Source organism: Myxine glutinosa, chromosome 12 (assembly GCF_964187855.1).
Source record: "Myxine glutinosa chromosome 12, kmMyxGlut1.1, whole genome shotgun sequence".
Classification (NCBI taxonomy): domain Eukaryota; kingdom Metazoa; phylum Chordata; class Myxini; order Myxiniformes; family Myxinidae; genus Myxine; species Myxine glutinosa.
Window position 1 is genome coordinate 44,133,378 of NC_136272.1, and position 144,179 is coordinate 44,277,556.

Below are 144,179 nucleotides of genomic sequence, written 5' to 3' on the forward strand. Positions count from 1 at the left end.
GCGTTGGCCGGGACCGGGCTAACGGAACCCCGAGCATTGGCGGCCGAGGCGGACAAGTACTTCGCCGCTTCGGACACGCGGGCGAGCGTTGGCGTGGCCGTCACGGCCTTCGACGCTGATGTTCCACAGCATCATCTTCTACAGCACGCTGATGTTCCACAGCATCATCTTCTACAGCACGCTGATGTTCCACAGCATCATCTTCTACAGCACGCTGATGTTCCACAGCATCATCTTCTACAGCACGCTGTGGTTCAGCAGCATGCTGATACGCACCTCGTGAACGCCGCCACGCCCCGCCCACCGCCGCGGCGAAAACCGCCACCGCGGGGAAACCCGTCGACTCCACCGGCCTGGCGGAGCCAGCCGCGCTCCTCCAGCTCCACCACCTGGTGCTGGTTCCACGCCAAGTTCGGCCACGAAGCTCGGCGGTGTCATCCGCCGTGCTCCTTCAACGGGTCGGAAAACGCCCGGGCCGGCGCTCAATTGTGGCGATGAGCGCCGGCCGTTCGAGCAGCCTGCTGTTCATAACGGACACCTTCACCGGGCGCCGTTACCTGTGCGACACGGGAGCACAGGTGAGTGTCATTCCCGCCGGCACGTCAGACAAGCACGCCGCGGGTGGGGGCCCCGCGCTGCTTGCCGCGAACGGGACGCCCATCCGTACGTACGGAAAACGCTGCCTCTCTCTGCGGTTTGGAGGGCAGGTTTTCCGATGGACGTTCGTCACCGCCGACGTGCCCATGGCACTGCTTGGCGCGGACTTCCTGTGCGCTAATGGGCTCCTGGTCGACGTCAAGCGCAGACGGCTTGTCCAGGCCGAGACGTTCAGCTCGCTCGCATGTGCGTTGCCCAGCTCAACGAGCGGCTTGCCAAGCGGCTTGCCGAACGATTCGGTTCCGGCCACGTTGGTCTGTACGCTTCCGGCAGCGGACGCATTCACCCGCCTCCTCGCCGGCTTCCCGGCCCTCACGCGGCCCACCTTCTCGGCGGGGGCCGTCAAGCACGGGGTGGCCCATCACATCCCCACCGTCGGGCCACCGGTCTACGCCCGGGCACGCCGCCTCGAGCCGACGAAGCTGGCGGTGGCAAAAGCGGAGTTCGCTACCCTGGAGCGACTCGGCATCGTTCGGCGCTCAGAGAGCGCTTGGGCGTCGCCGCTGCACATCGTGCCGAAGCCCGGCGGGGGATGGCGACCGTGCGGGGACTATCGCCGTCTCAATGACGCCACGACTCCCGACCGCTACCCCGTCCCCCACATTCAGGACTTTTCCGCCCGTTTGGCGGGCAGGTCCTTCTTCTCGAAGGTGGACCTCATACGCGGCTACCATCAGGTCCCCGTCAGGCCGGAGGACGTCCCGAAGACGGCGGTCATCACGCCATTCGGACTCTTCGAGTTCCTGCGCATGCCCTTCGGTCTGAAGAATGCGGCTCAGGCGTTCCAGCGACTGATGGACAGCGTCCTGCGCGACTTGGATTTTGTCTACGTCTACCTGGACGATATCCTCGTCGCCAGCGCGTCCCGCGAAGAGCACCTACGCCACCTCCGCACGCTCTTCGAACGCCTGGGCCAGCATGGCCTGATTGTGAACCCCGCAAAGTGCCGGTTCGGCGCCGCCACAATCGATTTTCTGGGGCACCGTGTCACCAGGCACGGAGCCGTCCCCCTGCCGGCCAAGGTGGAGGCGGTGAAGGGGTTTCCGCGCCCCCGCACGATCAGAGGGCTGCAGGAGTTCCTGGGCATGGTGAACTTTTACCATCGGTTCCTGCCCCGTATCGCCCAGCTCCTGCGCCCCCTGCACGAAGCTCTCCGAGGTAAGCCGGGCAAAGGCGACGTTACCTGGACCGAGCAGATGGACACGGCGTTCACGGGCGCGAAGCTCGCCTTGGCTAACGCCACCATGCTCGCGCACCCGGCGCCCGATGCACCGATCGCCCTCACCACCGATGCCTCGGACTACGCGGTGGGCGCGGTGCACGAGCAATGGGTGCGTGGAGCTTGGCAACCGCTGGCGTTCTTTAGCCGGCAGCTTCGCCCGCCCGAACGCCGTTACAGTACCTTCGACCGCGAGTTGCTCGGACTTCACTTGGCGGTCAGGCACTTCCGCCATCTGCTCGAGGGCCGGGCGTTCACTGCCTTCGTCGACCACAAGCCGCTGATCTTCGCGATGGGCAAGGTCACCGAGCCGTGGTCGGCCCGGCAGCAGCGTCACCTCTCGGCCGTGTCCGAGTACACGACGGACATCCAGCACGTCACGGGGAAGGACAACCTGGTTGCGGATTGCCTTTCCCGGGCCGTCGCCCACGCAGTCCACCTCGGCATCGACTATGCCCGGATGGCAGCGGACCAGGCCGCTGACCCCGACGTCCAGGCCTTGCGGACCGCCGTCACGGGCCTCCGCGTCACCGAGGTGCCGTTCGACGGCGCGGGCGCGGCCCTCTTGTGCGACGTCTCCCTCGGGCGTCCTCGCCCCATTGTGCCCGCGGGCTGGCAGCGCCAGGTGTTTGACGCCATCCACGGCCTGTCCCACCCGGGCGCGAGGGCCTCCCAAAGGCTGATCGCCGACAAGTTCGTCTGGCATGGCCTCCGGAAGGCCGTCCGCGGCTGGGCCAGGACATGCCTCGCGTGCCAGCGCGCCAAGGTGCACCGGCACACCCAGGCCCCGTTGGCCCCGTTCACGGTGCCGGAACGCCGGTTTGACCACGTCCACGTGGACCTGGTGGGACCTCTGCCCCCCTCGCGGGGTTTCACCCACGTCCTCACCATGGTGGACCGCACCACCCGGTGGCCGGAGGCCGTGCCCTTGGCGTCGACAACGGCGGCCGATGTCGCGCAGGCTTTCATCGCCACCTGGGTCGCCCGGTTCGGCGCCCCCTCAGACATCTCATCCGACCGCGGCCCCCAGTTCACCTCGGAGCTCTGGGGGGCGGTTGCGCAGGGGCTCGGGGTCCGGCTGCACCGAACCACGGCCTACCACCCCCAGGCTAACGGCCTGTGTGAGCGATTTCACCGCTCATTGAAGGCCGCGCTCCGGGCCACCCTCCGCGACGGCGGCTGGGTCGACAGGCTCCCCTGGGTCCTGCTGGGCCTCCGGACGGCGCCCAAGGAGGACCTGCGCGCATCCGCGGCGGAGTTGGTCTTCGGGCAACCGCTGCGGGTGCCGGGCGAGTTCCTCCCCGACTCCACGGCACCATGGTCCGCGGCACAGCAGCGCTCCGCTCTGCAAGAGACCGCCCAGAGGTTCGCCCCGGTGCCAACGGCATGCCACGGGCACCCACCGACGCACGTCGCCCCGGAGCTTCGCACGGCGGAGTACGTCTTCGTCCGCCACGATGCCCATCGGACACCACTGTGGCCCCCGTACGACGGGCCTTTCCGCGTGCTGGAGACCGGGGCGAAGCACTTCACCCTGGACATCGGCGGTACTCCTGACCGCGTTTCGGTAGACCGCCTCAAGCCGGCCCACCTCGATGTGGACCATCCACCGCCAGTGGCCCGACCCCCACGTCGGGGCCGCCCTCCTGCGGGCAGACCCCCGGCACCGCCCAGCCCCGCCGCCACGGCGCCCCCCGGTCCTGCACCCATCCCAGGGGCAGCCAGGGGCATCCCACCTGGTATCCCTGCACCCCGGACGCCGCCGATCGCCAGGGGGCGCTTCGGCCGGGTCATTCGACTGCCCCACAAACTGGCCCTCCAGGTGCGCGGGAATTCTGGGGGGGCGCGTGTGGCGGACACAAAAGCCCACTGGCGTGGTGACATCATTCCACGCACCAAGTGGGCGGTGGCCACGCCCGAGGGGTAGGCGTGGCCTCATGATATACACCGGGCGACCAGCCCGGTGCCCGGAGGAGTTCAGTGTTACAGTGTAGTCTTACAATAAAGACGTTTATATGTTACCGCTTGTCCGCTTCCTCCTTGCTCACAAGCAGCGCGCGTAACGCCGCGCTTTAACATAATATTAGAGTCGTTTTTTGATGATGCTGAATCCATTTTTGACACTTCTAAAGTGACATATACATTCATTGACCCCCTGTCATGGGCAAGATCGGGGAGGAGTGGGGAGGGGGGGGGGGTGTTCCGTCAATGGACCCCTGCCCTGTAATAACCCTGCGCTTATCTTGGGTAAATAAGAAATTAACGTGTCCGACATTATGAATTGTTTATGGGATTATTTTTTTTAAATGAAGATGAGTCAATAAATGACACATCCTGAGCGATCTACACAATGTATCATCAAGAGACCCGACTTAAACTGAACCGTCTGATGAGATGATCCAGCGATTTTTGCACAAGACTAAATATGAAATAAAAACTGAAAATACCAATCCCAATGTACACCTTTATTATTGGGTTTGTTTCACAATGCAAAACGAACGAGGAATGAAAAACTTACGTTTACAAGAATTGTTGTAAAAATTGGCAATGTACCTTCAGTTTGTCCTTTTTTATAAACTCAGAATGTTTTAATTTACACAAGTACATCGTAATATTAAAAATAAAAATCCAAACCAAGAACGTAATTATTTATCATCCTTATCCTTATCCACATCAATCATAATCACATTAAACTGTTTTTTGTATACTGAATCGAGGCTCGTGAAAGAGCTAACATTTATTTCACAAACAAACAAACAAAACAAACCAGACAAACAAAATATACAAAAAGAGGGAGTGGAAGACAAGATGGGGAGAGAAGGGGAAGCACACAACCACAACATTTGAGAGCAGGGAGAAGTGTGGGAGGGAGAGGGCTTGGGGGCAGGAGGCGTGGGAGGGGGAGGGGGGGGGGGGGAGAGGTATAAAACACAAGGGGACCGAAATTAGCGGGGGTAGAAAAGATCAAGGTTTTGGATGGGGGAGGATAAGAGATGGTGGTGAACAGCTGTTTTATGATCGTATGTTTATTGGTGGCAATTCGCATTTGCTGATTTATTCATCATCCTCATCGTCATCCTCGTGGGTATCATCCTTAATTACGTTTCCACAATCACGGCCATAGCACTTACAGAGAGAAGTACAGGGAAGTCTGTTATTGAAGCAGCTGCACCTTCCTTTACACCTTGATTTACATGCACATTTCGTCAGTTCAATCACAGCTCCAGGGGCGGGCAGGGCGAGACACCTCCCTGGAACATAAACACCTTCCTTAACATTCCAACAATTTTCTTCAATGGGAGGAAGAGCCGGACAGTTGGTAGTGTTTGACCTATCATGCATGGCAATGTAATTTGCACGTGTGATATGTGGTAGTAAGGCAGCACGAGTCGGAGGTAACATCTCTCCCTCCAAGTTCTTGGAACCAAACATTTCCCATCTTAGATCTGATGGGGTTGTGGGACCTGCCGAGCAGTACACGCAGCAGACGAACTGCTCCAAACCCTTGACCTGTGGTGGCAATTCGCCATTGACCAGGACACTCGGAATAGGACCTTCACCAAGCACCATGAAGCAGTTGACTGCTGGGTCATCATCTTCAAGCGTCATGTAGGCACCAACCCAGGTCTTCTTGGAAATACCCACAAATTTCCCACCCCAGTCAGCGCCGGTGAAATTGTGGAGTCCAATGAGTCCTTGGCATTTGTGACGTCCAATTACTTACACTCGCTCTACCACATCAATTACTCTGAATTTTGTGCCCTTACCGGTCAATAACGTGAGGCGAGTCAGAGCTCCAAGTCGACCATGAGAGACCAGATCAAAAAGAAGCGCGAGAACGTCAGTGTCTGGTGACCAAACACATATCTCCCGCCAAGCATTCTCGGCTACAGGTGACAGGACTTGGTGAGGAATAAGCGTATCGGCCTCTTCGTGTGAATGTTCATCTTCAAAGTCGTAGCCCTTTATCTTGTTGCTGTACACAACAACGGGCATGAAGGCCCTATTATCGGCAAAGTTTTCAAGCAAACCCTGGGCGAGTTGTCAGAATACTTTTGGTCTTTGAGGAAGATAGAATCTCTTCGAGAGACACGGTGAGCTTCATTTCTGGGTGAATTTCAAATTCAGTGGACGTTACTGCTCTCTTCTGGTGTGCCTTGTTCTTCAAAGACTGTTCCAGGTAACGGTCAAATACCACTCTGCCCTCATCGTAGCCAACCATCATCATCTCAATGTGCTTGATGAATGCCTGTTGAAGATCAGAAAGCTTGCGCATGGTCGGTGTTTTCTTCATGCCCTGCAGCACAGCCATTGTGTCAACAATAAGAACACGGGGTGGAGAACCCTCAGATGCTTTTTCAAGAACAGGGACAGATTGAGACAGTTGGGCCTTGGTTTCTTCAACAGCGTGCATCAGACTGGCTTTGTCCATTGGGATATAGAGAGGACCATCAAGAGCGTGCATCAGACTGGCTTTGTCCATTGGGATATAGAGAGGACCATCAAGAGCGTGCATCAGACTGGCTTTGTCCATTGGGATATAGAGAGAACCATCAAGAGCGCAAAGGGAACGCGGCACTAGTGACATCTCATACTCTCCTATTGTTTCCTCTAGTTTTGGTACCAGCTCAGGACGGCTTCCCTGGATGATGAGAAATCTGCCAAACAGTTTGCGCTCTTCACGCAGTTTGATAACCTTTTCACCCACATGGAATTTTGTTTTCTCCATGCAGTTCGAGAAGGTCTTCAATTTGAGCTTCTTCATTGGGTCCCAAACTCAACCCGTTGATGTTGGCAGCAATCTGTCGTGAAGGAACTGCTCAAACCGCTCCTGACCCTTCTCAGCAAAGTTTAGAATATCGTGCTTTGCATCTTGTGGTACTTGAGCTGATGAAACCAGGCTTTTCAATGGAGACATCAACATGAATGGATTGCCTTCGCAATGTATTTCAATGGAGTGACGCATCTCCAGAGCATTTTCTCTTGTCCTCACAGAAACGTCTCCAGAAAGCTGGTAGTGTTCACTTTGGGACAACATTAGCATGTTCCAAAAGTTCCTCAAAATAATACAACATTCCTAAAATTGGTTCATAATTATGATTATAATCAGTGGAGATAGACATGAGTTCAGTCCCGGATGGGGGGTGGCCTCCCAGAAGACAGGGGGGCTCCAGAATGACATCTAGGGACAGGAAAATTTGGACCCCATCATTTTTCAACATCAAGATTCCAAATCAAACTGAAAATGCTAAAAAATCAATTTTAGCACACAAATCCTACAGGATTACACTTCATACCACACTAATACCCGTGTACTTCACTACTGACACTTCACAAAACAACAACACACGTGATCTTTAACCTTCCTGTTCTCTGATTGGATGGGTAGGCGGGGCCGAACGACACGCTCGAGTCAATCCTCTGTCCGACATCGACATGACCAAATAAGGATTTCCTGGTTGGAGCGCTCGTCACGATGGCGTGTAGCGTTTACTAATACAAGGGGAAAATACCAAACTATGGGGAGTAACTTGCTCACCTCATTCCTCCAGGTAAAGAAGCGGCGGTTCGTGGTTTCGCTCTCCTCGGCGCAGCTGCAGTGGAATGAAGTGCCGACGAAGGGGGGTGAGCGTGGTGATCATCGTGCGATTGGAGACGAAGCCGAAGGTGAGTGTAAAGGAAAACATCAGGTGTGAGTGACGCTCAGTCGAAGGCGAAGGTATTGGAGGTTGGGACGATGTGTACAGGTAGAGCACAGCGGGCACAGGTACAGCACAGCGGGCACAGGAACGCTTGTTGAAAACAAAAGGAATGACTTCAGAGGGAACGATCCAGCGTACGGTAACCACATCTGCTCATTCGTTTGTGTAGACTAGAGCAACTCGGGTGGAGAATAGTCGGGGTGGTGGGAATGGTAAAGTGAAGGAGTATGCAGACGGATATAGATTATAGGACAGGTGGTCTTCATTGCCTTGATAATTCTTGCGGGGGTTTTGGATCTTCATGTGAAGCCGAGGCGGGTTTTGGATCTTCATGTGAAACAAGGCGGGTTTTGGATCTTCATGTGAAGACAAGACTGGTTTTGGATCTTCATGTGAAGACGAGGCGGGTTTTGGATCTTCATGTGAAACAAGGCGGGTTTTGGATCTTCATGTGAAGACAAGACTGGTTTTGGATCTTCATGTGAAGACGAGGCTGGTTTTGGATCTTCATGTGAAGACGAGGCGGGTTTTGGATCTTCATGTGAAGACGAGGCGGGTTTTGGATCTTCATGTGAAGCTGAGGCGGGTTTTGGATCTTCTTGTGAAGACAACGCGGGTTTTGGATCTTCATGTGAAACAAGGCGGGTTTTGGATCTTCATGTGAAGCCGAAGCGGGTTTTGGATCTTCATGTGAAACAAGGCGGGTTTTCGATCTTCATGTGAAGCCGAGGTGGGTTTTGGATCTTCATGTGAAGCTGAGGTGGGTTTTGGATCTTCATGTGAAGACAAGGTGGGTTTTGGATCTTCATGTGAAACAAGGCGGGTTTTGGATCTTCATGTGAAGCCGAGGCTGGTTTTGGATCTTCATGTGAAACCGAGGCTGGTTTTGGATCTTCATGTGAAGACAACGCGGGTTTTGGATCTTCATGTGAAACAAGGCGGGTTTTGGATCTTCATGTGAAGCCAAGGCTGGTTTTGGATCTTTATGTGAAGACGAGGCGGGTTTTGGATCTTCATGTGAAGACAAGACTGGTTTTGGATCTTCATGTGAAGCCGAGGCAGGTTTTGGATCTTCATGTGAAGACAAGACTGGTTTTGGATCTTCATGTGAAGCCGAGGTGGGTTTTGGATCTTCATGTGAAGCCGAGGCGGGTTTTGGATCTTCATGTGAAGCCGAGGCGGGTTTTGGATCTTCATGTGAAGACAAGGTGGGTTTTGGATCTTCTTGGGAAGACAAGGTGGGTTTTGGATCTTCTTGGGAAGACGAGGTGGGGTTTGGATCTTTTGGGAAGACTAGGTGGATTTTTGGATCCTCATGTACAAGATCCTACAAGGCTGTAGAAAGAAATCAAGACCGATAGTCTGAGAACGGCGTAGTTGATACTTTAGTTGAAGAGGATAATATGACCTGGTTGGGGATACCATTGAGCAGTTAGCAAATAGTGTAAAGGTTTTTTTTTTTTTAATTGCAATAAATTCCACATTCCTGTGCCACCTTCAGTTGCACGTCAGGCATTGACAGCAGGTTTGTGAAGGACTTGGACAAACAACGTACACAGTCTGAATGTTACTATATCGAGTGAATGGGAAACTGCAAATGGGGAATCCACGAATGTCACGGATGGAAACCCTTACGTCATTTTTCTCATTCTGCTTTAAACTCTATCTCTATATTTTCATTCCAAACGGCATCATTCATCATTCCAATCACAAATTCATACTAAGGTATTAAGATATCAAAATGTCACACTAAAATGTGCAATTTGATGCCTGTCTGTCTGTCTGAGTGTCTGTCTGACGATTTTTGACTGTGATACATTACATCGCCACTTTTCCAATTTCAAACAAACTTGACAGGAGGACTAAGGGTCACACAATGAAGGTTGTATCGAATTCATTTACCCGGCCTCCCCATGGGGGTTTTTTCTGCCAAGGGGGTTTTCCCCGCCAATGGGTTTGAGGTGTATATCCATTTTAAGATAGCTTTATCGTGGTGTATTTCCAAGGCTGCTTCTAATAAACATAACTAAATGTAATGGCATAATATTAGTGGTATTACAAAACAACATTAATACTAGTAATATCCCGTCTCCCCAAGGGGTTTTTTGTGCTTGAACAAACACCGCGTTAAGGTTTATGAACAGCTTATTGTGCTGTTTTCATGGGAGCACCTCTACCAGAAGAAAAAATATTATAAACCACAAAAACGTTTGATTACCTTTTGAAACAGTTGCTACTGCTATTTAACACTAAACTGAAAGGGAAGAAACCCAGGTGTGTTCAGTTACCAATCGGCTAGCTAGCACTTGCCAAGCCAGCCGTTCCTTATCGACGGTTTTGAATGGACTGCTTGGTCAAATGATGAAACCACATGGCGAACGCATTGCAAGAAACTTGGTAAATGAACACATCCCCAATATTATTGAGGCTCAATCTTAGATCTACTGTAATATATATACCACATAGAGCAATGACCCTTCTTGCCGCTCCTGTACGGAACGGGTGTACTAGTAATGTTAAGTCATGAATGTATTGAGATATTATCGAACTGGCGAACCATCGTCATCTGTTCACTTCCGTATTTGGGAGCAAGGTCCGTGTCGATGGCATTTCAAAATCATAATTGTATTGAGGAATTTCTGAAACCTCCTTACCTACCTTACGACACCTGCTGGGACCCCAAAACATTCCACAGAAGGTTATTATATTTCCTTTTAGTAAAATATGCAACTGTAATGGTTAATAAATGCTGTCCCCCTCATCTCTGATTAGTGGACGTTTGTGAGGGACATACATACATACATACATACATACATACATACATACATACATACATACACCAGAAAAACAGACAAACGCTGTTCCAGATAGCATTGCCCTACAGGCTACGCCGTTATTATAAATGCAACCCACTGAATTGGAAGTTCACGGTCATTGATGCACTTTTTTTTTTTTGCACCACCTTATTTAACAAGTTACCTTAGTTATTTGTTGCCTGTTGTGTCCTTTATGACATCCCTAAAACAGTAAGTTTCCTGTTTGGAATGATTTTCAATTTTGATTGACATGGCAGACAGACTGACGCCATTGCTTTACTGAGCTGTGCACATGCACACTCAGGACGAGATTCCACAAAATTTTCCAAGTTGGAGTCAAAGTACGGCTAAACTGCTGGTTCGTGTTCCGATTCATGTTATAGTGTTCAGAATATAATTCAGTTAGAATTAAGTTGTTCCTCAATCATAGACTGACAGACAAAGCGATCCAATTGCTTAACCCATCTATTGCAACACGTGCGCGGGGTAACTAAAGTCAACAATTGTTGCATCGCTCTGCTCACGGAGGGTCACATGACCGACGAGAGTGATGCATCATGTGATCTTGCATTGGCAGATCGCTCCCCATGGGATCTGGTGTTTCTCAGTTTTATGGTGGTAGGATTGGAGAAGTCTCTGCATTTTGTCGTTTACGGACGTTGTAGAGTGGTAGGAAGTCAAACATTTTGGGCCAACTTTACGAAAGGCGTTTAAGAATTAGACGTGTAGAATCGCTAATCGTGCGATGATGACCCGTTCAAAGTTAATCGCATATCACCGAAGAGTATTTATCTAATGCACAAGCGTTTAAATAACAAGTAAACTTTTACACATTGGCAAGGGCCTGTTAAAAGTGCGGTTAAAGTCTTGAAGCAAGCAATGTGGATGGTATAGTTCAAACTGCAGTTGTGCTCACATGTACTTCCTGGTAGTTTAAGTTAACTTTAGAATAACTAAGGGTATGGAATGAGTGGCAAAATGTCACTAGATCTGCATACATAAAAAGTAGACAGCCACCAATTAATTTTATCCTGTAGTATACAACCTAAACGTAACATGATAGATGTTACAATAATCATCATCGGTCACTTCGATCCAGATTACCCAGTGTGGTAAACATGTGGGAACCATAGCTCAGATACAGACATTGTACACATTCACAGATTGTCTTTTCCATGATCAATGGTTGGAGAGATGGATGGATGGATGGATGGATGAGGGGAAGGAGGTATGTATGAGGGCAAGGAGGAATGGATGCATGGAAAGAAGGAAGGAAGGAGGGATGGATGAGTGGAAGGAAGGAGGAGGGTTGGATGATTGGAGGGATGGATGGATGGATGGATCTCTCGAAGGAATCATTTTGTTGGCTGCTGAATCTAATTCAAGATGACATGGGGATCAACCTACAATTGGTAACAATGCGCTGAATCCCCTCCAACAATTGTCTGCGGCGCTTTGATTCTATGTAAGTCAGTTGGATGTTGGAGATATGGGTGAGGTTTCACAGGCTAATTGGTGTTTTAGACGCACACAACTAAGCAGATGTTAATCTCCCTTTGTAAATTGCTGTTTAGACGTGTGTTTTGCTGTGCGTGTACAACGATGCTTTTGTCAGCGTTTAAGGGTCAGGCGTGTGTTCGCAAGATGCTTGCTAAACACCTTTCTTAAATTCGGCCCTTATCAATTGAAGGCAATGTACAGTGGTAAGTGTTAAAGTTTTAAGTATAGTACACCCGCTCACTACGGGAGCGGCAGAAAGGGTCTTTTCTCTTTGGGGTAAATACATTACAGTAGATCTATGGTCAGGTCCCAACAACATTGGGTGTGTTCATTTACCAAGTTTCTTGTGGAGAAATCGCCAAGTGGTTTAAGCATTCGAGCAAGCACTCCATTCAAAACCGTTAAGGAATGGCTGGCTTGGCAAGCGCTAGCTAGCTGCTTGGTAAATTAGCACACCCCGGGCTTCCTCCCTTTCAGTTTCATGTTAAACAGCAGGAGTGAGTTTCAAAAGGCCGCCACGAAAAACGCCATGTTGGTGACAGGAAGGGTCATGTTATTAACCCAACCATTGTGGGGTATATAGAGTACAGTAGATCTTTCCTCAGTTCTGTAAGTAAAACTTGCCTCACGGATGTCGGAATTCCTCCAAATTTCTTTGTTTAGTGTTATAAACAGTATTGGCGACTGTTTAAAAAGCTAATCATACGTGTTTCTGGTTTATAATAATTTTACCTCTGGTAGAGGCCATTGCTCCCACGAAAACGCCATGATAAGCTATTTATAAACGTTGACTACGTTTTTTTCAAGGAGGAAGAACCCCTTGGGGAGGTGGGATATTATTGGTTTTAATATTGTTTTGTAATAACATTAATATTGTGCTATTATCGTTCGTTTTGTTATTAGAAATGGCCTTGGAAAAACACCACGATAAAGCTAATTTAACATTGATATACACCTCAATATGCAACCCCATTGACTGCAATGGTGGGGAAACCCCCCTTCGTGGAGAAAACCCCCTTAGGGAGGGGAGCAAATGAGTTTGCTAAAACCTTCATTGTGTGATCCTGAGTCCTCCTGCCAAGTTTGGTTGAGATTGGATGAGTAACGATTGAATGTATCGTGGTCAAAACTCATCAGACAGACACCAAATTGTGTATTTTAGTATGATTTAAAGATTTATACAATCGGAGCTCTTAATCAGGGACCTTGGTTGTAACAAACATTTAGAACTTGTTTTAATCAATGCATAGACTCCTAATATTCATGATCCACATTGCTAGAAAAGCCAGAAATAAAGATCGCTTTGGCCTAGCTAGATGAACACAAACCACAAGGCCTGAGGAAGGGGGATGGAGACATTCAACTGGGCGCAGCTTGCTTGGGCCCACCCACCCCCTTGGAACTGTCAGAGGAGAGCCTCGGAGAGACAGAATTTGTTTTTTTGGAAACTGAATTTATGCTTGGGAACAGCGGCTTGTGTCCAGCAAGGCCTGCCTTTTCATCCTCTATTTTAAAAAAGTGTGCAACATATACTGTACTTTACTGTACATACTGTAATGCACTGTACTGCATTTATCATCTGGTTGGGATTTGAACCAAAACAGACATAGAATGTCAATCTCTCTTGCAGCCAATGATGCAAATCGTTACTAGTCTAAATTAAATCTCTGTATCAAAACGAAGATGCTAACCTAACGCGATAACTCGGGTTCAACGTGTGAGTAACTACAAGAATATGACGATTGCTGTTTTCTACTTTGGTTTGCAAGTTCCAGATTTTCCCGTTAATGTTTGGCCTCGACTTATCATCATAAACGATGGTTCTAAACTGTAAATTAAAGAACTCCTTCTGATCACTCTTTATTGATATGCTTGATTTGTTTTTAACTGCTTGCAGAATGTAAGCACAATCAGCTTCATGCAACATATTCTAACAGCATGTGGTCTGTATAAGGACTCTTGCCCTCACACACAGGTGCTAGGACCCCAGCCTCTTACGTCGGTGGCTTGGCACACACCGAAGGGCACGCTTTTTACACTAATTGCCTTTGGTCGGACTCTGGCACAGGCAGCTTGTGTGCGAGCTTCATCCTGCACCGCATACACTCGGGTACGAACACCCTTCTGGGAAAAGTTCGCATATAGACCAGCGTTACCTGCACTTGCTCCCTAGTTACAACATTCCTGGGTGTGCCCATTACCTGGTTGTGACAACCGCACCCAGCAATCGTGCCACTCATTTCGGCTCTCCCAGAACAAAGTCCTCACCTGTGGGGTTGCGCACACCTCGCTTCTTATCGCCCCATATCCTGGCACCTCCTCTTCTACACGCTCTATCTCTTCCCCTGGTGCCAATTACCTCCGCCCACCAATGGTGGATGGAGGTTATGTTTTCACCCCTGTTTGTTTGTGTGCAGGATATATCAAGGTTGTGTACGGATTCGGACGAAATTTGGTGGACAGTTTGGGTGTGTGACAAGGATGAGTTGATCTGATTTTGGTGAAGATTCAGATGCTATAATTTTGAAAGTGATTTTTCACTGTGAGAGATCGGTCCAAAAACCACACATAGCACGATATTTATCCCCATGCTTTTTGAAAAAATAAACCGGGGGGCTGTAATTGGCTGTCAGCGAGACGGATGTACGGCCAGACGATCTCCTAAATGGTTGGGCAGAAATTCACCAAGCCTGGTAGTTATGATCAACACATGACACAAAGGTGAAAAAGCAGTGTCATGTTTGGCCCTGCTCCCCTGGGGGCGTAGGCAAAAGGTTAAAATACCGAAAAATGCAATTACCGGTACATTTTAAACATTTTTGAATGCATTTTGTACAGTATATGCAGCCAACATGGGAGAGGCATGAAATATGTAATGCTTTTTAAGGGATTTCACCCACCGGGTTTTTGGGTTTCACCATGCTCCAGGGGTTGGGGACTTGGAGTGACAGGGGTCCATATGGGGAAAAAAACTCAGAATTTGATGTTGGGTCATTCCTGGTGGAACTTTTTGCCATCTTTCAACTTTGCTTTAGGTGGGAAGCGTGGGGATTTCCAATGGTGCGTGATCAACTTCGATCTCTAGTCGAAAATGTTGTGGATGGATTCGGACAAAACTTGGTGGATAGGTAGGGGTTGTGACCAGGACTAATTTATTAGATTTTGGTGAAGATCTGGATCCGCATATCAGAATTTTTGAAGTGATTCTACGCAGAAACAGAAACAGAGACAGAGATCCAAACACGATATATCGCATGATATTTCAAAACGTTGTGTACAGGTTATGACCAAAGCAGGTGGAGCAGGTGGATGAGTTGGGTGGGTGATGAGAACAAGCCCATTTGATTGTGGTTCAGTTCTGGATCCAGAGATGGCCTTTTGGTGGGATACAAAACGTAAACTGGTCAGCCTGGTGTAGGTATGTGTGGGTATCAAATGTGTTTCCTTTGTACCTAGTAATTGGGGAGTGGAGATATGTTTAAGGGGGTAATTATATTTGAATGCACAGGTGTTTAATGTACAGTGCATTCAGAAAGTATTCAGACCCCTTCACTTTTTTCACATTTTGTTATGTTGCAGCCTTATGCTGAAATCGTTTAAATTCATTTTTTCCCCTCATCAATCTACACTCAATACCCCATAATGACAGAGAGAAAACAGGATTTTAGAAAGTTTTGCAAATTTATTAAAAAGAAAAAACTGAAATATCACATTTACATAAGTATTCATACCCTTTGCTATGACACTTGAAATTTAGCTCAGGTGCCTCCCATTTCTCTTGATCATCTTTGAGATGTTTCTACACCTTGATTGGAGTCCACCTGTCGTAAATTCAATTGATTGGACATGATTTGGAAAGGCACACACCTGTCTATATAAAGGTCTCACAGCTGACAATGCATATCAGAGCAAAAACCAAGCCATGAGGTCGAAGGAACTGCCTGCAGAGCTCAGAGACAGGATTGTGTCGAGGCACAGATCTGGGGAAGCCTACAAAAAAATTTCTCCTGCATTGAAGGTTCCCAAGAGCACAGTGGCCTCCATAATTCTTAAATGGAAGAAGTTTGGAACAACCAGGACTCTTCCTAGAGCTGGCAGCCCGGCCAAACTGAGCAATCGGGGGAGGAGGGCCTTGGCAAGAGAGGTGACCAAGAACCCGATGGTCACTCTGGCTGAGCTCCAGAGATCCTGTGTGGAGATGGGAGAAACTTCCAGAAGGACAACCATCACTGCAACACTCCACCGATCTTGGCTTTATGGCAGAGTGGCCAGACGGAAGCCTCTCCTCAGTGAAAGACACATGGAAGCCCACAGAATCTTGTTTCTCACAGTCTAAGAGTCCTTTAGGTGCTTTTTTGCAAACTCCAAGTGGGCTTTCATGTGTCTTTCACTGAGGAGAGGCTTCCGTCTGGCCACTCTGCCATAAAGCCAAGATCGGTGGAGTGTTGCAGTGATGGTTGTCCTTCTGGAAGTTTCTCCCATCTCCACACAGGATCTCTGGAGCTCAGCCAGAGTGACCATCGGGTTCTTGGTCACCTCTCTTACCAAGGCCCTCCTCCCCCGATTGCTCAGTTTGGCCGGGCTGCCAGCTCTAGGAAGAGTCCTGGTTGTTCCAAACTTCTTCCATTTAAGAATTATGGAGGCCACTGTGCTCTTGGGAACCTTCAATGCAGGAGAAATTTTTTTGTAGGCTTCCCCAGATCTGTGCCTCGACACAATCCTGTCTCTGAGCTCTGCAGGCAGTTCCTTCGACCTCATGGCTTGGTTTTTGCTCTGATATGCATTGTCAGCTGTGAGACCTTTATATAGACAGGTGTGTGCCTTTCCAAATCATGTCCAATCAATTGAATTTACGACAGGTGGACTCCAATCAAGGTGTAGAAACATCTCAAAGATGATCAAGAGAAATGGGAGGCACCTGAGCTAAATTTCAAGTGTCATAGCAAAGGGTATGAATACTTATGTAAATGTGATATTTCAGTTTTTTCTTTTTAATAAATTTGCAAAACTTTCTAAAATCCTGTTTTCTCTTTGTCATTCTGGGGTATTGAGTGTAGATTGATGAGGGAAAAAATGAATTTAAACGATTTCAGCATAAGGCTGCAACATAACAAAATGTGAAAAAAGTGAAGGGGTCTGAATACTTTCTGAATGCACTGCTAAGTTTCTTTCTGCTAAGTACATGCTAAGTTTCTTTATGCTTTGTACTAAATTCTAGGCTCGAGGAGGAAGGTAACAGAGGGCCCCATGTTTGCAGACCAACAGAGGATCAAAGGGGAACAGGGAGATGAACATTGCAAAGGATCGCATGAGTGGCAGAAAGGAGAGGGATGAGAGACTATTATTGGGAGTATTCAAGTGAGCAGGGGATAGTGTGGGAGAAAGCATATGGTGACGGCAGGTAGCACTCTTGAAGTACCGTTGATGTCCTCGTCATTTGGCCGGTGTTTTTCATTAATAGAAGACAACATTGATATCAGTATTATAAGTACCATTTAATTGGAAATGCAGTAATGCATAACAATTCCTAATTATTCCATTCATTGCAGACTTTCTGGTGTTACCTGATAACAGTTTGAGTGGTGGTATTACAAGTTACCGTTTGTACAGCATTGCAGTGAAGGTTTCTTGTGCAAATCTTTTTTTTGGGGTTCATCGAGGAGCTTGTACAAATTTTTACAACTAGCAACGGTACCCGCCCTATGGGCGGGCCTTCAATTGGGAGGCCCAAATGAAAAGGCAAAATATCAGAAATTGAAGGATTTATTTTATTTTAAACGATTTATATAAACTTCCGTTAAATCATATCACACGCAAATCATCAAAATCTAAACAGTATTTGTAGAATTTCAATAAAAGCCGCATCACTGTTCATATCGGTAAATATTATTCCATCGTGTTTGAAAAAACTGGAAAATTGGAAAATTGGGAAAACAATATAGCGTATTTTACTCCAGGGGGTCCCAGGATTACCCACCCAAAATATCGTTGCGATCGGTTGAGCCGTTTTTGCGGCACCTGGGAACGGACGGACGGACGGACGGACAGACAGACATTTGGTGAATTGCAGTAAGATGCAGGACAAAAACATTAGTACACATTGGTGTACTTTTGTATTGGGTATGAAGACATAAGTAGACAATAGGCAAACATATGGTATGTGTGATTCTCCTCGATGGGCAACGTTATCATTGTTAGCATTTCCAAGCAGCATCTCGGTTGTGTTGGTAGTGACATGGCTCTCCCGGTCTTCCAGGTTTGTCAGGTACTGTGGTGCCGCTTGAAGAGGTGGTGGCAGTGAAGACGCAGGTTAAAGGGAACGGTGAAGCAAAGGATGCATGTTACGCGCTCTCGGCCCCCTCACAGTGCGAGGCCTTCACAGGTAGAGAGCAATGCATTTGTACATCATTTGCACATACTTCCTTCATTTGATATGGTTTGAAGGTTGGATGGTTGACGTTTCTTGATTGTTGTGGCTTGGAAGGCTCGGCCTTGGATAAGAATCTGCATCGTTGGTTGAAGCTGCAGTGTTTCTCCTTTACTGTGTTATCACCATTCTGGAGTGGTCCTGATGTTGGTACGACTCCACAAACCTCGCAGTGTACCATATTGAACGTCAACCTGGGAAGCGCTGGGCTCTCCAGCACGTCACCTTCTGCAGTGATGATGATGGTGTACCCTGCCACCGATGGATTCAGACCCTCAACAAGCACGTCGCCATGCAAGGTGTGTCCCGAATGACTCGTTTCTGTCCAACTTGCCAAGGTGAGCGATTCAAGATGAACATGGCTACTCTCCTATCCTTGTGCCATTAGAGTGTGTTGTTACTTAGCGGCTCATGTCACAGTGCATGTGTGACGTACCTACGGAATGTGTAACTTTGATCATGGCCAAAGGGGCGACTAAATTGAGTGAGACAAAACTTAAACGAAAATAACTTTAAATCATTGCTTGCAAATTTCCCTTTGCGATGCTATATGACGAGAGATACCATAATGCCCTAAATGCATGTTTAAGGGGATGTTCCAAGAAAGGCCGAGTACTGTACAGTGTACATACATTTTCTTTCTGTCCAATAGTGTCACGCCGTGATTTGTTTGTACTAGTGATGCCTCCAATTTGCCTGAAAGTGTTGCATCTTTGATAGCCCATTGCAATTTGGCTGTTGGATCACATTGAGTTGGGCAATCTGGCCAAATGTACCTTTTAGGGACATTGGAGACCTCCTGGGAAGGTGAAGACACCTTCCACGTTTCTCCTTTCCTCCTCTCGGCCTATTTTCATCGATATAATCAATAGTGGACATGTTAAGTGCTAAAAATAGGGTGTTGACTTCAAGTCGTGATGCAAAGGTCCCCTTTGGCGTAAAAGTTCCTGTGCCCTAGGAACAAAATTATCCAAAGACACAAGTTGTATCTTAAAATCCAAGATGGCTGCTGTCAGCCATCTTGGAAAACATGGCCAACCCATAGCCCAGGAAGCATTTCTCATCTATCTATAATTCCAGTAATCTCTGTACGTTTGTACGTTTGTACGTTTGTTTGTCTGTGACCGCTGTTTCTCGACAACCACGGGTCCGATATACTTTTAACTTGCCAGGTATATTGCTGGGGACCCGAGGATGTGCCTTTTCAAGGTTTGAAATTAATCGGACAAGTACTTACCGAGCTATGGCGATTTAGCCGTTCGCCGTTCGCTTTGGCGTTGCGAATGGACCAAACCATTGCATGTAAATAGAGGGGGGGGTTCTGTGGTCGTTGCGAATGGACCAAACCATTCATGTAAATAGAGGGGGGGGGGGGGGTTCTGTGGTCGTTACTGCCACGTGGTTTCAAAGTTTTTTTTTGTTGTTGTTGTTTGCACGCATGTTTTTTTGCACCCACGTACGGGCACGCCCTAGGATGTTTACACACACACACCCCTACACAATTTTTTTTTTTTTTTTTTTTTTTTTGGCAAGGAACGGGCACCCACGTACGGGCACGTCCTAGCTTATATATAGTACGGGCATGCCCTAGTATAAACAATTATAATACATGTTTCCCAGCTGGTGGAAGAAGAAATGCGGGCAAGGGAGTTAACAAGGGGAGATGCAGAAAATAGGGCAAAATGGAGAAGATTGTCATGGGGACCGCAAGGCTAACCCCCGCTCTAGCAGGGAAAATGGCCTTAAAATGCATGTTGTTGTTGTTGTTGTTTCCCAGCTAATTTGAGGTCACCTAACTCATTTCTGGCATCACTTCTGCATTGTGGATGCATTTAAAGGTAAAGTCAGGTAAATTAAACATAAATTCGACATTTTTAAAATTGAGAGAAGAAGAAGAAGGTCACCCCCCCTAAAATTGAGAAGGTCCCCCCCCTCCATCCCCCCAAAATAGGAATTTCCAAACCGAACTAGCACACAACTAGTTAGATGAACTTGTTGGACCTAGTGATGAAACTAAACTAAACTACTAGTTAGTCAGTAATAGGAACATTTCGATGTAACTTGACCACAACCTTCATCACGCGTGATGTACCGAAGCTTGCTCACGGCACTAAGAAAATTAGGGGTCTGAGGAGGTATACGGGGTTGGAGGAGAGGGGGGTGTTTCCCCCCAAAATAGGTATTTTTTTTTTGTTTCTTTAAAGTCTTGTGATTATATTAGTATGATTCTACATGCTGCACTGTCTTCTAGCAACCATTGAAATTGGTGTAAAATACCCTTAGTCGGTGCAGTGTACTGTTTATTCTACCAGGTGAGCACCACGGGTATTGCCCCTAGGTTTTACTTTCACAATCCCATACTGCGTGGACCTAGTTAATGGTTCTAGGTTATGTAATATCAATAATCTATTAATCACCCAACCACTTATAAAGGAAATAGGAGGAGAAGAAGAAGAAGAGGAAATTAATTAGGGTTGGCAAAATAGCTGAGGTATGCACCCTTCCCTCTGTGCTGTCTAGCTTTGGTTTGAATGTCAAAGCCATCTTATAAACTACTTTAATGGGATTTCGCAGGCAGGAAGATTCATAAATGTGTGCGCTGTCCCACCGATGGACGTTAAGCTGGGTGTCCCCTCTGCGTTAAAGATCCTCGGGTGTCCTCAAAGAGAAGGCGAGCTATCACCGATACCTTGGTCAAATTACACATTCCTGCACTCACTAACAGCTGCGAAGGCACCGGCAAAACAACCAACACAATACGGGCCAAGATACTGCGTCAGCAGCACCAGCGCTCTGTCGAGTTTGGTACATCTCATGTCGTCATCAGTTTATTCACTACTGCACGTGCATACTCGTCGGAATTGCTTCGCTGACGATTGCTGTTCTTCACATTCTCCACTGACATGTCAAATGGATATGCAGAGGTAGTTTGAGCTTTTCCCGATGTTTTGCAGATAACGTTCGGCCGCAACGTCTCTTGGTGTTCATCAACCCTGTGGGTGGACGGTGTCGTGGGGAGGAAATTTACCGTCGCCACGTCGATCCCATCTTTAAACTTGCCGGCATTGACACTGACATTGTCGGTATGGAATGATCCTTATTTTGTGAGCTCTGCAGTCCGATAACCACCTTAACCCGACACCTCTGCTCACCGGGTTGGAATTTTGATCGACTTTTAATGACTCTGCACACGTGTGCCGGCAGTGACGCAACAAGCAAATCATGCAAAGGATTACATCCTGAACAACAACATTGAAGCATTTGATGGGTCAGTGGCATCACCGATTTATTTTGTCTCGGCATCTCATTTCCCTACTCATCCACCCATTCCGCCATGTTGTCTCTGTCCCATTGTAACTTGTATTATTAATTTTGAGAATCCTGTTTGTTCGTCCCCTATCGGTTTCACCGGAGGGGAGTATAGGTTTGCTTTCCATCTGTCCGTCCCACCTGTGGGTTTTCAGATTTTTTTCCCCACCCCCTTTAACATATTCAACTGAAACTTGGTACGTGTCTTTATTGTGATGTCACAGGCCAAGTTCAAGTTTCAGGGCGTTTCGTCAATTTTTCACAGAGTTAAACCCTTTTTGGACTTAGAAAATATCACATCGGTATGGGGACATTTATTGCAAAGCAGTTGTCTCTCTTGTTAATTCTTTTTAAGTTGAAACACTGATCGGCCATGATTCCTCCATTCTATGGGTACATGGCAACGCGGATTGTTTGTTTGTGCCTGTCGTATTGGGGGTGTCGGCTCTTTTGTTGTATGCTTGTGTGTTATTGTGACTGGTTGTTTGTTTGCAGTTATCATTTCAGGTGGGTGCAGCCCTGAGTGTGTGTTATGAGTGTTCATTACCTCCGCCACCAAAGGTTGTGTTTTCACCCCTGTCTGTTTGGCTGTGAACAACATATCTCAAAAAGTTATGGACGAGTTATGACTAAACTTGGTGGACGACTTGGTTATGTTACATTTTTATGGGAATGTATGTGAATTACTATTCAGGTCTTTGCTTATCAATGTGTAGTCGATTAAGGGTTGTTGTGGTTGGAGGGTCAGGAGCCCTTCTGGAAAAAGAGACCGGAAACGGAAGAAGAAAGACACGAGGTCGAGAGAAGCGACGAGGATTCTTCTTCCTCGCCCCGTTCCGACGAGAGGTGGGATCGATATTGAGCCGTGTGGAAAAGCGGCGTTCCCAAGCCCGTCTGGCGAGAGGAGTTACCGGGACGGGTACCTACCCGGTGGACACGTCAAGCTGCCGGGGGGGGCCGTGCACCGACCCAGCGTCTGGCACCGTTCGCGGCACCGTCTACAAAGACGCGTACGGGTCGCACGTTGGGGCCTAACACGCGTTGCAAGCGGCGTGTGGCTTTTGCCTGCTTTACAGTACCCGCTTCGCGTGGCCAGGAGGGGGCTGCAGCCGTGGTTCCCGGTACGATACATGCCCGGTGGAAAAACGTCCACCCGGGGTTCGTTCAACCGCCCGAGTGCGGCGAAGCCGACCATCATCTTGGTCAGGAGGGGCCCAGAGACATTGTGAGGGACAGAGACCAAAGGGGGTCGTGAGTACAAAAGGGGACACACGTATGTAAGATGGCCATCTTAATCATCTAGGGGATTGATTGTTGAGTGTGAATTGTGGATGGTGGATTGCTCGGGGAATATATCCTTGATTGTATCATTGAAATTGTATGGTATCATTACCATTGAAATATATCATTGAAAATCAGTTTTCTCTTGGGTGGAATTCATAGGGATTGCGTTGCGAAAGCGCATATATAATACCACTTTCTGGCGAAGTTCCTCTCACGGTCCGAGGGTCACCGAGACCAGGTAGTCACCGAGGGGACCACTTAACAGAATTGGGGGCTCGTCCAAATTACGATTTGCGGATTCGCAATTGGGTCTACGTCCGGGATCTAAAATTGTATAAAATAATAAAATAATATTTTTATTAATTAAAATTTATTAATTAAGTATTAATTGGTAAATTTTTGGGGAAATTGGGGGTAAAGTATTGGGTGAAGGTTAACAGGGGTTAACGATAGGCACCATGGCGTTTGTGGCACAGAACTTTGCGGTAACCCCGAGTGAGGCACAGTTCCGAGCGTTACTAAAGTCGGACCTCTTGAAATTGGCCAAACATTTTAACTTGGAGGTCCGAACTAATTTGAGGAAGGCAGAGTTGCAGGCCACGGTGATACAATCTATGGTGGGATTAGGAACATGGGACGAGTTAGCCTGGGAGTGGCTACCCGAAGAACCAGAAGACGTTGAGCTCCGGAAACTGGAGTTGCAATTACGGAGCCAGGAACGGATCAAAGAAGAAGAAAGGAAAGCAGAAGAGAGGAGAGAAGAGAAACAAGCACAGGAAAGGAGAGTGGAACGAGAACTCCAGGAAAGGTTAAAAGAAGAAGAAAGGAAAGCAGAAAAGGAAAGAGCAGAAGAAGAAAGGAAAGCAGAGGAGAGGAGAGAAGAGAAACAAGCAGAGGAGAGGAGAGCTGCAAGGGAACTCGAAGCAGAGGAGAGAAAAGCAGAAAGGGAATTAAAGGAACGTGACATGGAGCTTCGGCAGGAAATTAAATTCAAGGAGCTGGAGTTAATGAGAGAACGGGGAGAGGCACCACCCTTGCTGACGGGGTCGACACCTAACCAGAAAACCTGGGATGTGGGCAGACATGTGAGGCTGGTTCCACCGTTCAGTGAAAAGGAAGTCGCGAAATTTTTTCCACACTTTGAGAAAGTGGCTCGACAATTAAACTGGCCGGAGGAGGCCTGGACCATACTAGTGCAAAGTGTGCTGGTGGGAAAAGCTCAAGAGATTTATTCGGCGCTACCAATGGACCAATGTGCAGATTATGAGGTCCTGAAGAAGCACATCCTCAAAGCCTATGAGTTGGTTCCGGAAGCTTACAGGCAAAAATTAAGGAATGCCAGGAAGAGGGAGAGTGAGACCCATGTGGAGTTTGCCAGAGTGAAAGAAAACATGTTTGATCGGTGGTGTGAGTCAAAAGGAGTCGGGAAAGACTTCGAAACATTGCGTGACTTGATCCTGGTGGAGGAATTTCAGCAGTGTGTCCACGAGGACATCAAAGTGTACCTGCAGGAAAAGAAAGTACCAAAGTTGTGGGACGCAGCCACCATGGCAGATGAGTATGCCTTAACCCACCGAATAGGGGTCCACAAACCTAACTCCTCGCCTAGACTTCAGCAGGGGAGTTATGGAACACCCGGTGCGGAGAACGACCTTACATGGCGGCGGCCTCGAGATGATTATGGGGACAACTATTATACCCCAACTGTTAGAAATCAGAGGGCTACGGGCCCAAGACAAACTTATTTTTCGGGGGGCTCAAGGCCGACCCCGAAGTTCTCCCCCGGGCCTACTTGTGCTTTTTGCCATAAAACTGGACACTTGATGTCCCAATGTTACCTCCGGAAAAGGGAGAACCCGGAACGGAATCAGTCTAGTGCGACTCCGAATGCACTGGCAAGTGTGAGAAATCATTCTTGGAGAGCAGAGCTGGGGGAAGATTCCCCTGTCAAAGGTACGGCGTCCCGGGAGAACCTTGTTCAGGAGGGCTACAAACATTTCATTTCAGAGGGGTTCGTGTCGCTGGATGGCGACCCGAGTAACCAGAAGCCAGTTAGGGTATTGAGGGACACAGGAGCCCACCAATCGTTGATGCTGGAGGGCATTTTGCCATTGTCGGAGAAGACGGCAACTGGGGTTAGTGTGCTTTTACAGGGGGTCGGGGGCTATGTTAAAGCTCCGCTTCATGTCATCCAGTTGAGTTCCGATTTGGTGTCAGGACCGGTCACCGTCGGTTTACAAGCCACGCTTCCTGTAGAGGGTGTATCTGTGGTTATCGGGAATGATTTGGCCGGGGGTCAAGTTTATGGTAACCTGAGGGTTGGTAAAGAGCCCAGCAGGGAAAATAACACCACACCAGCTCGGGATGGCGACAAAAGTACCAAGTTATTTGTAGGGGGACTGAACTTCAAAACAGAGGAAGAAGTTCTGACCTCTGTCTTCAACAGATATGGGCCGCTGGTGGAAGTGCGGTTGGTAAGAGACAGGGAAACGCAACAGTCAAGAGGGTTCGGCTTTGTCACGTTTGCAAGCACAAAAGACGCCAGAGAGGCAGAGAAGAATTGGAATGGCAAGGATTTGGAGGGTCGGACCATAACAGTAGGGAAGGCATTTCATAGGCGTCGAGAGGTCTACAGGAGAGGACAACTGGGCGGTAGTTTTGGTGGTGGCCGCAATCAATATTATTATGGAGGCTCCCTGAGTTACGGCAGCTCCCGAAGGAAGGATTGTCAAAGTAGTGGCCGAGAAGGAGACCGCTATTCATGGGACTACAGTGACAAGTGGTCCCACCATAATTATTAGGGAAGTTCTGAAAAGTTGAAGCACTGAATGCGGCGGAGCCGCCGAGCCAAGATTCCTACACGGATTAACCGTGAACGCCACGTTCCTAAAGGCGTCCATGTAGTGAACTTTCATGCACGGACTAACCGTGAACTCCACGTTCCTCAAGGCGTCCATGTAGAGAACTTTCCTGCACGGACTAGCCGTGAACTCCACGTTCCTAAAGGCATCCATGTAGTGAATACTCGGCTTGGCCTCCCGGAAAAAGTGCTATCGAGTTGCTTAACTTTGGATCTTTGATCAACCCCTTAACCTTCATTCACAAGAAACTGACAGTCAAAGTCAGAGGGTCAGGAGATGGAGTTTGGCTTGGCAGGAGTCCAACGGGAAATTGAACATGTAAAGGGCAGGGACAATGTCGTTGCTGGTGCTTTGTCCAGAGTGAATTACCTTTGAAAATCTCTGGGGGTTGTGGTGAAATTTTGTTGCTTTATTTTTAAGTGATAACTGTGCCCGGGGGGAACTGATAATGTGGGGGGGGGGGGGGGGGGGTTGAGTTATCTGGTTTGTTTATCCAAGTTGGCCGGCAAAGAAAGTTTTCGCTGGGTTCAAACTTTCTTTCTTGAAGGGGGGGAGTGTTACATTTTTATGGGAATGTATGTGAATTACTATTCAGGTCTTTGCTTATCAATGTGTAGTCGATTAAGGGTTGTTGTGGTTGGAGGGTCAGGAGCCCTTCTGGAAAAAGAGACCGGAAACGGAAGAAGAAAGACACGAGGTCGAGAGAAGCGACGAGGATTCTTCTTCCTCGCCCCGCTCCGACGAGAGGTGGGATCGATATTGAGCCGTGTGGAAAAGCGGCGTTCCCAAGCCCGTCTGGCGAGAGGAGTTACCGGGACGGGTACCTACCCGGTGGACACGTCAAGCTGCCGGGGGGGCCGTGCACCGACCCAGCGTCTGGCACCGTTCGCGGCACCGTCTACAAAGACGCGTACGGGTCGCACGTTGGGGCCTAACACGCGTTGCAAGCGGCGTGTGGCTTTTGCCTGCTTTACAGTACCCGCTTCGCGTGGCCAGGAGGGGGGGCTGCAGCCGTGGTTCCCGGTACGATACATGCCCGGTGGAAAAACGTCCACCCGGGGTTCGTTCAACCGCCCGAGTGCGGCGAAGCCGACCATCATCTTGGTCAGGAGGGGCCCAGAGACATTGTGAGGGACAGAGACCAAAGGGGGTCGTGAGTACAAAAGGGGACACACTTATGTAAGATGGCCATCTTAATCATCTAGGGGATTGATTGTTGAGTGTGAATTGTGGATGGTGGATTGCTCGGGGAATATATCCTTGATTGTATCATTGAAATTGTATGGTATCATTACCATTGAAATATATCATTGAAAATCAGTTTTCTCTTGGGTGGAATTCATAGGGATTGCGTTGCGAAAGCGCATATATAATACCACTTTCTGGCGAAGTTCCTCTCACGGTCCGGGGGTCACCGAGACCAGGTAGTCACCGAGGGGACCACGTAACAGTTAGGTGATGAGAACAAGCGGATTCGATTTTGGTTCAGGTCCGAATCCAGATCCGGCCTATCGGTGGGATACAAAACATAAACTGTTCAGCCTGGCGGAGGCATGCGCTCTGCTGAGTGCCGTTCTAGTTTGTGTCTGTGCAGCAATGAGTACAGTAAACCTTCACGATTCATTGGGGTTGTGTTCCTATAAAGTGCTGCGGATAGTGGACGCAAAGGGCCTATGGAGAAAATAGTCTTTTTGTGTTGATTAATTTGTGTATGTCAAATGATCTGAAGGAGAAGAAGTGCTATGAGTGTTGCTTAGTTTGTTTACGTGTGCAGCATTTTGAGTGTTGGTGGTGATGGAACATTCAGCGAAATCATGCACGGGGTGATTGAAAAAGCTCAAGACCATGTCGGTGAGATGAAAGACCAACTGAAACCTGCAAACCTGCGCCTTGGGATCATCCCAGCAGGTAGGGCACTGTATGTGGCAACCCTACTGCACTAAAAAGTGAATGTCCACCTCCAAGGGAACCTCCTTTGGAAGTTTGTTTATCCCTTTTCGGTTTGAACAACACGCTTGTCCTTGAGAGTAATTGTAATTTCTTCCTCTTTTTCTTTATGGTCCATGTGTCTGTCCGTGAATTATTTTTTTTAAACCATTTGAGCGTTTCTCGTAGACTTTTAAACAAACCTTTATAATGAGAATATGGAGAAAATAATTTTTAAATGGGTCAAAATGTCATTGGGAAAACTCAGTGAGTTCAAATAAGCCTTATTATTCCACATATCGACAATTTCAGCCATCACTTCCTGTTTCTCCTCATTCGACTCTTAGTCCACGCTCACCATCAAATATTCGCAATGGCACCGGTTTGACACAGGTGGGATGATGCTTGCAGATTTTGGCCTTGGAAACGTGAAACTGTTTCGGTTTCTGCTCTTCCTCTTCCTTTTGAAAACCTGCACCCTTTCCCTCCTGAGCCGATGCCAGTTATGCGGCTTTGGCTTCTATCTGCCGGGCTTCTGTTGGGAGTGCGGGTTTATGGGTTGTCCCCAAGTGTCCGGATGATGTCACAGAGATGTAACATGCAACTTGATTCGGAGAAAGAATATGGCAGACTCCCGAGTCTAAGTGAAGTTATTTCTCTGTGTTCGCAGAGCAGTGGTTGTATTGGTCGGTGCGACCATTACCAGTCTTGGAGGTTGTCGCTGAGGGGTCATTTTTTTGGAATTTCTCTGTGAATTTTTTTTTCCAAAAGTGTATTGTGGATTGATCTTCTCAGAGGCAGCTCCTGCGTTTGCTCTTTCACTACCGCGTCCCCCTTTATTGTCCCCCGCCCCTCCGACAAGGTCGAATATGGGAGACATTATGATGAGCTCTGTCCACCCGACCGTCCGATCATTCGTTCATGGACTTTTGTGTACGCGATATTCCAAAAAAACTGTTGAACATTTAGCTTTCATATTGCAGATATCTATTCTTCATGACGTTATCTCAACCTAATCAGGTCACTGCTGTGATTAGATGAATTATGTTGCCATGGCAATCATCTCAGCAACTTGTCTTGTGCAAGTGATATTTAAAAAACCGTTAAATATTTAGCTTTCATATTACACAGAACTATTCCTCATACCACCCAAAAGGTGGGGACCGAGAGTATCGGCACCTTGTTTCATTCTTTTTCTTTCAGCATTCTGTATCCATAGGTGTTAGGGTCATATCCATATCCATAGGTCCATATCCCTGGTGTTGGGCTAGCGGCTAGGGTGCCAGCTTAGGATCCTAGGATCCTGGGTTCGAATCCCGGTCGATTGCTGAATTAACGCCAGGGGGGTTGACTCAGCCTGTCATCCTTCCGAGGTCGGCTAATTGAGTACCAGTTCACTGGTAATTCCCTGTTTGTCGTTAAAGGCGGCAAAAAGGGTTGGCGTCAGGAAGGGCATCCGGCCGTAAAACATTGCTTCAAAAAGGGGACCGAAAAACAACAACAACCACGGTTCCCGAAAAAGGCCAACCCCCGCTTTGCGGGGAAAAATGGCCTCTAAAGGTGGTTATTCTGTATCCATAGGCAAAAGGCGCTATATAAATCCATTTATGATTCGTCCGTCTGCCGTGCAGCATGAGACAGGGTTTTTTTTAATTGCTTTGGGGTTTCTTTATTTACCATTTGAGCTTTTCACATCAAAAGTTCCACAAACCTCATGAGAACACGGAGAACACTGGCTAATTTATTTATTTATAAAACTTACTTTTGTCAAGTTTAGTTTGAGTACAAAGTTAAACTAACGCTGCTTGTTCACTGCTTAATCCCTCAACACTAATTCTCCATTTTGTTTTCCCTCTGACAGGTTCAACGGACTGTGTGTGTTTCACGACCATGGGAACCAATGACCCTGTAACTGCCGCCTTGCATGTAGTCATCGGTAGGTAAAGGAGACTGCAGTACGTATGATTTGCAAATAATGAGCTGTAATTTATGAATAGTCCGAGCCATTTAGACTGTTTTATGCCAGCAAGATGTTAGAGAAGCCTTGCAAACCATCTTTCCACGTTTTTGTAACTGTCTGCTCAGGGGACAACCAACCCTTGGATGTCTGCGAAGTGAGGACAGACGAGGCCTTCCTTACCTTTACTGTGACACTCCTCGGTTACGGTTTTTATGGGGACATGCTGCGTGACAGCGAAAATCACCGCTGGCTTGGCGCTTCTAGATACGACATTTTTGGTAAGACCCCATGTGGAGAAATCCACGTCGTGTGCCCCGCATCCCAGCGATGGTTTGCAGTAATCTTCCTTCTTCATCACCCCTGCTGCCCCAACGATAACTGCCACACTGTTGGCACTCTTCAACCTCCATGTTGTTTTTTTACATCCCGATAGGAGGTGGCTTGTGCTTTCGGCTTATACCTTGCAGAATCCGTACCTGTCCGTTTGACTCGGTCCCGCCATCTTCTTAAAGCCATTGGTCTAGTGTCCTTGGTGAATGAATGTGGCCTTGGTATTGTGCATTTATTATGACTCATTGTCCTTCCCAGTTCAGATGACCTCGTCTTAGCCTTTACAATTGATCCTTTGTCTATCCCCAATCTGTGTTTTTTTTTTTTTGTTTTTTTTACATATTCCTGATATTTTGTCCTCCCAGTTGTCGGTGTATATTTGTTGCCATTTCGTTTAATATTTTTCCTCATTTCTTCCGTTGGTTGTTATCTCCATTTACGGATTTCAGAAGGTGGAACAGAGCTCTTCCCAGGTCTCAGTGCGTGCGCGTGTGCGCAAGTTGCTGTTGGCTGCTATTGCCACACATGGGTTGGTTTCAGGAAATGGATCGGAGACATACCAGGTCTCAAAGTATCTATATCTACGTGTGTGTGTTTGTTTGTTATCCACGACTACCGCTCAATTGTATTAACAGGAAATGATAGGAACTTGATACTTCTCATCCATGGATATTTCTGTGAGTCCGATTTGCATCCAGAAACGTAATAATTATGACTAATCATCGCAAAATTGCCACGTTCGTTGAAATGGTGAAATTTGTTTAAAAGACAGCAGGTTAAAGGTGCGCACGCTAGTGTAAGTGATCGAGTCACTGGAAATGCACACACAGCGCATGCGCGAAAGGCCTCGTTGGCATTCATCGGTCATTATGAAGGTCCCGTATTGACGATTATTGTCTTCACATTATTTGTGCATGAGTTAGCATGACGTCGTCACATTTAATGTTGGGCCGTAATGGGCCAGGTAGCTTCCAAGAATGGCTTTTTAACACGAGGCACAGTTGTTGGCGTGCTTTTGTGGAATAAAATAAATAAATACAAAAGTCAAATTTTTTTTTATTTTGCAAATGTTTGTTGTAATTTCCCCATGTGTATTGTGTGTGTACAACATGTCTACGCAATTCCTGAAATGTACCCTTTGTGGCCGAGTTGTGCCGTACCGGTTTACCAGTTTAAAAAGGAAAACGTTTTAACAGCCTGCAGTTCCGTATTCTGCTGACCACGGCACACGGAGCCATGAGAGGGTCAATTTTAGCAGCTCAAGGATGTTCCGCCACGTGTAATGCACCACAGTGAGGTTTCCGCTCGGCCTGCTTGTGGGAACACCATTTTAATGCACCCATAACATCCAAGTGTCAGTGTTTTGGTGTCGTAGAGAGCCTGTAATGACATTGACGAAGTGACAAAAACAAACTACACCTGTTGTGCGATGTAGCAACAACTTTGCTAATCTGTACTTCCCCTCTCCAGGCTTCAAGACCTTTTTACGTGGCGCAAGTTACACTGGCCGTGTGGATTTCCGCCTTGCGACGGCCGATGAAACGGGCCCACGTGATGGCAAACTGTGTCGCTCTGGGTAAACCCTCCCTCTCCCCGTTCCCATCACCACACGCCCCTCCACGTACATAACATGTAGATGACTACCCCTTTTTTTTTCTCTCAAGTTCAGCTCGCTTACCTCCGTCCCACAAAGTACTAATGGAAATGGGCCAACCGGATTGATAGGTTGGCCCGTTTGGAATTCCTGCTTCATGATGCTAGGATCCGTTTTGAATCCGATATACTGTTGATTTTTCCCATTTCCTTAAATGTCCTTGTAGTTCTTGCAAAAACACTTGATCCAATCCAACAATTGCGCGTCCCAAAGCAATCCGCCTGCTCTACGCTCCGTGGTATCTTGCGGTAGGTGTATCGGACGGTGTGGTTCTAAGACCAAGGACATTGTCATTCCTAGATGTGATGTGTGTAAGGAGGCTGGAGAGAGACTGCACAGCCAAAGTTGCAAGCAGGCCTTGCAGCCGAATGATGATGGTGAGGATGTTTGAAAGGATATCTACATTTAAAAACGTATCGATTTCACATTCATAACCCTTCTGTTAGTTTCCTGTTTCCCCTCCCTCACCCCGTTTTGTTTTATTACCGCTCAGAATGGATGAGTGTGTGCGGACAATTCACCGCCATCAACCTGTCGACCATGAGCTGTTCATGCGCCCGCTGTCCGTCGGGTCTGTCTCCCAGCGCACACCTCGCCGGCGGTAGTGCCGACCTCGTGTTGGTTCGAGCGTGTTCGCGCAGCGCCCTCCTTCGCTTTCTAATTCGTCACACCGCCCAGCAGGACCGGGTAAGAGGCTAAATATTCGATCGAAGGAGTCGAGTTTCGAGTTGAAAACTCGAATACATTTTCTGCATCAAAATATTATTCACAATTGTCATTCGCTCTCCTTTCCCAGTTCGACTTCCCATTTGTAGAGACGTATCGAGTCTCTGAAGTCAGATTCACACCCATTGCTAAGAAGGACTGCGATGAATGTGAGGAGGAAGAAGAAGACCGTATTGCAAGCAGCAGCGAATTGTGCCGCAGGGTGCTGCCCCAGGCGACTGCACCCGGTCTTTGTTGCTGCCATTCCTTCCCACAGACGTTGGCAGCCAGTTCCTGGAATTGCGATGGCGAGATACTGATGCAGACGGCCCTCAATGTCAGGTAGTGTGGCTGAGGCCATTGGAAAAAGAGTTGTGGTTTGACGATTGTTGTATTGCGGGGATGAAGGTGATGCGGCTGTAGAAAAGTATTGCAATCTGAGGTAGAAGTTTTAGGGACACTTCATAAATCTTAGGATCATGGAAGATCCACTCCCCATCCTCTTCCCTCAAGTACTAGGCGATTGCTTCTCCAACATAATACGATTTTAATATATTTGGATTTGGAGAGGTTTGAGCATTTGCCTCCGAACTGCCCAGTTGAAGTTTGATTCCTGACCAGATCAGACTATAAAATGGTCGCTGAGGTCGGTGCTTGGCAGGTAGAGCGTTGCATCACAGTGCATTGTCCTCACATGGATGTTGAGCCGTGGACCTGTCTACAAGCATCGATTGCTGCTGGACATTCGAGATCACACGGTGCTTGACAGATGGTATGCCGGTCATCGCCGTCATCCTGTGGAAATTTTCTAAATGTGCGGCGTGGCTGCACTTCATTAATGATGCAACTTCTTCATTTGTATACAGCAAAAGGCTGCAGGGTAGCATCATTGGCTAAGGGCATGGCTGTGCCCTCTGTAGGTCAGCGCAGGAATTTGGAATTTGTTCATGGTGCCGGCAATAACTCACTTTGCGAAGGACAGAAGGACACCGTGGGATCTTTAACATCCACTAATGAATGCTGGCAGACAGGCCGCCAATTTAACAAGGGACGGCACACTGAATGACCATGTCTGTGAGGCTAGACGGGTTAGAGGTGAGTGTGCATACCTCCAGACCATCCTGTCAATCCAATGATGTAACTATCAAGATGGATGATTTGTCGAATGTCAGTGCAATATGTAATTGCTAATCATCAAAACAAAGCCGATGTGCTATATCATCACAGCGTGCAGACTGTTGCAACATTAACAAGAAAGAGCAATCTGAGATTGCAAACCTTCGCCAGGATGTATTTTCAGTGGTTTTTAAGGCTTTTGTGTTAAAACAAATATGGCGGCCGAACCACGTGACCGGTGACGTCATAATTATTATATTTTTTTCTCCACCATGTTATCCCGAGATGGCGCTCAAGAAATTTCATCTTGATCGGATGAAGTTTTGTACGTGTCGAATTATGACGTCATAATGGAGGCACCCATGACATCATTAACATTTTATTCCCCATGGAGAGTTCTTTACAATGAACCATGTCTCAATTTTTTTCTATTCAGCACTTTCGGAGATAGAGGTGCAAAGTTTTCGATTTTCCAAGATGGTGGCCGAACTACGTGACCTATGTCATAATTTTCATTAAAAAAATTATACAGGTAGATTCGCACCTATGGTGAAAGTTTCCTGTCAATCGGACCAACAGTTGCAGAGAAAATCATATTTATTCGGTGCGGACAAACAAACGGACTCGGATGCAATACCCTCTCCTCAGGCGAGGGTAACGAGAACGGCACTCAGAGCATACCTCCACCATGCTGCACAGGTTACATTTTGTATTCCACAGATCTGGATTTGGACCTGACCCAAAATCGAATCGACTTGGTCTTGTCGCCGAACCAACTCATCCACTTAGTCATCCACAACTTTTTGCAATGTCATGCTATATATTGTTTTTGGCACAATCACTCGATGGTGAATTATCACTTGAAAAGTTAAATTCTCATATCCAGATTTGGATCTTCACCAAAGTCTAATAATTTCTTCCTCATCACACACCCAACCTGTCTACCATATTTCGTCCGAATCCGTCCACAACTGAGATATCGTCTTCACAACCAGACAGATGGGGTTGAAAACATAACCTCCATCCACCTTCGGTGGCGGAAGTAAATAGAGTTCATAGAACACTACCCTACACAGTGTTGAGAAACTAGGACATGAGCGGGGTCGGCGAGCAGCAAATTTGATTGGTTATCATGTCAGGAGGAAGGAAGGAAGAGGAAGAGGAAGAGGAGGATCCTAGGATCCTAAGCCGGCACCCTAGCCGCTACCCTAACAACTTTTTTCAAACTCCAAGTGGGCTTTCATGTGTCTTTCTACGATATTATGGTCAACTACCAACTTTTTGAGAAGCATGATATTCCTGATGCATTCTGGGAAAAGGTGATAGTATATAAGGAAGGGGTGCAGAAGAGATGAGGTCATCTCTGAGGAAGGAAGGAGTCAGAGGAAGTCATCTCTTCTGCACCCCTTCCTTATATACTATCACCTTTTCCCAGAATGCATCAGGAATATCATGCTTCTCAAAAAGTTGGTAGTTGACCATGATATCGTAGAAAGACATGAAAGCCCACTTGGAGTTTGAAAAAAGTTGTTGGGCTAGCGGCTAGGGTGCCGGCTTGGGATCCTAGGATCCTGGGTTCGAATCCCGGTCGATCGCTGAATTAATGCCAGGGGGGTTGACTCGGCCTGTCATCCTTCCGAGGTCGGCAAATTGAGTACCAGTTCACTGGTAATTCCCTGCTTGTCGTAAAAGGTGACAAAAAGGGTTGGCGGCAGGAAGGGCATCCGGCCGTAAAACAGTGCTTCAAAAAGGGGACCAAAAAACAACAACAACCATGGTCCCCGAAAAAGGCCAACCCCCGCTTTGCGGGGAAAAATGGCCTCTAAACGGTGGTTGGTTATCATGTGAAATGCCATAATACTTTGTGTAAGTGCTGCGAAACGGAAATGTTTTGAAAGTGCCAAGCAGGTGACTTGTGTTCTGCAGTGTTGACGTGTTTATAAAATTCAACTTAAATAACACAGATTGGATGGGTCATAGAAAAAAATTCATTCCGGAATTTACCGCCATTGATGCCGTGGTTATTACATCACCATATTTAACACGTGACATTAGTTATTCATGCCTGGTGTTTGTGTCCTTCATGACGTCCTTAAAAACAGCAAGTATCCTGGTTGGAATGATTTAAATTTTTGTTTGACTGCGAAAGAGTTAAAATAAATAATAAATAAATAAATCGCGTCCGTGTCTGAAGGAAGCGGTTGTTTAGAATTTTAAAACATGAAATCGGCAAAGCCGAGAAACGAATGAAACCAATTCAAAAATACTTTAGAACCCTTTAGAATTAAACATGGTGGTTCGAAAGGTTCTGCTTCCGTTTTGACGGACGGATGGAAGGACATAGCCAAATGTTGAAGCGGCTTCAATGTTTAAAAATGATCTCCATCCTCTCCCCATTTGTGGTCAGGATGAATTCAGAGCCAAAGTGCTGCTGAACCACAGATTTGTTTTCCAATTCATGTTCAAAATACAACATTAGATGAAATCGAGCTGTTCCTCATTCATAAGCTGACGTTTGTGGACAGACGGATAGAGCGACTGGCCATCACATTAGGATTCAGCCTGTGAATTTCTGTAACCGAGACTTTCAAAGGAAAGTCTCATGTTGGTGAGAGTGCAAAACACTCCATATTCACTTTCTATCGGCCTTTTGTTTTGTAATAAACCATTTCTCCAATGGGCGTTCCTCCCCATCTGACAGGGTGCGTCCACGGCTCATCAGGCTATTCGCCCGAGGCATCGAGGCCTAGCCAAGCATGTTATGTCTATCTAAGGCCGGCGATGAGATCAAATTCTGCATCTTCCATCCACAAGCCACTGGGTGTCCCATCCACAGATCAGGACACAACAAGCTCTGCTGGCAGTGACTGGTTGTCCTGCAAGTGCCGCGATGCCAATCGAAAGCACGACATCGTTTGGAATAATGTGATAAAGTTCGTGTTCCATGTTTGTCATAAAACGAGTAAAATGGTTCTGCATGTCAATGTTATTTAACATTCTTGAGATGTTTGCCTGCAGAGACAAAAGGCAATTGTTCAATATTTGTTGTTCATCTTTGCCATGCTGATTGCTGTGCAGTGCTTGTTCGTGATGTTCATATAGTGTTGTTGCCTCTATCAACCTCACAGCAGCCATTCCCCATCCTCCATCAATCCTCTCCCCCTCCCTTCCGTAGCTACCATTTTGTTCCTCGGACTCCAAGCAGAGGCTGCAAAAGTCAGTTGTGTTTTTTATTTTTGTTTTTTATAAACTATGCACTTCAGCACAAATGACAGAACCTTTTAATGTGTGAATGTATGAATCAGTATTTTTTTTCTTTTTTTTTCTTCCTTAAATCAGTCTTGATTCTACAAGTTGCACTAAGCAGGACCAAAAATCTGTTAATTAAAAGTTTTCTGCTCTAATAATATAAGTGCATCCTGACACAGGTGTCTGTTGGAGTCAGGTGTACATGGCCACACCTGGCACGCAGATGTACTTGGCTCTTGCCTCAGACAGGTAGTCTAGGTACGATTACATTTTAAGTGGTGTTCGGCGTTTATGCCACCATATTAATGAATGCTTTGACATTTTGAACTTGAGTTTAGTATCGAATCGTTTTCTAGGGAGGTGATTTGAGCCATTTCCTTGTTATTCCAAACCACTCAACAACATGCACTCCATTAAAAAAAGTTTTTTTTTTCTTTTTCTTTGTGTTGGTCCTAAAGTATATTCACCAGCTGTTCTACAGCTTTTATTCCTTCACTGCACAAACATTGAGTACCAGTTCACTGGTAATTCCCTGTTTGTCGTTAAAGGCGGCAAAAAGGGTTGGCGTCAGGAAGGGCATCCGGCCGTAAAACATTGCTTCAAAAAGGGGACCAAAAAACAACAACAACCACGGTTCCCGAAAAAGGCCAACCCCCGCTTGTGGGGAAAAATGGCCTCTAAAGGTGGTTATTTTTTTATTTTTTTTTACTGCACAAACAGGTATGTTCTGTAAACATTCACGAAACAAGGAATGCATTGTAGAAAACTGCTCAAAATATTGCCCGAGGGTGGGGCCTTCCAAAAGTCAAATTGCATAGCTTCCCCCAAACCATACATTTGGTGGAGGGTGGGATGGGGATGAAAGGGGTGGAGGGGTGAGAAATAAATAAAATCCATCCTCCCCAAACAAAAAGAGCAAATTTGAGATTGGTCCAATTGGGGGAGTAGGGGACTGGAAGTCGATTCCTTAAGTATCGTGGGTTGGAATGCTGCCAGAGTTTCAGCAAGTTAATATATGAAATCATATACCAATATTTCAATAACTGAAGGCACTTTAAGGTACAGGAGGCATTGCATATAATTGCCTTCCATACAGCAGCAGCAAAAATATGGGAATACGGTGGGAAAAGTAGCTGAAATTCGTGACTATCACTTGTGTGGATGACATCTGAATGATCCGACTGGAACTTCATGTGACGGGAAGGTGGAGCGACTTGCTGGTTACAGCTTGTGAGGGCTAACCCAACGATACGTTCCCTCGTAACGAAATCCAGCCTTCTTCAACAAATCGTCTCCTTGAGTTGGCCCACGACTGTGGGACAAGAACACACGAGGACATATGGACAATGTAGTTGCTCACATTGCTGCGAAGCCTGACCATTCCAGACATTGACAGGTGCATTGGAGTTTGACAAGCTGAGTTTTAGGCCTTTGCATCCTATTACTGGAAGCTACAGGTTGGAGTCAATTGCTCTTTCCAACGGCTAGGACGGCAAAGATTATTGTACCTTATCAATGGCCTGCTTGCTTATCCCAAGCCAGGCAGATTCATCTGCAGCGATAACCTAAACATTTCAGCATATCTTTAGGCTGGGGATGCAATCACGTTTTGGTTCCAAATCAACGCAGAGATTAGATACAGTCGGACCCCGCTATTCGTGGTTTTCGCGTATTCGCAGTTGATAAATTGTGACCTGCTTCTCTATTCGTGGCCCTGTGTCCAGCGTATTCGCGGTCAAGCGAGCTTCGCAGGATATCCCACCATTCACACTGAACAGCATCGCGGGATATTCCACCAGCTGCATAACACGTCATCCCTGCGAGTTACTGTACAGAATGAAAACACTCCAGTATATCTATTAGTACAATTGGCTGTCTCCCTTTTCCCCCATTGAAACAATGGCACGGCATTCATTCGCAGATTTGCGTCGACGTTCGTGGGATTTGCGTCGACGCTCGCGGGATTTGCGTCGACGCTCGCGGGATTTGCGTCGACGCTCGCGGGATTGGCGTCGACGCTCGCGGGATTGGCGTCGACGCTCGCGGGATTGGCGTCGACGTTCGCGGGATTGGCGTCGACGCTCGCGGGATTTGCCTAGACTTTCGCGGATTTTCACGATTCCGGAATCAATTCCCCCTTTTTCCATTGAAACAAGGCCCCGCCTTTCGCAATTTGCAGCACCTTCCAGGAAGTCAGGAAGTATCGTATGCCCCACGAATGGTGGGGTCTGACAGTATTGGTATTAAACCAGATTGGAATTTATTTGGCTGCTGTACCTCTGCACATACAAACCTGCCGTGTGTATACGGAATGGGGATTGGCTTCTCCGTTTCAATCCAGTGCAAAAGAGGAGTAAAGATCCTCCAAGCTTCACGCAGCTCATCACTATGGATGGGGATGAGAAAAGAAAACAATCCGAACCATTTATACACTGGAGCTGAACATTTCCACTACTCCCCAATCAAAGTGAGATAAAAGGAACCAAATTATTCAACCTTTTACAACTTGGCACAACAATCTAGAGGCATAACATACACTGTTTCTCACATTTGTCATTTCATCATCGCAACTACAAGAGAACATTCACAGTGACCAATGCACAAATTCTCCTGGTGCATGGGACTACTCCACAAACCCACCTTCGCACAAAGTGCATTTGGTTTCCACAGAAAACGTCCAGCAGGAGCCGCTCGTATGCTTCTGGCAGTTTCACGCCCTACCGGGGGATGGTGGTACATGATAAGCACAATTAACCAGGGTAGGGAGTGTGCCGTAAGGTACAATAACACAGCAAATTCATTTTGGGACATGCATGTGTATGTGGCAACTCTAGGTAATTACATGGTAACGACTGCTGTAGGTGAGGTCAAGCTCAGACTCCTCCGGGCTGAAGAACATTCCAGGCTTTTTGGTCATTAGCTTCATGTAGACTGCTTCGTTGGGCTGGACACGAACAACCAGCTCATTACGCTTGCTCCGTCTTTCGAATATATCACCAGGTACATCACGGAACTGCAGTCGCACCTCTGCCTTGCGTTCATTCAATGCCTTTCCACAACGCAGCACAAATGGTACCCCTGCAACAGGACAAGCACCACAGCAGGATGGCTGAGACGTATGCACACTCACGCTCAGCTGTCTAGCCTGGGTTTGAATCCCGACCCAGCTATAAACTGTCAGCACTGTGTTTCACACTGTGGGTGATACATTAATGTGTGCCGTCTCTCGGATGGACATTAAATTGGGTGTCCCATCTACCGGCACAAGTCGGTGGACGTTAAAGGTCCCACGGTCACAACGAGTAAGCGAGCTATTGCTGGCACCCTGAGCAAATTACAAACTCCTGCCATAACCTACAGAGGGCAATGCATCAGCAGGACAGTCATGCCCCAGCCAATGATGCCACCACACAGACTTGTGCTGCACATGAGAAAAAGAAGACCACGTGCACCGTGGCACTTGTGCATGCAACATGAATGCAGACAATGTACGATACACAAGTATGTGAAACTGAGTGCTTAGAAAACACAAATATAATGCTCATTCAACTGTGCTGTATCGGCCACAGAACAAAAAAGTTTGTTCTGTGGCTGCATCAGTCGGAAGCAGGCCTCCTTATAGCCTTATGTCCCATCGGAACAAAGAGGATAAGTAAGTAAACCTCCTTATACAACAAGGCCACAACGCAGCTCCCACCACCGCAAGCAGGCCACAGCACCAGAATCAGGCCTCAAAGCACCTTCCACCACCACAACCAGACTGCAAACACGCCTCCACAACGCGCCTCCCACCGCCACAACCAAACTGCAACGCACCTCCCATCGCCACAACCAGGCCACAACGCACCTCCCATCGCCACAACCCGGCCAAATGTCGCCTCCAGCAACCAGGCTACAACGCACCTCCTGCTGCCGCAACCAGGCCGCAATACGCTTCCCGCCGCCCCGACCTGGTCGCAACGCGCCTCCCACCCGCTGGCAACCCTGAGCAAGTAAAATAAGCCAACAAAAACCTTCCGATCCCACCAACTCACCTTCCCAGCGCTCATTCTCTACATGCACAATGGCTGTGGCAAAGGTGGGTGTGCGGGAGTCATTTGGGACTGTGGGGTCATCGCGATATCCCTGAGTTGCTTCACCATGGCCATTTGGGTCTCCTTCATACTGGCCAAACACCACATCCTCGCTGCGCACCGGTGTGACACACCGCAACACTTTCACCTGTACAAGACATCCACAATCAACCACTAAGACCAAACAATTATCACTTATAAACAACAACGTCCATTGCTATAAGGAATCGGTGCAGTTAGCCAACTAAAGGAGATCAATTGTCAAATAATTACACAAAATAACCAAAATCTTTACTAAAAGAACACACCTCTATATCACATGCAGAGTCGGAGCAAAACCATTCCAGTAAAAAGTATATTTTGAGAAATCCAAGTTTACAAAAGGTTCAAGTAAATTGCAGAAACAAACTACAAAGGCACTCGGTATAGTGCACACCTCCGCCAGGTTGAGCAGTTTAGGTTTTGTATCCACTGATAGGCCGGATCTGGATCCGGACCTGAACCAAAATCTAATCGGCTCGTTCTTGCACATATCCAACTAATCCACCTAATTTTGTTATAACTTGTCCACAACTTTTGGAATATCATCCTACTCTATATAGTTTTGGCCCAGTCTCAATGATGAAGAATCACTTTCAAATTATTTTAGACTCTCAGATCCGGATCCAGACCTTCACCAAAATCGAATCAATTCTTCCTCGTCACACATCCAGCGTGTGCACCAGGTTTCGTCAGAATCCGTCCATAACGTTTTGAGACATCCTGCTTACAGACAGACAAACAGACAGACAGACAGGGGTGAAAACATAACCTCCGTCCACCTTCAGCGGAAGAGATAACAATCGTGTCAAGAATCATGATCTGTACTACACAATCTGAAATAGGACTCAATTGAACAATCTATGGTGACGTGACAGTCACGTGACAGCTTTGGACCATTACCATTGGTAGAGTAATTCGCCTGGTTCCTCCAGTTCAATTTCTCGGAAACTCATCGACAGAATTAAACTAACCAACCAGGAGCGGCTTCATCCCACTTTGCTTCCACAGATAAATTGAAATACACAAGACCTTGTGACTTGCAAAAATATCTCAAATGGTTTTCGTGCTCGTCTCAACAAAAGGGTAGAGGGGAATAGTACGAGCGGGATGAAGCGTGGCTTAAGGGATTACCTTTTCATCACGAACGTCATCAGATCGAGTGGATGTTGGTCGTTCCATCGCAACAAGGCAGAGGAGCTGGAGAAGATGGTTCTGCATGACATCTCTAAAAGGGGCGAAAGTAAAGAGAATGGGACCTATTGGTGTGAGATGGGTAAAGAAAATTACAAAGGACAGTGGATGCGAAAAAGGGACCGTGCAAGGAGGAGAAGACCCACCTGATGATGCCAAACTTGTCAAAATATCCACCACGTCCCTCGGTGCCAAATGGTTCTTTGAACGTGATTAGCACACAGGAAATGTTATCTCGATTCCACACTGGTGCAAAAATTCGGTTTCCAAACCTGTCGGGGAAACACATTTTCAGAAACCCATGGCACACCAATTTGCAACACATGTGATGCTGCCAAAAGCCATTTACCTGAGCACCATTAGGTTTTGCACCATTTCCTTGCCCAAGTAATGGTCGATCCGATAGATTTGAGATTCATCGAAGAGCGACGCCAGGTTCTGAGAAAGGCGCTCGGAGCTCTGCAGGTCGTGGCCAAATGGCTTCTCCACAATGATCCTGGTCCAGCCTCTGTACATTACAGAAGGGTGCTCATGTAACAAGGCCCAACAAAGCGAGGCATTCACAGGGTTAAACACAAAGACACGAGCTCAAATGTATAGATGTAGAAATCTACTATACAAGAGAGATGTCTGTCTGTGTGTCTGTCTGTGTCGCCATTTTTCTCAAAGATGGCTGAACGGATCTTCGTCAAACTTTCAGAGGTTCATCAGTGAGTGCCTGAGTGTTTTAGGCAAAAAAGTTTTTTGAAAAAAAAAGAAAAACAACGCTCGATAGTGCCTACGCTTTTTATAATTGACAGTTAATATATACAAGTACACATTCACATAAATAAATACAAAACAATCACCAGACATTTGAATACAAATAAATCAAACAATTCCAGAAGTGTACGAAGTTGGTAGTACGGCTTCTTCTTCTTCCTGATCGGCATCACACTTAACTCAAACGTGATGAACGCCACATTCATCCCATTCACCCACCAGCATATATATGAACCCCCTTCCTCTCCTGCCTCCCCCCTCCCCTCCCCCCTCCATCCTCACCCCTCCCCTGCCCCCTCTCACCCCTCCACTGCCCCCTCTCACCCCTCCACTGCCCCCTCTCACCCCTCCACTGCCCCCTCTCCCTTCCTCCCTTCCCCCCTCCCCTCCCTCCGCCTCCCCGCCCGACAACGCCGGGTACTTCTGCTAGTAGATATGAGTAAAGCGTACCCCACACTCATACACGAATGGTGTAGGTTTTTGGTGACTGGCTCGAACACAGTGGGTGGCAATGCCAGGTAAAACAGGCGATTTGCATGGTCTCCCCCAGGTAGTGAGGCGAGGTGCTCGGCAAGGTCAGAGAATGCTTTCGGACCGTCATACTCGCCAGACACATACGAATTCCGCTGGAAAAACTCCTCAAGCAGAGGCTCCTCTCCTGCCTGCAACTGGATAAAATGATTGGGGAATGAGCGGAGGGGGGAAATGCTTTAAAATTTGAAAAACCTTACATAAACAACAGTGTGCCAATCAGAAGTACACCCTTAACAGAGTTCAATGAGAGATGTACAAGGCTAAAGATACCTTGAAGTAAGGGGTGCAGCGTTGTCGGATGTCCCCTATTGTGAGGTTCGAGCGGGCAAAACCCACAAAGTATGATTGTGGAGGTATGAGACCATCTTTGAACAGCCACCTAATAGGAGTGAAGAATATATTAGGTAAGCACACCGATTAGCACCTGACGCACACTGGGCTAAATGTCACGTGAACAGCTTTACCTGTATGCAACCCAGGGAACCTAGAAAGGAGTGGGCAACAACAAGAGGCTTGCCCCGAAAGTACATCGGCAGGGAAATGTTCGCACAACATATGTTCATCGTACGAAGTGGATTTCAAAAATCTTGTCGCTCCGATCATACGCTTGGGGTGGAAACTGACGTCCATTATGCGATTTTTAGGGTGCCCGAAGGGGCATTCAAACACCAAACACATAAGATGTGGGCACCCGACGCTAAAATGTGTCCCGAGCACCAGTTAATGCCTCTGCATGTAAACACCAGATCACCCCAATTGTGATCCAGGAAGGAGCAGATTGACGATGGTGTAGCGTTGTTCCCACATCAACATGAAATTTGGCCACTGTGCTGGCAGTCTCCAAAAAAAAACAAAACAAGAAAGGTGCTCACCCGAAGGACTAGCGTCTTTGAAGGTTTGTGAAAACGCCAATCATACATGTGGGTTGGTACAATATGTCGACTACACCAAAAATAATTATATATTTAACATTGACATTGTCAACAAAGTCGATTGTTCAGGTCGATCAAGATAGCCCTCCTACGAGCCTCGATCTTGTCGAAAAAATTCAATCAGGAAACTTGGGAATACACAAAACTGCAATGTGTATATCCAGCTTCCGGGGCCACATTTAACCACTTCATAAATGCCACAAAAATGCCACAATTATAAACGAGTACAGATCACCGGAGGCCAACTACTCACTACATATCTGCAAACCACATGGAGGCAATGGTAATACTGCATCATGTACAATCAGTCACCACTACCATATAAAATGCTCTGCACACCACAGGCCAAAAATAAATAAATAAACCGTGGCCACAAGGCTCCACAAATCAAAGGCCGCACATGTGCATTTGGGCCTCCTGTGCGTATACCAGCAGCACACGTTAGTGAAAAACAGCAGCACTGTGCAAGCCGAGCGTATGTAGAGATTTAAAAAAAAAAATTTTTTGAGCTGGCGGTACTTATCGGGAAACTATCAATTTCAAAAACAGAATAGCTAGATTTCATCAAATTCACCATTAAGGATAAAATGCAACTCACGTGGATTTCCCCATCAACAGGCCAATCAGGCACATCTAGTCTTTGGCTGATCAACACGTCACATGGGTGTACCTTTGCAGGAGGAAGAATGGATGAAACACTGTCATCCTACTGTTAAATGAAGAACTAGTCTCGCTGGTGAAGGCTAGTGTCAATATTCGTCGGTGGACAGGTAGAACAATGCAGGTCATAAACAGGATGTTAACTGATGTATGATAACCGCAGTGGGAAACGAGATGTTTCTGGAATGAAACCTTCGGAGCGATAAACAAGCGCCCTGTTTGATTTCACCATCATCCTATTGACAGACGTCAACCTACCTGGACTGATTTCACCGACTTGAGAAATCCTCGATGAAAGCGACAAATGGTTTGTTTGTGGCAGCATCGGTAGATCGGTCTCGTTACAACGTGTCCGTTCCCATTGTCAGCTAATGGAAGTTAAACCATTAATGACATTCACATTGCGTCTCCACTGCAATTTGAGGCCAATTAGTACCAAGCTACACTGTAATACTTGCCATCAATACCACGCTTTAGCAACCGACAAGTTGGACTGTCTGGACAAGCAAAACCTGCTAGGGCCTACACTTGGATGGCGAGATGGTCTACACTTGGATGGCGAGATGGTCTACACTTGGATGGCGAGATGGCGAAGAAGATCAGCAGCATTGACGCCGATCCAAAAGGATGTTCTCTCTCAATAAGAGACCGGAGCTTTCATTCCAAGCAACACAAACAGGTTTTTATAAAGTCAAAGGGCAATTCACAAATAAAAAGGTACTTGCACTCTGGATCTCTACAAAAAACATTCCAAGTGTTCTCAAGGTGAGGATGCGCACAACTCACCAAATGGTCGGGTAGATCTTCTTCTTGGCGAGATCTCCCTGCAGACACACACACACACACACCTTGTCAATTTAATTAGAAATTGCATCCAAACTAGAATCAAGGGAAAGGTAAAAACAGCCAAAAGGAACCGTATACACGAAGAGACCCCCAAGAGGCGGAATCCCAAGGGAGTTCCTTAATATGGCACAGGTTCCCTGTCTTCACCAGCAGCACCCCCTTTGATGAATGCAGCACAAATGGCCGCCCTCGACACTCCAAACACACAAAGTGATTTATCGACATGGACATTCCCACACAGCTGTCACACATGCTCCTTTACCCATAGACGCGACCACTGTGTGGTCCCATTGACATGTTCTTTGCAAATGTAAAGGAGAAGAGCAGTATGTGTTTCATTCGGGTAAGCATCTGGTATGTTTATTTATAACAATATCGCACCTTAACAACTCTCAGGTAACACAATGTGGCTAATGATAAAAAGCAGTGCCGAAGGATCAGGGTAGAAAGTGGGAATAAACTACAAAATATGGTGATGCACCACCACACCTATGGTACTCAAAAGGGTGAGGGCCTACCTTTATGCAAGCCCTCCATCCTCCCAACTAATTCGAGTTGGCAATAAAATGGTGCCTCAAACTCACGGTTGCTCCAAACAGTACGAGATGACACTTTCCTTGATCCATCGCCAGCTCGGCGGGCACCACCGGGTCTCTGACCGATTCCCTGGCTCTGAAAGCCACAGCAGGCGACGACTTGCCCTCAGAACCCATGGCTCTTGACGAAGGTACAGATGCTGGAGGTTTCATAAAGGCTTTGCCATCCCACCACGCCCATCCACCAAATAACCATGTCCCTTAGCTCCTAACAACCAAATCCATGCTGCACCAACTGCACGTTGGGGTTTCACGAGCTCACAAAATGCCATTTGCTACAACACCTGTTTACAGCGTTTAGCTTTGGTCCATGCCTCGGACAGTTCCTTAACACACAAGGTTCATCCCAGTGTTATCAAGGTGAGTCCATTACATAACCAGAAATAAGTTGGCTTGAACTTTCCTTTAAATAACAAAACGGAGGAGCTGTTTCTGAGTGCAGTGATGGAAACAAGGAAGGGTATTCCAGATGGTGAAAGAAAAGTGAAAAATCTAAACCATGTTTGGACGATTGCTCTAGGTACAGGCCCTAATGTCGATCAAACTCAGTGAGAACTCAACTGTTTCTTCACAGGAACCAGTGACATGATGCAACTACATTAAAAAGCAGGAGTATCCGCCCGTCGCTGAACTACTCCCTCAGTTTTGAGGCTAGCCCCACCAAACCTTCTGTGATACATTTTGGGGTCCCAGCAGGTGTCTTAAAATTGGTGGGAGGTTTCATGAATTGCTTAATACAATTATGATTTTTGATCGGCACAAAGCGTTCCATAATCAACCCTTTCTTGCCGGCAATTCTTTGCGACAAAATCTTGTGTTCCAAACCCATCTCACTCTGTTCCCACCTTACCCAGTCAAACCCAGCTGCTCCTGGACTCTGTGTCCTCTCCTGACAAGGTGGAGAAGTTTCTGTCAAACCTCGCCTCTTATTCTGCAACTGCACCAGACGGCATCAGCCCACGGGTCCTAAAATCCTGCTCTGCCGTTCTTTCACACCCTCTCTCTGTTCTCTTCACCCTCTCCTTTGCTCAAGGTCATCTGCCAATATCTTGAAAATCAGCAAACATTACTGCTTTGCACAAAAAGGTGCAAAAACAGACCACTCAGGCTGCTCCCAATCATCAACAAGGTCACGGAATCCATAATCGCTTCAGATATCAAATCCTTCCTCTTCTCCAATTGCTTGATCTCTGATCATCATTTTGGATTCAGACCAGGTCATTCTACTCTGGCCATGCTGCTTCTGCTTTCTCAACAATGGATGGAGGTCCTCAATGCCAAACAGGAAATCAGAGCTGTCTCCCTTGACATATCACGTGCCTTTGATACGGTCTGGCACCCCGCCCTGCTCACCAAACTCTCCTCTTATGGTATCCATGTAAATCTCCACGCATGGCTTGCAGACTTCCTCTCTAATCGTAGTCAACGTGTAGCTCTGAATAGAATTCTCTCATCTCCACTTCCTGTCCAGGCTGGAGTTCCTTAAGGCAGTGTTCTGGGCCCTGTGCTATTTCTGGTCTTCATCAATGATACACTACATGACCAAAAGTATGTGGACACCCGAACATCACACATCTCATTCCAAAATCATGGACATTAATATGTAGTTGGTCCCCCCCCCCTTTGCTGCTATAACAGCCTCCAATGTTCTGGGAAGGTTTTCCACTAGATGTTGGACCATTGCTGCGGGGATTTACTTGCATTTAGCTACAAGAGCATTGGTGAGGTCGGGCACTGACGTTGGGTGATTAGGCCTGGCTCGCAGTCGGCGTTCCAATTCATCCCAAAGGTGTTCGATGGGGTTGAGGTCAGGGCTCTGTGCAGGCCAGTCAAGTTCTTACACACTGATCTCGACAAACCATTTCTGTATGGACTTTGCTTTGTGCATGGGGGCATTGTCATGCTGAAATAGGAAAGGGCCTTCCCCAAACTGTTGCCACAACGTTGGAAGCACACAATCGTCTAGAATGTCATTGTCTGCTGCAGCGTTAAGATTTCCCTTCACTGGAACTAAGGGGCCCGAACCATAAAAAACAGCCCCAGACCATTATTCGTCCTCCACCAAACTTTACAGATGGCACTATGCATTCGGGCAGGTAGCGTTCTCCTGGCATCCACCAAACCCAGATTCGTCCATCGGACTGCCAGATGGTGAAGAGCGATTCATCACCCCAGAGAACGCGTTTCCACTGTTCCAGAGTCCAATGGCGGCGAGCTTTACACCACTCCAGCCGACGCTTGGCATTGCGCATGGTGATCTTGGGCTTGTGTGCGACCATGGAAATCCATTTCATAAAGCTCCCGACGAACAGTTGTTGTGCTGACGTTGCTTCCAGAGGCAGTTTGGAACTCGGTAGTGAGTGTTGCAACCGAGGACAGACGATTTTTACTCGCTACGCGCTTCGGCACTCAATGGTCCAGTTCTGTGATCTTGTGTGGCCTATCACTTTGCGGCTGAGCTGTTGTTGCTCCTATACGTTTACACTTCACAATAACAGCACTTACAGTTGACCAGGGCAGCTCGAGCAGGGCAGAAATTTTACAAACTGACTTGTTGGAAAGGTGGCATCCTATGACGGTGCCACGTTGAAAGTCACTGAGCTCTTCAGTATGGCCCATTCTACTGCCAATGTTTGTCTATGGAGATTGCATGGCTGTGTGCTTCATTATATATACCTGTCACAATGGGTGTGGCTGAAACAGCCAAATCCACTAATTAGATGGGGTGTCCGCATACGTTTTCGTCATGTAGTGTATCTCCAACTCTGGAAAATCCTCCATCTCTTTGCTGATGACTCCACTCTCTGCCGTTCCATCTCTCATCCCTCAGATCGGCAGGCAGCAGCCTCTTCACTCTCTGCAGACCTGGATAAAAATCACAAACTGGTCAAACAAGTGGAACATGTCTTTCAATCGTGACAACTCTCACACTCTCACTATGTCTCTCTGAAAAGACCGTCTGGAAAAACCTACCATCTATTTACTCAACAATCCTCTCGAAGAAGATCCTATCAGCCATGACCTTTCCTGGGAAAACCACATTTCCAATCTGGCCTCCAAAGCCAGTCGCCGACTGGGCATCCTCTGGCGTGTGAAGTCCTTCCTTGGCACACCTGAGCTCCTCACCACATACAAAGCTTTCATCCACAGCTTGATTGAGTACTACTCTCCCCTCTGGGCCGGTGCTCCTGCCTCACACCTAGCTCGGCTTCACGCTGTAGAAACCAAAGCTTTCAGAATCATTGGTATATCCCGTGATGAAGCGATTCTGAGGGCCTTTCACTCCCTAACCGCAGGCAGGTTGGCGGTCTGTTTTCTACAGACTCCTCTCCGGCCTCGCTCCCCCTGCTGTCTGTGCTCTGTCTCCCAAATATTCCTTCAGGACGCACAATATCTGCCAGCTACCCTCATCTGGTGAAATTGCCAAAATCAAAACTCGCTGCTCACCTTCACTCTTTCATTCCTCTTTTTCTCCGTCTCTGGAACAAACTCCCACACTCTCTTCAATCCCACTCCTCCCTCCAGATCTTCAAAACAGCTGTTCACCACCATCTCATATCTTCCCCCATCCAAAACTTGATCTTTTCTATCCCCGTTAATACACTCCAAACCCACACCCTTCAAAAATTCCATGTTTTCTTTCCTGAAGGTCCTTGTAGTGTCCATCTTGTTTATCCCGTGTACTCCACCCCAGCCCTCTCTCTTCCACAGATCTCCTGATGTCCCTGTTCCCCACTGTTATTGTGTTTCCCTCTGCCCACGCCCCCCAACACTTATTCTCTCCCACTCCCTTTATTATATTTTCTATGTGTTCGTTCTTATATGAGCCTCGACTGAGTATACAAAAAAAAAAAATCATCTGTATTGGTTTACCTCATGAGTGTTTGTAACATTGTATTTTGTTACATTAATGGCATTGTATTAAGGAAAGTTCCCTCCCCCCCACCCCACCAGTTGGAATGGCAGGCTGTGACATTTATTCACCAGTCGTGGGCAATTATAACAGAAGACTGCTGGAATTATCACCAAGATGGGGCTTCTATCTCTTCTTTGGGAGAATGTGTCTCTTCAATCGTCTTACATCTGCTCGAGGAACTTACGTTCATGGGTTTGGCATTATCAGTTTCGTCCTTTACCACGTGTAGAAGCATTCGCCGTATATACTGTAGACCTTTCCGCCTTGACATCAATTAGTTTGAGACTTTTTGATATTTTTCTGTGATTTTTTAAACCCATTTCCTTCATCATGGCACATAAGAGCCAATCACCCTCCCCAGCCAACACCATCACCATTGTTATCAGTTCTTCATCGTTAAAGGTACTGTACATGGATTTTACAAAGTACTACTCCCATAGTTCTGGTGACAGCCCCACCAAATGTTCTGACATTTTAAAATGTCGGGCTCCCACCTGTGCGGAGCAGGGGTACCTCGCTAGTATCTCTATAATCATGATACAATTTCTGAATAGTGTTAAAATAAACACTAAAAGTTAAGCTGATGAGTAATCTTAATTCGTATACAGCACAAGGCTGCGGGCGTGGCTGTGCCAATGATGCAATGTTCCCTGCTGGTTAACACGGGGATTTGTAATTTGTTTTTCATGGGTCCGGCGATAGCTCACCTACTCAAGCAAGAAGGACACCATAAGGTCTTTAACGTCCACCAATGAATTCTGGCAGAATTCTGCACGTATTACATCCATCTGAGGGATGGCACACACATTGATGAATCAACCTGCCTGTGAAACACCGACATGACAGCTTATAGCTGGGTCGGGATTTGAACCCAGGCAAGACAGCTTAGAGTTGAGTGTACGTCAATCTAGGGCCTAGGCCATACTATCAGCCCACCCAGTGACAAGATGATAAGATTGCAAAAGGCATGTACTTCAGAAAAAAAAGTAGTGCTTCAGAAAGTATTCACACCCCTTGACTTTTTTTCTTCTTCACATTTTGTTGTATTGCAGCCTGAATTTAAAATGGATTAAATTGAGATTTAAAAAATCACTCATCTACACATAATACCTCAATGTCAAAGTTTTATTTTTATTTAGAAAATTTTACAAAATAATTAAAAATGAAGAACAGAAATATCTAATTTACACAAGTATTCAACCCCGAGTCAATACTTCATAGAAGTGCCTTTGGCAGCGATGAAAGCTTCGAGCCTTCCCGAGTATGTCTGGATCAGCTTTGAACTTTTATTCGGGAAGTTTCTCCCATTCTTCCTTGCAAATTTACTCAAGCTCTGTCAAGTTGGATGGGGAATGTCAGTGAACAGCATTTTCAGGTCTTTCCACAGGAATGGGATTAAAGGCTGGGCTTTGGCTGGGCCACTCAAGGACTTTCACGTTCTTGTGCTGAAGCTATTCCAATGTTGCTTTGGCTGTATGCTTGGGGTCATTGTCCTGTTGGAACATAAATCTTCATCGCATTTTAAACTCTTTTGCACTCTGAAGCAGGATCTCCTCAAGGATTTGCCTGTATTTGGCTCTATTCATTGTTACTTCCATCCTTACAAGTCTCCCAGTCCCTGCTGGTGAAAACCATCCCCATAAGATGATGTTGCCACCATGATGCTTCACGGAGGGATGGTGTTAGATCGGTTATGAGGTGTGCTCGGTTTCCGCCAGACATGGTACTTTGCATTCTGGCCAAAGAGTTTAATTTTCGTCTCATCAGACCACAGAATCTTTTGTCTCATGCTCTGAATCTTTCACGTGCCTTTTTGCAAATTCCAGGTGTGCTGTCATGCGCCTTTTTCTCAGGAGTGGCTTCCGTTTGGCCACTCTCCCATAAAACCAAGATCTGTGAAATGCTGCAGAGACTGTTGTCCTTCCGGTAGGTTCTCCCATCTCAGCCAAGGAACTCTGTAGTCCTGTCAGAGTGGTCATTGAGTTATTGGTGAACTCCCTGACCAAGGTCCTTCTTGCCCGATTGCTCAGTTTGGTCAGACATTTATAGCAATGCCATTCTATGGATTAGACCAGCTCAAAATTAAACTTCGCATAAAATTAGCATACCGCGGTGACTGCCTGGCGGTGACAAATGTCACAATTTGTATGAGTACCTTCTTTTTGTTGCATCACATCATTAGAGAACTCCCTCCCACCCCCACCCTCCCCCACCCCGAAAATATTTGGTTGGATGCAGCGATGGAGAATAGTCACAAAGACCTCTCGTTTGCATGATGCCACTTCACACGGCACTGCATTGCCATAAAAGTTTGTAGCAAAACATCAGATCAGATCATCTGATCTCAATCATCTTTTATACTCATCCGGTGGATCCTTTGTTTTCCGAGCACAAAACATTACCAAGTCCCTTGCACTGACAGCAAGCATTGAGTATTGCGCTGCAATACATGTCCCCTATCGGCAGTCTGTCGTCCAGAAAACTGTTGGGGAAATTACCAAAGTTCAAAGTGCCATAACTTTGTCAAAAATGGTCGAAACATCGTGAGGTTCGAACTTGATCTGTAACTTATCATGAGGAAACCATGTACCAAGTTTGAAATCATTAGCATTAAGAGTTTAGAAAAAAGTCCGGAAAACTGTTCTTTGCACGACGGACTGACAGACGGACAGACTGACAGACGGAGGGACGGAGTGCAAACCTATAGTCCCCTCCGGTGTACACCGGTAGGGGACTAATAACAGAGACAGTGGCCAGTGGGACTAGCCACTCTGTTCAGGAGGTATGGTGGGAGGGAGTGGGGGGATTGCAACTCCAGAGGACACAGAGGCAGCTGCTATTACGCAAGCATGTGCACGGACGACTCGCAAATGATCTAACATCACAAATGCAATTTCAGGATTAATGAGGCAATTTAATGTTGTGCAAGCCAGGATTGTGATCGTGCACGTGCAGATGTACACTAAACAGAAACTCTCCAGAAATGTATGAATATACAGTTTTTTTTATTCACAGTGATGTACATAATGAGTGGGGAGGATTGCAGGGAAAGAGACATTTGTTCATCATTCCAACTCGGTGACAATTGCATAATATTTCAACTATTTTGACAGTTTGTTTTGTCACATTCACTGCGTTTATGCCTGGAAAAAATAAATAATGCACGATATACTATATAGCCGTGGCCAAAAATATTGGCACCCTTGCACTTTTTTCAAATAATGCATCATTTATTCCAAAAAATTTGTTGAAATTAAAAAATATTTTGGTATCCACATAATATGTATTTCTTTGGTTTGCAGTGGAACAAAACAAAAAAAGCTGATTTTTTTTTTACCAAACCTTAGCTTATTACACATAGAAATCCTAAAATATCCCAGACAATATTGTCCTGTCTGTGGCCGATGAAGACCAGCCTCAGACGAATAACCGAAAAGAGCTTTAACTCCGAGGCGTACTTTGAACCTTGGCAGGATAGTCTTTGGCGTGCACGGGAAAGGCCCAAAGCCTTTTCTGATCGGGAACACACGGGGTTAATCCGAACCCACAGAACAAAGAAACGAAACAAGACACACAAGTAAAATTCAACAAATTATAAATGTATTTACAGTAATGTAAAAGACAACGAAAGGTGAGGTAAACTAAAATTCCTAGGTTGAGGATCCTCCACTCCGACTCAGATACGAACAAGAGGAAAATAAAAGTAAAAGAAAATAAATAATGTTTATGTTATGCAGCCAATTAGCTCCGGTCTCAACAAGGGCTTGGTGGGCATCACAGGTCCGGTCGGTGGGTGAAATGGCCGTGTGTTGACCTGCTCAAGATGGCGCCGAGCCACGCTTTTACCGTGCCACAAACATGAGGCAATTCGGGCCGGCGGTCTCCTTGCTCTTTCCACTCGGTCCGAAATGCTGCGAGCTCCACGAACCGTCGGCAACACCCCCTCCTCACGATAGAAGTTTGCCACACCGCTCCTTCTCTGCACCATGTCAACACAGGCTCCAAACTCGCTCCACGAGCGCACATGAACGAGCGCCCATCGTCCTCCCACACAAAACCACCAAGCGACCGCCATGATCAAGACCAGGACAAGAGCAAAAGGCAAACGCAACCGTTCTCTTGAAAGCCAGCACAAAAGAGAGAATGCGACTGCCTGCAACAAACGCCAGCACGAAGAGACGAGAGAGAGCAAAAGGCACACAGCCATCCTCGTTGAAAGCCAGCACAAAAGAGACCACGGTGGCGTGACGGCTTCTTTTTCCCTTCAGCTCTCGAATGTTCCACGCTGACGTCACACTCAGTCCAATCACCGAGCGCTACTCAATCATCCCATTGCACCTCCACCAATCACGAAAGCCGGGACGTGGCCTCTTCGTTATGAGTCGTTGGGGGGCGGAGTCTAATCTCTGTTCGGGAATGTTCGGATGATGGAGTTTACTTGCCGATCGGCAAATGCTGTTTCTGTCGGTCCCCGCGGCATTGTGAGCAAATGAGTCCATTGCCTGGCCAGCTGTTTGATATTAACAATAGGAAAAAAAAAATCACAGGGAGGCAGGCACATACAGGGGAATTAAACCTTACAGCCCCTATAATTAATTAGCACAAAACCACCCTCCTTATGGTGACATGCAAACACTCTTAACCTGAACATTTACCCTACTTACAGTATGTCCATCAAGATGGATTTTTCTTCTTCGTGACACTCGGAGCTGAACTTTCCTAATGTATTTCATGCCTACCCCCACAAATGTAACAATATTATTGGCACCTTTTAGAAATAGTTTGAAATAATTAGATTTCAAGCAGGTGATTCTCCTTTACTTTGGAATTGAACTCATCTGTGGTGAGTGAGTTGCAGGTGCCTGCAATATAAAAATTATTCATTCAACGAGTTTGAATAGAGAAAATGAGTCATTCTGCTGTTTTGTGTCACTGTGTGTACCGCAATGAGCATGGAGAAAAGAAAGAAAACCAGAGAATTGTCTGAGGAGGTCAGACACAAGATTGTAGCCAAGCATGGACAATCTCAAGGCTACAAGTCCATCTCCAGAGACCTTGATGTTCCTGCGTGTATGGTACACAATGTTATCAGGAAGTTTAAGGCCCATGGCACTGTAGCCAACCTCCCTGGACATGGCCGCAAGAGAAGACTTGATCGAAGATTGCAGCGAAGGATTGTTCGAATGGTGGAGAAAGCACCTCGATCAACTGCCAAACAGATTCAAGGTGAACTTCAGACACAAGGTACGACGGTTTCAACTCTCACCATCCATCATCAACTCAATGAAAGGGGGTTCTATTGTAGGAGACCCAGGAGGACCCCACTGCTGAGAGAGAGAGAGACATAAGAAAGCCCAACTGGAGTTACCCCCCCCCCCCCCCGCCCCTTCTCACGCCTCCTGCCCCCAAAGCCCTCTCCCTCCCACACTTCTCCCTGCTCTCAAAAGTTGTGGTTGTGTGCTTCCCCTTCTCTCCCCATCTTGTCTTCCGCTCCCTCTTTTTGTATATTTTGTTTGTCTGGTCGATTTGTTTGCGAAATAAATGTTAGCTCTTTCACGAGCCTCGATTCAGTATACAAAAAAAACCAAAAAAAAAAAACCCAAAACACACCTGAACAAGCCAAAATCCTTCTGGGAGGATTTCCTGTGGACAGATGAGACCAACTTAGAGCTTTTTGGTAAAGCACATCATCTCTATGTTTACAGAAAACAAAATGAAGCCTTCAAAAAAAAGAACACCTTCCCTACTATCAAACATGGAGGAGGTTCAGTGATGTTTTGGATTTGCTGTGCTGCCTCTGGCACTGGGTGCCTTGAATTTGTGCATGACATGAAATCAGGAGATTACCAAGGAATTTTGGAGTGCAATGTTCTTCACAGTGTCAGAAAGCTGGGTCTCCGTAAAAGGTCATGGGCCTTGCAGCAGGGCAATTACCCCAAATGCACTTCAAAAAGCACCCAGGAATGGTTCAAGACAAAACGCTGGACTGTTATGAAGTGGCCAGCAATGTGTCCAGATCTAAATCCCATTGAACATCCGTGGGGAGATCTGAAAAAAGTTGGGAAAAGGCACCCGTCAAATCTGGGAGAACTGGAGCAGTTTGCACAAGAAGAGTGGGCCGAACTGCCAGTAGAGAGGTGTAAGAATCTCATTCATGGCTCTAGGAAGCGCTGGACTGCAGTTATTTTGTCCAAAGTCTGTGCTACCAAATATTAAGCCTAGGGTGTCAATAAGTGTCAATGCCATTTCTTTTTATTTTCTGATTTAAAAGGATATATTAAGTTCTGAATCAAAAACAAAGGTTCTGTAATATTAACAGTAAAATAAAGAATTGTGGAGACCAAATACTTTTGTCAATTGCAACTTAATTTTCGAGAAAATTGTGAGTTATTTGAAAAAAGTGCAAGGGCGCCAAATTCTTGCCTCAACTGTATATTTATATATATATATATATATATATATATATATATATATATATATATATATATATATATATATATATATATATATATATATATATATATATATATGGCATTACATCACAGAGTGTGGCATTCCTCGGATGGATGTTAAGTCAGGTGTGCCATCTATTAATATTACTTGGTGGACATTAAAGATCCACAGTGTATTTTGCAGGGTAGGCGAGTTATTGCCGGCATCCTGAACAAATGGCAAATTCCAGATCAAATCAGCTCTGGTGCAACATCAGGCATGGCCAGCCGGTTCGTAAAGGACTCGGGCCAAAAAGGTTCGAGGGACCACACCAAAACATGTTTGGGAATAATTGGGGAGGAGAAACACATCTTTAAGTCTTTTTGAACCCTCTATGAAGTGTGAACCGTGCAACAGAAATACTCAAAGCATTAAATAAACAGTTTCATGTGAGGACGAGAAACAAGAGTTCAAAACCTGCCACTGAACAGTTAGTGTGTTACTCCATCACCATTTTGCAATCCTATTAACCTGTTGCAGAATAGCTGCGTCACCTTTTTGTTTGTCGCGATGGATTCTAGCTCCCTGGTGAAAAGGGCCGGCGGCTTATCTACCTCTGCATGTGTACACACTCATCCAGCACCTTTGAACGTCCACCTGGAATGACTGCATGATGGCACAAACTCTGCTCAACGCCCCTACCACTATAGGGTGGTCAGTCTAGTGGATGTGGATGGTCAGGCTGAAGCACGGCACTGGTTCCGATGGTAAAGGCACCATCCGACACTTTATTTGAACCCGAGGTCAGCATCGTCACGAAGCGAGCACTCACATAAGAATGCCAAGCAAACAAATGGAACAATGTTAGCTTTAACAACATCAAGCAGATAAGCGGTTATCTATCGAGAGTAAAGGGCTGACAGAATGGTCTAGATGTACGCACACTTGTCTCTAAGCTGTCTAGCATGGGTTTGAATCCTGACTCACCTCTAAACTGCCATCCTGATGTTTCACAGGCAGGACGACTCAATGTGTGTGCCGACCCTCTGGATGTTAAACTGGGCGTCCCTTCTGCTGGCATTAGTTGGTGGATGTTAAAGATCCCATGGTGTCCTTTGCAAAAAGAGTAGTCGAGTTATTGCTGGCACCATGAACAAATTCCAGATTCCTACCCTAACCAGCAGAGGGCATTGCACCAGCGGTAACATTGCACCAAGTTAACATATTCAAATACAAGCCTGTTGTCCAATTACACAATGGGCAACATGCTCTGCACGAAATATGAAAGTCTCAAGGTGATGACAGCATAACATCCGAGAAAGACAATGGATCCAGGTCGTCCCACAAAGACGGGCATTTCGAGTGCAAAACCACAAGTAGAGGGGTCAATATACGAAAAAAACTCACCTAACCCCCAAAAAATTGATACAAAAGGTTTTTCAATGGATTCTGGTACCATTGGGCATGCTAAATAACATACTAAAAATCTAGTAACATCTGACTTCCGGAAAGGGGTCATTTTCAAGGTGGCGTCCTTGATGGCCGCCGGGAGCTTAAAATGGCCATATCTCAATTATTATTCAACCTAGAAAGGTGGTTTTGGTGTCTAACCCTAGGTTTTAGGGCCCAAGGAATCCAATTGAATCAATAAAATTATCATCAGTTAATTATTTATTGACAAGTCCAAGATGGCATCCCAAGGTGACATCCTGATCCACTAAAATGGCTGTCGAATAGTAGTCAACCTAGAGAGATTTTTTCAGTGTGTATACCTAGGTTTAAGGCACCCAGGAAATCATCAAAATTACTTAAATAAGCACAAAGTAATCAGGTAATCCAGTAAGCCAGGTTTACCAGCCCATTAGGCATTTGTTGTCTTATACAGTTAGTCGCTATTCACCGTCATCCTCCGACTCCTCTGGAAGAAACTTGTTATGTGGATTGTCACATTCTTCAAGTTGGCACGGTCCACAGGCAGTAGTACATGGTAGTCCATATCGTCTACAAGAGCAGCGGAGTGTCTTGCAGGCAGTGGAGCAGTTACAATGAATGACCTTCAAGAGACTGTCTGGAGCAGCGTTCATTCTTGACATAAGTGGGACAAACTGATTATCCTGCAGGCTCCACCCCCATTTCATGGCATCCATACCCTCTTCTTTTCCCATCCACACCATGATCTGGTAGTACGCTCTATGACAGTGAAGTTTGGTAGCAGATTCAGTTGGGGGCAGACGTTCGGGCGTTACAAAAGACGAAGCAGAGACAGCCTTCTTGCTGAAGGTGTTATATCGCATTGTTGCAAGGGAATCTTTGCACTTGCCACCAAAGAGGATAGCCATTACTCGGCATCCAAGGTCATCGATCACCTCTGTGGTCTGGTTTGGGATGGTGAATGTGTTGGCACAAGACCGAAGGACAGGGTCTCCTTTTACAAGCTTCTGGAAAGCAGTCTTTTTGCCAACATCAAAAATCCGAGAAGTCGTGTCACAACCAGTCATGGCATGGATGAATATCAACCGAGATCACATGTCATGTCCGAGGATTTATTTTAGGCGGTTGATGCCATACACTTTAAAACTGCCATCAGCTTTGGACTTGTCTGATCTGAAATAAGGGCTCTTACTGTCTCCCTGCGCATAGTAAAGGAGTAAGACAAGGAGATCAGTATCTTCTCCAATCAGTGTAGTGGTGTGTAGAAGAGATGCCTCCACTGCAGCCTTTACTATATCTACGTCAGCATCTCCAGGTGCATTGACCACAGTGCAATACCTTTCTCTCAGTTCATCACTTATCATCCCGATCAGTCTCTGTTTATTGATATCTCTTGACAGGACCTCCTCCTTCTTGCCTGAGAACTTTGTCTCAGCAGTGAAGCTGACAATGGGATGAATATTGTGTTCTCTTCTCTGATGCGTGTTGTCTTTAATGGACGGCCCTTCCTCATAGCCATCAAAGACAATGGTCATAGCTGAACCATAATGCTGGATGGTGAAGTCAGCATACGACTGCGCTATTTCACCATAGCTTTCTCCACTCTTCCATGGTATTTTGTGAAGAAGTGAACCTCCATCAAGGACGTGGATCTCCGTTTCTGGTACAGAATCTAGGATGGCATCACTTGCATGATCACAGATTTATTGATTCAATTTGATTCCTTGGGCCCTAAAAGCTAGGGTTAGACACCAAAACCACCTTTCTAGGTTGAATAATAATTGAGATATGGCCATTTTAAGCTCCCGGCGGCCATCTTGGACGCCATCTTGAAAATGACCCCTTTCCGGAAGTCAGATGTTACTAGATTTTTAGTATGTTATTTAGCATGCCCAAAGGTACCAGAATCCATTGAAAAACCTTTTGTATCAATTTCTTTGGGGTTCAACCATAGATTGACCCCTCTAGAGAAAGACATTGCCCGTAATTTGCGTAATAAAAGTAGTTCCCTTACAAGGAACTATGACACAGGAAGAGGTCATTAGGCCCATCAAAGGCTGCGCTACTTTTGCCAACCTATGCTCGTTTGTGAGCTATCTATTTGAAATACTGAACGTTAAGCAAAGAAGCAGCACGTACCATTTTAAAAAGTCTGTTATGACTCTTCTGGGATTCGAACCTCCAACCTCCCAGATTCAGAGCAGACACTCTAATCCATGACATGACTGAGCATGGTAATCCAACATCTTGTTAGCCCGGTCAATATTATACACAGGGTCGAACCCAAAAAGTTTGTATACCCATGATCCCTCTCATGGAAGTACTTGATCATCCACAAAGGAACATCATAGTGAGCTTATAGTTAAAATCAATATTCCCATCTTCAAATGTTCCCATCAGCCTCAGTGTTGACATTGTTTGGCCCTGTATGCTTCACCAAAATAACAATAATGGCATATTGCAGGCACATGTTGTTCAGGGATCAAAATGACCTGCTTTTCTGATTCGAGGCGGGTGACATTTCAAAGCAGCGTGCCTCGATGGACGTATACCAGCACAAGGGAAGGTGAAATTGCAGAGAAATACAAGGAAATTCAATGCAGAAGGTCGCCATTAGGCCCATCAAGCCTGCATGATCATGCCAACATCTCAATACTCCCCCATCCCCACTACAATAATCTTTCACAACCCTTGCAGGTATAACATTCCGTGCATTGAGCACTCTGAGTGAAAGGCACCTGCTTTCTCTTTCTCTTTCTCTCTCTCTGGTAACCATGTTCTTCCTCAGATCTGGTGACCAGAATTGTACACAATATTCCACATGAGGCCTCACTAAATTCCTAGACAGAGCTAACACTCCCTCTTATGATTAACCAGCCGAAAGCACTTGGCGTTGCCCGGGTTCTTTTTGAATGAATTTACTACTATAATTCAGCTTTTACTCGCGGCCGTAGAAGATTGACTACTATAATTCAGCTCAGCTTTTAATTGCGAAATGGGCCCAGCCCAGCCTCGACCGGCCTCGCCACCTAGCCTACAGTCACGTAAAAAAAGTAAGTACACCCCATGTAAAGTTTTGACTTTTTCAACATATTTCAGCATACAGCTATTTGATCTTCATTTCAACAATATTGATAGATAAAGGTGATATAATATAACAAATATCATGAAACATTTACATTTTGTAGTCCATTGTATAATTTAAATAAACATAACTGCAAATTTCGCATGTGGAAAAAGTAAGTACACCCCATGTAAAGTTTTGAGTTTTTCAACATATTTCAACGCACAGCTATTTGATCTTCATTTCAACAATATTGATAGATAAAGGTGATATAATATTACAAATATCATGAAACATTTACATTTTGTAGTCCATTGTATAATTTAAATAAACAAAACTGCAAATTTTGCATGTGGAAAAAGTAAGTACACCCCCACATTTATCACTACTTCAAATACCTAAAATTAGAATCAGGTGCACCAGCTCAGGTGCAAATGATTAGAACATCGTTAGAGAGGATCTTGGAGGAACCTGTCTTATTTAAACCTCAGACATTTAGTTTGGTTTGCTCTTTGTTGTTGAAGTGTGTGGCGTCACCATGCCTAGATCGAAAGAGCTCTCTGAGGCCTTCAGAAAGAAGGTTATAGATGCCTACGAGTCTGGGAAGGGATTTAAAAAGATCTCCAAACAATTTGAAATCAATCATTTGACTGTCCGGAAGATCATCATTCTACAAGTGGAGAAGATTCCAAACAACTGCCAACTTGTTCAGGCCAGGCCGCCCCAGCAAGTTCAGCCCGAGAGCAGACCGCAAGATGCTGAAAGAAGTCTCTAAGAATTCCAGAATGTCATCACGGGACCTACAGGTAGCTCTTGCCACTGTTGATGTCAAAGTGCACGAGTCTACCATTAGAAAGAGGCTGCACAAATTTGATCTACATGGGAGGTGTGCCAGGAGGAAACCTTTGCTGTCCAGAAAGAACATCAGGGCAAGACTAAAGTTTGCCAATGAACACCTAGGCAAAGACCAGCACTTCTGGAGCAATGTGCTCTGGACAGATGAGTCAAAGGTAGAACTATTTGGCCACAGTACCAGAAGACATGTTTGGCGAAAACCAAAGACAGCATTTGACCACAAGAACCTGATACCAACTGTAAAGCATGGTGGTGGAAATATTATGGTTTGGGGCAGCTTTGCTGCATCAGGGCCTGGGCAGCTCACGAACATAGAATCCACTATGAATTCTTCATTGTATCAGAGGGTGCTTGAGGTGAGGCCATCTGTCAGAGTGTTGAAGCTCAACCGAAGGTGGACCTTGCAACATGACAATGACCCTAAACATAACAGTAAATCCACCAAGGAATGGCTGAAAAGAAAGAAATGGAGGGTTCTGGAATGGCCAAGTCAAAGCCCGGATCTGAATCCCATCAAGATGTTGTGGGGGGATTTGAAACGAGCTGTGCATGCTGTGCAACAATGTTTTGTTGAATAACTTATTGCAAAGTCAATTTTTCATTGTTTTTTTGTTCAATTATATCACCTTCATCTATAGATACTGTTTAAATGAAGATCAAATATTGATATGTCCACATATGTTAAAAAGATTTTAAAAACATTTCATGGGGTGTACTGTACTTACTTTATCCACATGCAAAATTTGCATTTATGTTTATTTAAATTATACAATGGACTACAAAATGTAAATGTTTCATGATATTTGTTATATTATATCACCTTTATCTGTCAATATTGTTGAAATGAAGATCAAATAGCTGTATGTTGAAATATGTTGAAAAACTCAAAACTTTACATGGGGTGTACTTACTTTTTCACGTGACTGTATAACCTTCCTGGCACCTGTCCCGACATTTTTTGTTTCAGTGGTTTCCTCCTCTCTTTCACTGTTCAGGAGATTAGCCCGTGCAGACAAGCAAACAAACAAAAACTTTCTTTTATATAAATAGAAGATAATTTATCCCCCTAAAAATACAACCTAAAATCCGATCAACTCTCTATGTATGGTTGACCGCCATTGTGCCATCTGCATACCACCTCCTTTACATCCCCAACATATTACCACACCCAAATCCTTTTCCTGTGCCACATGTACCAACACTGCCCCTTGCATTATGTAATCCCTACTTTAATTGTTTTTTGTTTTTTTTACACAATCCCAGCACCTTACATTTCCTTGTATTGAAATACATCTGCCAATCTTTAGAGCCCAGTCCATTAAATTATCTAGCCTTTCCAGATTCTGACCACCGCTACCCCTCTACTGTCTATCTTACCTCCTCACTTCACGTCGTCTGCAAATTTGAAAAGCTTACTCTTCTCCCCACTAGCCAAATCACTGATGTAAATTACGAATAACAAGGGCAAGAATTGCTTTGCAATACATGTCCCCTACCAATTTTCATGTCAATATCAGAAAACACATCCCTTTGTTTGGGCGGTATATAATGCCGTGTTCGGTGCAGGAAAAAAAATAAATCCGATGTACATACATGCAGCAAAAGCATGTGTAAGGCTTATGAGCATAAATACAATATATTGTGGTGATATACCTGGGATCATTCCAATTGCACTGGGCCATGGACTAACACAGGCCCACCTATGCTGATGAAATGCCTTCTTAAAGTCTAGAAATACTATATCCACTGCACTTCCATCGTCCACTCAATCAGAAACTGCTATATAGAACTCCAACAAAATTTGTAAACATGATCTCCCCTTCGTAAATCTGTGCTGACTTCCATTAATGACTTTGAAATTATTCATGGTTGAATATCTGTTCTTTATCAACATCTTCAACATCTTCGTCCACAACTTTTTGAAATATCATGCTATATACAGTCGTGGCCAAAACTATTGGCACCCTGGCACTTTTTTCAATATACTGGTAACTCACAATTATCTCCAAAAATAAGTTGAAATTGACAAAAGTATTTGGTCTCCACAATTCTTTATTTCACTGTTAATATTACAGAAACTTTGTTTTTGATTCAGAACTTAATATATCCGTTTAAATCAGAAAATAAAAAGAAATGGCATTGACAAAATTATTGACACCCTAGACTTAATATTTGGTAGCACGGCCTTTGGACAAAATAACTGCAGTCAAGCGCTTCCTATAGCCATGAATGAGCTTCCTCCACCTCTCTACTGGCAGTTTGGCCCACTCTTCTTGTGCAAACTGCTCTAATTCTCCAAGATTTGAAGGGTGCTTCTCCCGACAGCTGTTTTCAGATCTCCCCACAGGTGTTCAATGGGATTTAGATCTGGACTAATTGCTGGTCACTTCAGAACAGCCCAGTGTTTTGTCTTGAACCATTCCTGGGTGCTTTTTGAAGTGTGTTTGGGGTCATTGTCCTGCTGCAAGGGCCATGACCTTTTACAAAGACCCAGCTTTCTGACACTGGGTTGAGCATTGCACTCCAAAATGCCTTGGTAATCTCCTGATTTCATGATGCCATGCACACTTTCAAGGAACCCAGTGCCAGAGGCAGCACAGTAACCCCAAAACATCACTGAACCTCCTCCATGTTTAACTGTAGGGAAGGTGTTCTTTACTTTGAAGGTTTCATTTTGTTTTCTGTAAACATAGAGATGATGTGCTTTCCCAAAAAGCTCCAATTTGATCTCATCTGTCCACAGGACATTCTCCCAGGAGGATTTTGGCTTTTTTTTGTTTTGTTTTTTTGTATACAAGATCGAGGCTCGTGAAAGAGCGAACATTAATCACACAGAAAGACAAACCGACACATAAAACATATAACATCGGGAGCGGTAGACAAGATGGGGAGAGAGGGGGAAGGACACAAACACAACATTTGAGAGCAGGGACCGAGAGACATGGAGACATCGAGAGATCTGAGAGAGGGCGAGGGCTTTGGGGGGGGGGGGGCATGGGAAGGGGGCGGTGGGAGAGGTATAAAACATATGGACACTGCCAGGACTTCCAGGAAAGAAGTTGGAATTTCAAACAAGGTGGATCTGGGGTGAATTAGCGGGGGTAGAAAAGATCAAGGTTTTGGATGGGGGAAGATAAGAGATGGTGGTGAACAGCTGTTTTAAAGACCTGGAGGGAGGAGTGGGATTGAAGGGAGTGAGGGAGTTTGTTCCAGAGGCGGGAGAAAAGAGGAATGAATGAAAGAGTGAAGGTGAGCAGAGAGCCGAGATTTCGGCAGTTTAACCATCAGAGGGTTGCTGGCAGATCTTGTGCGACCTGTAGGAATATTTGGGGGACAGAGCACAGAGAGAGCTGGGGGAGCAAGGCCGGAGAGGAGTCGGTAGAAGACAGAAAGACCACCTACCTGCCTGCGGTGAGTGAGTGAAAGTCCCTCAGAGATAGCTTCATCGCGGGAGATTCCAATAATTCCGAAAGCTTTGGTTTCAACAGCGTGAAGCCGAGCTAGGTGTGAGGCAGGAGCACCGGCCCATAGGGGAGAACAGTATTCCATTGAGCTGCGGATGAAAGCCTTGTATGTGGTGAGGAGCTCAGGTGTGCCGAGGAAGGACTTCGCACGACGGAGGATGCCCAGTCGGCGACTGGCTTTGGAGGCCAGCTTGGAAATGTGGTTTTCCCAAGAAAGATCATGGCAGATAGTGAGACCCAAAATCTTGAGCGACAGAACTTCTTGGAGAGGATTGTTGAGAAAGTAGATGGGAGGGTTGTCCAGTCGATCTTTTCGGAGAGACATAGTAAGAGTGTGAGATTTGTCAGGATTGAAAGACATGTTCCACTTGTTTGACCAGTCTGTGATTTTGTCCAGGTCTTCAGAGAGTGAGGAGGCAGCAGACTGCTGATCAGAGGGAAGAGGAATGGAGCGGCAGAGAGTGGAGTCATCAGCAAAGAGATAGAGAGGATTTTCGAGAGAGTCAGAGAGATCATTGATGAAGACCAGAAAAAGCACGGGGCCCAGAACACTGCCTTGGGGAACTCCAGCCTGAACAGGAAGAGGAGATGAGAGAAACCCATTCAGGGCCACACGTTGACGACGACTAGAGAGGAAGTCCGCCAGCCATGCGTGGAGATTTCCATGGATACCAAACGAGGAGAGTTTGGTGAGCAGAGCGGGGTGCCAGACCGTGTCGAAGGCACGTGATATGTCGAGGGAGACAGCTCTAATTTCCTGTTTGGCATTGAGGACCTCCATCCATTGTTGAGACAGCAGAAGCAGCATGTCCAGAGTAGAGTGACCTGGTCTGAAACCAAATTGATGATCAGAGATCAAGCCATTGGAGAAGAGGAAAGATTTCATATCCGAAGCAATGATGGATTCCATGACTTGGCTGATAATTGGGAGAAGGCTGATTGGTCTGTAGTTGCTAGGATCTGTTTTTGCACCTTTTTTGTGCAAAGCGGTGATGTTGGCTGATTTCCAAGCAGATGGCAGTTGACCTTGAGCAAAAGAGAGGGTGAAGAGAACAGAGAGAGGGTGAGATAGAGCAGCAGAGCAGGATTTTAGGACCCGTGGGCTGATGCCGTCGGGTCCAGTTGCAGAATCAGAGTCGAGGGTTGACAGAAACTTTTCCACCTTGTCAGGAGGAAAGCACACGGAGTCCAGGAGCAGCAGGGTACGACTGGGTATGGTGGGTACAGAGAGGGATGGGTTTGGGACACAAGATTTAGAGGCAAACACAGAGTTGAGGCATTCAGCTTTTTCACGTGCGGAGTCAGCTGTGTAGCCGTTTGAGGTAAGGGAGGGGATGGAGGGGGAACAAACACCAGAAACGGATTTGACCAGACGCCACCAGGATTTGGAAGAGGGAGACAGATAAGAGAGTTCGGTCTTGAGAACGGAGAGATATTGTTTCCTGGCTCTCCTGAGGGTGGACACACACTTGTTTCGGGCTTTGTGAAAGGAAATGAGATTTCCTTCCGTTGGATTTGCTTTCCAGGAGAAGAAGGCAAGTTGTTTCTGGGCAACAGCCTCACCACAAGATTCCGTGTACCATGGACGGGAGGAAGGGTATGACAACCGAAGACGAGATGGGATAAATCTGTGCATGAGAGAGAGCAATTTACTTTGGAAGAATTCCCAGGATGAGTTGATGTCAGAGGTGGTAGAGATGGGAGACCAGTCCAGATGATTGATGGCTGCTTGAAGACCGTGCCAGTTGGCCTGAGTGAAATGCCAGACTCGTCGACGCTGAGCAGGCTCCCCGAGGATGGTCAGAGAGATGTCCACTTTAACAAGGACATGATCAGATGATCCGATCGGAGCAGAAGAAGAGCAGCAGACATTTTCAGGGAAGTTAGTCATAACCAAGTCCAGAAGAGAAGATGTTCCGTTGACTGAGATCCGGGTCGGGAAATTGACAGATTGTGTCAGTCCCAGTGAGTCGCAGAAGTCCTTTGCTGAGGAGCCATGGCTGGTGAGAGAGGTACCCACACCCAGCCAACTGGCATGATGACAGTTGAAATCACCACATATGAGGAAGAGAGAGTTGGAATGAGTAGATAGAAGTTGGTCCATATCATCAGACAGCGAGATGTAGATGGAGTCATCACTGTTTGGTGGACGGTACAACACACATATGAACAAGAGGTGGGAGCGAAGGGGAAGCCGTAGCCAGAGGTATTCCTGGGGGTGAGGTGGAGAGAGTGCAGTGCAGAGCGAGTGAGGAAGAGAGTTTTTGATAAAGATAGCAACCCCGCCTCCAGGACGAGGCTCAGGTCTATCATACCGGAGGAGGGAGTAGCCCGGGAGAGATACTATGGAATCAGAGACATCATAAAGGAGGAAAGTTTCTGTTAAGCAGATCACGTCTGGTTTGACAGAAGCAACCTGTATGGAGAGATCAGTTAAGTTTGAACGAAGGCCCCGGATGTTTGAGGTCCATACCGTTAATGAAGAGGAAGGGGGAGCATCAGATACAGAACAGGGGGGAGGAGGGGTAGGGTAAGATGTGGAAGAGGTGGAAGAGGTAGGGAGAGCTGTTGAAGGTGTGTCAGAGATTTCAGAATAGCTCGGAGAAAGGGAAGGATGGGGCGGACAAAAGGTTTGATGGTGATTGGGTGAGCCACAATGAGGTGTTATTTGAGGAGGGGGAAGAGCGAGGCAGAAGGTTGGGGGAGATGGAGGTGAGAGTTTGAAGGGGGAAGAAGCGGGGAGGACGCTTTGAGGAGGGGGAGTGAGAGGGGGGAAATTGAGAAGCAATGAGGGTGGGGAGATTTGAAGGGGAGGGGTGAGGGGGGAGTTTGGGAGGGAAGGGACAAGGGGAGGGATTTGAAAGGGATGGGATATGGGGGAGATTTGGAGGGGAGGGGTGAGGCAGGAGTCTAGGAGGGGAGGGGCGAGGGGGCGTCTTGGCGGGGAGGGGTGAGGGGGTAGTTTAGGAGGGAGGGGACAAGGGGGGAGATTTGAAAGGGATGGGTGATGGGGAAGATTTGGAGGGGAGGGGTGATGGGGAAGATTTGGAGGGGAGGGGTTATGGGGAAGATTTGGAGGGGAGGGGTGAGATTGGATTTTTGAAAGTGTACGATTTATGGGAAACGAACATTTATTGCAAAATGAGTTTCTTGTGACCTTCGAGTTAAAAATACGTTTAAGGACGCTGGATGGAGGATGGAGTGCAGGAGAGTTTAGGGAATGTAGAAAAAAGGCACTATAGGAGATGGATATTTTTTTTGGGATGAATTGATTTGGTGAGCAAGTCGAAAGCAGCCTTTTAAAGAAGAAGAAGAAAAACGTGTTATAAAATATGACGGAATACATAACTTGAGGGGAAAGTGTAAACATTGAAGGTTAATGAGTGAAAACTGTCTGGGGAAATGGGGGAGAAACACGTGGTCGAAGAACGAACGAACGAATAAGAATGAATAAACGAATGAGAACAGAGAAGGAAATGTTTTTTTTTTTGTTTGTTTTTTTTGAGTTGAGATTTACACAAGGAAGTAGGCTATGGGTGAAAAGACTGGGAATACAGAGAACGAAAGTTATTGGATCACAAACGACGGACCGCTGAGAGAAAAACAAAGCCTCAAGGTTGTACAGTGCACACTGTACAAGGCCTCAAGACACGACACGAATTAACACGATTTTCAATACAGGTATGAAAGATTTGCACCGAAAAATCTTCGTCGGGACACAATATACGTACAACACCATAAATAAATACAGTTTTAACGAAAATACAAATGGGAACAATCACTTAACTTCGATTTCAAATCGTTCGCGACGCGGCAAAGGCCTTGCTCGCGACACGGCAAACAGACGATCAATTTATGAAAGATAAACACCGAGAAACAACTAAGTTGCACACAATAACTTCACACACCGAAAGATAAATACAGTTTCGACAAAATACAATTGTGAACAGACTTAACTTCGAAAAACGTGGAGACCGTGTGGAGCTTCGAAAATCCCTCCCACCGTCTCCGAGATCTCGCGAGACCTCCGAGACCTTCAGGTGTGTTTTGGCAAACTCCAGTTGGGCTTTCTCAGCAGTGGGGTCCTCCTGGGTCTCCTACCATAGAACCCCCTTTCATTGAGTTGGCGACGGATGTTCCGAGGGGAAACTGTCATACCTTGTGTCTGAAGGTCAGCTTGAATCTGTTTGGCAGTTGATTGAGGTGCTTTCTCCACCATTCGGACAATCCTTCACTGCAATCTTCGATCAAGTTTTCTCTTGCTACCACGTCCAGGGAGGTTGGCTACCGTGCCATGGGCCTTAAACGTCCTGATAACATTGTGTACGGTGGACACAGGAACATCAAGGTCTCTGGAGATGGACTTGTAGCCTTGAGATTGTCCACGCTTTGCTACAATCTTGTGTCTGACCTCCTCAGACAATTATCTGGTTTTCTTTCTCTTCTCCATGCTCATTGCGGTACACACAGTGATCCAAAAGAGCAGAACGACTCCTTTTCTCCATTCAAACTGGTTGAATGGGCGATTTTTATATTGCAGGCACCTGCAACTCACCACAGATGAGTTTAATTCCAAAGTAAAGGAGAATCACCTGCTTGAAATCATATTATTTCTAACAACTTCGAAAAGGTGCCAATAATATTGTCAGGGCCATTTTAGAATTTCTGTGTGGAATAAGCTCAGATTTAGTAAATTTTTCAGCTTTTTTTGTTTTGTTCCACTGCAAACAAAATAAATACATGTGTGGATACCAAAAGATTTTTTAATCTCAACAATTTTCTGGAATAAATGGTGCATTATTTGAAAAAAAGTGCAAGGGTGCCAATATTTTTGGCCATGACTGCATATCGTTTTTGGCCCCATCATTCAATAGTGAAGAACCACTTAAAGATTAAGAGCCTTGTGTTGGCTGAACGGTCAGGGTGCCGGCTTGGGATCCTCGGATCCCGAGTTTGAATCCCGGTCAATTATTGAATTAACGTCAGGGGGGTTGACTCAGCCTGTCACCCGTCCAAGGTCTGCAAATTGAGTACCAGCTCACTGGTAATTGGGGCATCAGCGGCACAAACACGCTTCCAGAAAAATGATGCAACCAGCAGCCACAGCACAGGCTGCATTCGAAACAACAACTTAAAGATTAAAAAAAAAAAAAAAAAAACCCTTGTATCCGGATCTGTATTTGGATCATCACCAAAACCGAATCGATTCCTCCTTGTCACACATCCATGCTATCCACCAAGTTTCATCCAAATGCATCCATAACTTTCAGATATCGTGCTAGACATCGGTTTTTGCCCCATCTCTCAAAAGTGAACAATCACTTCAAAACTTATCTGATACGGAGCCGGATTCAAATCTTCACCAAAATTTAATCAACTCTTCCTTGTCACACCCCCAACCGATCCACTAAGTTTCATCCAAATTCATCCACAACTTTGAGATATCGTGCAATGTATAGTTTTAGCTTCATCTCTCAACGGTGAAAAATCACTTTAAAATTCTCAAATCCAGATTCAGATCTGGATATTCACCAAATTCTGGAGGGGGGGGGGGGGGGGGGGCGGAAGTTACCCCATGAAACTTAAAATCTCTACTTGTCCCTTATTTACCAACTCATTGCTCTGACACCTGATACAGTTCTTTTACTCGATGGTCCGCAGGATCGCTTGGTCTTACATTTTTCCAATTTCGTATCAGAGGGCCTCCGAGGGGGTCAGGAGGGCTCCCAGGCCACCCCCCCCCCCCCCCCACCAAAATCAGCAGAGGTCTGCACTACAACCTCAAGAGATGACCGGCAGTGGGGCTATTTCCTTTTATTATGTTCGGCAGATCGGCAAGCCTCAGGCCTTAGGCCTTGGTGTTAGTCCATGGTTTTCAAATTATTATTTTCGGCACCAAATGCGGCATTATACACCAACCCAAATAAAGAGATGTGTTTACCGATATTGAAATGAAACGTGGTAGGGAACGTTTATTGCAAAGCATCTCTCCCTCTTACATACTATACTTAAAGATTGTCTTGCTGTTATGTTTAATTATTTTTTGGCCATAACCTTTTCATATTCTCTTTTGGTTTGCCCACTTATTTTCTTAACTAGCCTCTGTTTACTCCCATACTGATGTCAATCTCTAGTCGTGTTATTTAATACCTCATGAATGCCTTCTGCTTATCCTTAATAACACTGTTTACCTCGCTACTCATCCACCCAGCTCTATTTCTGCTTGTACCTTCACACCTCACTGAATATACCCACTCCGCACCCACATAATTGCTCCTTGAAGGTTGTCCATTCCTCTGATGCAGATTGCCACACGTCTGCTTTTCCTAATCTAAAGCACTTGACTCTCTTCTCATATACCGTCAAACTTTGCCTTCCTGACATCCAGCAACCTTACCTTACTATCCCAAACTCCACATCTCAACAATATAGCTGCATACACTATATGTTATGGTCATTTGTCCCCAGATGTTCTCCCACCTCCACATCTTCCACCATATTGGCATCATTGCTTTAATTTAAAAAAAAAAGAAGAAAAAAAAAGTTATTCTCTTTCCCTGTTCCTGAACCCAATAATCTATACCTGCCAAATTTAAATCCTCCACATTCGACACTCTACCCTTTCCACAGGCCATTGTGAATTCTTCAAGAACCCCTGTCTCCTGCTCCTCTTCCACACCAGGAAGTGGAAGCTCCACCCATAGCTCCACCCATACCTTGCAGACTTCCTCACTGGTGTTGATATGGCTATCAACACGTCCTACAATTATCTTACAATCACTAATCTCTATCCATACAGAATCCTCAACAATACTCCCTCCTTAATGGCATTCCTTACTCTCGATAGACATTTTTTGGTATTTGACATTTTAAAACTGCCCCAAAAATGAAACAGCTGTTCTTGCCATGTGGTGATCATAACGACTAGATTTGGTAAATTTATGCAAAACTGTTTAGGAGGACATAGCGTGATGGACGGATGGACAGACAGATGGAGGAGATTACAATATACCAGTTTTTTTTGAAAAAGTGTGGGGATAACAATGGAAGGAAAGTATGTACATATGTATGGATCCTATGCATTATGTTTCATCTAACCCTCCAAGAGGATTTGACTTTCAGGGAATAATGAGGGCACCCTGAAGTTGTGCATGTGCACGTTTCGTTTGATTCCATGAAGTTTTGAAAAAAAGAATTCACCCATCTGACATTTTCTTCATTTGAGAGGGGGGGGGGGGGGGGGGGGGGAGGAAGGGTGCAATTCATATTATCTGAGCTGATATAACCATGTATTATATATGCACATAAGCAGTGTGCATGTTTTTGCTTCATATACGTAACCCGGGTTATTTGTATTTCAAGGAGGCGCGATTGAGGCAGCGGTCTGTTGCCTATACAGCGCCCAAATACAAGGATGCATCAGAAGAATGTGTTGCAAGCTTGGAACAAGACCGTGTGTAGGGTGGGTACACTGGTAGTTCATATAATACTAGAATATTTACCAATGTTGGTCATAATCTCCTTAGGCGGGTGTCTGAACATTCAAGCAAAGGGCCTTCCAGGACTCAAACCATGCCCTTCTTGCTACTAGGATCACACTTGGCTAGGACCATGTTACGCTTTGTTTGCAAGGACAAACCAAAATATAATCGGCTTGTTACCCAACTACCAAATTTTGCCATAATCTGTCCATAACTATTTGAAATATCGTGCTTCATATAGTTTTTGACCCCATCTCTCAATTGTGAAGAATCGCTTAAAATGTTTCGTATCTGGATCCAGATCTTCACCAAAATCAAAAACAATTCGTCCTTGTCACACACACAACCTATCCACCAGGTTTTGTAGGAATCCGTCCATAACTTTTTGAGATATCGTGATTCTAGAATCTAGACAAACAGGGATGAAAACATAACATCCATCTATCTTCAGTGGTAGACGGATGCAATGCAGCGTATTGCAGGTGCACAGGGACTTTTCAATCACGCTGTACCTGGGTGTCCTTGTAATTCTAGTATTAATTTGAAAATGGTCACTGGCTTTGACACTAATACAATGGAGAACATATTAAGGCTAACTCTTGCGTCATAGGACACATGGTATGGCTGGCATATTGCATAACAGGGAAAAAATTTGGAGATAATTTTCTGAGAAACCGCTCAACGAAAAAAATTGAAACTTGGCATATGTCGTCAACTCAGAAATCAGAACTCGTCGTATAAATCAGAGCTGTCTCCCTTGACATATCACGTGCCTTCGATACGGTCTGGCACACTGCTCTCCTCACCAAACTCGCCTCTTATGGTATCCATGGAAACCTCCATGCATGGCTTGCAGACTTCCTCACTGGTCGCAGTCAATTTGTGGCCCTGAATGCCTTTCTCTCATCTCCCCTTCCTGTTGAGGCTAGAGTTCCTCAAGGCAGTGATCTGGGCCCTGTGCTTTTTCTGGTCTCCAGCAACTCTCTTCTGGTGAAACTGCCAAAATCAATACTCTCTGCTCACCTTCACTCTTTCATTCCTCTTTTTCTCCCACCTCTGGAACCAACACCCTCAGTCCCACTCCTCCTCAGCCCTGTTCAATCCTAATCCTCCCTCCAGGTCTTTAAAACAGCTGTCCACCACCATCTCTTGTCTTTCCCCATCCAAAACCTTGATCTTTTCTACCCCCGTTAATTCACCCCAGATCCACTTTTTTGAATACCGATTTCTTTCCTGGAAGTCCTGGCAGTATCTATCTGTTTTATGCCTCCTCCCACCAAGCCGCCTCCCTCCCACAGATCTCCCGATGTCCTTGTTCTCTACTGTTGTACTTGTGTGCTTCCCTCTCTCTGTCCCTCTTGTCGCCTGCTCCCTTTATTATATGTTTTATGTTTCCGTTTATGTTTTTTTATCATTAATGTTAGCTCTTTCATGAGCCTCGGTCTTGGATACAAAAAAATAAAAATAAAAACTCCCCAGTTTTTTTTTTTGTAGTCAAACTCCCATATAGTGATAACAATGACGTCATCAGAGAAGTGATATTCCAGCCACAATTGGTTGAATTGAAATCTATATCCCAAAAAAATCTGAAACCTCATATATTTGATCCATGACCCTTGTGCATAATAATTAATGTAAAGTGCAATGATGTTTCCCAACGTCCTCATCTTAGCTCTTCCACGAGGGCTTTAGGTACGTGGAAATGTGATGATTAATGCACTTTCACCGTCAACCCGGAAACGAAAAGGTACAAATTGCGGCTTCCCACCGGTCTATGGCGTCTCGTCCGCGAATACCTTCATCGGAAATCCCTAACGGATGATCCGAGACTTTCGATGGAAGAGGGACGAGGAACGAACAACTACCGTGGTGTTATCGCGACGAGTCATCCGATTTCGTCACACAGTATTGTGGAAGGGAAGGGGAGGAAGCGACGAGGGGTTGGAGCGCCGGATTATGAACCACAATGCAGATTTTCGAGGAAAGGGAGGGAAAGGGGACGTTGCGTAACCTGTGCCCGGCTCATTGTACTCGCACCTAATGGAGACCCAGACACAGCCGGACGCCGCTCCGGTACGGAGAAAGAAGCGGGGTGAAGTACCCGATCGCCTCAGACCTACCGATGCCCCAAGTACCACGAACTGGTGCGTCTCCGAGCGGTGGAAGTCCTCGTCGGCGAGAAGATCTCGCTGGAAAAGCTTCACGATGCCCCCGTCACAGTCCTGATGAGCCATGACCGCACCACCGTCCACCGGCTCAAGGCCTTATCAGTTATCGATCAATATCGACGACACACGTGTTATGGATCAGAGGACGCTTTACGCTGAGCAAATACCATACGCTACGAGGAAGTGTCTGCGGGTGGGCGGGACCGATACATAATCCTCCAATCAGGGCTTCGGCCACGCCGCCATCGCAAACTGATTGACAGGCTGACTCAACCCACCTGGTGTTATTTAACGACACTAAGGGGCTTAAACTCAAGACCCTAAGTCCTAAGACCTAAAGGGATCTCTTCAAGAGCACAAATGGCTGTTAATGCAGAGTTTGGGGGATTGATGGGATTTATTAAACAATCGTTTTTACATTATTCTTAACTAGTATGAGTACCCGGCGACGAAGATCCATTCTGCCATCCATGAGAAAAATGGCGACACACAGACACAGACCAACGGCTCTCTTGTATAGTAGATAATAAGTATTATGTGATCGATCATTACCTCCAATCTGAAGTTTCAGTGTGAAATCCATATTATTACAGAAATCCGGAACTTCCAGAACAAGTCCATGAAGAAGAGGCAATGACCAGGCCAATCATCGACGACAATCAGTATTGGATATCTAGAGGATCAGTATTTGATATCTGGAGGATCAACATTGTATATGTGGAGGATCAATATTGGATATCTATCTAGACGATCCGTATTTGATATCTAGAGGATTAGCATTCGACATCGAGGATCAATATTGGACATCCAGAGGATCAATATTAGCTATCTGGAGGAACAATATTGGACATCTACAGGATCAGTATTGGACATCTACAGGATCAGTATTGGACATCCAGAGGATCCGCATTGGACATCGAGACTCTAGACTCTAGAGGATCAATATTGGACATCTCGAGGATCAATATTGGCTATCTAGATTCTAGAGGATCAGTATTTGACATCTAGAGGATCAATATTGGACATCGAGAGGATCAGTATTGGACATCGAGAGGATCAATATTGGCTATCTAGAGGATCAGTAATGCACATCTAGAGGATCAATATTGGCTATCTAGAGGATCAGTATTGGACATCGAGAGGATCAGTATTGGACATCGAGAGGATCAATATTGGCTATCTAGAGGATCAGTATTGGATATCTCGAGGATCCGTATTGGACATCTAGAGGATCAATATTGGCTATCTAGAGGATCAGTATTGGATATCTCGAAGATCAGTATTGGATATCGAGAGGATCAACATTGGCTATTTAGAGGATCAGTATTTGACTATCGAGAGGATCAGTATTTGACTATCGAGAGGATCAGTATTTGACTATCTAGACTAGAGGATCAGTATTTGACTATCTAGAGGATCAGTATTTGACTATCTAGAGGATCAGTATTTGACTATCTAGACTCTAGAGTCTAGAGGATCAGTATTGGATATCTCGAGGATCAGTATTGGATATCTCGAGGATCAGTATTGGACATGTAGAGGATCAGTGTTTGACATCTAGAGGGTCAGTATTGGACATCTAGAGGATCAGTATTGCCTATCTAGAGGATCAGTATTGGCTATCTAGAGGATCAGTATTGGACATGTTGAGGATCAGTATTGGACATGTAGAGGATCAGTATTGGATATCTCGAGGATCAGTATTGGATATCTCGAGGATCAGTATTGGATATCTCGAGGATCAGTATTGGCTATCTCGAGGATCAGTATTGGCTATCTCGAGGATCAGTATTGGATATCTCGAGGATCAGTATTGGATATCTCGAGGATCATTATTGGCTATCTCGAGGATCATTATTGGCTATCTCGAGGATCAGTATTGGCGATCTCAACAACAACAACATGCATTTTAAAGGCCATTTTCCCTGCCAGAGCGGGGGTCAGCCTTGCGGTCCAAATGACAATCTTCTCCATTTTGCCATATTTTCTGCATCTCTCCTTGTTAACCCCCTTGCCCGCATTTCTTCTTCCACCATCTTTAGCCAAGTCTTTCTCGGTCTTCCCCGCCCTCTACTTCCTTCTACATTCATTTCCATCACTCTTCTCAACCAGTCACTTTCATCCTTCCTCAACACATGACCAAACCATCTCTACCTGTTCCTCTTCACAGCATCAATCACAGGCTCTATTCCCATCATCTTTCGCAATTCATCATTTGTCTTCCTCTCTCTCAACGATACTCCGCCCATCCATCGAACCAATCGCATTTCCACCCTTTCCAACCTTCGTTGCTGCTCTACATTCATTACCCATGTCTCGCTCCCATAAATCATAACACTTCTCACACATGCAGCATTGCAGCATACACCTTTCCATTCAGCTTCAACGACACTCCCATCCTCATCAGCACGCCACTCAGTTCCCGAAACTTCTTCCATGCACATCTCACTCTAGCAACCGTTGCCGAGTCTGATCCACCTTCTCCATTCAGCATGTCTCCGAGGTAGCAAAAGGTTTTCACACCTTCCAGCTTCACGCCGTCTCCAAGATCCAACTAAACATTTCCTCCATCTGCAGCTCCCTCTGTGCACACCTTACATTTGAATGTAGCTGCCACACTGGTTAATGACCCTCTCAGACCACTACATTTTTGATGAACCCACTCAGCGCACATTGTACATTGAATGGAGTTCACTCCGACACCCTTCCTGCACACAGCACATGGCCACTTCCCAGTTCTTTCCACCTCACCACATGCTTTACCACTTGCCATCACCTTCGTCTTTCCGATATTCACCTTCAGACCTTTTGTGTCCATACATTCCTTCCACTTGTTCATCTTTTCCTTCAGTCCATCCATACTTTCCGCAATCAACACCAGATCATCTGCATACAACAACTCCCACGGTAAACCCTCCTTTACGTTCTGAGCCAGCACCTCCATCACAGCTACAAATAGTAGTGGACTTAGTACCGACCCCTGATGCACTCCCACCTTCACCTCAAACTCACCACTGTTCCCGTCCTTCGTCCTTACAGCTGTGCGCGCTCTTTTGTACATTGCCATCACTACTCTGATCAACCATTCCTCCACTCCTAACTTCCTCAATGCCCATATCAATACTTTGCGTGGAACCCTATCAAATGCTTTCTCCAGATCAACAAACCCAAGAAACAACTTCTTCCTCTTCTCCATGTACTTCTCCTGCAACTGCCTCACAATGAAAAGCGCGTCTGTCGTTCCTCTTCCTGGCATAAATCCAAACTGCATTTCGTCGATCTTCACTTTCTTCCTTATCCTCCTCTCCAACACCCTTTCCAATACCTTCATTCCATGCTCCAATAACTATCGCTCACTACGAGCCACACTCCAGAGGGTCACCTTTCCCCTTGTATAGAGGGACTAGGGTACTCAGTTCCCAATCCACTGGAATGCGACCTTCTTTCACCACCAGATTACAGATCTCTGTCATTCGCTTCACACCCCAACTTCCTGCTGCCTTCAACATATCTCCCACAACTCCCGTCGGCCCTCCCGCTTTTCTACTCTTCATTGCTTTTATCGCTTCCTCAACTTCCTTCTCAGTTATCTTCTCTACCGGTCCTAAAACTGGATTACTCTCAGTGTTGCCATCCCATTCATTCTCTGTATTCAACATCATTTCCATATATCTTTTCCATCTTCCTTTAATTCCATCTGGGTCGACAACGATTTGTCCCACTTCATTCTTCAAGCAACTCACCCCCATCACATCACACCTCTCTTTCACTATCTGCTTTGCAATCCTCAATACTGCTCTCTGACCCTCTTCCGAATCCAAACGTTCTCCGAACATTTTCCTGCATGCCTCCTGCACCTTTGCTACCTCTTTCTTTGCAGCCTTCTTGGCTGCCTTATAACTTTCATGCTCTGCTGTTTCTGCTCCCGTCCCCTTCGCCTTCTGCCACTCCTTGAACTTCTTCCTCTTCTCGTCAATCCTCTTTCCAACTTCATCATTCCACCACCATGTTTCCGAGTGCCTCGGTGGTCCTTTTGTCCATACCTCACCAACGGCTCCCAACAGACTAGCGTTCATTGACATCCAACCACTTTCAAGCTCAACCACATCATCCTCTACCCTACTCAGCCTCTCTTTTAATGCCTCCCTTACTGTCACCTCTTTCAACCTCCACACCTTCATTCTCGGTTGGTACTTCACCCGCCGAGCTCTCCTCGCACCTTTCACCCTTATGTCGCAGACAACCAAGTGGTGCTGTGAAACAGCCTCCTCCCCCGGGATCACCTTTCTGTCCCGGAGGTGCCCCCTATCTCGCCTACGCACCATCAGGTGGTCAACGGTTGTCGTCGACCCACCTGACGTGTATGTAACAAGCTTATTATCCTCTTTCTGGAACTGAGTATTACAAATCAACAAATCAGCTCCATCAGCAAACTCCAAAATCCTTTCACCTTCTCCATTTCTCACACCATATCCATAACCCCCATGAACTCCCTCAAAACCATCCATACTCCTTCCCACATGTCCATTTCGGTCTCCTCCGACCACAACAACGTCATCTTTCACGTTTTCCATCAGCTTCTCTATCGCACATCAGAACTTGTCCTTCTCTTCATCGCTCTAACCAACCTGCGGAGCATATCCCGAGATGACGTTCACCAAGAGCTTTCCAATCATCATTTTCACCATCATCAACCTATCACTCACTCTAGTCACTCACCGCACTGTCTACAAACTCCTCAGAAAACAGGACACCAACACCATTCACGCCCTCCAGGCACCCTTGCCACATAAACTTGTATTTCTGTCCCTGCCTACCCTTCACCATTCTCACACCACTTCCCTTCCATCTCGTCTCCTGCACACAACATATGTCCACTCTTCTTCTGACCAATACTTCCACCACTTCTCCTGATCTCCCCGTCATTGTCCCTACATTCCATGTCCCAAACCTCAGAAACCGATCTCCACTTCGGGCTGTACCCTGCCCATATGTAGTTGTAATTGTCATGGTTCTCTTTTTGAGGCAATGTTTTTATGGCCGGATGGCCTTCCTGACGCCAACCCTCTTAGTCGTCTCTTACGACACGCAGGGATACGGTGTACCTATTCTAATCCAGGGTACACACTGGGAAACGTTTAAAATATGGAAATTCTGGGGGAGCTATCTCATTCTGGGGCTATCTCAAGGATCAGTATTGGCTATCTCGAGGATCAGTATTGGATATCTCGAGGATCAGTATTGGATATCTCGAGGATCAGTATTGGATATCTCGAGGATCAGTATTGGATATCTCGAGGATCAGTATTGGATATCTCGAGGATCAGTATTGGATATCTCGAGGATCAGTATTGGATATCTCGAGGATCAGTATTGGATATCTCGAGGATCAGTATTGGATATCTCGAGGATCAGTATTGGCTATCTAAAGGATCAGTAATGCCAAAGCACTTTCCATGGCTGAGAACCAACACTTTATGAGTATGTCACTGTGAAGTGGATGGTGCAATCATTGAATGAAGCTTGAAACGCCCAGCATTCAAAACACCAGGATGACAGTTTATGGATCGAGTTGGGAATAGATAGCAGACGAGACGGCTCATTTGCAAGTAGTTACCCTGCGCTAACGAAGCGAAAGGCGGGGTTAAGCATTCATGTACGTACGTATGTGTGCCGTGTCTGCATTTTAAAAAATCATTTTCTTGGCAATCGTGGGTCCGATTGACATGAAATTTTCACCATAGGAGGGCCTCCTCCTGTAGAATAGTTTAATGAATAGTATGTCATAGGTCACGTGGTACAGGCGCCATCTTGGAAAAACGTTACACCTCTATATCTCCCAAACCACTCAATGGAAAAAATGGAAGCATGTCTCATTGTCAAGTACTCACCAATGGGGATTAAGATATGTTGATGATGATGTCATCGGTGCCTTAATTATGACGTCAAAATTCGACAAGTACAACACTTGATCTGATCAGTATGGAAAAAAAAAAAATTCATCTGCAACTGTTAGTCTGATTGTCACTAAATTTTCAGAAAATGAGCAGCTCCTCCTGTGGAATTTTAAAAACGATAATTATGATGTCATAGGTCACATGGTGCAGGCGCCAACTTGGAAAAATCGAAAAAGGGTTGCACCTCTATATCTCTGAAACCGCTCCATCGGAAAAAAACTGAAACATGGCTCATTGTCAAGTACTCTGCTTGTGGAATAAGATATGTTAATGATGATGTCATCGGTACTTTAATTATGACGTCATAATTCGACAAGTACAACGCTTGATTCAATCTATGATTTTTTTTTCTCTGCAATTCTTGGTCTGATTGACACGAAATTTTCACCATAGGAGGGCCTCCTCCTGTGGAATATTTTAATGATTATTATGACGTAATAGGTCACGTGGTACAGGCGCCATCTTGGGAAAACTTCACACCTCTATATCTCTGAAACCACTCCATGGAAAACATCGAGACCTGGCTCAGTCACCGACTCCCCATGGGGAATAAGATATGTTAACCCTTTGCGTACGGGATTTTTTTTTGATAAAAAATACCCCCGGTACAGGATTAATTTGGCATGTTGGTACGGGAATGCAACCACGTACTGGCGATCTATTTATAGGTATAGTCGATGACGTGTAGTAACCTCATCCGTACACGTTGCGGCACTGGACGTCATCCGTACTCAAAGGGTTAATGATGTCATCGGTGTCTTCGTTATGACGTCATAATTGACAAATACAACACTTATCCATCCGATCGTTATTAATTTTTTTTCAGCAACTGTTGGTCTGATGGACACGAAATTTTCACCATAGGAGCACCTCCTACTTTAGAATATTTTAATGATAATTATGACATCATATGTCATATGTTACAGGCGCCATCTTGGAAAAACCGAAAAACGTTGCACCTCTATATCTCCAAAACCGCGCTATGGAAAAAATTGAAACATGGTTCATTGTAAATAACTCCATATCGGGAATAGGTGTTGTTAATGATGACGTCATTGGTGCCATAATTATAACGTCATTGGTGCCATAATTATGACGTCATATTTCGACAGGGACAACGCTTAGTCTGATCAGTTTAAAATTTATTAAGCATTATCTATGCAACAATTATTTAGAGAATAAAAATTTACGATGTCATCGCTCACGTGGTCTGGCAGCCATATTGGATCCAAAAAAAAGAGAAACGTTCAAAAACAGAAAAGTTGGCTCGCAACAAGTTGACTGCGCAGCGTAAGTATTCTATGAATACCATCTAGTTATTTACAAGCTATCCCATGGACCCACTAACCAGGTCCCATCAATAAAAAGCTATAGTTCGACCCTGATATATTATCCAAGTTGAATCTGCCAAATTGCTCTGCACGAGGGTTCAAGGTGGCATCATGGAGGTATCAGATTAACATTTAAGCTGCATGAAAGAAGTACCTCCAATGTGTGATGACCTTAAAAATAAAGTTCGAGGAAAGACTTTCAAAGTCAACACAAGAACCAATGGCCAAAATCGTTTTCGTTCCCATCACACGGCCAATGTTCTGGGAGCAATCATTGCACACCTCATACAAAACCTCAAAACAACACCACCAGCCGATCCTCCCCCCAAAAAACTGACAACTTTGAAGTACAAAGTGTTTTTTAAATGGCAATTTTATACCAACAATAACACTCAACAGGATTAAAAGCAGTGCTCAGAAAAATAAAATCAGGCTTGAAACAAGCATTTGCGACGTGACTTGGCATGGACGACGAACAGTCCTTGGAAGCAGTGCACACCACAAGGCATCAGTTTAAAGCACACCCAGAGAGAGAGAGAGAGGGGCACGTGCATACACTGTATCTGCACCACTACAAACCAACAGCCAATCATAACCTCGCATTCTGAGTCGTATTATTTTGAAGTTATCTTTCTAATGCAAAAAAGAAACGTCAAAATAACGTAGATTGGGCTGGTTCAGGGTCAAGAGTTCTCCTCTACCACTTAATGCGCAATATTCCTTTACGTCACACACCGTACCCGATTCAAGTGTGGAGCACAAGGAATGATTGTAGAATATGCAACAAGGCCTACTGAGGACTGAAGAGGTTGGAGTGAACACAGTTGAAATGGGCCATGGATTGGATGCTGAGCAGGTGCAGGAAAGGATGTGTAGATGAGGAGTGAGCACCGATTGTAGAGTAAGGTAGGTGTCCCTTACCACACCGACTCAGGAATCGACAATCAGGGTCAAATGGTCTCTTCATTGTCCTAACTGTAAAGCAAGTGACTCAATCCCGCAGATTTTGGCGAATTAACGAGTGCGTTACTCGTCCGTCAGGATGAAAACCTCAGTTTGCACAGTATATCGGTTATGAACCTGGGTCGAAATTTGGAAAGAACGTCAATCGTCGTGGTCAAGGGTAGAGCGAAGCGTCGCTGCCACGGCCATAAATCCACTCCCGACAATTCTCGTGTCGTTTCCAAAAGTCATCGATTTGGTCCGTTCACGCATTTTCAAAAAATAAACTTTTAAATGGTGCAATGCAATTCAGTTCATTGATAATTTTATAAAAAAACGAAAAACAAAGTCATCATTGAAAGCACATCATGAACAAATACACCGGCACTGAAAGCTTCAAGCTGACAAAAGGTCTATTCACATGACCACCAGGGTTTGTTCAAGCAAAACGTAGAATGCCGATTCGCCCTTCCTGCTAATGATGCGGTAAAGCATTGCGACTGTCACTTGTGCCCGACGTTTCTCGGCTTCGCCGCCTCAGGGTCTCGAAAGGTCCAACAGGTCAAACGGCTCCGTTTCACCTGAGCATAGTGGAGCGACTACCGCTCAGATCTGCATTCCCAGATGTTCGATCGGCCTCGACGCAAGGCTCCTCTTGGAGAATTTGATGTCCTCGGTGAAAGAAGAAGCAGTTAACTGGTGAAAAGTCATTTTCTGGTAATTTAGGATGAGAGACCACCTTAAGAGGCCATTTTTCCCCCGCAGAGCAGGGGTTGACCTTTATCTGGCACCTTGGTCCCATTTTTTTTGAAGCAATGTTTTATGGCCGGATGCCCTTCCTGCCGCCAACCCTGTTAGTCGCCTCTTGCGACACACAGGGAATTACCAGTGAACTGGTACTCAATTTGCCGACCTCGGAAGGATGACAGGCTGAGTCAACCCCCCTGGTGTAAATTCAGCGATCGACCGGGATTTGAACCCAGGATCCTAAGATCCCAAACCGGCACCCTAACTGCCAAGCCAACACCAGGCTTCAGGGTAACTTAGGATGAAAACTAGGAAGTGACAACAAATCAATGATTCATGAATGTTCGAGATATGCTGTTTGACCTCTCGACGTGGCAAACTGAGCCTTTGAATGGAGATTATATAGATTTTTTTTTTTTAAAGCCACCAAACAATAATAACAACATTTGAGAAAGTAAACAATAGGAGAAAGCCCAGCAAAAATGGAACCAAAGGCACCATTTGCAGCTCTCAGATCAAATTCCCCAGAATCTTTATCGACCCAAAGAACATTCTCAGCTACGGCAGTTCCTACATTGCTGCAGCCAGAACATTCCCTCCGGGTCACCGCAGAAACCGTGGGCGCAGATTGCCACAAAATGCATGAACAATAGAACCCTGCGTGAAGTAAGTGAGGTGGTAGGCATGCCACAGCCGTTTTGGGTAAAGCAGAGAGCGAAGGAACCTGCACAACCAGGCTCACACTCCATTAGATCAAAGCTCCACGTCATTGAGCAGGACAACCAACACAAGCGCATGTCACAGCTTTGGCAACAAGTTGGCCTCTACAAAGTCTCAAATAAAATGACAATAATGGCAATAATTATGATGGTGACAAAACGAATGCTTCCAACCAAGTTGATGCTCTTCAATCGGGAAGAGAGAAAGGAGTGTTTGGCAGTAGCGGGAGCAAGTCGGGCTATGAGCACGCCGTGATATTGAGGTTGGCTGCCTCGGGCGCAGCCTGCACGGGTTGCTGTGCCAATGACGAAAAACGTGACATGATTGTCTGGTAAGCTTCATCTCTGTGCACCATTGCGCCAAACACCAGTGGCTGCGGAAGGATGAGGACGGCAAGCAAAGGTTACACAGGAAGAGTACAAGGACTAAAAATGTCCAAATTGTCTTCCGATGCACTTTTTTGAAAATAAAACAATGGCACACAACATTGTCACAAAGAAATACAGGTTTTCAAAGTAAACATTATGACAAAGCAGGAGTAGTAGCGACATGCTGCTGGCTTCAAACAATTAACCATTTAGCACACCTCACCCCACACAGTCTTGAGAAACAAGGACATGGATGGTGTAATAAAATGTAATACTATTGTATTACATTCGTTTGCTGTTTTTACTTTGTCTTCATTGGACCACAAGTGCTGGCATGTGGTTTGGTAAAGAGGAAGAGTGCTGGGGCGCAGTGTATTCTGGCCCTTCACTTTGCTTGGTGCGCATCGTAACTTTACAGACTGACAAAGTGAACCAATTGCTTGACCCCACTTTTCCTTCGCTTCGCGTGCACGGGGTAATGAGATAAGAGCAGGTAACTTTGAGATTAGGTTTAGCAAGCTGGGCCTCCATCTGATAAAATGCAAATATGGTACTACTTTTGTCAAGGTAATAAACCTGTGTTGCATTCAGCACCATGAGTAATTTATTGTACTAAAAAGTAACAACTAAACCCCTTTGGGTTTTAAATTGCAGTATGCCTATGGTAAGTTACAAAGTAGTGAGTAAATGTACCTTCTGAGTAAAAGGAGTTTTGATGGAAATACCCATTCCAGAACCGGGCAGCATCGTCAGAACCTTGTACTGAAAAAGACCATGGAAGAATGCAGGTGAAGGCCATGACATCTCTATTGAATAGAAAAATAACAATTGGACTAAAATTGAAAGCTCCTCCACTCTCCCTCTCAGTTCCTCCACAGCTCCTCCACAATTCCACAGAAACCTGCCCCCCTCCCACTCCCCCGTCCCACACCCTTCCAGCCTCCCCACACCAGCCGTACTTACCCTCTCAGCATTCTCTCCCCACCCCCACTCCATGGACCTCAAACATCCAAGGCCTTCGCTCCAACCTAACAGATCTCTCAACCCAGGCTGTTGCTGACAAACCGGACATCATCTGTTTAACAGAATCCTTCATCCCACAGGACGTCTCCGATGGTCTCCTCTGATTTAAAAAGCCTGAACGCCACCTTGGTGGCGGAGTTGCACTTTACATCAATAACTTAATTTCTCACTTTCCGAGTACTAATCTTACACCTCCCAACCCCCAGTACTAGCGTTGGCAGGAACTATCCCTCCGCTCCGACCTCGTTTGTCTGTGTGTTGTACTATCCTCCAAACAGTGACGACTCCGTCTACATTTCTCTCTCAGACAACATGGACTAACGTTTAACCACTCATGGCAATTCTCTCTTCCTCATGCGTGGATCAATTGTCACCATGCAAATTGGTTAGGTGTTTATTGTACCTCTCTCATCAGGCATAGATAGCACTTCAGCAAAGGACTTCTGTGATTCCATGGGACTGACTAAATCTGTGAATATACCCACCTCGATTTCTCTCAATGACAAATCTTCCCTTCTGGACTTGGTGATGACTAACTTTCCTGCAAATATCTCCCGCTCTTCCTCTGCTCCAATTGGTTCATCTCTTCAAGCAGCCATCTCACTTCAGGACTGGTCTCTTATATCTACTGCCCCTGATGTTAACTCAACTTGGGAAAAATTCCACAGAAACCTGCTCTCTCTTTATGCACAGATTAATCCCATCTCATCTTCAATTATCCCACCCTTCTTCCTGCCCATGGTACCTGAATCCTGTGAGGAAGCAGTTGCTTTAAAACAACTTGCCTTGTCTTGTCTTCCTGAAAAGCAAACCCAACCAAAGGCAATCTCAGATCATTCCACAAAGCCTGCAACAAGTGTGTCTACTCCCAGATGAGCCAGAAAACATTTGACGAACCTCAAGAATGAACCTTTAACCTTGTCTCCCTCCTTTAAAACCTCGTGGTGCCTTGTTAGGTCTATCTCTGGTGCATGCTCCCCTTCCATCCCGTCCCTCACTTAAAATGGCACCACAGCTGAGTCCACTCGTGACGAGGCCGAATGCTTCAATTATGTGTTTTTTGTACACCGCTCTTTTCCTATGCCATCTCCAGGCATTGCAAATCGTCATTGCTGGGCACCGAAGGGGGCTCAGCAGTGACGCACGCTGAAAGAGAGTACTCAGTTTTCACTCTGGTTTCTTGTTTTCTTGCTTTCTTTCTTGTTTTCTTTCTTGTTTGTTTGTCTGGGCGATATCTCAGCCATCCTTTGAGCTAGGAAGCTGAAATTTCGGCACAGTAGTGAGCAAGTCCTTTGTCAAAAACGTTTTTTTTTTTTTTGATTAATCAATAAATTGAGGAGTTATTTAATTATTAGCGATTAATTAAGTACTTATTTAATTAATCAAATTTCCTTTCTCTTCTGACCATTAACTCAGGCACCTTTTGAGTTAGGAAGCTGATATTTGGACATGCCAATGACCAGGTGATTTGGCTGCAAAGGATATTTTTGATTTATTAATTAATCAATTAATCGATTAATTATTTAATTATTCGATTAATGACAAAAAAAATTTTTTTTTTTAAGTTACAGATTCTGATGAAATAGTGGTCGTTTATGTGTTCTCTGACCAAATTGATTAATAATTTAATTTTTTTATGATTATTATTTATTTATTTTCATTATTAATCATTTATTTATTTTCTTTCTCATTTGGCCAATATCTCAGGCACCTTTTGAGCTGGGAAGCTAATATTTGGACATGAGTGACCAAGTGATGTGGCTATCAAGGATATTTTTGATTTATTGATTAATCATTTCATCTATTAATTATTTATTGATTAATCGATTAATTATTTATTGAGTAATCAATTAATTATTTAATTTTTTATAAATGACTTATTTAATTAAATTTCTAAAAGATACATCTTCGGATGAAGCACTAGTGGTTTAGTTATGCGATTAGCCAATTGATTATGAAAATATTTTGTGATAATCTTTTATTGCTTTTAATTATACAATTAATCAATCAATTAGTGTACACCTCTCCCTCCCAATGCAGCCTCAATGAGCTGCACTGCGGTATTGCAGGGCGCCGGAGGCGCCCCGGCAATGCCGCGCTGCAGCATATTTAATTATTTGGCATGGGGCGGTGTACTTTGAATGTATCTGTACTTGTTTTAATTCTTTTTAATACATGGTCTAAGGCTCGTAATGAAGCTGCCACACGCACGCTGATGAGACAAACATTTAACATAGCCACTGAGCTTCGGCGATATTCTGGGTACCAGCGACGTCATAACAATGGTGTTGCTTTTCTCACCGCACTCAGCAGGGCATTTACTCAGGAGGAATTTCCTCCTCTTCATGCATGCCAACCAATGGGGATTGTCCATGCTCTATCCCTCAAATGCTGAACGTCAACCAAGGAAGCAGCATGTACCATTTTAAAAGTCTTTGGTATGACTAAAACTGGTCCAATCCAGATTAGATGGGTGTTTTTTTTTAGGAGACACCATCGCCTTACTGGATAGCTGTTGGCTCCCAGCGACGAGAGCTCAGCTACCCTTTGTCGTGTTTGTTTCCAAACCTTGTGCCCCAACCCCTCGTTCATATCCAATTGCTCCTGGACATTGTATATTTTGCACCCGAGAAGGTGGACAAGTTTCTGGCAAATCCTTTTCTGAAAAAAAAACCCCTCAACTCTCATTCTGCAACTGGACTGGATGGCATCAGCCTACAAATCCTAAAAACTTGCTCTGCTGCTCTTTTCACCCTATCATTTGCCCGAGGTCATCTTCCATCTGCTTGGAAATCAACCAACATCACTGAATATGAATGAATGATCGGTTTTAAGGCCACTTTTCCCCGCTAGAGCGGGGGTTAGCCTTGCGGGCCCCATGACAATCATGGTTCCCTGTTTGAGGCAATGTTTTTATGGCCGGATGCCCTTCCTGACCAACATCACTGCATTATATAAAATAGAACGGCACTCTTTGATGTTGCTACGTCGACCTATATCCCTCCGCCCACATTATGTACATCTTATACATACTTGTACCAAGTTTGATCTAAATCCCTTCAGCTGTTCTCATGTATCACATTTTTACCTGACATGACCTCTGACCTTTGACATCAAAATCTAATCAGATCATCTTTCCATAATCATATGCAATTCTATCAAGTTTGGTCAAAATCCCATCATTAGTTCACAGGTTAGCGCAGTAACACAATTCTTACTTAGCAGGACCTCTGACCTTTGACCCCATTGCTGAATCCCTTTATCTTTACATCATGATACATACTTGTACCAAGTTTGACTTAGTTCCTTCCAGCCATCTTAAGTTATTGTGGTAACGAAAACCTATTACAAACACTGACCTTTGATCTCTTGGTGTCATAATGTAATCAGTTTATCATTGAATCATAATATATACTCAGACCAATTTTGATCAAAATCCCATCATTGGTTCACAAGTTAGCTCAGTAACAGCATTTTTACCTAACGGGACATCTGACCTTTGCCCTCTTAACCCCATAATCTAACCAGTTAATCTTTGAATCAATATACATACTTGTACCAAGTTTGAGTTAGATCCCATCAACCGCTCTTAGGTTATGGTGGTACCAAAAACCTATCACGGATGGACAGACAACACAAAAACATAATGCCTCCGCCAACTTTGTCAGACGAGGCATAAAAAGGTGCAAAAACTTACCCCCTCAACTTCAGACCTATCAGCTTACTTAAAATCATCAGCAAGGTCATGGAATCCATCATCACAATTAATATGAAATCCTTCTTTTTCTCCAACGGCCTCATCTCAGATCACCAATTCGGATTCAGACCTGGTCACTCTACCTTGGACATTCTGCTTCTACTCAACCAACAATGGATGAAGGCCCTCAATGCCAGACACGAGATCAGGGCCGTCTCTTTTTTTTTTTTTTTGGAATAAAAGATCGAGGCTCGTGTAAGAGCTAACATTAATCACAAAAAACAACAACGAACGGACACACAAAACATACAAAAAAGGGAGCGGGAAGCATACAACTACAACAGCAGAGAACAGGGACAACAGAAGATCCGTGGGAGGGAAAGGGCTTGGGGGGAGGAGGCATGGGAAGACGGGGGGTGGGAAAGTATAAAACACAGGGACACTGCTGGAACTTCCAGGAAAGAAAAACAGTCGGTATTTCAAAAAAAAAAAAAAAAAAAAAGGATTTGGGGTGAATTAATGGGGGTAGAAGAGATCAAGGTTTTGGATGGGGGAAGATAAGAGATGGTGGTGAACAGCTGTTTTAAAGACCTGGAGGGAGGAGTGGGATTGAAGGGAGTGAGGGAGTTTGTTCCAGAGGCGGGAGAAAAGAGAAATGACGGAGTGAAGGTGAGCAGAGAGTCTTGATTTTGGCAATTTCACCATAATAGGGTTGCTGGCAGATCTTCTGTGACCTGTAGGAATATTTGGAGGACAGAGCACAGATAGAGCTGGGGGAGCTAGGCCAGATAGGAGTCTGTAGAAGACAGAAAGACCACCTGCCTGCGGTGAGTGGGTGAAAGGCCCTCGGAGTTAGCTTCATCACGGGAGATTCCAATGATTCTGAAAGCTTTGGCTTCAACAGCGTGAAGCCGAGCTAAGTGTGAGGCAGGAGCACCATCCCAGAGGGGGGAACAGTATTCCATTGAGCTGCGAATAAAAGCCTTGTATGTGGTGAGGAGCTCAGGTGTGCCAAGGAAGGACCTCGCACGATGGAGGATTCCCAGACGGTGACTGGCTTTGGAGGCCAGCTTGGAAATGTGGTTTTCCCAGGAAAGATCATGGCAGATAGTGAGACCCAAAAGATTGAGTGACAGAACTTTCTGGAGAGGATTGTTCAGAAAGTAGATGGGAGGGTTGTCCAGTCAGTCTTTTCGGAGAGACATGGACTCTGGACAAATGTCAAGCTTTTGATACAGTCTGGGATCCTACCCTGCTCTCCAATCTCTCTGCCTATGGCATCCAAGGCTATCTTCACACATGGCTTACTGACTTCCTCTATTCTCATAGCCAACGTGTCACACTCAACGGAATCCTTTCATCTCCTCTCCCTGCAAAGGCTGGAGTGCCCTAAGGTAGTGTTCTGGGCCCCGTCCTATTCCTGACCTTCATCAACAATCTCTGAATCTCTTGAAAATCCTCTTTATGTATTTGCTGATGTCTCCACCCTCTGCCATGACATCCCTCATCCTTCAGACAGGCAGGCTGCAGCATTTTCCTGCTTCAGACCTTTGAAAAAAAAAAAAATCACAAGCTGGTCAAACACTTGGAATTTGTCTTTCAACTCTGACAAATCTCACACTCTAATTTTCTCATTCTCCCTCTCTGAAAACATCATTTGGCATTCCCTCCGATCTACTTTCTTAACAATCCTCTTGATGAGGTTCAGTCACTGAAACTCCTGGGTTCACTATCATCCATGATCTTTCTTGGGTAATCCACGTTTCAAAGTTGACCTCCAAAGCCAGTCGCCGACTGGGCATCCTCTGTCGTACAAAGTCCTTCCTTGGCACACCTGAATTCTTATCCACATACAAGGCCTTTAAGCGCAGCTAGATGGAGTACTGCTTTCCCCTCTAGGCTGGCTAGCCTGTCTTACACCTTTGCTCAGCTTGACGCTATGGAATCGAAGGCCTTCAAGATCATTGGAATATCCCACGATGAAGTTAAGTCTATGGGCCTATCACTCTTCCATCACAGACAGGCCAGTGGTCTCTGTCTTCTACTGCCTCCTTTATGGTTTCTGCAGGGCACACGTGATCCACCATCACCATCAACTCCCTTCTGGTTAAACTCCCAAAATTCAGGATCACTACTTACCGCCACTCATATTTTCCTCTTTTTTTTCCTCTTGTGGAAGTAACTTCCATATTTTCTTCAATCTCATTCTTTCCTCGAGGTCCTCAAGGCAGCTATTCACCACCATGTTAGATCATGCCCCATCCAAAGCCTTGATCTTTGCTCCTAAGACTTGGAACTTGTCTTGGTGGTCTTTCTGTCTTCTACCGACTCCTCTCTGGCCTTGCTCCTCCAGCTCTCTGGGCTCTGTCCCCCAAATATTCCTACAGGTCGCACAAGATCTGCCTGCAACCCTCTTATGGTTAAACTGCCAAAATCAAGACTCTCTGCTCACCTTCACTCCTTCATTCCTCTTTTCTCCCGCCTCTGGAACAAAGTCCCTCACTCTCTTCAATCCCACTCCTCCCTCCAGGTCTTTAAAACAGCTGTTCACCACCATCTCTTATCTTCCCCAATCCAAAACCTTGATCTTTTCTACCCCCGCTAATTTCACCCCAAATCCACTTTTTTGAAATACCAACTTCTTTCCTGGAAGTCCTTGGTGTCCTTGTGTTTTATACTTCTCCCACCCCCTCCCCCCTTCCCACGCCGCCTCCCCCCCCCAAGCCCTCTCCGTCCCGCACATCTCCCGATGTCCCTGCTCTCAAATGTTGTGTTTATGTGCTTCCCCTTCTCTCCCCATCTTGTCTACCGCTCCCCTTTTTATATACTTTGTTTGTTTGTCTGTTTGATTTGTTTGTGTGATAAATGTTAGCTCTTTCACGAGCCTCGATTATGCATACAAAAAAAAAAAAAGACCTTGATCACCCCCACCCCTCCTAAGCCCACCTCCTTCCAAATTTCCAGTTTTTTCTTCATGAGAGTTTGCTTCTGTATCTATCTCGCACACCCCTTGCATCGTTCCCTAGCCCCATTCCTCTCTGCATCACTTCTTTGTCCAAGTGTCCCCCCTCCTATTTTATTCTTCTACCCTGCTGTTCATTTCCCCCCTCTCTTTCTACTGTTCCTTTTGTTCTCTTGCATCCTGATTCGTTCAGTGTTCTAGCCCTTCTACAAGCCTTGACGTTGTATAGAAAACAAGGGCTCATAAGGCAAAGAGAACCATTGAGAAAGGAAACTGGACAGATTAAAAAATCCAGGAAGTGAAATGAAGGCCTAAACCAAGAAAGAGGATCTAAACAAAACGTTTTGATTTAACAAGGCTACAAGTGACATTACAGACATGCGACGCTTTGTTGAAATGCATTTAGTAAGACTACAGTGGGAGTTAGGTTCCTGTTCCGAGTCAGACAGTGTGGGACAGTGCAACCGACACCCGTGCCGTAACACACCAGAAAATGGACAATAACTTCAATATCCCAGCTACAGAAAAGTGGTGGAAGCACGAAACAAGGACAATCATCGAAAGTGAGGACATAATCCTCATGTATAGCCTGACCAGCGTGAACATAGCTTTGCAACAGGACAATTAGTGGTCTTATCCAAAAAAAGGGATGGCATTGAAAAAAATGACTGACCTATATAATGCAGAGATTACAGAGAAAAAAAAAATCAGGATCTGAAAAGCAAAGAGAACCTGGAAGCTGAGGAGTGCCGGCATTGTACCGGTAATTCTCGGATAGTCGGAGCAACCAGGGTGATAAAGCAGAACCACATTGAGATTTTAAAAGCAATATTGAAATATTACACCAAACAAACTACAATTGGACATCGGATGGAGTTCAGTGAAAAATCCTCAAAAGAGCCCTCAGAACAAACTACAAAGATAGGAAAACGATCTCCAGTGGAAAACATCAAAACATCACAACTTGGTCCTGAAAACGTGATCCGAAAAAAAGGATGACCGATACATACTTTGGGACCTGGGCTCCGTTCCACCTTCTGACACTTTCTGAAGGATATTACAACCAATAAAAGATGCGTTTTGAAAATATTGTATATATATTTTGGGAGTTCAAATTATACACATCAAGTAGTAGATAAACCAATGTAAAAATACGTTTTTCTCTGGAAAAACTAAATTCATGTGATGTGGATGAAACACTTGAAACAGAGATTTAGGCCAAATGGTTGCTTCTTTCATCATATGGTAGATCTTCAAAGCAACTAGGTCATTCTTTGAACCCTAATAATCCCCTACCCACTCGTTCCCCCTGTGGACCACTCTCCTACTGTAGAAATAAATAAACAAACCCACAGCTAAACACATTTGTCACAACAAAGCAATCAGCACAGACACTTACTTTTTGAATCTCAGTGATGTCCTGCAGTTGAATCACCTTGTTCTTTTTGGATGGGCCAGACTTGCTTTCAAAGCAAATAAAGCTGCTCAGATGAAGGAAGATTGCATAAAGGGTATCAAATGAGGGGTGGGAACGAGGTGCAAGGAAATGTGCATGGTGCAGTATCACAACATTACTTGTGGAGATAGGCCGAGGTGTAAAACTACAATGCAGGTCATGCCTGATGGCTTGTTGAAAATAATTTTGAATCGGTGTCAATAGCTCTTACTTGTCAGTAACGTAGAGTAGGCCATTGCGGATGTAATCCGTGGAGATTTTCTTGTCTCTGTTAATGAGGCAGCAACGCCATCCATTTTCGCATGCTGCAACGTCACGCGATGCCACACATCACCGTGCACTGCAACATCACGCAATGCGTCAACACGCACAACCACTTCTCAAAGTGTGCTGAAGCAGCACACCATACTTTGCCATGTGACGGCAATGCCACACCGGAATCCAATGCCAATCCGGTGCCGGAGCATCAAGGCACAAAACCTCAGGCACCATCAATCTCACACATTACATCACCCCACATGGCAACATGCCATCTCAAATCACCACCTCTTGCAAAGTTACACCACACCTCTGATCAGCAAATACTGCAGAGAGTCGCACATCATTGCACAGTAAGACATCAAAGCATGTGCAGTACATGCAATAATGTTACTTTGAGGTAAACAAAAATCTGCATTTTGCAATCATTCATCCATTGTGTTCCATAAAAGTAGACGGATTATGTTAATTCCCCTGTGCGTGAGACCTTGTGATCTATCCGTTGTCCCTTATGGCACTGCACACAGACATTAGTCAGGCCCATTAGTACACTTATTGTATTTCCCCTTCGTCCATGTTCTAAGTCTGGTGAGGGAACGCTCCATTTAGGTTTTAGTTTATCGGCGCGTTTTTCTTGTTATCGGGTTCCGTTTAAAATAAATCCTTTCATTATTTTCTTTGTATATTTTAAACCCGTTCCCGTTTGAGTTACTTTTTGCAGGGTGAAGACATCAGCGAGGCCATCCAGGTAAATCGGTACTCTTCTTCCTCCTGGCGTATCATCCGCCATCAATTTGAGTTGAACGCCTCCATTAACGCTCGTTTCCATCACTCTCGGTCTTAACTGAGAGCAGTCACGTGACACTATTATATTGCCGCATGCACCGAATGCGTGAACCTTATCTTCATCCACCCTTGTACATGTGGTGCACAGCCCTGCGATAGCTGCACCGTGGTAGAAAGACCGATACCATGCACGGGAAAAAGCGAAACCCCACACTTCCTCTTTTCCTAGCAGTCTGATGGCAGGAAGGGAAGAAGACCCCACACTAGTCATTTTAATAAGGAAATGATAATATAAATGAGAACAGCACTCAGTAATGTACATACCACCGCCAGGCTGAACAGTTTTACATTTTGTATCCCACTGATAGGCCGGATTTGTATCTGGACCTGAACCAAAATCGAATCGGCTTCTTAATGTCACCTAATCAACTAATCCACCAGGTGTTATCATAAGTTGTCCACAACTTTTTGAGATATCATGCAATGTATCGTTTTGGCCCCTTGTCTCAATGGTGAAGATTCACTTTAAAAATTAAAAAATTCTCGTATCCGGATCTTCACCAAAATATTATGAATTTTTCCTTGTCACTTGACCTGTCCACCAAGTTTCATCCGAACCCTAACCTTTTGAGATATCCTGCTTAGACAGACAAACAGACAGGGGTGAAAACATTTAACCTCTGACCAATTTCGGTGGCGGAGGTAACTACCTTGGCATGACCTGTGACACCACATTCAAATCTGTTCATCTTTTTGTGACAATACACCTTTGTACCAGGTTTGTTTGAAAAAAAAAAAATAATAATAATAATAAATTGAATGGCACTCTTCGCCGTCGCGACGTCGACCGATATGCCTCCGCCCACATTATTACATCATTATAATACTTGCATCAAGTTTGATTTAAATCAATTCAGCTGTGCCCAAGTTAGCACATTTTTACCTGACATTACCTCTGACCTTTGACCTATTACAGATTTGACCTTTGATCCCAAAATCTAATAAGTTAATCTTTACATCATTATACATACCTGCACTAAGTTTGAATGAGATCACTTCAGCCGTTCTCAAGTTATAGACCGATTACAGACTTTGACCTTTGACCCCTTGACCCCAAAATCTAATCAGTTCATCTTTACATCATTCTACATAAGTGTACCAAATTTGGTCAGAATCCCATCACTGGTTCGAGCCTGGTGTTGGCTTAGCGGTTAGGGTGCCGGCATGGGATCCGAGGATACTGGGTTTGATCGATCGTTCTGAATCACTGAATGAACGAATTAATCATCGAATTAATTTCGATCACTGAATTAACACCAAGGGGGTTTACTCAGCCTGTCATCCTTCTGAGGTCGGCAAATTGAGTACCAGTTCACTGGTAATTCCCTGTGTGTCGCAAGAGGCTACTACCAGGGTTGGCGGCAGGAAGGGAATCCGGCCATAAAACATTGCTTCAAAAAGGGGACCACGGTGCCCAAAAAAGGCCAACCCCTGCTCTGCGGGGAAAAATGGCCGCTAAAAGTGGTTCGTTTTCGTTCCCATCGCTGCTTCACCAGTTATCGTGATAACAGGATTTTTACCGAACATGACTTCTGACCTTTGACCTTGTGACCCCAAAATCTAATCAGTTCATCTTTACCTCATTATACATACCTGCACCAAGTTTGACTAAGATCCCTTTAGCCGTTCTCAAGTTATCGCGATAACGAAAACCTATCACGGATGGACGGACGGACGGACAACCTGAAAACATAATGCCTCCGGCGACTTCATTCGCGGACTCATAAAAAGCAGACATCTATAAAACACCATACGTACTATATTGCACAATGAGCACAGGAGGCACAACGGAGCCCTAACAAGCAACACAAAACACGCACAATTTCTAAATATGGCTGCTAGCTTGGATAAACAAAGTGATGGGTCAGTATGGAGAGCTGAGCCCAAACACCCCATTTCAAAGCTACCTACCCAATTTTATGGGCTACCTGTCCTCCATAACACATATCAAGTCACAAGTGACGGAATGGAGCGTTCACAAATAACCATACACACAATAACCATTCTATCACCATTCATCCTAGCAAGGCCATAGCATGATAATTACCTGGAGGTGTGGCCTCAACTCAGGAGTGGGGAGGTCCTATCATGTGGTGCAAGGGGGTGTAGTAGTGTGTGGGTGCCCATAGTAAAACGAAGACCATATAGCAATGATTTATTTGGGACCCTCCTTTGACTTCCTATCCCCTAGCACCAACGCTTCTATCACTGTACACCCTCTAAAGGGTGTACAGTGATGTGGCACTGCTTAGCCTACACATGCTTATCAGGGTTCCTCTGGCCCATGGCAGACTGATTCAACCCTCCTCCCGATGGGTTCTCCACTCCCAGTTGCATGCTTGGCTACCGGAGGTGAGGCATGGCAAGCGGCCGCAGTCCTCGCTCTCTCCAAGAGCCCCATTAACTGCAGACACGCACCACTTCCCAACCCACAAACCTTGCACGCAATGTTCCCTCTCCAGCTGCCATCCATCTTTACCTACACCTGCAGTCCATGCCACTTGTGTTCCTATCTGCCATGGCCTGCATGCACTCTAACAATCACCAATACTCAAGAAAGCACAATCATCAGTGAAAATGTTTTATTTCACAATCACACACAAACACTTTTACCCCTTTCCATCCGGTCCAAACGCTTAGCTCTTGTGGCCACTCTTGCCCATCACCCATACCAATTACCCAACTCACATGCATATTCCAAAAGCAAAGCATGGTGATTCCTTACAATGGGGAAAGGTAAATTGAGAACAATCCAATACCAGCAGTGCCTGCTGCAGACAATCTTCTCATATAGACAATTCCAATTTAAACCCAGGGTTCTCTTCCCAAACCGAGAGCCAATAAAATCGCTGCAGACTATCTGTGGAAGGTTATGCAGGCCTCTCCGAGCCTTTCCCGAAAATGTGGATCCATTGAACTCCATAACATTACAGAGATGCTTCAGTTGGTTGTCCGGTGTGTGGTAATCAAACCTGGGCCCATGCCTTTTGACCGACATCCAAAGACCAGACCAGCATGGCACGTATACATGCTAGCTGTCCCAGTGCCTCAGGAAAAGTATGCTAGTCCACATGATCGAGCGGTCACCAACTCAGGCCATTACTGGCCCACATCACCTCCCCCTAGTGATTTTCTCAGCACACAATTACAGAAGCCGGAGAGAAAACACCATGGTCTCTTGGAGGTCTCAACCCCAACCAAAGTCCGTCCACCCCACCAGTCTACTCACTCAGGTGACTCCCCGATGGACGGGACACCACACCACCAGATCCCCAAATCATCCCAGAGCAGCTCCCCAGCTGCTTGATACAACCTAATTTCCGAGGAGTGAAATCTCGCATGAGGCCGACCACCTTCACCACCCCTGGTCCGAATCATGCAGCCTGGGAAACAGGACCCGCCAAGGCCGCTTTAAAATGAATTGAAATTTGAAGTCCCGGGCCCCATATGTCCAATTCCGGCTGCATGTGAATACCCCCATTATTCTTAGGCCTGCTTGCCCCTTCCTGCAGCCGCTTCTGGCCTTGAGTCTCCACCTCCTCTTTCAATTCCCTATTGTCATGAGTGGCCTGTGGCTCATGACTTAAAATACCTAAATTATCACAAAACAACTGGAGAGTTCATAGAACACTTTACCCCATGCAGTCTTGAGAAAAAAAAGGACATGGTTGGGGTCTGCGAGACTGCAAGCAACAAATTTGATTGGTTGAGATGATGTAAAATACTGTAATATTTTGTTTAAATACAATTGGACCCCAGCATTCACGCCGTATTTGTGGTTGATAAATTGTGACCTGCTTCTACATTCGCAGCCCCATGTCTAGCGTATTCACGTTTTTCTACGCATGACCGTTCTAAAACATATTTTCCACCAGCCATGCACAAAACAACTGGATATACACAAAAAACATTTTCCACGAGCATGACCTGCTTCTACATTCACAGCCCTGTGCTTCGCGTTTTCACGGCTTTTCGTGGCCAAATAAAAATTATTTTATCCGCGCGATAAGTGAGCTTCACTTGATATCCCACCATTCACACTGTGAACATTGCTTCGTGGGATATCCCACCATTCACACTAATAGCTTAACGGGATATCCCAACATTCACGACTTTGCAGGATATCCCACCAGCTGCCTACACATGTCATCCTCTGCGAGTTACTGTACAGAATGAAAACACTCCACCGCATATACGAGTATTAGTGCAATCAGCTGGCCCCTTTTCCCCATTGAAACAATGCCCCCACATTTGCGGAATTTTCCTCGATATTCATGGGATTTACCTTACATTCGTGGGATTTTCCACGATTCAGGAACCGCTGGGAACCTATCTCCCTTTTCCCATTTAAACAATGCCCCCACATTCACTGTTCTGACATTCATGGCATTTTCCAGGAAAGTATCCCCACGAATGTCAGGGTCTGATTGTATTGCTAAACGAAAGGTTTTCGAAAGTGACAATAAGACGATTTGTGTTTTCCAGTGTTCAAGTACACAACTCAATTTAAATAATAAAAAATTTAAAGGTTGTAGAAATGTTTTTTTTGAAAGTTCACTGCTGTTGATGCAGCATCTTTTATACCACCTTATTTAACACGTTAAATTAGTCATTCGTGCCTCTTTACATCCTTTATGACCGCTAGAAACAGTAAGTTTCCCATTTGGAATGATTTTGAATTTTGTTTGACTGCCAGACAGGCAGACAGACTAAAACCATATCTCGCTCCTCTCCAAGCATGCGCGATCAGGACAAATTCATGGACAAAGTACTGCTAAACTGCAGGTTTGTTTTTCGATTCATGTTCTGATTCGTGTTCAAAATACAACATTCAATTGAAATAAGTTGTTCCTTGATCATAAATCAACGTTTGTCTGTCCAGACAGAGTGCACCAATTGTTTAACCCCGTTTTTGCTTTGTGCACAAATGGTAAACACATTTTGACTCCAATTGGGACTCAAGCCAGCACAGGTCCACATTAGCCTGTCTATTTCCAATATCCCTGCCTCTTTTCCTTCTTCTCTTTTTTAATCCCCATCCCGCGGTCACTAATACATAAGGACAACTTCACCCGCACGCGGGATGTGTATTCGATCTAGAATTCCGGACGCCGAGTCAACCCTCAAAGGGTCCCCCTCCAATGAGGTGGCATGTTGCTACCCCTGTAACGACATAATGCCAAGGAAGTTTTGCTACCGGTGCTGCCAGAACCAATGATACAACACCATGCGCCAATTGAGACGTACCCTACGGAGTCCTTGTGATGGCCGGCGCCATGCTGGACACCTTGTAATCAAGCAGGCCACAAGGGGGCTTTATCGATTCAAATTTGAGCCAAGACATCCAAATGCAGTCTCCTTACTTTGGTGCCTACCATATTTTTTTAATTATTATTACTATTATTATTTTAAAACAGAGGACACGTACAAATTTATTTATGATGCCAATATCAACTATATACTGCCCCTCACAGCATACCAAAGAACAGGACAAATTCACTCTAATGGGTTCCTGGTTACAAAAATGTTCTAACCTGCATGAACTTAATATGCTATCTAATTCGTACCTACTCCAACGTAACAAATAGCACAGTCTGCAGTACTGAACAAATACAACAGAACTGCAGAAGAATGACAAGGCTGGCAGATATAAAAGAACCATGGTGTACACACTGCACGGGGCAAGTGACTGAGGACAGTGCAAATCATCTGCAAACCTGGCAGTGGTTTCTCAGTTTCAGGCAAACTGAATGTTTCATGAAAGCTGGCTTTACGTGATAGAGGAACTGCGCCCATGGCATCATCACCTCTGTCAGACCCACCCAGTACAGGTGAACTCCCACTGCGCGCCATTGTCCCCAAATTCTGTGGTGGAAGGTACGGTGAGACAATATGCACATAAGTGAGAGGGCGAGGGGGAGGGGGATGGGATATGGAGCAGATACATCCCATGTGAAAAAACTGGTATAAGATAGAGGCTCTGAAGCCGGTGTGGTTACCCGACGAGAGGAGTTGAGACTCGGTGGCCTGTCTCTAAGCTGCTGGTTTGTAGGTAGTAAATGCCAGAGGCGATGTGCGGTGTCATAACGGAGACGTACGCGAGGAAACCGGTTGAATACAGGAGCAACAACAAAGAACCGAAAGGCTATGATGAGACCTGTAAGCATGACAATGAGGGAATATTACAGGCACATGTTAGTGGTACATGTGTAGTGGAGGGGACACACACTGATTGGGGATGTAATGACTAAATAACGAAAGCAAATTGAGGCATTTCAAAAATAATACATAAATTCCCACATTACCCATGATTCTGCCAAGTAAAGGAGCAGGAAGGAAACAAGAGGCAAGAAAAGCTGCCCAGAACATGAGATATAGGGTTTGTGTTGCATCCTCTTCAATCCACATTAGCAAGCTGGGGGTAGGGAAGTGGGGGACATCAATGTAGTAACTTTATGCAAATCCCATTATCAATAATTATGGCATCTAGGACCACACTTCAATTATTGTAAGTGAGAGCCAAGCATCCATTAAAACCATTTGACGACACAGCAATGCTGTCGGTCTGTAATTGTGACTCACTTCTTCAGTTTCTCCAGAATGTCCGCGAGCTTCCCAAAAAGGTTCTGCGGATGGGTCACACACACTTTGGAAAACCCGAAAAACAACAATGGCAAACACCATAAAGTAATTTTCACGACACCGATGGTCCATGATAGTTTTGAAAAAGCCTCCATCTATGTGAGATATGTCCTCATCACACCAACCTGTGCCTTTTGTGCCACATCCAGGACCAGCTGGAATTTCTCAGACATTGTCAGGTCCATCTTCATGGGTTCCTGCAAAAACGACATAATCAGTGCCATCACAACCAGGGAGTCCCACTATTTATAAGGTGATTGTTCATCACCAGGTGAACCATCACCTATAAAATTACATTCCCAGCGTTTCTTTGTTAATTAGTTTGATAAAAATCATAATAGTATGGCAAAGGTAATTTAGTTATGAAATGTAAAGTGGACAGCAGGATTTTCTATACAGAACTAAAGCTCATGGATGAACTAGGTGACGGAGGGTATAAACTGCCAGTAGGGCAGTGGGGCAACTCTTGGACACAATAAGCAAAGGAATGAATGAACAGAGGAATTGGTGAGAGGAGAGAAGGAATCACTATCATGTGTAAGTAAGAGGGTTTGATTAGGAAAAGTTAATGGGGATAGAAAATATTGTGGGTAAGCATGGTGGATGATTCTGCTTGCTTCTTCTTAAACAACCACCATCGCAATCTTTTCACCAAAGTAATCAGGGTCTGTGGTTGGTATACCTTGCAGATAAACTCTTCAATGGCAGCAGATGGCTCATCATTTGGCATCACAGAGGTGCCAAGGTCTGTCAAGGCTGTTACAATGTTGTCACTTGCATCTTGGAATACCTTACAGAAGGTATGCTTCCATTTACCAGCGAAACTACCAGTGTTATCACTGCCACTCATTGCATGGACACCAGGTAGTACTGCCGATTTAGTTGGACCAGAAGCATCATAGATGGTGCTGAGTGGAATGGCCCGACTCCATTGTCCAGTTCCAGTGACAAAGGCTGTGTCCTTGCATAATTCTGGCTAGCGTTGTACAGCCAGAATGAATACATCCGTGTCAGGAGAGCAAATGCTGATGCTTATAGCCTCACAGGCGGTGGCATCAGCAGCATGCAGGAACAGCTTAGTATCGGCCTATTCATGATAACTGTCTAGGTATCTCTTATCAGTGCGTGTTGCTCTGCATTGGATGCCCCAAGCCACAACGACTGGACGCCCCATTGAATGTGCCTTCTCCAGGAGCTTTTCAACAAAGTAGCCTGTTAGTTACCTCTTGGTGTTGCCATGAGACAGCAACCAACAGCCTCCTCTGTGGTGTGATAGGGAACTGCTGTCTGTGTCCCCTGTGTTCCGTTTCTGGTAGCCTGCTTCAAAAAATGCTCAACATCGTATCTGTGGAAAATCACTCGCACTTCGTCCATTTGGCTGCACTAATCAAGGATACGGGAGGTAAAGTGGTTTGCCAGCTGATGGCAATTCAGGATCCAGGATGGCATCCCCATTGACTGGACTTTGGACATTCCATCTACTAAAGCAATGCTACAAACAGTGGCTGCCTCATGGCCAGTCTACCTGCCGTCACCGTCTGGGCCTGGGTCATTGCTCTCTGCTGGTAGACTCTCCAGGATGACTATCAAATCGCTCTTCATGTGGCAGTGCAGCATTTATCCATCAGCAGCAAACAGGGAACGAGGCAAAACAGAGAGCTCATAGCTGTCAACAGCTTCCTCGAGGTTGACGTCTGGCCGGGACTTGGACACCACCAGCACTCGGATTGAAGAGGCTTCAGTCTTCTTTGAGCTCGACCAGTTTTTGTCCCAGACTTAGTTTCACTCACTTCTCTGTGATTTTCCAAGTATTTAGCTGACGTCTCTTCATAGGAGCCCACAAGTTGATTGCATTTGTATTGATGTGGTCGCAGACGAAGTCATCAAACAACTGCTGGTCAATAGTGCTCTATCCGAACAGGTCCTGGGTGACTCTCTGGGGCATCACTGTCTTTGTGGCCAAGCTGAAAAGCTCAGTGAAGGGGTTGGTGAAGCCTTTAGAGTGTGAGTTAGGTTGTCAATGCTCTTCTCTTGTCTCCTCATGGCCGAGGCACTGAGTGACAGAATATAGGTTTTACCCACTAGAAAGTGTGCTCACACTTCAATAGACAGGACTAAAAGCAACGTTGCACCACTTGCACATACATTCTTGATTGACCGCTCACCAATTTTGGCATATTGAAAATATGTGAAATTATGCCCTATTTTGTCGATAATATATCGTCATAGTTCAGGACAAAACAATATATCAGACTGCCAACAAGTTTAACATAATTTGGGCTTCCCACAACACATCTGGATGGGTGGGTTACTTTCAGCACAAAACACCTGCAGGAGTCTATTTCGTTGCACATGCTCCGTGACTAGATTGGCATACTGTACACCCGAGTGGGGTCATCTGAAAAAATGAAGAGAGGGCGATCTGGAGCATCGTAGAGATCGATTATGTAGATGAGGAACAACAGTGAGCCTAATACACTGCATGGACAACTTCATTGGGAGAAGAGAAGTAAGAGTTCCATTGATGACAACACATTGACTGTGCGAGTGGAGCAAGTCAGAAATCACAGAATGAAGATGGTTTTGTATGCCCACACAAAGTTTGGCAAGTAAAGCAGGATACCATATACTGTCAATTGTGCAAGATATTGTTACAGACGTGGCTTGGATGTTATTCACCGAGCGGTTTTATGGTATGACCACGTCTGCACAAGTTACCCGATTGTGCCCGAACGTTGACTAGTCGCGCGATGCTGGCTCAATAAGAAAAAGAAGACACCCGGCTGGATTACAATAACACAATACGACACCAAGGTTTCGATTCTCAAGACCTCCGGAGGAGATTATATTCGTACGGAAAGGTCAGATTACAGGGGCTAGAAGTATTAATCACAGAAAGACAGGCACTTAGACACACTCTTATATTAACCCCGGACAGACGACAGACAAACGGGACAACGGCTGACTCACACGGGGGTTTGATGGCTAGGAAAGGCAGGTATCGATGGCTCCAGGTCCTCCTGGGCTCGGGGCAGGGTACAGTACGGTCCGGTCCGGTCCAAAGATGCGGGGAGGTATCGTCGCGCTGGGGGTGGCGGTGGCTTCTCTCTCCAAGCTGAGGCGCATCTCACGTCACATCCGGCGCGGGGCCGCGTATATCCGGCGGGGAGTGACACGCCCTCGGCTCGTTAGCTCCGCCCCAGATGGAATCGGCACGTTGCTTCTCATTGGGTGCGTGGGGGGGTTACTGGCTCCGCCCCTGACGAGGAGCTGACAGCCAGCCCCTTCGGGGTAACGCCGTGGAGCGCATGGTCATGGCGGGTAACCGAGCCGGTGTGAGGACGCACACTCCCCGCCCCTCTGTTGTTGTAGTCGTAGTTGTAGTTGTAGTTGTAATTGTTGTTGTAGTTGTTGTTATTGTTGTTGTTTGGGGAAGAAGATGGGAGGAGGTATGGGAAAGGTCCTAAACTCACTACTGATGCCATATAATCACATTCTGGTGCAACGAAGAGTCATAATTAATGGAGACGAGGCCTTAACTGACATAGATTAAGAATAACTAGCAAGATGTCCGAAAGTTGTCTACGTGTGGTGCGGTGGACCTGGGCACGACATTTAATGGGGGAATAAGGGGAAGGTCGGCTCTACTGATTGTTATTTACATGCAATGGGACTAGGGAATGGGGGATTGGGGAAAGTTGGGGAGTATTGGAGAAAATAGGGGAATATTTACAAGCGGATATGGAGGCCAAATTCCATATTCGCAACATTGCACCCTTCTCTACCCTCGGGGCGTCCCGACCCGATAAATTTTTACCTACTTTAGTGTGGCACGCAATGTAGTTCCCTCTACTATTAACTCTACCCTGAGTGCGACAGTTTTACAGATATTCACAAATGAGTAAATATGTCCCCCTGCGACGTTGCACCCTTCTCCTCACAGAAACACACCCACAGGATAACCGAATCCGGAAAGAATTCTCAAACTACACATACAGCCGGTAGGGAGCATTATTTACAAGACTACGCTGCTATTTACACTACGATCCAGGACCTGTTTTTGGAGGAACACATGCAGATGTTATGCATAGAGAGAGCGCGCTTGCCAACATCGATACACCAACCCACGAGTGCTCTGTGGCCGACGGCCTTTAATAACGTGCAGAGCACCCTTTCCCAGCATCAAAAGCACCACCCCACCACCAATCGGTGCAGTCACCATTGTTCATTGGAATAAAAATAAATTCGACAACCCCTAACCCTGCAGGTGTCTCTTGCTCTTCGTGTGGCCTTCAGTGGTGTTAATTAACAGTGGTTCACCTTTATGGCATAGGTGCCACGTTGACCCATAGGTCCATCCCCGGGTGGTGCTTGGCCGCAAACGAACTGCGGTCCATTGTGGGTGGCCACAAACATTGCGGTCCATATGGTGTATCGATCCCGGCAGCAAACAGCGAAAGTGCAGGCCCACAACTGCGCAGCCAGCACCTCTCTTTCCTCTCTCTCTACCCCAAAGCCAGATCCTCGGAGGTGGGAGACAAAAGAAGCAGACAAGTGAGTAAGGTGGTAAGGGCGCAAAAGTGCACGCAATGTAAGGTGATGCACACTGGGGGCACATGGGAACCAGGTGAGACAGGTACGTTCCTATCGTACGCCCCCCCCCCCACCAGGTAACCTACATGGCCCCTCCCTTACCCCTTACTGTATCCACAAAACACAACACTACCCATAAACATCTACTTTACACATCAACAAACATCCCTACTGTCTTCCCCGTTCCTCCCATAAACCAAATTCGTCTTCTCTCCCTCCTAACCAATCAAATTTGCCATTTTCAACTCTCATCAAAATTTGCCATCTCCAACTCAACATCATAATTTGCCATCACCAATTCATCATCAGTCCCTCCTAGGGAGGGAGAGATGGAATCACTCCAATGTCTCATCCACGTCGTGATGCGTCTCACAAATCCACACAGCGATTCATCTCCTGCAACAAAACAAAGAAAACACAGGTGTGGAGTCATCATCATCACCACAGGTAAGTGGCTGCGTATGGTGCGACAGGTTCATCAATCCTAACTATCTCCTAAATGACTTTAACAACTTTACACTACCCGGGGTCTTTCTCCGGCCAAACCATTGGCCCTCTTACACTATGGGTTCTAAAAACCAATTCCCATTGGCCAAACTGTGGTGCTCTTCAATTTGGGGTCTCACTCCCCCGATTCATCTCCCGGTGCCCTCGTACAATTTCTGGGCTGCGACGTGTACCTCTCCCAGTGGGTCTACCCACCTGCACACCTCCACCACTGCAGTTGCCTCCGAGCTTACCTGCTCCTTACCCTAACCTAACTACCAGGGGAAGGCCCTCTGGCTCTCTCCCCACTCCGTGCCCTCTCTGGCACTGGGCTGCCCGATCCACACCCGGGATCCTCAGGCACCCACTCACAACTACCGGCTCCCAGAGCCCACCTGCGGCCTCACCTGGCCGACATCCTCACAGTGGTGGAGTGCCCAACCAACTACACACACTAACAGGCTACACGCCCAGCCATTTCCACAACACTAATGCACCCATTCACAACACCATTCTGCAACCGCACCACAAATGCCAATATCCAACCACAATTTACCTGCACCCTCTACCTAACACTTACACTACCCGCCCCGGGTGCTCGTGAAAGGGGTCCACTCTTCCCCCATCCACACCTTCGCACCATGCACACCACTCCGTACCACTCACTCCAACTCTCTCCACACACCTGTACCTGCACACCTGTGCTCTCACACCTGGTGCCACCTGCACCCTTCTCTCCCCAAGCGCATTCGCGCTGATCCACACACTCACTACTCATACACTGCTCCACACACCTGTCCAGTTGCACACCTGTGCAATCACACCTGTTCAATTCTCACACACACGGCATCATCTCAACTAACTACTCCTTTCTGAAACTTGCGCTTCCCAGTCGTCCCTTTAAACTATTGCGCTCCCTCGTCATTATCATCCACACTCAGCTACCTGCGTCCCCACTACAGGTATCAGTCACTAACTAAACTTAACGTTACCTAATGTCAATCTCTTCTAGATCCCTACAATATAACCTAACCCACCCGGGCTAGTTTTCACTGCCATACACCCCATAATCTATTGCGCATTTGCCCCCTATGGGAAGGGTGGCAGGGATGCCAGCCTTACCCACCGGGCCCATCGCTCACTACCAATTTTGCACATCAAATTTCAACAAATCAAAAATTTGCCAATCACTACCCATCATCTGCCAATCACTACTGCCAATCCCTTGCCAATCATCAAATTTTGTTTTTCTCTAATTTTGGGTCCAAAACACTAACCTCATCACCCAGTCTACTCACTAATACCTCTCGGTGCGCCAATTCCTGTCCAAAGCCAGGCTTCGTAAAGCCAAGCCATGAATGCGGGTTGTTCTGTGCCAGCGGCTGGATGCGTCCGGCACTCGGTGCAGGGACGGGGGCTCACCCGTGCCGAGATCCCACGCACCATCTCGGCACGGAGCCATCCAATGTCCCGCTCTCGACCTGCCGGCACGTCTCACCAAAAAGTGGTCGCCATGACGACCCTTTCTATCGGGCTGCCCGCTCCGCCTAGTGGAGCACGGACGCGGCCGTTCAAAGCGAGGCCCAGCACGCACCGAGGGCCCGATTCGGCTATAAGTCGTTCTAAACTCTACCCCGTCTAACGTCGATGCTTCACCTGGACGCTTACACCCCGCAGCCCGTTCCTTGCTCGCACATCCAGCCGTGCTCATGCTCCTCGTACCTTTCCTTACACACCCAGGTACCCTCATTCCACTCACAGCCTTGGTCACACACCTGACCACCGAACACTTTGGCACACATTCGTTGGTCGCACACCTCACCAAAACACCTCTTCGCGCCCCCTCCTCGGTCACCTCCTCTGTGACAATCACAGGTGTGCCCTCATTCGCACACCCAACCACGTGCCTCACCACCAACTCCAGCGTGCATTCCCACTCACGCTCTACCATTCCAGGTGTGCATCCTTCCATCCCAGGTGTACATCCTCGCTCACCTGTCACAACTAACTCACGCTCCATGTCACTCTCACTACTTTCACCTCCATTCCTGACAGCGCACTCACCCTTACTCTTGACAGCACACTCTTTCCTCGTGCACCTGTCCGTCACACACCTTTCTCGCGCACACTCTCCCGTTACACCCTCTGTAACACTCACCACGGGTGGACACTCTTCCTTACTTCTGACAGCGCACTCTTTCCTCATGCACCTGTCCGTTACACACCTCTCTCGCGCACACCCTTGCGCACACTCTCCCGTCACACCCTCTGTAACACTTACCACACCGCGCTTCCATGTGCTCCCTCGCACACTCGCTACGACCGACTCACTCTCGCCAGCACCCTCACTCCTCGGCGTGCACTTTTTCCTCACACACCCCAGAGTCGGACTTTCTCGCACACCTCCTTTTTCGCACACCAGACCTGTCGCACACTTCACCAGTGGCCTCTCACGAACACCCGGGTCTATCTCGACCCCCAAGCTTCTTAAATCCCCTGGCGCATCATACGCACGACCATCTTGGTCACCACTTACACCGGGTCCTCTTCCTCTTCGCTTCTCCTCCATCACCTGCGAATCCCTCATCCGGTTAATGAGCACATCATCACGATCCGAACACAGACTCTGGACCAATTCTTTTACCTCCTCTTTTATCTCTTTCTTATCCTCTCTCCGTCGCTTTTTAATTTCGCTCACCCCCTCTTCCACTTCTTCTAATTTCTGCTTCACCTCCTTCATCTCCTCGTGCGCCCCTTTAAGTTCTTCCTCTAACTCCACTTTATTTTTTTCTATGTGCTCCCGCACCTCCCGCTCTTTAACCTCCATCACCTCTACCACTTTGTTCATTTTTTTCGTCAAGTCCTCATGTACCGTCTGACACTCTTTTTTAATTACCCCTACGTCCTTTTTCATCTCCTTCTGCGTCGATTTTAACCCCTCTATTACCGCTGTGTTCTTCTTTACCTGTTCCCCCAACTCCTTTTGTCCCACTGTCAGTTGTTCTACTCCCAGCGTCAACTCCTCTATACCCCCTTGCAATTTTACAGTCCCCTTTCTCACCTCCTTCTCCATGCGCTCCTTACAGTGCCTCACCTCCTCGCGCACTCCTCCGACCTCCTCACTCACTCCTCTTCTGATCTCTTCTCCCATCACTTGCATCTCCTGCCCAGATGCCACCCTCATCTGCTCCATTTCCTCCCTGTGAGCATCCAGTTTGGCTTCTACCCCCATTCTGACCCCCTCTATCTGCTGCCCCATTTGGTTAACTTCCCTTTCCGTTTGGTCCCTCATGTCCCTCAATTTGCCTTCCATGGTGTTTTCTAACCCCTCTAACCCATTTTTCACTCCCTCTATCTGATTCTCCTGGGCAGCCATTCTATTTTCTACCCCCTCTAACCCCTTTTGCATCCCTTCCATTTGATTCTCTTGAGCGGCCATTCTGTTTTCTACCCCCGTTAACCCCTCCTGTATTTCCCCTAATCTATCGTCTAATTTCCCAAATTTCATGTCTAATCCCTTAAAATTATTGTCTAATCCCTCACTGGTACCCCTCATTTGGCCCTCTAATCGCCCACTATCAACCCTCATTTGGCCCTCCATCCTATCCATTTTTGCATTCAGTTGGGTCAAGAATAATCTGAGGTCAAACCCGGTTTGCCCAGCGTCCCCAGCCGCCACCGCAGGCTCGCCCTCCGCGGCGCCGCTATTTTGGGACCCTTCAACCACGTGAGCGAGCGCGCCATTTTGCGCGCCCGCTACTTCGTGCGTGACGGCGCTATTTTGCGAACCTGCCGCCCTCACTGCTTCGCTCTCCTCATGTCCCTCAATTTGGTCCTGGACCGACCCTGCTTCACTCTCCCCTACCGGACCCCAGCCGTCTTGATCCGCCATAGCGCGACTTGCAAAATTCGAGTTTCGTAAAACAAATCCAATTTTTTTTTTTTTCGTTATAATTTCGTCGAGCGCAGTACGCGCTCCGAATCGATTTTCCCTCCCAAAATTTGGGCCTAATAAATTTAGTCCCGGGTTCGAATTCCACTCCTCGACACCAATTGTTACTGACGTGGCTTGGATGTTATTCACCGAGCGGTTTTATGGTATGACCACGTCTGCACAAGTTACCCGATTGTGCCCGAACGTTGACTAGTCGCGCGATGCTGGCTCAATAAGAAAAAGAAGACACCCGGCTGGATTACAATAACACAATACGACACCAAGGTTTCGATTCTCAAGACCTCCGGAGGAGATTATATTCGTACGGAAAGGTCAGATTACAGGGGCTAGAAGTATAATCACAGAAAGACAGGCACTTAGACACACTCTTATATTAACCCCGGACAGACGACAGACAAACGGGACAACGGCTGACTCACACGGGGGTTTGATGGCTAGGAAAGGCAGGTATCGATGGCTCCAGGTCCTCCTGGGCTCGGGGCAGGGTACAGTACGGTCCGGTCCGGTCCAAAGATGCGGGGAGGTATCGTCGCGCTGGGGGTGGCGGTGGCTTCTCTCTCCAAGCTGAGGCGCATCTCACGTCACATCCGGCGCGGGGCCGCGTATATCCGGCGGGGAGTGACACGCCCTCGGCTCGTTAGCTCCGCCCCAGATGGAATCGGCACGTTGCTTCTCATTGGGTGCGTGGGGGGGTTACTGGCTCCGCCCCTGACGAGGAGCTGACAGCCAGCCCCTTCGGGGTAACGCCGTGGAGCGCATGGTCATGGCGGGTAACCGAGCCGGTGTGAGGACGCACACTCCCCGCCCCTCTGTTGTTGTAGTCGTAGTTGTAGTTGTAGTTGTAATTGTTGTTGTAGTTGTTGTTATTGTTGTTGTTTGGGGAAGAAGATGGGAGGAGGTATGGGAAAGGTCCTAAACTCACTACTGATGCCATATAATCACATTCTGGTGCAACGAAGAGTCATAATTAATGGAGACGAGGCCTTAACTGACATAGATTAAGAATAACTAGCAAGATGTCCGAAAGTTGTCTACGTGTGGTGCGGTGGACCTGGGCACGACATTTAATGGGGGAATAAGGGGAAGGTCGGCTCTACTGATTGTTATTTACATGCAATGGGACTAGGGAATGGGGGATTGGGGAAAGTTGGGGAGTATTGGAGAAAATAGGGGAATATTTACAAGCGGATATGGAGGCCAAATTCCATATTCGCAACAATATGTTCAAGGAAACAGTCCTGACCTTTTATTTGAGGTTTAGGCCTTCCATTCATTGTTGATAGAGGAACAACAGCATGGCAAGAGTTGGGAGCTGTTTAATTGGGTTAAGCATGTCATTGCAATGCGAGACCAAACTTGTTTTGCATGCAACAGCGTTTGGAACCACGATGTCAGGAAAACTAAGGCATTTCCTTGAAAAGTTTTAATATAAGGCTGTTTAGCAAACATTTTTCGTTAATTATGACGATGATTACAAAATTACAACACTAGGTTGACAGATAATAATTCACAAGATACTTCTACTACTATGAATAATAATACTATTACTACTTATACTACTACTACAACAATAGCAACACCACAAACAATACGTTTTGTGACAACTATCGGGGATGCAAGTCGGGGGACAAATCTTCCGTTAGGGTAGCGTGGTTATGGTCAGAGTGCCGATCGGTCCCCATGGACCGACCCTTTCCCTCTGGTCTCTTGTCTGTCTGTGTCTGTCTCTCTGTCTCTCTCTCTCTCTCTCTCTCTCTCTCTCTCTCTCTCTCTCTCTCTCTCTCTCTCTCTCTCTCTCTCTCTCTCTCTCTCTCTCTCTCTCTCTCTCTCTCTCTCTCTCTGTGTCTCTCTCTCTGTCTCTCTGTCTCTCTGTCTCTCTGTCTCTCTGTCTGTCTCTCTCTCCATTTTTAACTCTGTTGTGGCCCTGACTTCGTGAAGGCAGGGGTACACCATCCTATATGTGGGGGATCTCTGGGTCGCTCCTGGGAGATCAATCGGCTGTCTCTGTGCCATGGGCTTCTTCAAGAGAACTGTCCGGGGTTATACAACAACAACAACAACACGTTTTACGACCATTTTCACTTTTTGCAGGGGGTTAGTTGAATGATGTCATTCCTCCATACAGATCTATCCATTGCATCAGCGTTGTGCAAACCCAAACATTCCACATTTCTTGACAGTTTCAATCCATGTCCTTTCAGAACGTCCTCAGCTTTCTTCCTTCTACCACAAGCTTTCTTTACAGTTTCATAATCAAACCTTTGCTGCACATGACCATACCAACCAAGACTTCTCTTCCTAAGTTCTTCTTCACTAATATTGATTTTTAATCTCTTTCTGATAGATGAGCTCAGAATTTTTTTTACAAAGACAATCCATCATATAATTTTCATCTCTGCTCTTTCCATTATTTTTACATCGTCGAATCTGCATTTCCCACGTTTCACTTCCTACATCAATGTATGGGAGCTGATGCAGGCTTTACGAACTCTAACTTTTACAGATAATGCAATGTTATTGTGCTTCATAATGCCCCCTAGTTGCCTCCACTTATTACCTCCGCCACTAAAGGTGGATGGAGGTTATGTTTTCACCCCTGCCTGTCTGTCTGTTTGTTTGTTTGTTTGTGAACAAAATATCTCAAAAAGTTGTGGACGGATTCGGACGAAATTTGTCAGAGATTCAGCGTATGTGACAACGAAATTATTAGATTTTGGTGAAGATCCAGATTCGGCTACTAGAATTTTTAAAAGTGATTCTTCACCATTGGGAGATAGATAGGTACCAAAAACGATACATAGCAGGATATCTCAAAAAGTTATGGATGGATTTGGACGAAACTTGTTGGACAGGTTGTGTGTGTGACAAAGAAGAATCGATTCATTTTTGGTGAAGATCCGGATCCCGATCCAGCTAGTAGAATTTTTTAAGCGATTCTTCACCATTGAGTGATATGGCCAACCAGGCGTAAGTATGATAATAATAATAATAATAATTCATTTATTTTGTATAGCGCTTTTCAAGAAGCCCAAAGGCGCTTGCTCTCTACTGAGTGCCGTTCTACTTCCAGGCAGACTTTATTCTTGATCTGACAGCTAATTCTGCTCCTCCTGATGCTCAAAGGAAATTTGATGCACCTGAGCTCAATTTGGAGTGTCATAGCAAAGGGGATGAATACTTATTGACTCAAAACTTTTCAGCTTTTCATTTTTAATTATTTTGTAAAATATTCTATAAAAAAAATTCCACTTTGACATTATGGCGTATTATGTGTAGCTCAGTGACAAAGAAAAAAATCTTAATTTCACCCATTTTAAATTCAGGCTATAAAACAAGAAAATGTGAAAAAGTCAAGGGGTGTGAATACTTTCTGAAGGCGGTGTACATGGAATCTAATTCCTTCAAATCCTTTTTCATATGTGGTGAACGTTTCACCTCAGCCATATACAGTGCATTCAGAAAGTATTCAGACCCCTTCACTTTTTTCACATTTTGTTATGTTGCAGCTTTGTGCTGAAATCGTTTAAATTCATTTTTTCCCTCATCAATCTACACTCAATACCCCATATTGACAAAGAGAAAACAGGATTTTAGAAAGTTTTGCAAACTTATTAAAAAGAAAAAACTGAAATATCACATTGACATAAGTATCACATTACAAGCCGCTGTTAGACTTTTGGTCTTGTTTTTTTTATGCGAGAACCCTAAATAATTCCCATATAGTAAAAATATCAGTTAGGAACCTAATATTTTGTGTAAATGTAGCCTAATGTTACAGAAAGATGTGACATGAACAGTGAGCTTGTTGTGCTAAACGTCTCGGATCTATTCAGGCTTGCTTCCATTCTTCCCCGCACTTCATCCACTTTCTCTGGTGTAACAACACTTGGCTGGCACATGTGCTTGTTAACTTTCATGCAGCCTGTTTCTGTGAACTGTTCACCAGTTTCCAGATCACTGATTTTGAAGGTTTCATGCGACCACCAAAACGACTTTTAAATGCAATTTGACATTCCCTAAAGGATGCATTATTGATGTAATGTTTGACGAGAAACATGCGATCTTCCACAGTGAGCGCCAAGACGTGACCGAGAGAAAACCGTTACACGTCACTGTCGGGTCACGTGATAAATCACATGATAACACTCAGGAACATGTTCTGTCTTTCTGTAACATATTCGACTACATTTACATAAAATATTAGGTTCCTAACTGATATAGTTTTTCGTCTATGGGAATTATTTAGGGTTCTAGAATAAAATAAAATAAAATCACCTTGTGTAACTCATGTCAATCACAACCTTTCATTCTTCGTAAATTCTTCCTTCCCCATCACTATTACAAACAGTCCAGGACTTATAAATGATCCCTGGTGTAATCCTACATTGACATCTAGCAATGCAGTGCATCCCAATTTTGTCTTTGCCATAGTTCTTGATCGATTTCATGCATTCCCATTTATTTTGGCCTGAGATCTCTTTTGAGAGGCAATTCAATAGTTGCTTTGCTACTCGATCATAATGCTTTCTCTAGGTCAATGAAAACAAGATACAGGGTTTTCTTTGCCCAATATTTCTTGGCATTATCTCAAAATAAAAATCGCTACTGTTGCTGATCTTTCTGGCATAAAACCAAACTGGATGTCCATATTTACAACGTTTTTAGTCTTTTCAAACAAATTTTCAAAAAATTTCAATGCCTGCTCAATTTAACTCCTCAATCTAAGATGAACGGAACAAAGGGTGCCCCTTCATCTTGAAAAATAACACAATACTGCTATTTGCTGAATCGTAAAGGATCACTCCTTCTTCCTAGACCATTTTACACAATTTCATAATTCGTCTTGAAACAATGAGTAGAATCTTCTGGTGTTTCAGCACAATTTTACTCATTAACTCTGCCACCTAAGGAGGACTGAGGTTATGTTTTCACCCCTGTATGTCTGCGAGCAGGATAACTCAAAAAGGTATGGTCGGATTTGGATGAAACTTGGTGGACAGGTTGGGTGTGTGGCAAGGATGAATTTTAGCTCTTAAACGAGCCTTGATCTTGTATACAAAAAAAAAAAAAAATTGATTAGATTTTGATGAAGGTCCAAATTAGATTTTGGTGAAGGATCCGGATCCGGTACGAGAATTTTTTTTAATTTTCAAGTGATTTTTTTTCGTATTGAGAGATAGGGCCAAAACTATATAAAGTACAGCACGATATTTCAAAACATTGTGGACGGATTGTGATGAAACATGGTGGACAGGTTGGGTGTGTGACAAGGACAAATTAGTTAGATTTTGGAGAGGATCCATATCTGGATGCTATTATTTTAAACTGATTCTTCACAATAGTGAGATTGGGCCAAAAACGACATACAGTATAGCAAGATATCTCAAAACATTGGGGACGGATTATTTATTTTTTTAAACCAGGGAGATGACTTGGTTTGGTGACAAGAAGTATTGGATTGGATTTTATTTCAAGTCTAGATGCAGACCCGAATCAAAGGGATATAAAATGTAAGCTATTCAGCCTGGCAGAGGTATGCGCTCTACCAAGTGCCGTTCTAGTTCCTTTTGAAATCTGCCAGTGGTTATTCCACAAATATGGATGGCTGTTTTCATCCAAATATTTATTATTCAAGTCCACATCCCACCTACATCCTTAGACATTATGAACTTCATCTCATTTTTCAGTTAAATCTTGAAAATTTTCACATTACAAGTTTTCCAAACTTTACGTGCGGAGTTCACTTGAGGGCCTTGCTTTTCGTTTCATTTGCAATATAAAAATCTCCCATTACCAATAAATGCTGAGTCAAACATTATTTACTGGCTATTAATTTCACATCGGAAACTTACCTTATTTTAAAATACTTTGCACTAATAATCAAATATTCACAAGATAATCATTCATTAATATTCCATGCACTAACAATTTATATACATTTGTTCTAGTCAGCATTATACTCACTAGGGCGTGCCCGCACGTACGGGCACGCCCGTACGTGCTTGCCCGTACATGCGTGCAAAAAAACATGCGTGCAAACAACAACAACAAAAAAAAACTTTGAAACCACGTGGCAGTAACGACCACAGAACCCCCCCCCCCCTCTATTTACATGAAATGGTTTGGTCCATTCGCAACGACCACAGAACCCCCCCCCCCCCCTCTATTTACATGAAATGGTTTGGTCCATTCGCAAAGCCAAAGCGAATGGCTTGCGAGTACGGTGACCATACCTTGGGAACCACTTGTCCGATTAATTTCAAACCTTGAAAAGGCACATCCTCGGGTCCCCAGCAATATACCTGGCAAGTTTCAATTAGATCGGACCCGTGGTTGTCGAGAAACAGCGGTCACAGACAAACACACACACACACACACAGACACACACACATACACACAGAGATTACTGGAATTATAGATAGACTAGGACGTGCCCGTACGTGGGTGCCCGTGCCCATGGGTACGTGGGTTACCCGTGGGAGGTAACTGTGATTAGTTTGGTAAATAAATCGCCATAGCTCGGTAACTACTTCTCCGATTACGTGCTTGCCCGTACGTGCGTGCAAAAAAACATGCGTTTACATGCAGTAACGACCACAGAACCCCCCCCCCCCTCTATTTACATGAAATGGTTTGGTCCATTCGCAAAGCCAAAGCGAACGACCACAGAACCCCCCCCTCTATTTACATGAAATGGTTCGGTCCATTCGCAAAGCCAAAGCGAACGGCGAACGGCTAAATCGCCATAGCTCGGTAACTACTTCTCCGATTAATATGAAACCTTGAAAAGGCACATCCTCGGGTCCCCAGCAATATACCTGGCAAGTTTCAAGTATATCGGACCCGTGGTTGTCGAGAAACAGCGGTCACAGACAAACACACACACACACACACACACACACACACAGACACACACACACACACAGAGATTACTGGAATTATAGATAGATTATACTTATTAGATACTCAATCTCAGTCAGCATTCCCTGCTTGTCGTTAAAGGCGGCAAAAAGGGTTGGCATCAGGAAGGGCATCCGGCCGTAAAACATTGCTTCAAAAAGGGGACCGAAAAACAACAACAACCACAGTTCCCGAAAAAGGCCAACCCCCACTTGCGGGGAAAAATGGCCTCTAAAAGGTGGTTTTTATACTCAATCTCAGGGCGGGAAGGTTCAACTCGACCCTCATCGGTCTTCCTTTCATAGTCATCGGCTAAACAAGCGAGGAAAGGACAAGACAAGGCTTCCTGAGGCTCGTTTGCACGACATGCTTGAGGCCTCCTTTCCTACTCCCTGAGGCTCGTTTGCATGACGTGCTTGAGGCCTCCTTTCCTGCGGCTCGTTTGCACTACGTGCTTGAAGCCTCCTTTCCTGATTCCTGAGGCTCGTTTGCATGACGTGCTTGAGGCCTCCTTTCCTGCTTCCTGAGGCTCGTTTGCACGACGTGCTTGTGGCCTCCTTTCCTGCTTCCTGAGGCTAAGGGATGGAGGGCGACGTGCTTGAGGCCTCCTTTCCTACTCCCTGAGGCTCGTTTGCACGACGTGCTTGAGGCCTCCTTTCCTGCTTACTGAGGCTCGTTTGCACAACGTGCTTGAGGCCTCCTTTCCTACTCCCTGAGGCTCGTTTGCACGACGTGCTTGAGGCCTCCTTTCCTGCGGCTCGTTTGCACTACGTGCTTGAAGCCTCCTTTCCTGATTCCTGAGGCTCGTTTGCACGACGTGCTTGAGGCCTCCTTTCCTGCTTCCTGAGGCTCGTTTGCACGACGTGCTTGTGGCCTCCTTTCCTGCTTCCTGAGGCTAAGGGATGGAGGGCGACGTGCTTGAGGCCTCCTTTCCTACTCCCTGAGGCTCGTTTGCACGACGTGCTTGAGGCCTCCTTTCCTGCGGCTCGTTTGCACTACGTGCTTGAAGCCTCCTTTCCTGATTCCTGAGGCTCGTTTGCACGACGTGCTTGAGGCCTCCTTTCCTGCTTCCTGAGGCTCGTTTGCACGACGTGCTTCTCCTTTCCTGCTTCCTGAGGCTCGTTTGCACGACGTGCTTGTGGCCTCCTTTCCTGCTTCCTGAGGCTCATTTGCACGACGTGCTTGAGGCCTCCTTTCCTGCTTCCTGAGGCTCGTTTGCACGACGTGCTTGAGGCCTCCTTTCCTGCTTCCTGAGGCTCGTTTGCACGACGTGCTTGAAGCCTCCTTTCCTGCTTCCTGAGGCTCATTTGCACGACGTGCTTGAGGCCTCCTTTCCTGCTTCCTGGGGCTCGTTTGCACGACGTGCTTGAGGCCTCCTTTCCTGCTTCCTGAGGCTCGTTTGCACGACGTGCTTGAGGCCTCCTTTCCTGCTTCCTGAGGCTCGTTTGCAAGATGTGCTTGAGGCCTCCTTTCCTGCTTCCTGAGGCTCGTTTGCACGACGTGCTTGAGGCCTCCTTTCCTGCTTCCTGAGGCTCGTTTGCACGACGTGCTTGAGGTCTCCGAGTGCTTCTGCTCACTGAGGCTCTCACCTTCGAAAGTGTTGCGTTTAAATTCTGTACGCCTGGCCATCTTAGCTGCTTAACGTGCAGTGTAAACGAACCTTTTCTTTGTTATCAGTGGTGATCTCAAGCTTGTGGAGGAGCTTGTATGTGTAATGTATTTGGGAGGACGACTCGGCCATCCTTGTGCTTTTACATGAATTACAATGACTTGGACCGGTGTGTATCCTGATTAGAATAGGTATACCGTATCCCTGCGTGTCGTAAGAGGCGACTAAGAGGGTTGGCGTCAGGAAGGGCATCCGGCCATAAAAACATTGCCTCAAAAAGAGAACCATGACAATTACAACTACATATGGGCAGGGTACAGCCCGAAGTGGAGATCGGTTTCTGAGGTTTGGGACATGGAATGTAGGGACAATGACAGGGAGATCAGGAGAAGTGGTGGAAGTATTGATCAGAAGAAGAGTAGACATATGTTGTGTGCAAGAGATGAGATGGAAGGGAAGTGGTGTGAGAATGGTGGAGGGTAGGCAGGCATGTGTGAGAAGTGTTATGATTTATGGGAGCGAGACATGGGTAATGAACGTAGAGCAGCAACGAAGGCTGGAAAGGGTGGAAATGCGAATGGTTTGGTAGATGCGTGGAGTATCGTTGAGAGAGAGGAAGACAAATGATGAATTGCGAAAGATGATGGGAATAGAGCCTGTGATTGATGCTGTGAAGAGGAACAGGTTGAGATGGTTTGGTCATGTGTTGAGGAAGGATGAAAGTGACTGGTTGAGAAGAGTGATGGAAATGAATGTAGAAGGAAGTAGAGGATGGGGAAGACCGAGAAAGACTTGGCTAAAGATGGTGGAAGAAGAAATGCGGGCAAGGGGGTTAACAAGGAGAGATGCAGAAAATAGGGCAAAGTGGAGAAGATTGTCATGGGGACCGCAAGGCCAACCCCCGCTCTAGCAGGGAAAATGGCCTTAAAATGCATGTTGTTGTTGTTTGTTGTTCTAGTCAGCATTGTGTGACTGTCATGAAATAGTATCAGAGATGTATTTTTCAGTTTTAACTAAAATAATATAATTGCTTAGTTTTGAGCAATAAAAACAATAATTCATTCATTCAATATTTCCTCCTCTCTCTTTAAGGGTTATGCAAATCCGAATGGGTTACCTGAAAATATTTTGGGCACCCCATTTGAGATGACACAAGATTTTCAATTTGTGCAGCCATGATCATTCCTGTGGCTGGGAGTGATGGCCGACTTCCAGGCACAAGAGAGGTGCCCAAAGGAGAAGGACAGGCCGAATAGAGCAGACACAGAGAGAGGAGGAGCAAGAGAAGCAGAGCAGGATTTGAGAACATGGGCGCTGATGCCATCTGGGCCTGTCTACAAAGCAAGGTCGAGGCTGTGCGGTACTTTATCTATCTAAGCCAGTAGGAAGGAAGCAATCCAGTGGACAGTTGGTGTGCGGATGTATCATGGGGACAGAGCATGATGGGTTGGGTACATGACATCTGGAGACAATACATTCTAGCTTATTGTGCGCAGAGTCTGCAGATATGCAAAAGGAGCTAAGGGATGGAGGGCGAGTATTAACCAAAGACGGACTTGACAGGATAAAGTCTATTTAGACAATCTTCTCCTGTACTTCCTTGTGGCTGTCTGCACAACAGGCCATACCTTTCCAGTACCTTAGACCAATGTTTCAGACAATGCAGTAGCTGTGAATTTAAACAAACAGTAAGTCACAACTTAAATGAGAAATTAAAATGAGAAATAAATCTGTACATGATGTAGCTTGAAAGATGCCTCACCTCGGCCTCTGCCACCTCAGGCACAATGCTCCAGCGTATTCTCCATCCCCTGTAAGCACACGGCCACCAAGAAGGAACAAGCAATCATATGACTAAATAGACAAAATTTAAGGGAGCCTGACGAAAAAAAATATCTCTAAGGTGTAACTTGTTGAATCCCAGACAATAAACCTCTGGGCTCTGACCATCCATCACACCCTTATAAAAGCTTACATCAACAACCAGTATTGGTCATCTGTTTGAAATTACAGAAAAAAAAGACATTCCTTCCCCTCTTCCAATAGCTAGTTGTCCCAGCCAGGTGTTCTAATAACCTGAAAATCTACCGCTGTAATTAACCAAATGTGAATCCGTATTACAAAGAGATATATGAGAGCAAAGAGGAAGATGCCAGGAGTGAGAATGACAGAGCAGGACTCACCTGGCAATCAGGTAGTTTAGGCTGAGCCTGACGATGCCAAGGAAAAGTAAGAAGGAAAGAGCCCAGCCATGCCACACCGCATAGCCAAATACCTGCATGGTACAGTGTTTGCCACGAGGTGAACATGCATTCGACAAGTAACAGTTTACTTTCAATAGATCATTCACTAGTGTACTGCAAAGTTATTCTTCACCCTCTGTTCAAAACAAAAACCAATATTACTCCGAGATGATTTGCTTGCAATTGTTTCTATCATTTTTCAACAAAGAATCTAAACTGCATTTGGTTTTGTGTATAAGAACTAGGAATAGGTGAGCTCATCAACTCAGTATCCTATTTACCACTACAAAACTCTGTTGCTGAACAACTTATTTATTGATATGCAGCACAAGGCCACAGGGTAGCATCATTGACCGAGGGTGCGGATGAGCTGCTGATGCAATGGCCTCTGCTGGTTAGGCTAGGAATTTGTAATTTGTTCATAGTGCTGGCGCTAGCTCGCCTACTCTTCGTGAAGGACACCATGGGATATTTAACGGCTCCAACGAATGCTGGTAGATGGGATGCCCATTTAACGTCCATTCGAGGTACGGCACATATGTTGCTGTTTAAGAAAATGATGGAAACAAAGCACAAAAATATAAGATTTATGCAAATCTTTACAATGCTAACACTTGCATTTTACAAGTGGTAGGCATATGGTAAGAGGCCTAAACGAAAATAGACAAACTAAACGTTGGAACAAGGAAGTGATACAGGAAATGTGAATGTTGGATTAAGAGGTCGAATTCCCAAAAGGAAATTTCCACTCCATTTCTCAACAACCTTTAGTGGAGTAGATTGTGTTTTGGCCTCCTACTTGCTTCACGTTATTTGTACATATGTACGCACGCGCACACGCAAGCGCACACACCTCTTACCAAGAATGCAAGCGCAGAGGTGTAGAAGGAGTACCAGTGAGACAATGCAGTTAAATCCCGTCGGAAGTTAGTCAAGGGTTTAGCAGCACGTTCTGGTGTTTGTGGAGGTAAATCAATAAATGAGTGCAGGGAATTATAAATGTTTACTACATCAATCACATAACTGATTATAACAACACAACAAGAAGATGCATGATGGCACCTATCATAGCAAAGTGAGGTGATGTGAAAAGGGCAGGGTGGAGCAAAACTTACTGACACGCCGCATGTTTTCCGTTAACCTGAGGAAAGGTCAAAAGGTAATAATGTGGAATATAAATAAACAAAAAAGATATCCCCCCATCTCCAAAGGATGAAAAATGCATCCAGTATATTAGCTAGGCAATTAATACATGGTTAAATGTCGCCAAAGCCAAATTTTAAAAGCAGGTTGAGAGCACAAATGAAAGTAGGTAAGGAATTGACCAGATTAACAGCCAGGTATGTTAAAGTGTAGTAAGCAAGGAAGACCTCCTGGCGCTGAGTGGCTCCTCAGTGTCATCACGTTTGGTCTCGGTAAGAGGCTGCAGCAGCTGATATAGCTCCCCCAGCCAGGCCAAGCCAATAGTCCTGATGCGACTCACCCAGCTGCAGCAAGCCTCCTCTGAAAAAACACAAATGGCAGATAATAGGCCGTGGTGATAGACTCTCCTTCGCTCTCAATAGATATCAGATGGCAAGATGCACTACACAGCACCTGCTGCAAACTCTTTTTATGCCTACGCCCCCGAAGGTGGCCGGAGGAATTGTGTTTTTGGGTTGTCCGTCCGTCCGTCCGTCCGTCCATGCTAAACCTCGTTTTTCTCAACAACCACATGGATGATTGAGACAAAACCTTCAGGGTAAGAGTGAAACCTATGCAGAATGTGTGGTGAAAATGGATCAAAGTTGAACCCAGGTGTGATGCTCACTTAAACCACTGGGCGGTGTCTATAAGACCTCGGGACGTCCGCGACTCGAGGCCACTCCTGCGACTTTATACAATGACATGTAGAATTGAATGGTACGTACCCACTTATATTCTAGGCTTGCTTGCATTGACTGATATATCCAATCTTTCTCATATGATGCCTTGATCCTGACATATATATTGCATGGTGTATTTTACAGGATGATGTCACGATCTTATTGAAATTAAACCGATCTATGGGACGAGTTGTGGATTTGGTTGATTTTCACAACACTTAATTTCAATAATGATCTTCGGGAATGGCGGGACACGAGTCTGGCGATGGCCGGATGAACGCGAATCACAGACGAGCGTTCCCGACATTCTCCGCGCTCCTGCGAGGCCCACCTCGGAGAAGAATGACCGGCGGAGGACCCGTCGAGCTAGCTCCAGCTACGGAGCTCCGACTACTCTTGCTGCCGGTCTTCCTCGAAAGGACCGGATGCGATGGGGACCTCGCAAGCCTTTTGCGGGACCGCGTCGTCAAAAGGCGAACTGCTCTCCTGAGGCCCGAACGCCGGAGCAGGCATGACGGACTCCGGCAAGACGCCTGGAGAACGATGCTACTGGGCAACGTCCTGCGGCCGAAACCCCGTCCGAACGACGGACCCGCTTGGAGCCGACGGCCTACCCGACCAACTGATTTGCGTGCCTCGGCCCGAGATGAGATGTCCACGCGAGTGTTCACGACACCCTTGACTGTCATGCCGCGCTCGGAAGCACCTCCACGCGCAAATTGCGCGCGCGGCACCCGTCGCGTGCACTACTCTGTGAGGCCTACGATTCCGATCGCTGCTCGGAATCACCTCCTCCTACGCGACGCCGCACGCTGCACCCGTCGCGTGCACTACTCTGTGCCCGACTGATCGCTGCTCGGAAGCACCTCCCCGCGCGAATCGCGCACGCTGCACCCGTCGCGTGCACTACTCTGTCAGGCCTACGATTCCGATCGCTGCTCGGAATCACCTCCTCCTACGCGACGCCGCACGCTGCACCCGTCGCGTGCACTACTCTGTGCCCGACCGAACGCTGCTCGGAAGCACCTCCCCGCGCGAATCGCGCGCGCTGCACCCGTCACGTGCACTACTCTGTGAGGCCTACGATTCCGATCGCTGCTCGGAATCACCTCCTCCTACACAAAGCCACGCTGCGCCCAACGCGGGCACCACTCTGCGAGGCCGGCGATTCCAATCGCTGCACATCGGAATCACCTCCTCCCACGCGAAGCCACGCTGCGCCCAACGCGGGCACCACTCTGCGAGACCGGCGATTCCAATCGCTGCACGTCGGAATCACCTCCTACGCGCGAACCGCGCGCTGCCCCATCGCGGGCACGGCACAACCCGATCAATCGCTGCTCGGTGGAATCACCTCCTACGCGCAAATCGCGCACTGCGCCCTTCGCGGGCACCATTCTGCGAGGCCGGCGATTCTGATCGCGGCTCGTCGAAATCCCACCTACATGTGGCTACTCAACGAGGCCGGTGAACTCCGCTGCCTGGAATCGCCTCAATGGAGGCTCGCTTGGCACCATACGAGGACTCGCCGCAGCACGGATGAGTTTCTGAGGACGTCGAGCGGGACCTTCATAGCCTTTCACGACACTCGGGCTTATGCTTATGATAGATGATCGTATACCATGTGTATTCTATATGACTAACTATGTCTAAAACTCCGGACAAAACACGGCCCGAAAGCTAAACAAACGAGACGCTACTTCAGGTCGTGCAGTTTATCGCTGCCAAGCATGCTCGCCCTCTCGACTCGGCGTGCTCGCCCTCTCGACTCGGCGTGCTCGCCCTCTCGACTCGGCAAAGCCGCACTGGTTCAAGGGCCGAGCTCAACTTTCGGTTTCCCTCGTACGCGGTTCGCCCTAGATAATACCTTTCACTCGTCGGCCGGGTTCGTATTCCGTACACCAATCTCGAGCCCGCTCGAATGCTGCTGCCCAATGGACGCGAGACTATAGATTTCGGTGTGCTACTTTACTCTGTCTGGGGATACCGCTCAGCTGGAACTCGCCGTCAAACCCGCCCGCACGCGCCCGAACCAATTGATGACGTCATCGACTAAATCACGCGTTTGCTCTACAGCGCCATTAACTGCTTCCCGCGCTAGCGTCATCAGAGTACGTCTACCTGAGTTCGTCTACCTGGGTACCTCTACAGATAGCAGAAATACTCAATCTGACCGCCCCTGCCCGAACGTGCGTGTCATAACGTGGCGGCCTTCGAGGGCGACTAGCCAACATCGAGGATTTATGCCGTTAATCGATAAGGCACGGGGCATGTGGGGGTGCACGGTGACCCCCACGACACGGTAACATTGAGCGTTGCGCCCGACTCCCTCGTCTCCTGAGCAAGCCACGTGGGCACCGGCCCGCCGGATCGCCCTTGACTCTGGGCTTGTTGCTTCTAGGACAGGTCTCTTGGCTCGCCTCCACACATTTCGAGACTGCGAGACGCCTCGCCCGGCCGCTGCCTGATTGCGTTCCCTCTGACACAGACTGTGAAGGTCGCTCGACTTCGGTGCGCGTTGCGCGGCTGCTATCTCACACTTCACAACGGGGGGGGGGGGGGGGGGGAGGATGAGTGAGGGGTTGAGATGATGGTCCATCCATCCGGGCCATCCTCTCGGTATGTCGATCCATCCATCCGGGCTATCCTCTCGGTATATCCTCTCGGTATGTCGATAGGACGGGCCATGGATGGACCATCATGGATGGCCGATCCCTCCGGGACGTTTTCCATTTCTCGATCTCGACGTCCGACGACGATCAATCCATCCGGGACAATCCCTCCGGGACGGTAGCCGGTATAGCCGCGTAGTCAATAGGACGGGCCATGGATACAATCCATCCGGGACGTCTCTCGGTAGCCGGTATAGCCGAACGGGCCATGGATGGACAATCCCGTTCTCTCGGTAGCCGGTATAGCCGAACGGGCCATGGATGGACAATCCATCCGGGACGTTCTCTCGGTCGCCGGTATAGCCGGTTTAGCCGAACGGGCCATGGATGGACAATCCATCCGGGACGTTCTCTCAGTAGCCGGTACAGCCGGTGGTATAGCCCAACGGGCCCTGGATGGCCAATCCATCCGGGACGTTCTCTCGGTAGCCGGTAGCCGGTATAGCCGATCTTCTCCGATCCTCTGCGCGCTGTGCTGCAGGTCGGGAGATTCTGCGCGCTTCGCTGGGAAGGCGCATTTCGGTCGTTTTGTGCGTCGTCGTAATCTGCCATGCCGGTCGTTCGGGCAGCCTTCGGAGGGCACTCGTGGCAAACGTTTTGCTTGTAAAACTATTTGCCGGAGCTTGTAATTCGTACGCGCTGCCGTCAGAGGGCGCTCGAGTCTCGTGATTTCAAAACGGGGGACTCCGGGGTATCGAGTAACTCTCGTTATGGCTCTCGTCGGTTCTCTCCCTCGGCAATTCCATGACATGGATCTAACATGGATCGACCATGTACCCTTGGGAGCCAAGGCAGGTACAGACTTACTGTAATGGACTTACTGTCATGGCCTCCTGTCATGTAATCTTACTTACTGTTACAGCTTACTGTAAAGAGGCTTACTGATTTACACATCTTCCACATCGACACATCTGCCTGAAATGCATTGCATTGCGACGAATGGACATTCGCTCTTCAACAAGGTACACCTTGCATGCAAGGTACACCTTATGTAATGAGTTGCATATCGAAAAGGTACACCTTATCCAGCACATAGGCCTGTGAGACTAGACTATTGTGACCCACAGGCTCATCGTCTGCCAGTATCGGACATGTTTGCTAACCAGGCTATGAGTGCGCCTGGAGAACATCCACCGTCCCTCCCTTCGCCTGATACACCCCTGCCTGAAGCGGTGAGGGCACTGAGGTGCCCCTCCGACACCTGCCTCCAGCGGCTACTCCGAAGCAGGGGACTCCGGGTTTGGGGACGTCGTACCCGGTAGTTTCCGAACCTGTGCTGGCAGGGTAATTCGCCACACTGACCGCTACGGATGGACCGACTGACCTGTACTACTGATAATGGATTTGTTTCGTATAGCGCTTTCCAGGAAGCCCTGAAGACACTTTGACAGTGTGCGAAACATAACACAATGGCGCAAAGACAAGAATCAATAGGAATATTTCTTTGACACCCCAATAATGATATAATGACTTCCTCTACCCATTAATGCTGACGCGCGCTTGCTTCCTGCCTAGTGGCAGCATAATTCTAACGGCGGGGAGAATGTGGTGAAAATGGATCAAAGTTGAACCCAGGTGTGATGCTCACTTAAACCACTGGGCGGTGTCTATAAGACCTCGGGACGTCCGCGACTCGAGGCCACTCCTGCGACTTTATACAATGACATGTAGAATTGAATGGTACATACCCACTTATATTCTAGGCTTGCTTGCATTGACTGATATATCCAATCTTTCTCATATGATGCCTTGATCCTGACATATATATTGCATGGTGTATTTTACAGGATGATGTCACGATCTTATTGAAATTAAACCTATCTATGGGACGAGTTGTGGATTTGGTTGATTTTCACAACAGAATGTTTGTATGAAAATTGTGACGTCATAGGTCACGTGGTATGGCAGCCATCTTGGATTTAACGCAAATAATAAAAATAATATTTCTCAGAAACCGCTGAATGGAAAAATTTGAAACTTGGCACTTTGTCAAGTACTCCCAATGGGGAACAAAAGCTTGATAATGATGACATCAAAGGTGAAGTGGTATACCAGCCAAAAATGTTTTAATCGAATTCCTTATCCTAAAAATCTGAAATTACATGCACATGATCTATGACCCATTTGTATTGAAATATTAAATTTATGACATCATAGGTCACATGGTGTGGCAGCCATATTGGATTTAACCTAAAACCTTAAACATCTTCTCCCAAAATACCGAATCGATTGACACGAAACTTTACATGTGTCATTGACGAGGCATGATGATTAAAAGTTGATCACGAAAATATCATTGGTCACATGGTGTGGCAGCCATATTGGATCGAAGGAAAATATTAAATAATTATATCTCTTAAACCGCTTACCCTATCGATGCAAAATTTTACAAACATCATCTAACACCATTGTTGCATATCGTTTGAAAATGATATCTTAGGTCACGTGGTTTGGCAGCCATCTTGAATAGAAAAACGAACCTGATCCAATCAACACGAAACTTCACAAATGTGATCCCCGACACATACATATGCAGAGTGTACATTTTTAAAGGTCATATGTCACGTGGTGTGGCAGCCATATTAGCTTAAAAGCCAATATTTCTTTTTAATCCCTTCTCTGAAACTGCTTCACCGATCGATGTGAAACCTGTCATGGCTGGTGAAAATGTGATAATTGAAAACAGCTGAAGGGATTTAAATCGAACTTGTTCATTTTTAGGACAGTGAACGAGGGCATTTACCCATTGTGGGACTATGCGGAGGCATATTGGCGACACAGTCGCATTGCTCTAGTTTTCACATCAGACAGGAACCAAATTATAAGAATACTACACATTTGGAATGAAACGTTCAATAAGACCACGATGTAAAAAAGCAAAGTTAAACTACATATGCGGTTACACGTAAAAGATTATAAGAATTGTTTAACACGCTGTACAGCATATAAACGTGATGGTCTGCCTTTCATCAACATCAGTGTCATTTACAGGAGGCTGGCCAGAGAATAAAGAGGAGTGAATATAAAGTTTTTCCTGGGCATGATGGCCTGCTCTTTCATCAGGAACAATGACAGATTTAACATTCATAAGCTGGAGCTGGAAAGTGGCACAACTGGCTTAATATCTCATTCAATGGAATCAAACTCGACTATACCACTCAAAGATCAGTACACCATCTCTGGGGGATCACCCTGCCATTCAAATGAAACAGCAATGTGTCGGATTTGCAAACACTCTTTTTGTAAACATGGTCGAGGTTGTATACATAGTTTTTTTTGTATGCACGGAAGTACACTGAATGGATCAGGACACAACATGACAAAAGGAAAAGGAACAGTTGAGAGAGGGGGGAAACACCAACAGCAGAATTGAAGCACAATATAGAGGGAGAATTGGACAAACAATGGGTGTGGGGAGGAATGGGGGTGAGGGCAGGAGAGGTTGCATGGGGTGGACACGATGGATACAGAAGGAAACTCTCAGGATGGAAAAGCTGGAAATTTGGAAGGAGAGCTTCGGCGTAGGGGAGGGTGGGAGGAGGAGTAGGGAGGGTAGAAAAAGATCATGGTTTAGAATTAGTGACGATCTGAAATGGTGGTGAACCGCTGTCTTGAAGACCTGAAGGGAAGAATGACATTGAGGAGAATGTGGAAGTTGATTCTACAGGCAGGAAGAAAAGAGGAGCAAATGAGTGGAAATGAGCAGTAATCGTGGATTTTGAGAGTTTCACAAGAAAGGGGTTGGTAGTGGACCATGTGTACCCTGCAGGAACTTGAGAGGGTGAAGGGGAGGAGAGGGAGAGACAACGCACGGAAAAAACAGAGTGTAAGAGCAGAAATGAGGGAGGAGAAGACAGAGGTGGTAGAAGACAGGCTTTTTGAGCCATTCCACTTATTATTCCCTATTAGCATATTCAGATGATAAATATGCATTGTATATGGAATGTACAAAATCCAAAAACACAAATTATTTAACCAGAAGGGCACTCTTCGATGCCGCACCGCCAACCGCTGTGCCTCCACCCACATTATTACAGCATTATATATACATGTACCAAGTTTGATTTAAATCCCCTCAGTTGTTCTCAGGTATCACATTTTTACCTGATATGACCTCTGACCTTTGATGGCAGAATCTAATGAGTTCATCTTTTCATCATAATATGCAGTCCCTTCAGAAAGCATGACCTTTTTTCCCCCCACATTTCATTATGTTACAGCCTGAATTTAAAATGGATTAAATTGAGATGTTTTTTTGTCACCGATCTTGCCATCCTGCAGCTACATTGCACCAGTTGCAGCTACATTCAAATGTAAGGTGTGCACAGAGGGAGCTGCAGATGGAGGAAATGTTGAGTTGGATCTTGGAGACGGCGTGAAGCTGGAAGGTGTGAAAACATTTTGCTACCTCGGAGACATGCTGAATGGAGAAGGTGGATCAGACTCGGCAACGGTTGCTCGAGTGAGATGTGCATGGAAGAAGTTTCGGGAACTGAGTGGCGTGCTGATGAGGAGGAGAGTGTCGCTGAAGCTGAAGGGAAAGGTGTATGCTACATGTGTGAGAAGTGTTATGATTCATGGGAGCGAGACATGGGTAATGAACGTAGAGCAGCAACGAAGGCTGGAAAGGGTGGAAATGCGAATGGTTCGATGGATGTGCGGAGTATCGTTGAGAGATAGGAAGACAAATGATGAATTGCGAAAGATGATGGGAATATTGCCTGTGATTGATGCTATGAAGAGGAACAGGTTGAGATGGTTTGGTCATGTGTTGAGGAAGGATGAAAGTGACTGGTTGAGAAGAGTGATGGAAATTAATGTAGAAGGAAGTAGAGGACGGGGAAGACCGAGAAAGACTTGGCTAAAGATGGTGGAAGAAGAAATGCGGGCAAGGGGGTTAACAAGGAGAGATGCAGAAAATAGGGCAAAATGGAGAAGATTGTCATGGGGACCGCAAGGCTAACCCCCGCTCTAGCAGGGAACATGGCCTTAAAATGCATGTTGTTGTTGTTGTTGTTGTTGATCTTGCCATCCTGCCAACCCGCATCAGAGACGCGAGCCGTTTAATGAACACTTTTGGATTTCAGTCCTAACAAGGTACACAAAGTGTTGATCAATGATTTCAGATTGTGTGTTTGTACATCACAGGTTTGTTTGTGATGGGAAGTCTGTGCCACTGAGAAAGCCATTACACATTAAAGGAAGGCAACAGGCGGCGGAGGCATAAAAATGAGTGCGCATGAGACAAAACGTTGGAAGTGATGATAACTTGCAGTCCACAGCATGGCACTGGAGGAGAAAAGAGCTTGTTGAAAAACCTTGCCAATATGCACATCAAAAGGAGCAATGCGTCAGCTCAAACCTTTGTATCCATCAAGCATGTCCCTCCGTTCCCCACACAGTGCTTTGTCTTCATTCCTGAAACAAGTCAAACAGGACTGAACAGGTAACATTGCAGAGAATGTAGATTACAGTGGGTCTAAAAATAAACGATTTGCATGCAGACTCACATTCACACTCAGACACAAAGACCGATTAAAATAGCTCATTGCATCCCTTCAGATTGCGTGAGGCTAACTATGTGACACGTTCACCAAATTTGAGGCTTTTTGAAGTCCTTCCATTAGTTTCAACACGTTTATGCATCAGACACAAGATGAGATGAGATCTAGCTGCTGTACTCTTCACAGAGCGTTGGTGCTGCCGAAGCAGTTTCTTGGTAAGAGTTCTGCTCAGTGATTTGCCATTGCCGTCCCAGCGGTAGTCAGGGCAGGAATCTGGAATTTGGCCATGGTGCCCACGATAACTCGCCTACTCTTCGTGAAGGATGTGATCTTTAATGTGCACCAACTAATGCTGGCAGATGGGACACAGAGTTTAAAGTCCATCCAAGGGATGGCTCAACCATTGATGAACCACCCTGCTTATGAAACACCAGGACGACAGTTTATAGCTGGGTCGAGATTCTGACCCAGAATGCAGCTCGACTTAGATCACCCCTTCAGGTGTTCTCAAGTGATAAACCTATTACAGACCCTCTCAGAGGCAAGTGTGCGTAGCTCCAGCCCATCCAGCCAACCCGCATCAGAGGCACGAGCCGTTTAAGGAACGGTTTTGGATTTCAGTCCTACCAAAGTACACAAAGTGTTGATCAATGATTTCAGATTGTGTGTTTGTACATTACAAGTTTGTTCGTCATGGGAAGTCTGTGCCACTTAGAAAGCCATTACACATTAAAGGAAGGCAACAGACATTGCTCTAAGTTATCGAGGTCGGGCAAAAGTTGAAATTTGGCAAATTAGGCAACCATTTGTGGAAAGCTACTTTAGCTTTACACAGTATTTAACAGGCCCACCAAATTAAAAGGTTAATGGTAACTATCTTTCACAATAAAAATCCAAACAATTACGATTTTTAATGCATCATCTGTTGTTACAATTGTGAACTTAATGACTGATGCCATAAAACAAACACACACACACACACACACACACACACACACACACACACACACACACACACACACACACACACACACACACACACCTTTTTCACATTTTGTTGTGTTACCTTAAAATGGAGTAAATTGAGATTTTTTTGGTCACTGATCTACACATAATAACCCCATATTGTCAAAGTGAATATTTTTTACAGAAAGATTTTCAAAATACATAATAAAAATGAAATACAGAAATATATAATTTACATAAGTATTCAACCCCCTGAGTCAATACTTCGTAGAAGCACCTTTTGCAGCGATTACAGCTTTCAGTCTTCTTGGGAATGTCTGTATCAGCTTTGCACATCTGGATTAGAGGAATTCTTCCTTGCAGATTTGCTCAAGCTGTGTGAAGTTGTATGGGGAGCATCGGTGACCAGCAATCTTCAAGTCTTTGCAGTGATTCTCAATGGGATTAAAGTCTGGGCTTTGGCTAGACCACTCAAGGACTTTCACATTCTTGTTCTGAAGACAGTACAGTGTTGCTTTGGCTGTATGCTTGGGGTCATTGTCCTGTTGGAACGTAAATCTTCACTGCAGTCTCAGGTCTTTTGCGTTGAAGCAGGTTCTCCTCAAGGATTTGCCTGTATTTGGCTCCATTCATTGTTACCTCCATCCTTACAAGTTTCCCAGTCCCTGCCACTGAAAACCATCCCCATAAGATGATGCTGATCAAGATCCTGCGTGCCTGGTTGCTCAGTTTGGTCGGATGGCCAGCTCTTGGAAGAGTCTGGGTAGTTCCATATTCTTTCCATTTCCCAATGATGGAGCTCACTGTACTCTTGGGAACTTTCAACAGTCTAGAAATTATTTTATACCCTTCCCCAGATATATGCCTCCTCTTAATTATATCTCAGAGTTCTACTTACAGTTCATTGAACTGCATGGTAGAGTTTCTTCTCAGACATGCAGTCAACTGTGGGACCTTGGACAGAAAGGTGTGTTTCTTTATGTCATGTCCAATCAATTGAATTGGCCACAGTGGGTTCAAATAAAGTTATAGAGACATCTCAAGGATGATCAAAGGAAATTCGATGCACCTCAGCTCAATTTAGAGCATCATAAATAGCAAAGGGGTTCAATACTTATTGACTCAAGACATTTCAGCTTTTTATTTTCAATTATTTTGAAAAAAAAAAAAAAAAAAAAATTCCGCTTTTACATTATAGGGTATTATGTGTAGATCAGTGACAAAAATAAAAAAAACTATTTAATCCATTTTAAATTCAGGCTGTAACAACAAAATGTGAAAAAAGGCAAGGGGTGTGAATACTTTCTGAAGGCGCTGTATGTGTGTGTGTGTGTATGTATATATATATATATATATATATATATATATATATATATATATATATATATATATATATATATATATATATATATATATATATATATATATATATATACATATACATATATATATATATATATATAATATATCTATCTATAATGCCAGTAATCTCTGTGTGTCTGTCTGTGTGTCTGTGACCGCTGTTTCTCGACAACCACGGGTCCGATATACTTGAAACTTGCCAGGTATATTGCTGGGGACCCGAGGATGTGCCTTTTCAAGGTTTGAAATTAATCGGACAAGTACCTACCAAGCTATGTCCAAAAAACGCTTCAACCAATCAGAGAGCAGCGAGCTATCACGTGTGCCGAACCGTTAATGCAATGCAAGCGTTAATGCGTTAATGCAAGGCTTTTCTTTTTTTCCCTCTTCTCTTTCTACTTTTCCTTGCGATTAAATTGCAAACAGCCAAAATACGTTGGCGCTAATTGAATAATTGGCCATTAACACTAAAATAATCGTAACTGCGATATGCCAACTTCCGGACAGTGCAGCCTTCCCTGTTGTTGTTGTTTGCAGCAGCTGTTTGCAGCAAGGCAAGGCTTTTCTTTTTTTCCCTCTTCTCTTTCTACTTTGCCTTGCGATTAAATTGCAAACAGCCAAAATACGTTGGCGCTAATTGAATAATTGGGCATTATGTTTTACAACTAATAAAAACGAATTTGCGATTCATTCGCTTTCCTGCGCGTTTGTGTACGCGATGGCGATTTCTTTACCAAACTCCGGAAGCCGTTCGCTTTGGACCGAACCATTGCATGTAAATAGAGGGGGGGGATTGTCACCACTCGCAAGCCGTTCGCTTTGGACCAAACCATTTCATGTAAATAGGGGGGGGGATATAATTTTAGATATATATATAGTACGGGCATGCCCTAGTATATATAATATATATATATATATATATATATATAATATATATATAATATATATACAATATATATACATTGTACATACATGCATACATACATACAGTATTTGTATAATTAGGCTGCAATCCCACTCTCACACTCAAGTGGTTCATCATGTACGTGAGAACTCGTGTTTAGAGTTGAGTGCAGGAACAGCAGTTGAGGGCAACATTGTGATCGGAAGTGCACAAAAACGCCAGTGGTTTAGGAATAATGTCCTTTGTGTTTACATGTCCAACCTCAATGGAGGCAAATAAACCCTCAGCAGAATGTGTGACAAAAAGCTAGATGGACCGGAATGCAGCAGAGTTATACCGTGACCCGTGACTCGTTGCCTCCAGATTGGCCTCCAGTTCCCGACATCTACAGCGTTCCCTTTCAAGCTCCTGTCGGATCTGCTCCAAACCCGGCTCTTCCCTCAGCCTTCGCAGCTCTTCCTCTGAGGAGGAACCGCACAGTTAACGTGGTTTTTTTTCAGTGTAATACTACAGAGAATTTACTTCCTGGGATTTCCTCTCTTTCTAGCACTGACCCACAAACTTTCAAGTACATTACGCTCTTCCATTGCATACTTATGATTTGATAAATCATTCCATACACTTTGATCATCTTTAACCCATGGTAATCACCACTTCACAGAATCAGGTTAATTCCATTGATGTGATGAGAAACCATTGCCATGGCAACAGGTGACGGCACAAAGACAATCAATATCCCAACACAGGAATCCAAATGTATAAATATACATTTCCCCTCTCATCCGCGGATCAGTAAAACGCCAAGTACATTCCTCACACAAGTCAGGAAGAGTTGAAGTTGAGAATATCCATATGAATAACCAAGCACCACCAACAAGCTACCTATAGGCAAGGCTCATATCCGACATTTCAACCACTGAGTGGTCTTCATCCAGTACTGGGCAGGCATCATGCGCCCCATGTAAAGAATCCTCCAAAAGCAGAGAAGGAGCATCACATGATTGCAACAAGCAGATGAAGAGTGTGTGAGACCGAACAGAATATAACTGTGAAATAAACAGATGGTGAACCTGGGATGACAAAAACCATAATGGGTCTTACCATCTGATTATTGCAGTGTAGTGATGCTCCCTTCCCATTTGGTAGAATTCTTTACACGGGGCTCATGATGCCTACCCAGCCCGCATAAAGACCACTTGGTGGTTGAATCTCCATCCTGATCCTGGCTTATTGAACAGTTAAACAAGTTGTTGGTGCTTTCAATTGGGAATATTCTTCAGACATTTTATATAACCATTACACTGTTACAGAGTCTTCAGAAAGTAGTCACACCACTTGACATTTTCACATTTTTTAGTGTTATAGCCCGAATTTAAAATGGATTACATTTCGATTTTTTGACTCTGATCTACACATAATACTCCATAATGTCAAAGTGACCAATTATTTATTTCAGAATTTCTTCCAAGATAATTGCAAATGAAATGCAGAAATATCTAATTTAGATAAGTATTCATCCCCCTGAGCTAATACTTGGTGGAAGCGCCTTTCACAGATATTAAAGCTTTCAGTCTTTTTGGGTATGTCTATATCAACTTTGCACATCTGGATTTGGGGAGTTTCTGCCATTCTTCCTTGCAGATTTGCTCAAGATGTGTCAAGTTAGATGGTGAGCGTCAGTGAACAGCAATCTTCAAGTCTTTCCACAGATTCTCAATGGGATTAAAGTCTGTGCTTTGGCTAGACCACTCAAGGACTTTCACATTCTTGTTCTGAAGCCATTCCAGTGTTTCTTTGGCTGTATGCTTGGGATCATTGTCCTGTTGGAACGTCAATCTTTGCCACAGTCAAAGGTCTTTTGCACTCAAACAGGTTCTCCTCTAGGATTTGCCTGTATTTGGTTCCATTCATTGTTCTATCCATTCATACAAGTCTCAGTCCCTACTGCCGAAAAGCACCCCCATAGCATGATGCTGCCGTCACAATACTTCACGGTAGGGATGGTGTTAGGGTGATGAGCTGCGCTTGCGTTTGGTTTCCGCCAGACGTAGCGCTTTGCATTCAGGCCAAAGAGTTCAACTTTTGTCTCATCAGACCACAGAATCTTTTTGCTTCATGCTCTCAGTCTTTTACATGCCTTTGTGCAAACTCCAGGCATGCTGTCAAGTGTTTTTTTTCTTCTGAACAGTGGCTCCATTCTGGCCACTCTCCCATAAAGCCCAGATTTGTGATGTGCTGCAGAGACTGTTTTCCTTCTGGCAGGTTCTTCTATCACAGTCAAGGAACTCTGTAGTTCTGTCAGAGTCGTCATTGGGTTCTTAGTCACCTCCCTGATCAGGGTTCTTCTTGCCCGGTTGCTCAGTTTGGTTGGGTGGCCAGATCTAGGAAGTCTGGATAGTTCTATATTCTTTCCATTTCCTAAGGATGGAGCTCACTGTGCTCTTGGGAACTTTCAACACTCTAGAAATTGTTTTATCCCCTAACCCAGATCTATGCCTCCCCACGATTCTATTTCGGAGTTCTACTTACAGTTCATTGTACTTCATGATAGAGTTTCTGCTCTGAAATGCCCTGTCAACTGTGGGACCTTGGATAAAAATGCGTGTTTTTTTCTAAATCCTGTACAATCAATAGAATTTGCCACAATGGACTCCAGTCAAGTAGTAGAGATATCTCAAGGATGAACAAAGGAAAATGCATGCACCTGAGCTCAATTTTGGTGCGTCATAGCAATGGGGTTGAATACTTATTGACTTAAGACATTTCCGTTTTTCATTTTTTTCTAAAAATTTATTTTTAAAAATAATTACACTTTCACATTATGGGGTATCATGTGTAGATCAGTGACAAAAAAATCTCAATTTGATCCATTTTCAATTCAGGCGGAAACAATAAAATGTGAAAAAGTCAACAGGTGTGAATACTTTCTGAAGGCACTGTACCTGTCCGTCTATTCTGCTTCATAGTTTCCTCTCTAATAGCTGCTTCACGATGCTTATCATGGTCTTCCTACCATTTAAGCAAAAAAGTTCTCAGTTAGTAAACGCACAACATTGTAACATACGTAAGAAATGTTTCTCAAGAAGAGCCAGTTCCAGGTGACCCTTGACTTCGTTCAGTTTGTCACTCTCTGTCCTCACAGCATCTGCCACAGGACCTAGCAAGGTTGGCATGTCCACACATGCCTGTGCGAAAGAATAATCATGACACAACATCACATTTGACCCTGTTCTTTATCATGTACAAGGTTATTTACAGCAGTGCATGACATTCCTCAGTTAAACAGCACATAGGTGAACTCCTGCTATAAATGCTGGCTCAGATGGTAGGACAAGTTAGAGACTTCTTCAGAACAAATGGGATATTATATTCATAACAACCTAAACGGAATAATGCAAACATTGAAGTGCAATGCTCAGCAGCAACGATATTGAAGGGCAACTGATTAGCCCAATTTGAAACAATCTAATTTACCCATCACATGTAGCCCTGCTCTCTCATATAATCAATTCAAAAAACCTTGAACCTTAGGATATTCAACCAAATCGACCTACATCAATTATCCCATCCCCAGTGCATTGCATTCCAAACAAGCTCAAAGTCCTGGCCGCCCGCCCAAACCGGCCCCTAAACCTCTCCACCCACTCAAACCGGCCCCTAAAACCTAGCTACCCGCTCAAACTGGCCCCTAATCCTAGCTGCCCGCTCAAAATGGCCCCTAAAACTAGCTGCCCACTCAAACTGGCCCCTAAAACTAGCTGCCCACTCAAACCGGCCACTGAAACTAGCTGCCTGCTCAAACCAGCCCCAAATCGATGGTGAATCAGTGTGGCTATAACACTGATATAATTGCTGTATTTGCACCACTAGAAACGCCCGCTCCCTTAGGGAGAGGGTGGGGTTTAGTGGGGGAGGTGCGGCTGGTGGAAAAAAAATTTTTTTGTGCCATGGCTAATAATTCCACGTCTGCAGTAGAGATCATTATACCACTAGCACTGTGGCATGTGTACAGGTGAAAATCGTAAGACGTCTCCCACTCCCACCCCCTGTGAGGGGGCAATTTTTATTTGTTCCTATGGCCTAACCCTGGGTACTACCAGCATGTATGTGTGCAAAATCTTGAGATCAGTCTAGTCCTGTTTTTTCTGAGCTTTTCAGATGCATACTGTCGTGTGATTCCCCTCGGTGAAGACCGGGAAATCACGGATGACAATTCTAGCGTTAATTTGTGGCGACGATCAAATACGGATTTCACTATACAAGCACGGGAGGAAAAGAGAAGAAAAAGAAGCGGGAGCAATACCTGACGTGATCTGCGCGCAGTCTTCAACCCTGCAGAAATTAATCTCAAACGATGACGGAATTTATGTACAACAATAATATTTATTCAACGGAACCCGACAACAAAGAACACGACGATAAATACTACAACCCCCTAATGAGCGCTCCTACACCAGATTTCAACAACAGACAAAGGAAGATATGAAATAAAAGAACCGTTGTGTTTGCGTTTGTGCTGGGCTTAGCTCTGTCTGCAGTGTCAAAGATCGCCAAGGATCTCGAGCTCCAAGCGCAGTCGTCCGACGCGGCTCCGTTCGGTGGGGAGTAGGCCACGACACGCCCTTGTTCACTAGGCCTCGACAAGGCCCCTTGCGCCAAGCGAGCATGCAACCCGCCTCCTCAGCCGTCAACATCACAGGCTCAATTCTCCACCAATGGCCGCGTCACGTCTCTCTCATCCTATCGGTCTGTCGCCAATCAGTCTGTCGCTTCCCTTGCTCTACCACTCAGCGAGCTGCTTCTTGCTTTTGCCTTGACCAATCATGCAAGGTGGCATGGCTATTGCCTGGCTTGCTGGAGGTGTGTTGCTATGCCGGTTGGTGACATGGCTGGCTGTGGCTCCATCGGCAGTGCCCCAAACTGGCTTCCGGTGAGTTTTATGGTTATTGTGGCGGAGGGGGGATTTAAGTAGTGTGTGTGCTAATGGGCCTAACTAATGTCTCTGGTGCGTTGCCGTATGGGACAAAGGAATGATCACAGAGGGAACGGCATACAAGAGAATTAACATAATCCCTACAACTACTTAAAATGCCCCATTCCTCATAATGGGGACGAAGATACACCTTAATCCGAACAAACTGCCTAAACAGAAATTACATTGAGATTCCCTATCACGACAACCGGAGCATGATACCTACGCAGATCCACCTGAATCTATATATCCGCCTACCCCAAAATTCAAAACAATAAACACAAACACAAACTGAAGTTGGAGGTGGATACCTTGAGACCTGGTAGGGCTCCGTTCCACCGTCTGAACCCGCATATGGAGATAACAAATAACAAAACACACACACACACACACACACACACACACACACACACACACACACACACACGCCGTATTTAATGCTAGCAGGAGCACCTGGCATTGCCCAGTGCTGTACTAATGCTATTGGCATTTTGAAGTAATCAGATTTTGGGGTTTTTTTCTCTTTTTTTGTGGGTGCCGAAAACACTTCGCTACACCCACTATGGGATGGGGTCGAGGATCATTTGATATTACCTTTCACACACCTCTCTTCTCTTATAGTATTTTTTGCCAAATTTGCTTTCTGTAAAGTCCTCCTTAAGTTATTCCAAAATGCAAATATTATGCCGATAAAAAAGGGAAAAAAATGTTATGGTTATTGAATAGCAAAAACAAAACGCAGCTTTTCACAATGCAAAGCCTCACTGGTATATAGATTACAGTGGATCTGGGAATTAACAATCTGTATAAAGTAGATCTACATGTAGAGACAAGGACAAATACAAATAGCCTCACACACCCTGGAAGGGGACCCTCAAGGATAACCATATTAAACAGAGCACAAGACAACAAAACATTGTTTTCCACCTGGAATAATGTAATGAAGCAACACCAATAAATGGATGAATCATATAGGCATGGTCCGCATACCGGTAAACACAAAAATCCACCTAGAGGGCACACAGCTTTAGTGAATAAAGGTTACAGGAGTCACACTCAGCCAAGCGAAGCAAAACATCTTAAACTTCCCATCTCTATTCCACAACCAATGCCGTCCTTTCTATGGATATATCTATAAACTCAATACTGTCAGATACCAAACCACAAGTTATAACATAAACCTCAACTTAAGATAAAGTTCCATCATCAGCGGTGAATGTATATATATATATATATATATATATATATATATATATATATATATATATATATATATATATATATATGTATATATATATATATATAGATATCTTTTCAAGTTTACTACCACCGCAGGTATAATGAACAAATAAATGCTTGCTTTTTTGTGCTTACGTACTTCATTGTATGCTCTCTTATTTATAGTGTATAAACAATTAAAAGTCTGTAGTGCCAAAACAAAGCAAGTTTGTGTGCACGTATTTCACAATTCGACTCATGTTACAACTGTTCAACCACATCGCCGTTAGCAGACAAAACTGCTTGGACTTCCAAGGTTTGCCAATGCCACGCATTACGAACGGTTATATTACCGGATCTCGTAACTCCTCTGATTCTCTGATGGGCCCAAAGGTAATGGGTCCAGCAAGGTCAGAGATGCCGTCCTCCGACACAGATTCCCCATCGGACAAGTTGGGTGAATCCCCGTGATCTCCGGACTCGTCCTCCCGCCTCGCCGTGCTCCGAAAGCGAATGCGGTCCAAGCGCCGCCGCATTTCATGTACGTGATTGTCTCTTCCAGCCTGATGTTATGTGCCCACTCTCTCACCTTCTCTCCGTAATCCAGCTGCAATATTGTCTGCCTTTTCCCATGCAATATATCCTCAACCAAACGGCTGCACCATATTGATGGCAATCCGGTCTCTGATCTGGAAGCAGATCTGCGAAACACAAAATGGTTGAGAACACTACAGTGATGGCTTGTGGGCATTCAGGAGTTACACAACAGCTATAATACTTCCATTTTATTCATTCATTCATTTTTTCTTATCCCCACGCTTTAAAGAAAAACAGGGGAATATAGTAATCGGTAGCTCTGTCTGCCAGTCGGTCACCCTATCTTCTAAACGATTGTGCAGATATTCATTAAACTTGGTAGTTATGATCACTAAATGACAAGAATGTTCGAGCAGTGGCAGAGGCCCTGCCCACTGGAACCCTAAGGTGTGGTTAAAATGTCAAATACCAATGTCAAAAAAATGCAATTACGGGCACATTTCAAAACGTTTTAAAAATGAAACTTTGTACAGTTTAAACATCAGGTGGCACATCAAATATGCAAGGATCTTTTTGGGGATTTGACCCACGATTCAGGCCCCATGGGTGGGAACCTGGGATCACAGCCCACATTGGTCAAAACAGTTTTGTTAAATCAAAATTTGATGATTTGCCAGTCTTTTTTTTTTTTTTTGGTATAAAAGATCGAGGCTCGTGTAAGAGCTAACATTAATCACAAAAAAAACAAACGGACACATAAAAAAAAAACATATAATAAAGGGAGCGGGAGACAAGATGGGGAGAGAGGGAGAAGCACACAAATACAACAGTAGAGAACAGGGACATCGGGAGATCTGCGAGAGGGAGAGGGCTTGGGGGGGGGGGGGGGGGGAGAGGGAGGAGTGATAGATTTTTCAGAGACAGAGGAGAGATTGGATCAGAGGAGATATCAAAGAGATAGAGAGGATTTTCCAGAGAGTCAGAGAGATCATTGATGAAGACCAAAAAAGCACAGGGTCCAGAATACTGCCTTGGGGAACTCCAGCCTGAACAGGAAGGGGAGATGAGAGAAACCCACTTAGGGCCACACGTTGACTACGACCAGAGAGGAAGTCCACAAGCCATGCGTGGAGATTTGCATGGATACCATAGGAGGAGCGTTTGGTGAGCAGAGCGGGGTGCCAGACCGTATCGAAGGCACGTGATATGTCAAGGGATACAGCTGTGATTTCCTGTTTGGCATTGAGGACCTCCATCCATTGTTGAGACAGCAGAAGTAACATGTCCAGAGTAGAGTGACCTGGTCTGAAACCAAATTGATGATCAGAGATCAAGCCATTGGACAAGAGGAAGGATTTGATATCCGAAGCAATGATGGATTCCATGACTGCTGATAATTGGGAGCAGGCTGATTGGTGTGTAATTGCAAGGATCTGTTTTTGCACCTTTTTGTGTAAAGCGGTAATGTTGGCCGATTTCCAAACTGATGGCAGATGACCTTGAGCAAGGGAGAGGGTGAAGAGAGCAGAGAGAGGGTGTGAAAGAGCGGCAGAGCAGGATTTTAGGACCTGTGGGCTGATGCCGTCTGGTCCAGTTGCAGAATCAGAGTTGTGGATTGACAGAAACTTCTCCACCTTGTCAGGAGAGAAGACCACAGAGTCCAGGAGCAGATGGGTACGGCGAGTACAGAGAGAGATGGGTTCAGGACACAAGATTTTGAGGCAAACACAGAGTTGAGGCATTCAGCTTTTTCACGTGCGGAGTCAGCTGTGTAGCCGTTTGAGGTATGGGAGGGGATGGAAGGGGAACAAACACCAGAAACAGATTTGACCAGATGCCACCAGGATTTGGAAGAGAGAGAGACAGGTTTGAGAGTTCAGTCTTGAGAGTAGAGAGATATTGTTTCCTGCTCTCCTGAGGGTAGACACACTTGTTCCAAACTTTGTGAAAGGAAAAGATTGCCTTCTGTTGGATTTGCCTTCCAGGAGGCGAAGGCAAGGCAAGTCTTACATTGACCAGGCATTGAAGAAATATGATGCCGTTCATTCGTTTGTGTGCAACATCTGGGTGCTGGTTACATTATTTATGGTAAAATGGCGGTACCACTAATGCAGTGCCCTCAAATAGATGAGTGCGTGAATTTGCAATCTGTTCTGGGTACACCATATTGGCAGCAGTTATCTGCCCTTTGTGAAAAACATATTGGGACCTTTAACGTCGAAATTCCAAGCAATGCTCGCAGATGGGTCCCCAGCTCAATGTCTCATCGGATGGACAGCTCC

General features: G+C 45.7%; 3 protein-coding genes across 14 annotated transcripts in view; 1 reads left to right on the forward strand and 2 right to left on the reverse strand.

The window, feature by feature from the left end:
• Positions 1-7,312: 7,312 nt before the first annotated feature.
• Positions 7,313-37,148, forward strand: CERK (ceramide kinase). 6 transcript variants are annotated; one of them, XM_068132620.2, is made up of 14 exons: positions 7,316-7,543; positions 18,151-18,276; positions 18,495-18,620; positions 21,276-21,404; positions 21,526-21,589; positions 27,550-27,683; positions 29,563-29,637; positions 29,787-29,939; positions 31,462-31,567; positions 31,946-32,022; positions 32,139-32,332; positions 32,442-32,693; positions 33,046-33,122; positions 36,168-36,360. In XM_068132620.2, the coding sequence occupies exons 1-14, from the start codon at positions 7,396-7,398 to the stop codon at positions 36,214-36,216; spliced, it is 1,710 nt and encodes a 569-aa protein (XP_067988721.2). In that variant the 5' UTR covers positions 7,316-7,395; the 3' UTR covers positions 36,217-36,360. The 6 variants fall into 6 exon arrangements, with proteins under 6 accessions (XP_067988723.2, XP_067988721.2, XP_078622449.1 ...); XM_078766323.1 differs by having other exon boundaries at positions 7,328-7,535; positions 18,149-18,276; XM_068132622.2 differs by lacking the exon at positions 33,046-33,122 and having other exon boundaries at positions 7,313-7,543; positions 32,442-32,692; positions 36,168-37,148.
• A 245-nt stretch (positions 37,149-37,393) lies between these two features.
• On the reverse strand, positions 37,394-75,357 carry G6PD (glucose-6-phosphate dehydrogenase). The gene is made up of 12 exons (XM_068132624.2): positions 75,115-75,357; positions 45,696-45,733; positions 43,588-43,696; positions 43,234-43,451; positions 42,371-42,529; positions 42,168-42,293; positions 41,962-42,055; positions 40,750-40,936; positions 39,558-39,793; positions 39,356-39,432; positions 39,009-39,101; positions 37,394-38,027 (listed from the first exon to the last, which is right to left on the reverse strand). The coding sequence occupies exons 1-12, from the start codon at positions 75,226-75,228 to the stop codon at positions 37,937-37,939; spliced, it is 1,542 nt and encodes a 513-aa protein (XP_067988725.2). The 5' UTR covers positions 75,229-75,357; the 3' UTR covers positions 37,394-37,936.
• A 7,448-nt stretch (positions 75,358-82,805) lies between these two features.
• The window catches only part of GRAMD4 (GRAM domain containing 4), a 66,652-nt gene continuing 5,278 nt past the window's right edge, over positions 82,806-144,179 (reverse strand). For 2 of the 7 annotated variants that reach the window (XR_013621087.1, XR_010986619.2), the window contains exons 2-19: positions 141,714-142,061; positions 138,235-138,355; positions 135,508-135,631; positions 131,797-131,852; positions 123,268-123,400; positions 123,013-123,038; positions 122,758-122,849; positions 121,838-121,929; positions 121,417-121,465; positions 102,237-102,308; positions 102,052-102,095; positions 101,775-101,884; positions 101,469-101,626; positions 101,187-101,334; positions 94,577-94,705; positions 94,309-94,390; positions 85,921-85,989; positions 82,806-85,232 (exon numbers count right to left, since the gene is read on the reverse strand). Coding sequence is in view for 5 of the 7 variants with exons in the window: in XM_068132626.2 (XP_067988727.1) it covers positions 85,098-85,232; positions 85,921-85,989; positions 94,309-94,390; positions 94,577-94,670; positions 101,187-101,334; positions 101,469-101,626; positions 101,775-101,884; positions 102,052-102,095; positions 102,237-102,308; positions 121,417-121,465; positions 121,838-121,929; positions 122,758-122,849; positions 123,013-123,038; positions 123,268-123,400; positions 131,797-131,852; positions 135,508-135,631; positions 138,235-138,355; positions 141,714-141,896 (1,788 nt within the window). In the remaining 2 variants the exon portion in view is untranslated. Of the gene's footprint in view, positions 85,233-85,920; positions 85,990-94,308; positions 94,391-94,576; positions 94,706-101,186; positions 101,335-101,468; positions 101,627-101,774; positions 101,885-102,051; positions 102,096-102,236; positions 102,309-121,416; positions 121,466-121,837; positions 121,930-122,757; positions 122,850-123,012; positions 123,039-123,267; positions 123,401-131,796; positions 131,873-132,469; positions 132,518-135,507; positions 135,632-138,234; positions 138,356-138,724; positions 140,482-141,713; positions 142,062-144,179 lie in introns of those variants that run through there. The other 5 variants (XM_068132626.2, XM_068132625.2, XM_078766776.1 and 2 more) reach the window with 4 other exon arrangements.

Coding starts and splice junctions, on each gene's coding strand:
- CERK (XM_068132620.2), top strand. CDS start 7,396: ATGGGGAGTAACTTGCTCACCTCATTCCTCCAGGTAAAGAAGCGGCGG. Junction 29,638..29,786: donor CGCCTTGCATGTAGTCATCG/GTAGGTAAAGGA, acceptor CTGTCTGCTCAG/GGGACAACCAACCCTTGGAT. Junction 33,123..36,167: donor CACACGGTGCTTGACAGATG/GTATGCCGGTCA, acceptor CCCATCTGACAG/GGTGCGTCCACGGCTCATCA.
- G6PD (XM_068132624.2), bottom strand. CDS start 75,228: ATGGCTCATCAGGACTGTGACGGGGGCATCGTGAAGCTTTTCCAGCGA. Junction 43,697..45,695: donor AAGATCTACCCGACCATTTG/GTGAGTTGTGCG, acceptor CACTCCTATTAG/GTGGCTGTTCAAAGATGGTC. Junction 38,028..39,008: donor ATTCCGTATACACACGGCAG/GTTTGTATGTGC, acceptor CTTGTCCCACAG/TCGTGGGCCAACTCAAGGAG.